The 144,179-nt window shown below is 35.4% G+C and overlaps 3 protein-coding genes across 7 annotated transcripts in view; 1 reads left to right on the top strand and 2 right to left on the bottom strand.

Annotated features, from left to right (window-relative positions):
* The first annotated feature begins 743 nt into the window (after positions 1-743).
* On the top strand, positions 744-30,991 carry LOC141427067 (corticotropin-releasing factor-binding protein). Its single transcript, XM_074086296.1, has 7 exons — positions 744-1,177; positions 10,842-10,947; positions 11,320-11,480; positions 13,725-13,920; positions 17,163-17,341; positions 23,897-24,005; positions 29,947-30,991. Exons 1-7 carry the CDS (start codon positions 1,109-1,111, stop codon positions 30,114-30,116), a joined length of 990 nt encoding a protein of 329 aa, XP_073942397.1. The 5' UTR covers positions 744-1,108; the 3' UTR covers positions 30,117-30,991.
* Positions 30,992-38,815: 7,824 nt separating this feature from the next.
* On the bottom strand, positions 38,816-103,364 carry LOC141427515 (acetylcholinesterase-like). 2 transcript variants are annotated; one of them, XM_074087037.1, is made up of 7 exons: positions 103,205-103,364; positions 67,198-68,500; positions 59,637-59,779; positions 57,499-57,651; positions 48,374-48,537; positions 47,249-47,406; positions 38,816-46,750 (listed from the first exon to the last, which is right to left on the bottom strand). In XM_074087037.1, the coding sequence occupies exons 2-7, from the start codon at positions 68,381-68,383 to the stop codon at positions 46,638-46,640; spliced, it is 1,917 nt and encodes a 638-aa protein (XP_073943138.1). In that variant the 5' UTR covers positions 68,384-68,500; positions 103,205-103,364; the 3' UTR covers positions 38,816-46,637. The 2 variants fall into 2 exon arrangements, with proteins under 2 accessions (XP_073943138.1, XP_073943137.1); XM_074087036.1 differs by having other exon boundaries at positions 47,240-47,406.
* A 10,375-nt stretch (positions 103,365-113,739) lies between these two features.
* The window catches only part of mamo (maternal gene required for meiosis), a 99,626-nt gene continuing 69,186 nt past the window's right edge, over positions 113,740-144,179 (bottom strand). For 3 of the 4 annotated variants that reach the window (XM_074087033.1, XM_074087032.1, XM_074087034.1), the window contains exons 2-7: positions 137,202-137,362; positions 132,719-132,910; positions 131,345-132,008; positions 130,182-130,375; positions 128,775-128,861; positions 113,740-120,356 (exon numbers count right to left, since the gene is read on the bottom strand). In XM_074087033.1, coding sequence (XP_073943134.1) covers positions 119,205-120,356; positions 128,775-128,861; positions 130,182-130,375; positions 131,345-132,008; positions 132,719-132,910; positions 137,202-137,342 — 2,430 coding nt within the window. In that variant the 5' untranslated portion in view covers positions 137,343-137,362 and the 3' untranslated portion in view covers positions 113,740-119,204. Of the gene's footprint in view, positions 120,357-120,429; positions 126,327-126,423; positions 126,854-128,774; positions 128,862-130,181; positions 130,376-131,344; positions 132,009-132,718; positions 132,911-137,201; positions 137,363-144,179 lie in introns of those variants that run through there. The other variant, XM_074087035.1, reaches the window with a different exon arrangement.

The following is a 144,179-nucleotide window of genomic DNA, read 5'->3' on the forward strand; positions in this document are numbered from 1 at the left end:
GTTATGATTAAAAGGAGGAAATTAATTCTTGGAACGAGATTTATAATACTTATATTTAATCATTTTATATTTACGTAAAAAGAAACCTAGTCTGCCTGTCTTTCTTCCCTCACTAAAGTTTTTTTTTTGATCAAGCATTCCAGTCAATTGCAATGTGGCAGAATTTTATGGTGGAAACCTGGAAAGTCAATGCTTTAACATGGCGTTTGTCGAACATGACGTAGGTAAATAATGGATTTGTGACCTAGAACGGCATCTTCGCGAGCACTTCCAGCCCGATGGGAAATAGCACTCTCGTTTTTTTACTCTATTGACCAGTGATCAAATTGTCGGGACCATTTTTTTACTTTACATTATGACGTTATTTTGACATACCTGTCATATAAACCAGGCTAATGTAATTCAGGGGTGATTAAGGGCTTGTTCTCTTCACAGGGTTATCTAGCATGTAAACTTGCAATTAGATCCCGTATCTAAGCCATTATTGTGGTCTAGATGTAAAATTATATCTATTTTTTGTTTTAGAACAGGTTAATTTGCAGCTTGAATTCAACAATGTAGATGACAAGTACTATTTTTGGTATTAATGTCACAAGCACATCAAATTATGTCAAATGTCTGTCTTACAATACCTAAGCTACTACTACGCTCAAAATATTTGCCCAGCAAATATTACCTAGGTACTGATAAGTTCCGCTCGTGCTACAAACATAGTCTATACAAGAGATCGTCTCATGATAACATTATTCTCTTGAATTCGTACTAGAACAGAACTGGCTGTATTCTTACGTCACCACGTTTTCTGTGTTAATTTAATGGCGCGTACGAAAAACACGTGTGTTAAATCAAATGGCGAAATAAACGCTCTTTGATTGTTTTAGTTTGATAAACTGGTAGAAAGGTACATTAGGAAAATTAGAGGAGAATTGGCGAGCGCAGTTGAGGGTGCGCAGAAACAGTTATTAGCCCTTATAAAGGGAGTCGGGGAACTCGCCCCATTCACAATCTGCCCGACGCCGATACAACCCGGTCCCACGGACTACCCACCTCAACTTTTAGTTACGAACTTATTACAGTGAAGTGAACTCCATAGTTTCACACCGTTACGATGAAATTTCTACTCTACGTGAGTGTTGTGGTTTTGACGTGCGATGCCATCAATGGGTTATTTTTACCGGTAAGTATGTATAGGACTAAATGACTGGTAGGCAATTTGTTGATTTGAAACTTGTTATTTTTCGAATTTGTCAACTTTTTCATTTTGCTATTTATGTTCTACGTCTTAAACACGAGTATTCCTTTAAAAATATGGAATTCTGGTGACAAAACTGAAACGTGCAAACTTTTCTCAGTAGGGCGCATACGTAGAGAGTCTGAAACTCATCATAAGTACGTAAAGCCTAAATAAAATATTAAACCTTAAATTAGTACTCAACCATTAGTCCGCAGCCGCTTATATCAAGCGTCTATGAGTAAAATTATATTCATTTTCAATTATTTCACTTTTAATATTGCTGACAATCAATGATGCGTCCCGCTGTACTTAATGTGTGGTCGATACAGAAAAAGTTTGAGTAGGCATACCTACTAGCCACAGCTAACTTAATATATTATTATTGACATTGAGAATAATTATTCGTTTAAGTATATAGGTTTTTTGTAATGAAATAAACCCGATTACCTCACATCTTAATTCAAGTTTAGCTCGACATGTTTTGGGTGAATTCGTAGCCCTTACTCTAGGAGCACACGACACGGCGGCTGAAGGCACACACAGCACAGCACAGCGCAGCAGTGTGCGCGTTTGCAGCTGCAGCTATGTCGCGTGCTCCTAGAGGAAGCTTTGAATTAGCCCGAAAAATGTCGAGTTAAACTCGATTTAAGACATAACTTAGCTATCGAGTTTATTTTATTAAAATTATATATTTATTCCAAACGTTAGGCCATAAAAACAATCAATAACAATTAATTAGAAGTCAAATAAAATAAAAAAATAAATTACGAATAAAAAAATAAATTAAATGAATTAAATAAAAAAAATTGAAATAATAATTGATTTAAATGAAATGAATGTTTTTTTTTTAAATTATGGATTAAATTATTCATAGTATAGTTCCCATGGGATAGTGATATACAAATTCTCGGCAGACAAGGTTGCGGGTAAATGTGACGGCAAATGAACTTAAATCGCAAATTCTATAAACTGCTTCTAACATGTTCAGAAAAATCATTTTAGTAACAAAGTTCAGGGATGAAACTAATGTCTTCTCTTCTAAAGCAATATTTTTATATTATTGCGCTAAATAATTCAAATTCGAAGTTACGATAATAATCTGTCTAAAAAACCAAATTATCAATTTCGCTAAAATATTTAATCAAATTGCACATTAAAAGTACTTCATATAAAATTAGATATCCGCCCCAGAGGCCGTCGGGCGCAGCGATGCTTCTCAATCCGGAAAAAGATGGATTCGCCAAAAAAAGGAAAGCACAGGAAATTGGCTCCCATGACAGAGATCCAGTTAAAGATATCAAAAGACCGATTAAGTATGCATCAATGAGGGTCGGGAAATATTTTTGCTGGCTGTTTTAACGCAATCACCTATCCTATCAAAGCGAGAGTCAATATTACCGCCACTAATTATATTCCGAAGACTAAAGATCCGATATTATCTACAATTAAACAGAAAGCCTAAGCGTTTCACGGTTATAATACTTATCATTAAATTTAAACATTTCCTACCTTCTTTCTTACTATCATCTCTTTAAGTCAATGACATCCCACTAACAGATTTATCACAATACTAGCTCCCCGCCCACTATACTAGAGCCGCACGGGTACAATATTCAAAATAACTCTCCTTTCAACAGCCGGGTAAAAAGGTCTCCGTGCCGGTAGCCTGTAGTTTGCACGGTAACATTTTCAAAATCTGGTCTAGTGGGAGTCGGTGCGCACGAAGGGTTCATTACTACCGTATCTATACAACATTTTAGACATTTGCAAAAGACGGCAAAAAAATCACGCTTGTTGTATGGGAGGTCCCCTTAAATATTTATTTTATTTTAATTTCATTATTTATTTTTAAGTCAATATTAGCGAGAAGTAGGAGAAAAAATTTGACCTCCTTGATACTCCTTGATGGTAATAAAGGTACATCAAGAAAGGAACTTTTGAAATGCCCACGGAATAGGAAATAAAAGAGTATTTTTGTCCAGTGGCTCTATAATATTCGTAACTATAATTTTATTAACTATAAAATTCGGCGCCTTTCTAAGTACTTATCATCATCCCAGCCTATATACGTCCCACTGCTGGGCACAGGCCTCCTCTCAGAACAAGAGGGCTTGGGCCGTAGTTCCCATGCGGGCCCAGTGCGGATTGGGAACTTCACACGCACCATTGAATTGCTTCGCAGGTTTGTGCAGGGTTCCTCACGATGTTTTCCTTCACCGCAAAGCTCGTGGTGAATTTCAAATGTAATTCCGCACATGAATTTCGAAAAACTCAGAGGTGCGAGCCGGGGTTTGAACCCACGACCCTCTGCTTGAGAGGCGATAGGTCAAACTACTAGGCCACCACAGCTCCAGAAGTACTTATAATAATCAAAAATTATTTTCAGGATTTTTCAAAACACTTGTACGCGGAATAGGAAACAAAAGGGATTTATAGTTTTATTTTAAAGTGAGTCTGGCCCAACAGGTACTTTGCAGATTTATTTTATTATAGTTACGTCATGGAATTATTGGTTAATGATATCAACTACTTAAGTATTACCCGTATACATATAATCGTTAATTTTACTACAATAACTATTGATTAGATGGTTATTCTTCTAATACTCCTAATATTATAAATGTGAAAGTTTGTGTGTGTGCGTATCTGTGTGTGTATGTTTGTTAATTCTTCACACTAAAACGGCTGAACGGATTTGAATGAAATTTGGTATGTAGATAGCTGGACATCTGGAATAACACGTAGGCTACTTTTTATCTCGAAATTCTTACGGGAATTCAGTCAAATCCCGGAATTTCAATTCAATTGCTTGATCTTATGATTTACACATGCGAGCCGCGGGAATACACTAGTCCTACATAAATATCGAAGTGAAGTAGATGCTTAATTATGTCAAGTGTCATAGTTTTGGTAGGGAATTCCCCGTGGTAAGATCTTATGCCAATATCCACGACTTTATTAAGCTTCAATGACAGCTTAACTGATTAGTTAAGCATGTAGCTTTTGAAACAGATTTTAAGCTCATAGGCTAAGTTATTAGTAGGGTGAAAATTCATTTTAAATTAAAAACAAAATGAAAATTAATACAGAAAACGCTTGGTTTCATGCAACTTGTGACTGTGACTTCAATGTGATGCCTTTAATTCCTGTGTAAAAAAAAATGTCGTGTATATTATAACGTTAACATTGCTTTATTTTTGCTATGGTACATTTTTATCGACTCTAGAATTTATGACTAAGCAAGTGACTGCTTGATAGTAAATACCTGGTATCATTATAAAAGTTATAAGGGGTGACGAGAAATGGAGACACCTTCGTAGAATTCTAACTCATGTAGTGGTTGTGAGTAAGTCACTCCTTGTTGATGTCTAGATACGTACCCCTTCACACATTGTTTGTTGTTATCAATGTATAGTAAATATTATTTTGCACTATCGAAATTATTAGACTTGCTTGCCCATTAATGAAAAAGCGGTCAAGCGCGAATCGTGCACCGGGGTTCCGTGCAGTCAGGGAAAAAATATATATTCATCCCAAAATCTCAAAAAATCAAACCTACTAAACTACCTCTTCATGTTCATAAAGTATAGCCTCTGAGAATTTTTCTCTAAGGCATACTCGCCCTTGATCTGTTTTGTTTGTTGCTTGTTGTGTTTTATATGTTTTTTTTTGCTTTTTTGTACATTTATCTCTATCATTTCAAGTTTGAGGTATATTTAAACGTTATTGGGATACATACAATGAAGTTAACCTCTTCACCGCCACAAAACAACGTGACGTGCTCTGTACGGCACAGAAAAACCAGCGACAAATCCAACCTGATTTTTAACTCCATTGCAGAAGGATTAATTTCGAGTTGAATGTTGGTCATGTATCCATGCCGTGGCGTGTGTGAGGCATTCCATTGGCTGGCGCGACTGGGTGACTTTGGCGGTGAAGAGGTTTAAGTAAAAGAAGCACAGAGTAATTTCGTGACCGAACAATTAAAAAGTTCAAAATTGGAAACGATATTGCACCAATGATGTTAAGTTATTTTATTCGGCGTATAATAAAAAGTGGTAGGAACCGAGAGTTGAAAGGATGAATTTCAATTATATCCTGTATTTGATACCTACGTATTATATCCATAACAGTTATAACAGGCATTATATAGAGTAATTTCTTTTACTAAAAACGTAAATTGATAAATTTTACAAAAAGTAAAGTGTTTTCTAAAACACTCAACGCCATCCATCAATATACCTACTATTTAAGTATACCTAGCATAACAATGTGACAGTTTAAATCTAGTTTTGCGTCACAAGCTGTTGTTGGCATATCCTATAGACTAATTACCTAAATCGGATTTGCTGTCATATCATTTAAAACAGTCAGAACCAATCACTTTGCGTTAAAATTTTATTGAAGTCGTATTATATTATATGAGTGAATTTAATCTGCGATTATGGTTTTTATTTACGTATGTATTTAAAGAATGTCCACAGTAAAATCTGGTCATATATGATCTGGTGTATATTTGTATTCTTTGTAATGAATGCTAATTTTCATGTAGAACTTTTTTGTAATAGTCAGTGGTTTTGGAACTAAATAATAAAAATACAATCATAATAAAATGTTAGAGCGTCTGTGAGTTTTAGCTTTTTGTATTTCATTGAGCCTAAATTACTTTCTATAGCGTTTTTGATATTTTTCACTCGTTTCCAAGTTCAATGCCACAATTTTATTTCTATTTTCACAAGCTATTTTACGCTCCAAAGGATCTTTCTAAAAAATATCATGATGTAACTGTATTCTACTTGGGAAAGTCGGGAAAACTTTCTAATATAAGCACCAAAAGTAATTTTAATATGGGAGGCATTTTTATGTCAAAAAGGCAAATTTACCAAAGTTAAAACACTTCCAAACTAGCTCAATCTGAATTAAATTGGAAAAATGTTAGCTTTTGTGAAAAGACAATGTAATATGAAGCTACAAAGTGCCTTTTCCAATTAATATATATATTACATAAAAAAAGTAGTACTTAAAGACCGTCAGAAGACGCTGTACAAAATAATTTAGGCACAGTCTATAAGAAGCTAAAACTCACAGACGCCTTAACTTTTTATTGTGATTATATTTTTGTTATGTAGTTTCATAACCACTTATTTACCACTTTAGGTGGAACTGGAACATATACGGAATAGTCTGTACAAGTACCTAAAGTTGGGGTTCATGTAACCTAGTCCATTTCGAGTCCTGTGAAGCGCAGATTTGTGCATTCACCACAAAAAAGACCCCATTCACCGTAGCACCCATGCAAACTGTAAGAACTATTCTTTTTATATTAGATGAAACTTTAAACGTGATACAAAATTATTGTTGCAGCCACAACAGTTATGCTTGGCATTATAAATGCATTAACTTAATTGTTTTAATTAAGTCAATTTTATCAAAATTAACAGTATTATAACTGATTTCAAATTACAATTTAAGTAGACATTGTTTATTTATTTATTTGACATGCCAACATGTGAACAAGACATTTAAATTAATGTAAATTAAAAGTTATAGCCCCCGCTCATGCACCAATAACAGGCATTCATGTTCGGGGAAATACACTAACAAGTAAAACTATAAGACTAATGTGATTATACTAATTAAATTAATAACAAAAAAAGGTAACTAATTTTGAGAGGCGTGCGATGGGTTCAGCATTTTTTGCTTAATTGAACAGAGTCCTGAAAGATGTCCAACTTGAATTGATATTCCAGGTCTAGATCGTTAAAAGATTTTTGGATACGATATAGTGGAAGGGATTTTCCAAGTTTTGTCAAACTATATACAGTAGAATCCGGTTATAACGATGGCCAAGAGACTGATGATGTTACGTCGTACTAACCGGACGCCGTTCTAAACGAACGGATGTACTTTCATGGTGGCTCATATTAAAACCAAACATATGAAAGAAAAAAAAGAAAGAAAGAAAGAAAAATGATGTATTAACGGTCCCAACAGTACCACTACCAAACACAAAAAACACTAATATATTACTATACAAGCAAAATCACAATAAATTGTATGCCTATACTTACGTCGCTAAAAACGGTTGGTTGTTAAATGCGAAGTCGAACTAAACGGCCTACACTGTACTACATAATAGAAAAAAAAAAAAAAAAATGGAACCAACTTCAAAACCCCTGAAAATATTTTTCTAGTAGTAGTAGTAGTACCTACAAGCTCGAAGTCGGTGACTCAGCACGAGCCAGTTGGAGTGGAACAATAGTCGTCTACCTCACCTTCATTATACTATGGGTTTCAATCCCTCCTGCTCTGCTGTTGGGTCGTGCTGAGTCGCCGATTTCGAGCTAGTAGACACCTAGAAAAGCATTTACATTCAGAAATTCGTCAAAGCTAAGTAATACTCGCTCGTCTATAAGCGATAATGATTAATATACCTAGATAAGCGACTAAGAAGAAGCTTTAAGTTAATGATTCTTTCGAACTGGTCTGATGCTGAAGCCGGAAGGTAGGCCACGACACTGTTATAAAACAACGTAACTAGCCGTGTTTGGGCTTCATCGAATCGTTGTGAGATCTTCTTTGGCTACGAATCACTAAAAAGTGAGAAATAAAGAATTTTTTTAATAAAAAAGTTAAACCGACTCCAAAAATATAAAAAATATCAAAAAGTGGAACCGACTACAAAACACTTGAAAATATTTTTCTAGGTAGGAGCAGGAGGGATTGAAACCCCTAAGTATAATGTAGGTGAGGTAGACGACTATTGTTCCACTCCTGCTGGGTCGTGCTGAGTCACCGACTTCGAGCTAGTAGGTAGGTACCTAGAAAAATAGTTTAAAGGGTTTGGTAGTCGGTTCCATTTTTAGTTATTTTTTTTATATATTTTGAAGTCGGTTTTACTTTCTTTTTTGTTAAAAATATTCAATACATTGATTAAATACACATTATCTATAATTATTCAGCATTAATTGAGTTAGAAACTCTTAACTTACCTATATCACGTTGTAAATTTCACATTATTGAGATAACTTCCACAACAATATACTTAACTTCTCATCTGATATAAAAAAAAACTGTACTGTTGATTCGTGACATAAAGAACCACTAACGTTAGTGTCACATAACCACAGACTTGGGTCTGTTGGGTCTTGGGTGTGTGTGTGTGTGTTGTGTGTGTTGTTGGGTTGTGTCAGGCTTCGTAGTTCAAAAATGAATATATTCTTCGTAGAGTGTTGCACTCTCACTCACTGGTCCAAGATAAAAATCAAGGTGTGTTAGGTTCTTACAAGTTTTATTTGTCCCGCCGCCAATACTTACTTAACTTCGATACTTCGATCTTCGATTATCTCCAATTTTTCATTTTATCAGCGTGTCGCATTTTTTATAAGGGAAGTGGTCTAATTTTAGAAGTGCCTCGTTATTACGAAAGATGTTATTCAAAATATCTCATTTTTTTCTAAGGATCATGACGAATATCATACGATAGTTGATCATAAAAATAAAATGCAAATGTATCTTAATACACTTTTATGCTCCGCGTTACAACCCTCATAATAATCTTTATTTAAAAAGTTAGTACTCTCGCTACTTTTCTCGATAAAATGTCCTTGTTTTAGCAGTGTATACCTAGGTGAGCTAAAGATCTTGGGAAAGTAAACAAAAGGAACTATAACAGTAGAGTGGGATGCTTTTACATAGAGGGCTGAATGGTGTTTTGTTTTAGCACTTAAAACTGCATTTTATCGATCACGTTTATGATATAAAATTTTTATGCTTCTTCCGAAGTACTGACAGAAAACAGCTTTCTTCGCTACGTATTTATGTGTTTACGAAGTCTGCAGAGATGAATTCTGAGTAATGTAAACCATGCGAGTTCTTTATCGAAATACATTTGTCTTTCAATGATGGAAAGTTAATGACGTATGCATATTGAATCAGTCATGCCCATAAAACCGGTCACATGGAAGTGAAAAGTGTACAAATATCAAATAAATACGACTGCCTTTATCAAAACACACAGGTATCTCGATTTTGAGAAAGAACAAGCTCAGCGCGAAATACCTAAAATATTTTGTGATATTGTTTAGAAATCTACTAAATGTTATGCGGAATAACAACAATAGCGTATTATGTGTAGCTTGGGTATTAACTGTTTCGATTAAAGGTATGTTGTTTAATTCCAAACAACGTGGAAATATGTTTTTCGAAATAACTTGTAAGTATCAAATTAAATTAAGCTACTTTGAAAAATATACGTTTTCGTGTTAATCGTTGTTCAATAAAATGTATCTCGCAAACAAACATCATAGGATAAGACAGTACAGTAGTACAGAATGGCGATTACTCCACCGACAGGAGCTAAGCCTCTTAAATATATGATAATGATGATGATAGGAGACAAATAGTTGACTTATTTTTGTTTTAAATTGTTTTAGCTACCTACCGTCGTGAAATATACTTAGCCGAATAAAAATAAAATACGGCAGGTTTACGGCCCATTTCATGAATTGTTTCTCACTTTAATGTGTGTGTAATGTATGTTTTAGAGGATATAGTATCTAACAATTTACAAATATGTATGTTTTTGCATTAAATTGCTATGAATTGGTTAATTTTGTAGGTATCACCTATATTGCGTAGTAGGTATTATCAAATCAAGTTTTTTTCCTGTAACTAAATCGGAATTTAATATGCCTTTTACGTGCTGTAGTTGTCCGCACAACGTGACTATTATGATATCAATAAATAATAGCGTTAACAGCTGCATTTAAAAATTAAACGCACAATTTTTCATATCAGCTGCGGCATTCTTAGAAAAAAACCGGCCAAGAGCGTGTCGGACACGCCCAAAATAGGGTTCTGTAGCAATTACGAAAAAAATAAGTAATATTTTTCTAAGGATTTCGTATTTTATACGGAATCTTCCAAGTTTAGGTATATTTTATCTGCTGGTATATTTTAGGTATATTTTAGCTGCTATTTACTCTTAGACTACTAATAATTCTCAAGCAAACTTAGTTGTTATTAGTTTTCTTTGAAAGTTTGATATACTTACTACCATCCTGAATTTTTTCAAATTTTTCCTACTACCGGTTTAGATTTTAGAGGGGGGGGGGACGCTCGATTTTAATGAAAATTTGCACTTTAATGTTGAACATTTTGCAAAAAAATCGCTGAATTTAATAATCGTCTTAGCAATGGTTTTAAAATACCTATCCAACTATACCCCACACTATAGGGTTGGATGAGAAAAAAAAACACCCCCACTTTACGTCTATGGGATAAGAAGCATATTTTTTTTTTTAATTTTTATTGTACCTTTTTGTCGGCATAGTTTACATATATTCCGTGCAATATTACAGCTTTCTGGCATTGATAGTCCCTAAACAAAGCCGCGGACGGACAGACAGAGAGACAGACATGGCGAAACTGTAAGGGTGTCGTTTTTGCCATTTTGGCTCCGGAAACCTAATAATTAGTAACTACAGCTTAAGTATAATATATCTTCTGACACAAAGCCAAGAGTACAGATAACGGTACCGAACACAAAATATTTACGGTCAATAAAAATAATAACGACATCATTCGAAAGACATCTTTTTTGCAGGAGTTAGGTCGCGGTCGCCAAAGAATATCGACTCGCGGTGCTTCCTGGTTCCAAAGAGGGCGACGCATGGAACGGCCCACGCATCGCGTAATAGATCCCAATGAAGGTAACTGTTCGGCTGTGTAATTGTAACCTTAAGTTAATTGCATGGAGAGGTGAATTCACGTTACGTTTGATGATTCGTCTTGAAATGTACCGAAATTAGTTTAGATTTTGTCGCACTCGTACGCCATTTGCGTCAACGGGTGCTACTTACTCAGGTTAAGAAAAGAATATTTTTAAGGTTGCATTGATCATGTTTCAATATTTTAGGTTAAAGCTAGCGAAATAATTGGACAAAATGCGGTTCTCCACGTAGAAGTATGGTTATTGAAGAAAATTGCTCTTGCGGTGTCTTGTTTGAAGACAGAATACTCGTATCTAATATAAATAAGTATTAAACCAAATTCAAGATTTATCGTGAAATGTATTTCAACAGATTGCTTTTTGGTGACATCCGACGAAGGAGAGTTATTCTTTAAGTCATCTTCCGATGTGCCAGTGGTTTGCGGTATCTACATGATAGCGGACCCTGATAAGAGGATCCAAGTTATTTTCAACTATCTGGACGTGCCTTGTGACAACGGAGGACTGGTTGCGGTAAGAATATATAAAGTTGGATTGGTCGTATTAGAATGTACAGTCAAAGCTTCATAATTAGGCTTCATAAAAAATATTGCACTGCATCAGAAAAAAAACTTTTATATGAGCAAAACTTGGCACGAAGTAAACAATAAAGAAAAAATATCACTTGTAGTGCTAAAAAGATCAACTTGTTTTCCTTACACTCAGCATGATGCTGCGGAAAACCACTGGTCTGGGTTTCAGTGTGACCCTTTTTTCTTTAACTAAAAACTAATCCTGCCATGACGACATGATCTTCAAAGGATGTCAAACATTTAAACAGCAAAAAATCGTATTTATTATTCAAAGAAGTGAATAAATTTTAGTTCAATTGAAAATTCGAATAAAAATTCTTTACAAGAGTGTTCAACCACAATTTACTCAACCACCTGCAAAAGTATTCTGCATTAATTTTAAAATATCATGTATCATCTTGAATTGTTTTAAATACTATACCTATTCACTCTTAAATTTCACATGTTTGCTTGAAAGCCCCTCCTACTACTATCAATCGATTGCCGTCCATACATCCGCAAATATGCTATGGACAATAAGGACCTAGCTGGTCTCAATTATCAATTACCAATACCTGGTCTGACTGACCTATGTGGTCTGAATTAACCGAGGACTGGTTATCAAGTTAGTTTTTTTTTAACATATGCTGCCTTAGAATTTCACCATTTATAAGCCGATTTGTTTTTTTTTCGTTCAAATGATAATACTTCTAATCAGGTCCTATTGTAATACCTTATGTTTTAAACTTTCGTTATTTTCACTCATAGTTAAATATCATATTATTATACGAGACTTACCTATCACTACGGGGCTAGTCACGGGCTAGTAATATTTACCTAGACATTTCGACCATATGTAGGGTTCTCATGTCTACTAGGTCATATTGTCACCAAGTCAGGATCAGATGCATGGATCCTAGGGAGGTCGAGGGAACTCTACAAATATTGTAGGAACATCTAATAGCGATTTTGATAATTTATTTTTTTCTTGGAAACCACCATGTGATGAATTGGAAGTTACTAAGCATTTTATGCTTGGCGCAATGCATATGGAAAGTAAATGGATGGTGAAGCACCAAGAGAACTCCTCAAAGATTAACGTCTCTGCATCGGAACAAACAATATTTTGTAGGTAAAAGGTGGCGAGTAGTTAGTAATGAGGAGTGAACGTATATAGTCGTCTGCCTTACCTACATACCCTACATACTTCTTTCTTCTTTTTTCTTCTGTTTGTATTAAGGCTTCTATCACTCCTGTTAGCTCGTGCTTTTTTAAATTACTTTCATGTTTTTTTTGGAGTCGGCAATTATTTTGTTTCATAGTTATTTAATTCGTTTCGTTCCTCATTATATACCTAAGTAAACAAATCGTTAACATTGTGAAGATTAGCATAGAGAGTTTTTAGAATAGGTACTTAAACGGTTATACAATCAAGGAGAATTGCATTTTGCAATAAATTTTTCAATCAGCGCTTTTCTGCGTTAAGCATAATGTAACGAGCTCTTACTTGGTAAAATAAATCTGATATTCTAGGACACTGACCTAAATGATAAATGATAATTGTAAATGCAAATTGACTCGTCAGATATGAACACAAAGTAGGCGCAAATATTGCAAGCAGAAGATAAATAAACCCTGGAAATATTTTGCTTAGTGAACTAGTTTTTTGAACAAACAGCGAAATGCATTACATGGTAACAACGCAATTAGAGGTATTTTAAATGTTCATATTTTATATTAGATAAGTGATTTTCAGCCAAAATAAATCGCTCAATAGAGCTTTAAGATTCTTGGTACGCGATAAGAGATTAATAACTACCTAATCATAATCAGGATAATGATTCTGTGACGTAATTAATTATGTACCTACTACTACTGAGCAATACGCTCATTACGTGGTGCCAGTGAATATTTCATTATCAATATATTATTGTTGTTGTGGGCGTAATGAAGGGCTTAACTCCATTCCGGTGCTAATTACTTTAATGAAAATTAATGTTATTCAAATAAGGCACCGTATTAAGAACTTACGTAAACAATGGCAACATTCAAGAAAGTTTAAAGTTATTAAAATGATAAAATGTTGTTTAATCTCGCGGTAAATACGGAAAGTTAATCTTCTGGTACACTTAGTTGATAATGCTTGCAATAATAAGATAAAAGAACTTCCTCTTGGTTGTAGAGTAATCATTTTTTGTTTTTGTAGTGGGTGGACGGTTGGGAGTTAAACGGTCAAGTGTGGCCGGCGGACGCATGGGACGACGACCGAGTTGTTGAATCGTGTGACCATCGTCCGCAACGCAAACTTGTCTCACGCCAGAACGCTGCACTCGTGCAATACCGAGTTCCCGCTCGAGGAAAAGGCTTCGCGATCACCGTACGCCACTTGAAAAACGTCAAACGTAAGTTAACAGACACATTCGAACTTTACACTGTTAAAATCTTGTTAAAATGCTTGACTCCCACATAAAATGTGATTTATCCGCATTTTTAGTGTCAGTAAACTTTATCGAGGCCTGTAAAAATTTTGAATAATGCTTCTCTGAAAGTATGATGATTGTCTGTTTATTGCGAAAGGAAATAAGCAATAAAACAGTTCACGGAGGTCGACAACGTAACTATTGATCGGATAGTACGCCTCAATGTTTCTTAATGGAGTCGAAAATTAGCATTATTACTTTTACATAGGGATAAAAAGAAATGGGGTTTACCCGAGTCGATGTATTGACGAAAACAGAACATTATGTTAACAGGTGGTTTTCGATTTTGATGTTACAAAGACATTGTATGGGTGGCATTTAAATATTTATTGGGGAAAATTGCTCGTTGTTGTTCTAAAAAGACGATCAATAATATTTGAAGTAAATCGCGGTATAAAAACCAGATGGATTACCACTTCTTAATTTTACAGGAGAGCAAAAAAACTATTACATTTTTCACCTTCCCAACTGTATAAACTTCTTATTAGAATAATATTACTCAGGGGCTAGAAACATATAAGTACAAATATTCACCTTTTATTAAAACTTTAAAAAGTTTTTATTTAAACTATGTATAAACACAATCATTATATTAATATCAAAACGTCGTTTCGGCACTACCCTCTTCATACACCGGGAAATCTGCAAACAGTTTGTACAATTATTATCTGAATACTGCTATTGGTAACTTACCGTGAAGTTTCTATGCACCTATTTCCTAAGTTTTAATAAAGTTTAAACTCGACCAATCAATGCTTTTCAATCTTTTTTGTTTGAATTGTTTGTTTATGCGTTTGTTCGTTGAGAGTTTAGTGAATATGTTAACATGGCTTTGACTTGACAACAACTAACTTATACACAGCTAACCTAAGTCATGCATGGCGTCACTGTTTTTCTTAATTCTGAAATTTAAATTTTCATATTAATAGTTGTGCTTTTTAGTAACTTTGTCTAGTATTAGGCACTGCACACTTATACACTCTTAAATTGATCCCCTCATGTATTCATAGTACAGACCCGTTACTGCAAAATTTATGTTTGTTTTTGTCATACAGAGGTAAGGGTGAAAGTGACAGATAGAAATAAACGAACATTAAGTTGACATAAACTTAACAAGTTCATGAACAAAGGAGTGTGCAAACAGTCTAGTTTTCTTTGTCTGGCTAGCTAATCCGCCGTTGTTCTATGATGCGAATGGTTAGTTTGTGAGAAGTTTTAATGCTCTACTTTCTGCGTAATATAACAAAGTTTCTTCGTGATAAATAGTGTGGGAGTAAACGTAATAGTGATTTATATTTAGTGCTAGCTGAAAGATTATGAAAGTTATTTTTGACCGTTAGTTTTGAAATTGAGTCTGTCTTAATATTCGTGACGTATTCATAAGCACAAAACTCATGCCAGGTTAATTTATTACAATACTATATTTGTAACTCTTATCTAAAAAAATAAGTTAATAGTACATTGTGCATTAAGGGGCGTAAGAAGAGGATTACTGACGAGAGTCTATTGAAGGCCCTATTTTATTCAGTTGTTGTCTTACCGTCTTTCTTTTGCCGAGCTGTGATGTATTTACACACAACATTTCATTTTTGCATTTTTATTCTTCACAATGTGATGAAAATCATTATGTGTATCATTGGCCGTAAGGGGATTACAAACATAAGTTATTAAAAGCCCTCCGCCTCCGGCGTCAGTCTTCTAATAGACTCTCGTTAGTAATCCCCTTCTTACGCCCCTTAATGCACAATGTACTATTAACCTTGACTTTATTCTCTCATTCTAAGTGGAGGTCTGTGCCCAGTAGTAGAACGTATATAAGCTGGGATGATGACATTGATGATGACGATGAGGATGATGAAATACATTAGAAAAATATGTTTTATTATACATAGATTGATACATAAATAATAGCGTTGACTTTTCTAGCTCAAATAGTGTAAAAGTTCGTTTCCGTGTCATTTCCCTTTTCGCCGGTCCCACCCACCTTCTGCCGACATGCCGGGCGATAAGGATGTAATCTACTGGATTAATCTAATAACTTTTAATAAACTGACAAATAAAATAAAGACCGGCCAAGTGCGAGCCGGAATTTGTGCACTACATATCTAAATAATAAAAAATTCAAAGAATTATCAAATGGTTTTTTTTTTCAACATATTGGCATTTTCAGTAACGTATGATTTTGTCAATAAATACCAACATTATAAATACTCGTATTAACCAAATATCCAGCTGATAAAGAAGATATGAAGTTAAAAAAATATCCAGAGCAAATATTTTCACGAAATGATAATTAAATTTGATGATTACTCATTCCTTGTTTTCTAATATTTTTAAAACGATTGTACTGTAGGTACACTTCTTAACGAGTTCTAAACAACGATACTCCATTATATACATATTGTGGGTCAATTTTCACGGTCCCCTTTAGCCTGTATGGCAGCTGAGAGAAAAAAATATTCAAAAAAACATTTTTTTTTGACAATTTGGTTGGTTTTAACTTCTGAAGATGGTTATACTGAGGAATTTTGAAAACTGTAGATTCAACCCTTTGGCTGTAAAAGTTATATGAAAGACGATAGCGAGACAGCCACGTGAGTGACAGCAATAATAGCACTCCATTTGAATCCTTCGGGTACAGAACCCTGAAAAGATTCAAAAGGAATGATCATCTTGACATGATTACGGGCCACATATTTACGTCGATACTTTTTATTTTTCCTTAGCATAGTTCGGTGTCCCGCTCCTGGGCACAGGTCCCCCTTTTTCCGTCACTCCTATCTGTTGAGTGCATGCTCGTATCAATTTATTTGACATGCTTTCAAGGCTTCATACTGTATTTTATGTCTTCTTTTCTTTTAATGGACATCCCGCGTTAGACAAATTATATTTAGTGATTTGGGGACTCTTATCTTATTTAGTGAAAAAGTGCAGTGAAATATTGATATAGCTAAACAAATGCACGTTTTTGGTAGGTTACACATAAAGTACCTGAATATTAGAACTAAGGTCGACTTTTTATGATAATAGATAAAATTGTTTGACATCACATATTGGACCAAACCAAGTACCTAGTACCTCTTCTTTTAAGAAGTGCACGCGTTATCTTAGAGCTCAAACCAAGCACTGGACCTAATTCTTATTTAATGTCCTTTTGTCCTTAGCTTGTAACGTAATGCTGTTCGGCTCAGAAGGCGTATTCACCCTGCGCAATCACGGTACCACAGGCAACTGCTCGCTTATCGCCATCGCTCCAACAGCGGTCCGAGTGTTGGATCTTAACGTCGGACAAGTGGTCAAGAGGAACACTCTGCTCGACATAGAAACTGGAACTTTACACCAGGTATATCTGGTTTATCTTATTTCCAGTAGTTGAAAGGATTGCTTAATTTTAGGCCAAGCGTGAGCTTGAGAGTATGATTCTGATTACTTACTTAACTCATTAACTGCCACCGAGGCATATATGCGTTTTTGGAACTTCCCCCCAGTGCCGCTGTCAAAATTATTCATACATTTTGAACGCACATGTGCGTCGGTGGCACCTGTGGTCAGTCAAGTCAAGTCAGGTGGCAGTGAATGCGTTAAGCGACACGCGTGTTATAGTCACATTTGTTTGAATGGAGCGCAACTTCATCACTTCAAGCGGACTCTCGGCCAACTCCCGCAATGTTAAAAAAATACAAGTATAAATGCACAAAAGTTGGATGGCTTCGATGCAATATTCCAAATCAGTGGAACATACGAAAATATTGACCAGGAATAAATCTAAGCGCTCTGTTGTAAGTTGTTGAAGTGTTTTATTTCATACAGATAATTGGTCGGATATATGCCGTAATTTATCCTGTTTTCTGAAACTTTTTCTTTCATCTAAATAAACGAGATATAATTTTAGAATCGAAACAGATACGTTCACAGAATTGTTAGGCGAGGAAACATGATAACGTAGGTGGAATTAACATCTGTATAAGACATGCTTTGTTGTGTAAACATGTAATACATTAATTTGTAGAAACCTCGAACGACAACAAAGTACCTAACTTTTGGACACGATTTCTAGCTAAATAGTTCTGCTCTTGTAACATTTTTACATCGGTTTAACCAGCTTTTAGAATTTTGCGGATATGAAAATAAAAACATTTTGGTTTGACGTTAGAATCGCAATTGTTCCCGAAATGGAAAAAGGCCATTTTGAAGAATCTCTCATAATTAACATAATAATATACGATTGGTGTTTTTGGAGTATTTTTGAATTTTTTATTTCAACCCCAAATTTGTTACTTTTACGGGTACCTACCCCGTGAAACCATATCGAAAATACAAACTGAGACATGGATGCACAGAAAAACCAGAAAAAGAGACCAGCACTGGGAATCGAACCCAGGTCCTCAGCATTCCGTGCTGCGTGCTATAACCCCTACACCACTGCTGGACAGGAATCTAGACACGATTTTTTCCTATGCATACATATCTCAGGTTGCTTATTTCTACTTTGCTACTTAAGCACACCTTTTTATCTAATGCCTTTGCTTTCATTGTTATGTATAATTCTTGCAACTAGATCTTATTATAGTTAAGATCTCAGATTTGTAAGTGCATGCGTGGTTTTTTATCCTATAAATTATTATTATATTACTTAGAAAAGTTTTGTATTTTTCGTTAAGTAATTTAAACCAGCCACGACAATGTATTGTATTTACGGAATAGCCTAGTTGTTTGTTTAAATCTAAATCTAAATCAAGTAATGCGACGAAAATAAGTTTTCTCATAAGATTGTGTTTACGTTTAGTTTTTATTGCCCTCGGGTTTATTCTATGAAACGCGATTTCAAAAACAAAAATCTGTCCCTCTCTCTCTCTCTCTCTCTCTCACTCTCTTTATGGTCCGTTTGTGTTTCGAATGTGTTCCGCCTCGCTGCGTCAAATCTTTATTTTATTTGGTTGCGAAATAGCTAAAATACTGCTGGAATTATCTGTAAGACCCGTCGTACACATACGCATTTATTCATCACCACAAAAAGACACACAAAATTACATGGTGCCTTCAGCTTGCTGCATGTGCACGTATATCCTCCTGAAACCTTGGTGAGTGTTAATTTCTTTTATTTCTTCGAGTCCTGCCTAATTACGTCTTTAACAGCTGCGGATTGGTTTCCGCACCTGGCGTAATTAGCTGGTAGGTAGTTTAAAAAATGATGTCATTTATGGCTAATGTACGTATTAAGTAAAATAAACTTTCCGCCAATTAATTTCACGCGATAATTAGTGTGTGTCGTAGGAGGAAAACGTTTATATTTTCCATGGAAATAACTTATCATGAAAATTCTAAGCTTCAAAATAAATTATGACTTGAAAAATGTTACTTGCTAAGTTCCATGTCAATATTTTCTGAACTCAATTTAAGTACCGCAGGGAAGTTCAGGACTTCGGTCTAGTTAAGCATGCAACACGTGTCTTGAAACCACGGCGTACAAATTTTAAGGTAGATCTTAAAATTACAGACTCGACGATGAAAGTAAAAAACTTGCCTTATCTTTGGCTTTTAGGTAAATTTTTTTTACAAATTCAGAATCTTTTTGATTGTTGATACTAAACATACAAGGCCACTCATAAGCAGATATGTTTCAATTTAAATTTATCACGAAGTTGGTTGCTAGAGAGATTATATAAGTAAGACGATATTGTCTGTAAAAGCGTTTTATGTGTATTTTACTACAAAAGAAACCTTTTTCCTTTGTGCAGTCTAAAAATATTTTCACTTAAGCCGCTTGAAGTTTAAGAAAAAGATAATCCAAAAATAATGATCTGTTTGATGATCGGAATTGCGTGTAACGTTTTGGTTGTTTTGATTCTTCTAAAATTTTATCCAAGTTTAGCAGAGAATTTATTTTAAAAACCGGCCAAGAGCGTGTCGGGCACGCCCAAGATAGGGTTCCGTAGCCATTTTTCGTATTTTCAAACTCAAACTCAAACTCACAACATTTATTGACAAGAAAAACACACTACATCACAACAAAAACACAGTAAAAACATAAATAGGAGAAGAGAGGAAAATAAGAGGCATTGTGCTGTAGTGTGATATTTTATACGGAATCTTCCAGGTTTAGGTATATTTTATACGTTAGGCTGCTATTTAAGAGTAAAACTACTAATAATTCTCAAGCAAACTTATCCGTTATAGTTTTCTTTGAAAGTTTGATATACTTACTATCATCCTGAATTTTTTCAAATTTTTCCACCCACCGGCTAAAATTTTAGAGGGGACGACGACGCTCGATTGAAATGAAAATTTGCATTTTAATCTGTCATCTCCCAGGATAACAGGATCAAAGGAATTTGGGCACAAATTTGTGCCTCTGGGAGAGGACAGGTTAAAGTTGAATATTTCGCAAAAAAATCTATGAATCGAAAAATCGTCTGAGCAAATCTCTAATGGTTTTAAAAGACCTATCCAACGATACCCTACACTATAGGCATGAGACATGGCGAAACTATAAGGGTTCCGTTTTTGCCATTTTGGCTCCGGAACCCTAAAAAGCCAGTTGATCCTTTTACGTAATTTTATTTTACTCTAATGCCATCACGTTGTGGTAGTTTTGCAAAATGTTATATTAAAGAAATAGTAGTACTAGTAGAAGTAGTAGTCTTTGAGTTTTCCTTTCTAGCGTGTGTACCAGTAAACGACTACCGATCCATAGGCGACGCACCCCAGATTATGAACAGATCCCACTAATATAATATATGCGAAAGTCTGTTTGTTTATTTGTTTGTTACTTCGCTGAACTGATTTAGACGAAATTCGGTATACAGATAGTTTGACTCCCGGGAAAGGACATAGGATAGTTTTAATCCCGGAAAATTTCATAGTTCCAGCGGAATAGTGAAAACCGAATTCTACGCGGACGGAGTCGCGGGTAACAGGCTAGTAAGTAAATATTTATTGGGGCATCGACTGCATCTAAAGATTATATTTCTCTTCTATTGGAAACATGATCTACCCTAGAGGTAGACATTATTTAACGTCACCGGTTATAGTAACCAGTGACGTGACGAGTTACCGAATCACTGGTTTTACGGCAAGCGACAAAGTGTGGATTCTTGTAACGAGCTTCTTTTGCGGTGATGCGAGTTTCATTTCAACGTCATAGACGTCACGAACGGAACGAAACGAATAGCATGGTTTCACGTTTCACTCAAGCGACAAGTGGTGATTTTTATAACGAGCTACTTTGTTTGCGGTAGTAATGCGATTTTCGTTTCAACGTTATAGACGTAGGTAACGAACGGAACGAATGGCATGGAATGGAGTAAACATTATAGCCGCTTACCCTTACCGCTGTAAGAGTTTGGTTGGCGCCTAACATGAATTTAAATATTATTTGTATTGCAGTAAGGTATAAATTAGGTTGAAAGAAGAATCGTACTATATTAATTATTAAATATTATAAAGTACCTATCAGTTACAGTTACAGAACTTAAAGTTCAAATTAGCCATCATGAAGTAATTGATATGACTACAGCCAAAAATGACGCTTGTGATAAATAACGTCATAGCTCAATAGCTTATTACAAATTACGTTAAATACTCGGTTACAGTGACCGTCACAAAACGCGTCACCGCACCGCGTACGTCTTGTCACCAGTTTCGTTTCGTTACGCCCATAGCGACCCATGCCTAATCTACCCACTAAAAAATCATGATAAAATGACTTTGTCGAACATCGTGATTGGTCTTATCATTTTCACCCTGAGTAGGGGAATGTTATTTATATTTAGTTTTTCATACTTTAGCTGTAAATAACGTGTGAGCTTCTTTTTTTTCCGAAACAAGACAATATTATGTCCTTATAGAAAGTTATTTTTAAGTGTAACGAAAAAAAGGAGATTTTTATTATGTATGTCAAACTAGTTTTTAGACTTAGCCTTTGCGTCAGTTAAATTAAAAATGGCGCACCTAATCCTTTCCTTGTTCATCCTGCTTGATATTCCAATTATCTTAAGATAACTGAAACTTCAGTGAAAAAGTTGGGAGACTGTTAATTAACTTAAATATCAAGATAAGCTTGAACAGATTGATGGATTAAATTCAGTTAATCTGTTTATTTCATATTGTTTTGTCTCAAGACGGCGTGTCGTGAACTCCCACGTCAAATCAAGCTCCAATTGCTTTTGAACTGTGACCTTGTGTATTTCGAAGATTAAACGCTTCCCGAAAGCTGTAAAAAATAGTCCATTATCTGTATCTTATTCTCGTTTTCACTTGTTTTTCTGTGACATTAGGCGCAGATATTAACGGTTTAAAAGAGAATTACTTATAAGAGTTTAATGAAGTGCCTAATGCTTCTCGTTAGAAGAATAGTTGTTAAAAGAGACATACATACGTACATGTTTCGAACACCAGAAGGCCCTATATTAGTCGATTAGTAACGATATAAAAGCCGCAAAAGAAATATAAAAAAAATGAACTAAAATAATTTCTTTGCTCACCCGCGACCTTATGATACTCGTAGCAAAGTTTATGCAAGATATGCGTGTTCCTCCACCTCCACACTGTAAGAATACACACAAACCCATCTATCACCTCCACCACAATACACTGACGCGTTTCGAACTCAATCAGAGCTCATCTTCAGAGCAAAACAGCCGTACACCATGCTAACAAATGTTAGGCCGAGTTTAGACTTACAAGAAAAATCGTGCAAGTTGCATTACATTGCGGCGCTCGATTGACCACTACAAACTCGTTGGCTTTACGGCCTCGCAATGTAATGCAATTTGCACGATTTTTACTAAACGCTTTAGACTAAAAAACTACAGCAAACGTTTTCATTTGTCACTGTAACTCCCTAAGTACCCACCTATATTTTTTCTCAGACAAAACAAGAACTACCCACAAAATATTAATAACGTTTAATCGCCATATAAGTAAAACTACCTTGAATTTTATTTATTGGGTTCGATTTATAGCATTCGAACATGGCAGATGTAGACAATATCTTATTTTGCCGTTTCTTTGGCTAGTTGAAGTATAATTTTGATAGCGTTTTATGCGGCGATTAATCTTAACAGTGAACAGTGATCCCAAAATTCTATATTGCTCTCGGGTCTGGCATTTTTAATGCGCAAGTTGTCTCCACGTGGTTTCTGGAATTTTACTATCAAGTTGCAAAAACTACAATCACCGTACAACGTCCCTCTCAAAGAGAGTTTACCTTGACACTGGCGAAATTGTCATATTAATTAGGACAGAAAAGCCATATCTTAAAAGAGAAGAAGAAGATTTAATTTATTGTTAAGGCGTGTTTTATTAACTGTTACTGCTAAAATTAGTCCCAAGCCTTGGCAAGGGAGATGACACTAAATTTACCTGTTCAATAATAATAGACCCCATACTGTTGTACCTAATTACTTCCATGCATTCCAGAACATCAAGATGAAATCCTTCGCCTTTGGGTGGGCAAAGAAATTCTTTTAGTTCATTGATATTATTATGAACCTCCGCAAAGTTACGCCTGATTCAATAAATTATTTAATTTTTTGATCACAGGAAGTCTCACTCTTTACAAAATTTCATAAACCCATTTTAACCATAGGTATAACAACTTTCGATATTGTGATACAATCGATATTTTACTTTTCGATATTTTTGAACAACGACATTTTACCCGTAGGTATTTTAATTTTCTATATTCAAATACATATGTATCCCTAAGTTCTTCATCATCAGCCTACAGCAGTCCACTGCTGGACATAGGCCTCTTCTATGGCGCGCCACAACACTCTGTCTTCAGCCCCTCGCATCCATCCGCCGCCAGCGATCCTCTTAAGGTCATCTGTCCACCGTGCCTCAGGACGCCCTACACTAAGTTCTTATTGACTAACAAAAGTTTCTGTTTGTCCAGTGCATAAAACGAGGCTTGCCCGACTATGTGGACATCGGAGGCGCTGCGGGCCTTGATCATACCAAGATGGAGGTCTTTGAGAATATCTGTGGACTCGACTCAAATGAAGGTTTGAAACTTCTTAAATTTTCCATTAAAAATCTAAGTTTCATATAAAAAGTGAGACTGATTGTTAGGTACATTAGAGATTAGCGAGAACCTTATTATTTTTTAATAAGATTAAACCCTGGTGAACCCTACACGAAGATTGCACTATCGTGACCAATATGCCATTTGAAATGTCGTGAGGCACTGAATTTCTTTTTCTATAAATAATGCGAAATTATACTTCCAAATTACTGATATGACTTGAATTTACTACCTATATAATAGTCCTACATACGAGTCCAATGTACCTGCAGTATATACAAGATGTCTCTAAATTGCTCCGGAATATTTCAGAAGATGATTGTGTTAGTTCGACTAAACATCCTTGTAAATGTTTTTCAGAGTAGGTACACCGCGCCAAAAATGTGACTACAGTTATTATCAAATATTTGAATGAAAAACTTTTATAGTGTTCAATCTCAAACTAACCTAATAACCTGCTGAATTATTTGTGAACGATTTTAAGACTACCCTACACACTCATGGAATTATTGATGTCCACAAATTTTAATGAAAGTAAAGTGAAGAAAGTGAAGTGAGAGAAGTGAAGTTTTAGTAGTCGTACTTTAAGTTCGAGTCAAAGTCAAAGTCAAAAAGTCAACGCCAGCTGTTATTTAGATGCTAGGTACATCAGAATTTGCCATGTTTTAATAAAATTATGTATTTAATTCAGATTCTATATAAGATAGAAACTGCATGTCGATGATGTAAGTCCCTGGAGTGTGTTATATTACCAATCAGTGCAGTGATCCAATTTCTATACCGCAAAGGGAATTGCAATTTTTTTCATTGGTTAAAAATAAATTCAATTATTTCATCGCTAAAGTTACTTAAAATAAATAAACAAAAGTATTTTTCATATCATCAGAAACCAAACGCGCCGTAAATTATACGAGGCGACACAATTTAGTCGGTGTTATTAATATTTATAGAGGTATCATATCACACAGTGGGTAACGCAGCGGGGAGTCAAGCAATGAGATAATAAATTGAATTGCACCCTCGCCGACCGATTCCGCGAATTGTGATAGTCTAACTTTACCGTCTCCTGCGTCTTTTAAGAACTAACGAAACTAAAAGACTAGAGTCTAGTCTTTTAGTTTACTTTAGTTCTAGTCTAGTTCTAGTCACTAGACACTAGGTAGGAATGTCAAATAAACTCGTATCGGAACGATCGTTCTGATTCTCCAGAATTACAGGCTTCTTACTATCATTATAGTTTCAAAATTACGACGATCCGCCTCAGCGACATCATTGCAGCAAAACCTAGGTCAATCAAATTCATATGTTAAGTAATAACATATGGTTACTGTACTATGCAGATTAACTACAAGTAGTAAGTATTGGTTTGTGGAGGATGGATAAAACAATTAAATCCCGGTATCAACTGCATAGACAAAAGTTCTTAAAGAATTACACACACCCTAGCTTACTAGATAATCTTATTAAAAACTTACCTCCTTATTAATTTCTGTTTGCAACAGTCACCTTTTTTACCTATTTCTGTTCTTTTTGTTACGTAAAGTGCTTCTATGAACTTTATTTACCTGCCGATCAAAAAAAAAATTACAACCTTTTTCTTTTTTTGATGTTGGTTGTAAATGCTTTAATCTGTAAAAATCTATACATATAATAAAGCTGAAGAGGGTCGAAAGTCTGTACATGGAAGATATTCCACAAAAAGTTGGCTGGGGATACTTAGAATCGATAACAGAACACGTTCCAATAGTTTTTAGAATTTTTGTCTGTTTGTCTGTTTATCTGTTTGTCGTTTATTTGACCGCGCATCACGTGAGAACGGCTGAACGGATTTTTACGCAAACTTTACTAATCCGACGAGAAAATCCCCGGCCAGGTTATAGGCTATAAAAATTTGACCCTTAGGTATAAAAATTCAACCCTTAAAAGTGGAGGTAGCTACTACATTCGATTGAGTTAAGTTTCCACCTTCAAGTTTTAAATACGTGCTATGACTATCAAGTACCCTGATAAACTAACAGATGGCGCTGAAATTAATAACGTTGTGACTCGAACTGAGGAAGGATTTTGCCAAATTAACTAAGTTTAAAAGAAGGAGTACGGATATCAACAAATTTAATTGAAAAATTTAATTGATTTAACAATACGATCAAAATTAAACGACAATAAAGTAATTGCCACACATTCCAGTGCCATCTTTTAGAGAGCTGGGTAAACAGTAAGTAATGGAGTAAACTAATAAAAAAGAGTTTACGTACATATAAAGAAAAACTAATAGTACTACCGTATATGGTTGTACCTGAGGGTTGTACTTAGTTTTTTTAGCATTTGAAAAAGGGTTAAGTACAATCTTGACGAGTCTTTTTATTGAAAGAGGTTTAAAAAAAAACAGTTACTTTTACTTATGATACCAAAAGCATGTAAATGATCATTATATCCTTGCTAATTGTTACTATTTGCTGTGACTTATTTTTCAAAAGTTTTTTTCAATAAAAAGACACATCAAGATCGCTTGCCTTCTTTCTAATGCTAAAAAAAGAAGTATAAGTAATGGTAAAATCAACATACACATCAACACGCGAACGTGTATAATTGCATAATGTATACATCTATCTTCTATCTATACAAAAGTTGGATGGGGATACTTAGAATCGATAACAGAACACGTTCCAACAGTTTTTAAAATTTTTGTCTGTTTATCTGTTTATTTGACCACGCATCACCGTGAAAACGGCTGAACGGATTTTCATGCAAACTTCAAACAAACTAATTTGTCGAGAAAATTCCCGGTCAGGTTATAGACTTTAAAAATACTACCCCTAAAAGAGGGGGTTTTGGTAGCCGCTACTCTCGATTGAGTTAAGTATGCACCTGTATCTTATGACGCTACTTAGGAAGGAGGTGCATTATTATTTTCAAGTGTTTTACGACTATCGAGTACCCTGCTACACTAACAGATGGCGCTGATTTTGCCAAATTGACTAAGTTTAGAAGAGGGGGTACGGATATCAAGAAATTTAACTGAATAGGTTATTGATTAAATAATACAACAAAATTAAAAGACAATAAATTAATTGCCACACATTTCGCAGTGCCATCTTATGGGGAACTATGAAACAAACGAGTTAACATAGTTACGTAGTGGTTACATCAACACTCATAATATTCAACACGCGTATAATTTAATAGAAAAATGACATAAATTATTCCTAATTTAATTATATCCGGAATTCGTCGAAGAACTAAAGTCACTGACTTAGCTCGAAAAATTATATGCAAGTTGCAGTGGCAATTGGCAGGCCACATCGCTCGAAGAACCGATATCCGTTGGGGAGAAGTCCTCGAGGAGCGGCGACCGGAAGACGAAGCGTTGGCAGGCCTCCCTCCAGGTGGAATGACGACATCGTGAGACTTGCGGGAAACCGGTGGATGCAAGTAGCGAGTTGTCGTTCATTGTAATTTATTTGTATTGTAATAACATTGATTATATGTATGTTAGTCTGTAAGGTATTTATTGTATGGGGCAAGTTGCCCGAAATAAATGGATTTATTACGAGTATTATTATTATTGTGGCGTTTTAAGGGGTAGGCCTTTGTCCAGCAAAGGACCTCTTCCGGCTGATGTTGAAAAATTATATCGCATCCATATTCATACGCATTGCCTCTTTTAAGCACTTAATAATGGTCACGAAAGTACTTCAAAAAAACATTTTTCTCTTTCTTTTGCGGAGTAAATTTCAAACGATTTCGGAATTGGGACTCGCATTTTATAGGCGTTACCATGCCTTCCCGAAAAAAAAGAAAACTTTCGCGAAAGTCTCGCAGCGCATTAAGACCACAGGGGCACGGTCTCAGGAGTCTGAGGAAGACCGCGATGGGAGACTCATTGGCGCTCTAGCCAGGCAGGCCGCTTCGCTTTCGGCTGAAACGGCAAGCCAGCGCGAGGCTGGGTTGCGATCCCAAAGACTGTACGCAATCTTTGAGATCGCTCGATGTAGGAAAATAGTAAGCGAAGAATAAAAATGTTATTTCTTGAGCAATATAGATGTGAAACTTGGTGATCATGATCAGATTTTTCAGTTTGATTGTTTAGCCGTAGTTTGAAGGGATTTTTCGAAAATTCCACGAAAACGGCCAATGCGGGAAAATAGCTTTATTCTTTTCGAGTATTGTGTAAATATAAAAATCTACGCAGACGAAGTCGCGGGCAAAAGCTAGTAGTTTATAATATCCAAAGATTTTTTAATACAGTTTGTCTAAAGTTGCTGCCGGAATAAGGACCGATCTTTATCCTCGTTATTATTCCGAAAAGTCTTGGGGATAAATTAATACTCTTGTGGCTTTTGGGAGCAAGAATAAATAAGTGTTTCTGTTAGTCGTTGTTCTTTCTTCGCTGTAATGCTTTATAGTCTTCTATTTTGTGTGTTTAAAATAAGTTTTTTTTTACTTAATAATAATTTTATATAAAAAGCAAATGAATTATTACCGCTCATAACTGCTATTTGTTTTACTTTTTATCATTTATTGTTTTTAATGAAACTGTGATTTTTATCTTTGCAATTGATAGTACCTGTTTTGCTTCAGCTATATAATTATGAAAGATGAACTTGTATGTTTAACTTTTTGAATGCTATCTAACGTAACTTTTTAAAACGGATAAAGTGTTCTGCAGTCAATATAACTGGCTTAATAAATTTGTTTACTAAGCGTTTGATTTTTGGCCGGGGTCGATTGTGGAAGCAGGAAACTTACCTATCTTCATCATCATCATCTCAGCCGTAGGACGTCCACTATTGGACATAGGCCTCCCCCACAGACCTCCAGTTGCTTCGGTTGGCAGCGGCCTGCATCCACCGTAAACCCGCAGCTTTAACCAGGCCATCCGTCCATCTTGTTGGTGGACGTCCTACGCTGCGCTTGCCGATCCGCGGCCTCCACTCGAGAACTTTTCGGCCCCAACGGCCATCCGCTCTCCGTGCTATATGGCCCGCCCATTGCCACTTCAACGAGCTAATTCGCTTGGCTATGTCGGTGACCCTTTTTCTTCTACGTATCTCCTCATTTCTGATTCGATCCCGTAGAGAAACCCCAAGCATATAGCTCTCTCCATAGCTCGCTGAGCAACTCTGAGCCTATTTATAAGGCCTAAAGTAAAGCACCACGTCTCGGAACCATATGTCATCACTGGCAACACACATCTTACCTATCTTAATTTGCAGAAAATAATAGAAGTAGAACAAACAATCAAGATCACATCGTCAATTCTATTTACACTCTAAATACCGGAAATTCTTTCTTTATGTTCTGATAGATCTGTGTTCCTTATAATTTCATACCTTGCACATGAACCTACCGTGAGCCTCACTCATATATATTGAACCGGATAACTCACGTCTTAAACTCGAATTAACTCAATTAAACTCAACTCGATTTAAGACGTGATGTTATCCGGGTCAATAATAATATATTTCATTTTATACCTTATTTTTATACGTTATCTTTTTATTTATACCTATGTATCTATGAATGAAACGGAATCTTTCAACTTGATCTTCACCCATTTTTTTTTTGTATTGACACTAAACTTGGCATTTATGCGTTGTTTGGAAGACAATAATACAAAATACATTAGGTACAATCGAGTTGATCTGATGATAGAGTCGGAAGCTAGGTAGTGGAATTTCAAGACAGAATAAAGTAAAAGTAGCCTAACCATGTTTGGGCTTGTTGGAACCACCTTAGGGTGTACTTTGATCAAAAATTATATTCAGAATCTGATAAGGGTGTAATCTGATAATGGACTTCTGTAAAACAACAAATTGATATTTTATTTAGATAGGCTTCAAAATGTATGACTAGACGATCTCTTTTGCATTGGGGCTCGTATTCATGCAGGTTAACATTAAAGCATGTTATTATTTTAGCTCGTCGCCCGGTCCTCATAGCCTGCGAAGACACAGTGGTGCGGCTGGTATCCAGTGGCCGTTTCCAGAACTCTGTGACTTTGGCCTTCACTTCCCTGGCCCCAGAAGACATCGAACAATCTGATCTCATTTGTGGAATGAACGAAATGAACGAATTGGCCGAAATCTAAATTGACCGATAAATTGACAGCCAGAGCCGTTGCATCTGCATTCAGTTGAAACTATCATCTTAATTAGCGCGTTAGCTTTAGTCGAATCTTGAGTAGGTAAGTAAGATTTTTAACTGAGATTGATTATTCATACAGCCAATTCGATACGCTTAATCACTTATTTATAACGTATTATTTTAATACCTAACTTGTCAAAGTTGCGGCTCTACTTATGCGATTTGGGCAAACTTTTTGGAATGAAAATTTCATATTGTTGTAATTGTTTCATGTTAAATTAAATTAACCAACAAATGTAGTTAAATGCAAAAATGACATACACATGGTGTGATCTTGCAAAATTAGCAATTGTTTCAAAGCGTGTCAATGATTTAATAATTGTTATTAGGTCGTACAGTCATTTACCTAAATTAAGTTATGCCTATGTAGTTATATTTATTGTATTCAATGCTTCTGTGCCAATCAATAGTCTACGGGTTTTATTTGTTACACATTTTAATAGTAAGTTTACTCTGATTTACTTAGTAATAGTTATTTCGTAAGACGTGTTAGTGGATAAGTGTTCAGTTTCAGGAAATACACTGACAAGCAGAATAACAGAGATCCGCTATTTTTGATCGTCAGTATATTTGGGTACTTACATGAATAGGTATTGGAACTGTAATTAGTTGGAAATTAGTCAACTGTTTCAGCATATTGATCTAGTCACGTAAGAGCTAGAAATGTATCAAATTTACCAGTACATAAAGTATGTCCTAGCCAAATGTCCATAAATAAAATAGACTTCCTACCAATACCATTCTTTTATTTCGACATCCATCTGCTTTGCTGATATTGTGTCCATTATATTTATAGAACACCTGTATTGAATAAAAGTGTGCAAATACAATTCAGAGTTTCGATTGTTTTTGACTACAATTTTAATGTGATCTGGAACGACTTTTGTTCTAAACTCAATTACCTTATATTTACAGCTTTCCTTTGTATTTAAGAACAAAAAGTAATAGTTCGGAAACAGTGAGACTTGATGAAAAACATTCTGAAATTATGAATTAAAGGAGATTTGTCTTTCCTCTGATATAACTTAACTCTGTTACCTGAACTAAATATATTAGGTGTAATAATTCAAGTTGCCCAAATTCCATTACACTAATTGGTGCTCCAGCTACCAAAACTGTCTCTGGCGTTACCAAAAAATCGTACCTCCAACAAGATATTTCACCGTTTAATAGGTTGAACTTACGTAGTTTGGCATATATTCATATACACCGTCTATTAAATTACAGAAATAACATGTTTACTACCGTGAGACTCACTCATATTAAATTATATTATAACGGTTAACTCACGTCTTAAACCGAGTTTAGCTCGACATGTTTCGGGCTATTTCGTAGCCCTTCCTCTCAGGAGCACGCGACTCGGCGGCTGCCGCAACACGCACACTACGCGCCACCGCTCTGCTCGCACGACTGCTCCTGAGAGGAAGGGCTACGAAATAGCCCGAAACATGTCGAGCTAAACTCTGTTTAAGACGTGACTTATTCGTTATAATATCTTTTAACATGTTTACTTACAAAACTCTGCAATTGTTTGAAAAATGTCGCGGACAGATTAGTGTAGGTAAAAAAGTTGATTGGCCCACTTACGACCGTCGTGGACACGGAAAGTCAAATTAATTACAGCACAGGGTACAGTCGAGGTAACTGAATCGCGTACAGTTAACGTCATAAATAAGTGATCATAGTTGGGTTAAATTGGACGGGTGACAATAACGGGTAAAACATCGATATTAAGGTTTATTTAAACATCGATATTACAGTGCACTGGTGGAACTGTGGCAACATTTGTGTGTAAATAATTTAACTGTCTAGTTGGTTCGTCTGTCTGGACTCAAGTAGGTATAGTTTAGAACTAGGGCTACCAAGTACCAAGGTTTTGGCAGAATTTTTGAGGATTACTTGCTAGATGATGACTACGAAGAAATTTTTGGAATTCCTGTTTGAGGCGGACCTATAGCCCTTTTATTAAACGGGAACGAAGCCGCGAGATAACGCTAGTATTTATACAAACACAATACATAGATAGCCATCAAATAGTTATAGACGTATCACTTTTAGTAATGTACAAGACTGCATTAACTTACAAGCATTATTATTTAGGTAACCTTTACTACCTACTTATTGTTACCTAGGATAATGTAGGTACAGTATAATACTCACCCTAGTTAGAGTCCTGTATTATACACTTAGGTACTTATCATTTTGTCCATGTACATAGATCAATTACCATATTTTCTCCGACTTGCTCGGAAATGTTCTAAAATTCTAAAATTAATGTGGTAATGAATGTTGGAAAAATCGACCGGGAAGTCCATCGTTATAATATATATATTATGCGTTGCGGTTTTTTGTTGCAAATCAACACTCGCAACATAAAAACGGCCAAGAGCGTGTCGGACACGCCCAAAATAGGGTTCCGTAGCCATTACGAAAAAATTAAGAAATATTTTTCTAAGGATTTCGTATTTTATACGCAATCTTCCAAGTTTAGGTATATTTTATACCTTAGGCTGCTATTTACTCATAAATCACTAAAAATTCTCAAGCAAACTTATCCGTTATAGTTTTCCTTGAAAGTTTAATATATTTACTACCATCCTGAATTTTTTCAAATTTTTCCAGCTACCGCTTTAGATTTTAGGGGGGAGGGCGCTCGAATTTAATGAAAATTTGCACTTTAAAGTTGAATATTTCGCAAACATATCACTGAATCGAAAAATCGTCTTAGCAAACCCCTGATGGTTTTAAAAGACCTATCCAACGATACCTTACACAAAAGGGTTGGATGAGAAAAAAAAATCACCCCCACTTTAAGTCTATGGGAGGTACCCTAAAAATTTTTTTTTTTAATTTTTAATTGTACCATTTTGTCGGCATAGTTTACTTATATATCCATGTAAAATTACAGCTTTCCAGCATTGATAGTCCCAGAGCAAAGCCGCGGACGGACAGACAGACAGACCGACAGACAAACAGACAGACATGGCGAAACTATAAGGGTTCCGTTTTTGCCATTTTGGCTCCGGAACCCTAAAAACAACTTTGCTCTCTTGTTGCACAAATAACTATTCCCGCCCTCTGCAGTATCATCCCAGCCTATATACGTCCCAATGCTGGGCACAGGCCTCCTCTCAGAACAAGAGGGCTTGGGAAATAGTTCCCACGCGGGCCCAGTGCGGATTGGGAACTTCGACCGCACCATTGAATCGCTTCGCAGGTTTGTGCAGGTTTCCTCACGATGTTTTTCTTCACCGCAAAGCTCGTGGTAAATTTCAAATGTAATTTCGCACATGAATTTTGAAAAACTCAGAGGTTCGCGCCGGGGTTCGAACCCACGACCCTCTGCTTGAGAGGCGATAGGTCAAACCACTAGGCCACCACGGCCTCTGCAGTAATATATTATTAATCAGCTATAAACAGTATATAATTGGTGACTCGTTGTTTATTTACAGCGGCGCGCAGCGGAAAAGAAAACAAAGTGGCATAGTTTTCATCACTAAAAAATTAGGCTTTCCGGTGGAAGTCGACTTGTTATCGCGCCACGAAATATAATAAAGTATAATGAATAAAGTCTAAATTGAAAATACAAACTGAAATATAGATGCACAGAAAAAACAGAAAAATAAGACCATCACTGGGAATCGAACCCAGGTCCTCGGTAATCCGTACCGCGTGCTATACCGCTACACCACTGATGGTCAACGGTACCGACACGAATTTCCCTATGCACCCCATATCTCAGCTTGTGTTTCTTACTTAGTTACTTAAGCAGCGACGCTAGCGACATCTATGCCGTAAGTCCTCAAACTTTTTTCGGCATTCCTTTGGAACTAACCGCTCACCCGGACAAGAGATATCGTTTCTAAGCAATCAAATTAAGATTGGTTTTTTGGAATCTTTTTTTGTATTTTTATTGAATAAAGTCTAGCTAGGCTAATAGAATAGTGCCGACTAACAGTAGTACAGCCACCAGCATTAATATCTGCCACAGCGGAGCTTACAAAAATATCTGACACGTCCTTCCGGCCCTAGAAATAGAGTCTTATCAGATATTTATGCACGCTTGTTGTGTCAGATATTGGTGCTGGTGAGCGAGCGAAAGAATAAAATTCGAATATTGTAATTTTTCTAAATATGCTGATATGTATATTTTTATCAACGAAATAATATAGGACTCCTACCAGCTATTGATTAGGGAACTACTCATAATGGTTCACAACGCGAATCTATATTTACACTGCTCAACTTAAGTGGTAGTTTGTGGCAAGTTCGCAACTTGAACCATATTAACACAACAACCCCCGAACAGAACTGCGAGTAAACTCTATTAAGTGGGTCCTTTGCCACCAAGGCCAATTACGCTCACAGAAAACGCAAAGCAAAGGCAAGCGATTCAGCGCTGAGGCGGAAAATGGACCATTAATGGATAATTACAAACATTCAACCTGGAGGCTTCGAAAGTGCAAACGCGATAAATTATTCGAACGACATCAAAATAAATCTTAATTGGATTAGTAGCGAGTGGTTTCAGGTTTTCGTTCGAATGAGCTTAATAACTAGAGAATTGAGTGAAGTATTCTAATAAAAGTTGTGTTCAATGTGATTAATTATAGGGTTTTAATAATATGTATAAAAATAGTTCATAATCACAGAGTGTACAATAAGAGAGAACCATGTCCTAAAATGTGTTAAATAATACATTTCACTATTTTCGTACTTGTTAATTACCGAACCATCAGGCGAAACCGATTTTAAGTGTAATTTAAATAATGAGGGCTATCGCGTATGAATTCGCCACTAGAGGCGCTAGTGTAGCGTGAAGTCTCCGAAATGTCAAATCTCATAGTTTTTGGTTGAGCTACGCGGGTTTATTTATAATTAGAATAATTTTGTGAATATTTTGCAATATCTGAAATTAATTATGGCAAATATGCGTTTCGGGGGAATGAATGTCTGTGTTTTGAGACAGTTTTATCTTTCGGAAACCTTTGTCCTCCCTCTTTTCCGAACAAAACGGGAACTATGCATGCTCGATATTTTTATGGTACGATTTTAAGGTGTATTAAATATGATTTTAATCTAAACTTTGTTTTCACGCCCGTAATGACAGACTTTGAAAGCCATACTTAAAAACCTCACGCAACAGTGCGTCATCTAGTGAGACAAAAAACGATAGCCCTCATTACCTCAATTTCAGATATTACGGTTTTACGCCAATGTGAGTAACCGTGGTGAGATGTACACCTGAATGAAGTTGTGAGCACCAACTAATTCCTATAGATCTGGAATATAAGTATAGTGACGGGAAAGACGTATTTTACTACAATTAGGTACTATTGTTGTGTTTTGTATTTTATCGCAATAACACTTCTTGTCAATGTAACATGCTGTTACGTAGGTACTGTACCCGTATTAGTATGTGCAACAGTGGACTGTGAAAAAATATCTGACACGTCCTTCCGGCCCTAGAAATAGATTCGTATCAGATATTTATGCACGCTTTGTTGTGTCAGATATTGGTGAGGTGACTGTACGTAGGTACATGTAAAGAAATGAGGAACGGAGGTGAGGAGGTATTTATGACGTTGACGGTACTTGTGAAATTTCCTTGAAAAATAAAATAATGTAATTTATAAAGTAACTAGAGTTTACCCGCGGCTTCGCACGCGTATACTATTCGATCTAGTAGTTACAATTGAAATTCCGGGATTTTACAAAATTCCTGTGGGAAATCGCAAAATTTATATCGTAATCTTCATTGAGGTGTAGTGTTAAGAACAACTATCCCGTGGGAACATTAGAATAAAAGTAGCCTATGTGTTATTTCAGACATCCAGCTATCTATATACCAAATTTCATCACTCTAAGGCAATGAATGGGCAAAGAGCTTTACAGACTGCAATGCAGGTTAATGAATAGATTTCTTTTTCCCTGAATGGCAACACTAATAGATTGCTCGTTTTTGGCCCGAAATTCGAACTTATGATTTTATTTTGCTTAATTTTTTTTTTTTTTTATTTAAATGAATGAGAGCCGTGGTGGCCTAGTGGTTTGACCTATCGCCTCTCAAACAGAGGGTCGTGGTTTCAAACCCAGGCTCGCACCTCTGAGTTTTTCGAAATTCATGTGCGGAATTACATTTGAAATTTACCACGAGCTATGCGGTGAAGGAAAACATCGTGAGGAACCTGCACAAACCTGCGAAGCAATTCAATTCAATGGTGCGTGTGAAGTTCCCAATCCGCATTGGGCCCGCGTGGGAACTATGGCCCAAGCCCTCTTGTTCTGAGAGGAGGCCTGTGCCCAGCAGTGGGACGTATATAGGCTGGCATGATGACACACCCAATATCATATTTTCTCAAGTTTTTCGCGAATCCCAAGCTCAAAAAATGTGATAAAATTCTAGCAGGATTTTTATTTCAGCGCCCTCTTTGTCTGATGCCTTTAACTAATATGACGCCGCTGGTTAATAAATATCCTGTCGGCTCTAGGTGTGTTATGATTACGAATATGATATCGTACCGAAACATTTCACCAGATTTCTCTACCTGCCATGGCCTTAAAATGAACGTCATTCATTAGTTTAAGCAAGAATTAAACAATATAATTTTGAGTTTATTTTAGTGGTTGGTTCCAAGTGTCACATTTCAACTACTGCTACAGGTAGAGTCATTCACGATGACGCGTGCCGTGGTTCTTATTACAATGTCATTAATGTCCAGGGGTCGGACAAAAAGTGCGGATGACGTAAAAATGACGTAATCTTGCACACAAGATGATGTTTTTATTTAAACTTCTGTGTGACATGTAGTAACAAAGTAGCATTAATGAAGTAACAAAATAATTGTAAATAAATCAATGGAATTCAGTGAACAAAATAAATTTCATATCGTTTAATAAAGAGGTTGATAAATGATAAGTGATAATTGTTTATGAAAATCAAAAATACTATTTGAAATCATCTTATAAGTGGTTTGACGTCATCGGCACTTTTTGTCCGACCCCTGTTAATGTCTAATTTTGACAAAATCACGCGTCTTCGTGGATGGCACTAGGTACACCATTAGACCTCTCAAGCAGAGGATAGTGGATTCAAATCCGGACTCGCATCTGTGAGTATTTCAAATACATGCGCAAAATTTATTACATTTGAAATTTACCACGAGCTTTACGGTAAAGGAAAACATTGTGAGGAAACCTGCACAAACTTGTTAGGTAATTCAATGGTGGGTGTGAAGTTACCAGTCCGACTGGTCTCGCAAGAGAACAACGGCCAAAGTTCTCCCATTCTGAGACGAGCCCTGTGTGCTGCGGTGGGACCATCGAGATGTGGATGTGCAATGTGATGTACCTTGTGCAAGGTTCGCCCGGATTGCTACCACCATCTTGCTCGCTAATCCTGCCGTGAATCAGGAAGAAGTGCTTGCACTTTTGTATTTCGGCGTGGAGAGTAAGACAGCCGGTGAAATTACTGGCACTTGAGGTATCCCATCTTAGGCCTCTATTTTGGCAACGCATCTGCATTACCCCTGGTGTTGCAGATGTTTATGGGCAGTGGTGATCTCTTACCATCAGGAGACCCACTTGCTCATTTTCCATCTAGTCGAAAAAATATATAAAAAAAACTACATAGAAAGGACGAAAATGCAATTGTATGTGATCAAAAATTACAGTCAACAAAAAAGCTTATAGATATGAAAAACTTGAATTTGAAATTAGTTCAGTTCATTTAGATCAAGCGATTTTTATTAGCCAATGGCAAAATACTCAGAGTTGTAAATGGCCAATAACCAACCAGCGAATATATTGTTCGTAAATTAAATAATTTGCAACACATTTTAATTCAATTTTATTTATTATTTTTCAGGTTAAAGTTAATTGGATAGTTAAAGCAAAATATAGTGACTATTGTATAACAGTATTTAGATAAATTATTTATTCTTATTAGAGCGGTGTCAGGTGAGAAAGAACAATTAATTTATTAAAATACCGCATAACTGTACAAACAAACTTACATGATGCAGTAATAGTTATCTAAATCTTAAGAAAAACGTTCATAATCTATAAAGCAACGTTTGAACTAAGTGAAACTATTATAATATACATAATTATTTCTTAGGTAATCTCGACAGACAATTGCGCATTAGCATTACTTGCCCAGTAAAAATAATAATAACCATAATACTTGGCATTCTAAAATTATACGCGGTAAAATCAACACGGTTATCTACGAATCAAGTTGAATTTACACTAAAGGCTATAATATTCTACAGAAAATGCACTAAGTAAATTTTAATTTTCACATATTTGGATAACGGCTCATACGAATTAGATACTCAAAAGAATGTTCATTGTATCCGAAAATATCGTAACTACCTACTTAAAACTTAAAGCGTGTCCGGGTCCCGTTAACTGTGGTTCTACATTATGAGCCATTTTATCCCTACTTATGAATTTAGAAACGTAGGTATCCCGGTTATCGCAAGTACTAGTAATTAAGTAAAACCGGCCAAGAGCGTGTCTAACACGCCCGAAATAGGGTTCCGTAGCCATTACGAAAAAATTAAGTAATATTTTTTTAAGGAATTTGTATTTTGTACGGAATATTCCAAGTTTAGGTATATTTTATACCTTAGGCTGCTATTTACTCTTAAACTACTAATAATTCTCAAGAAAACTTAACCGTTATAGTTTTCCTTGTAAGTTTGATATACTTACTACCATGCTGATTATTTTTAAAATTTTCCACCAACCGGTTCAGATTTTAAAGGGGGGGGGGACGCACGATTTTAATGAAAATTTTCATTTTAAAGTTGAATAATTTTCAAACTAATCACTGAATCGAAAAATCGTTTTAGCAACCCCCTAATGGTTTTAAGAGACCTATCTAATGATATCCCACAATATAAAATTGGATGAGAAAAAAAAATCACCCCCACATTACGTCTATAGGAGGTACACTAAAAAAAACTTATTTTACGGCGGACGGACAGATAGACAGACAGACATGGCGAAACTATAAGGGTTCCGTTTTTGCCATTTTGGCTACGGAACCCTAAAAAAGCATGTTTTACCGTGCATTGGTACACATACACATACTCTCCCTTTTTTGATAACACTGGACTCATTAGTAACTATTATTTAGTTTTAACTCAAGACCATTGCAGTCAACTTATTCAAACTTGCATTTAAGGCGCCCTCTAGCTCTAACTAGTTCAGATCCTTTAGTCTAAGTTTTTCGTCATACATAAATTATGAGAGCCACAGGTATAATATAATATAATAATAGCAAGAATAGAAACGTCACGAGAACTTAATGCTATTAGGCGCCTATGTGACTGACAAGTCATATAATTATTTTCCTAGCTCAGGCTCTAATGAAGTTAATTACTAAAAGTGGGTTGTTGCACAGATTATGATTCAATAAATAGTCCTTATTGAATCAAAATTTCACTGACAAGTACCGTTTACTAAAACCAGTGAAGACACAAAAAAATAATTTAGCAAAAGAAGCGACAAAGTAGTGTAGAAACGATAGTATTTATATTCTTCTTGATATTCGTTTGCGATGAGAATATACCTTGTCTATACAGTACTGTAGTAATAGACATGTAGGTACCATGCGTCGCTTAAATCATTGCCAATTTTTCCATAGTAGTTACTATTTTTCATCTCGGTTGATGAATACGATCTAAATATTTACTAGAGGCTCAGGCTATACAACAAAAACAAATTCCACAGTTGACGGTCCACAACGACTTATCTTAACGAATTAACACAGCTACACTTGAAAAAAGCCTACGAGCAACAACGAAGCACACCATTCCTGAATACAAAAAACAGATATTGTCAACGTCATTCGCATTTAGTTGTCATGATGTACAAATTGAGTAAGTGCAGCACATGTATACTTTAGTTAGCACCTAATGTAAAGCAGGACCTAACGCACACTTCGGTCATATTCCGATTGATGCTGTACACAAAATAACATTGAACATTTATTTTTTCTAACAATCAAATACACCGTTATATTCGTATTTTCTTTCTAAATCTCTACACATTTAAGAATTGCGTGGCACAAAGTTTCTCTATATTACATCTGAGCCTCTATTTGACATATCCAGCGCTTCTGATTCTCGATACACGATGCTACATCATTGTATATTTCTAGCAAGGTTTGGTTTAAATAAACAATCTCAAGGTAGAGAGAGAGGTCAAGTCTAGGGAAAAAACCGGAAATGTCACAGAGGCTGAGCTTGGCTTTTACTCAGTATTGCAAACCTAAGCAAGAAATCAGATTCAATCTTGTATTCTACTAACTGTATAACACTGAAAATATATATTTTGATTAAAAAAGCGCACAACGCTATTTGTTAAACCATGTCGAATAAAGGCCCTTTCTGAAATCCATTTTCTATTTGCAGCATTATGGTCTGTACAGATATTAGTATCATTTAACATCATATACCACTAATGGCATCATGTTCATTCTACAAATCAAAACCTATTTAGCTACAACCTATTACTTACATCAAATGAGTAAGATTTTACCTTATAATCAATAATGAAGTTGGTTTTAGTAGGCCAGAGGCCGTATTTCCTAACGTTTCTGGCGCTCGCGATCGCAATCAAATGACAGTTTTCGCATACAAAATCTGTCACTTAATTGCAATCGCGAGCGTCAGAAACGTTGGACAATTCGGCCACAGTTCTCGATGTCATAGAGAGAGATTAATCTTTATGAAGCCAAACATTGCTCTAAATATCTGTCAATTGAGACGGATCTCGACGACACCGAGAATTTTACCTTTGGCAGTCTATTATACTTTGTATGCTACATTGCCCCAAAACGACTTAGGACCAAACACGAATCATGAACCGTTTGTGATGGACCCCTAACGAATTTGATGGAATTTTCAAAAGTGAATTAGTGATTGGATTTGTTTAATATAATATTCGGCCAACAAAAAATGGGTATTAAATTAGTCCAACTATAAAAATTACAGGAAAATAAGTTAAAAGTTGTTTTAGCATACTCTTCGAGCTGTGATTCTAGCTCATCTAAATACGCATAAAATATACTTATAAATAATCTAAAGACGAAAACATAATCTCGTCTTAGACACTAAAATAAAAGTTTTAAATTAACTGAAATGTAATTAAATTAAATGTTCTTCACAAATTGTTTGAGAACAACTCAAATACATCTTTGAAAAACAAAGACATTGTATCTTTTTGATTTTTTAACAGTAGGTACAGACAAACAAAAGTCTTATCAGTATACCACTTTTTTTTTGGAAATTAAAGTTGTATGTTTACTGAAGGAAACATTACCTAAACTAAATTTTCAATAAATATGAGAATAAACTAGGTACGACTATTTAATGTCTTAAACTGACTCTTTATAAGTAAATGTAAAAGATCATAATCTTTTCTTTTGTACCCAGGTTTTATACGCCTGAACATACGCTTGTGTGTGTTTTTGTACTTGTGTGTAATATGTTTTCGCTGAAAAGACTTACTACAAATGTACAAAGTGGGTAAATCGAAGTTACGTTGTTTCAATCAGTAATAATTTTCTACTGAACTTAGCTTTAACACAAAACAAAGAAGTTTTATTTGATTACAGACACATTTGTTATTATGTAAGGTATACATGGCTACTTATTTATTTTAAACTCTTATTTAGATCACTTTACACCTTAATATAGACTAATTAAAGCTATCCCATACAACTTCTCAAATTGTGCTCGATTCAACAAAAAGCATTCGGTGTGCAAATTGTTTTTCACTTCTAACTAGGTATATCATGAGACGAGAAGACGTCCACAAAAAGTGAATCTCGCATGAAAATGTCAGAGTTTTTAGTGTAAGTTTTTCGTCACAACACATAAGGTCACGAATATGTTTGCGTAAAACTTCAAATTCTATTATAACACATTAAGAATACGTCAGTAAGGCCTTGTTTCACGGCTCTCGTTAACTTCCTGATATTTATTTTGAATTTTGGATTCAAAATTAAGTCACGCCTTTGACGCAGTACCCACACTTCCAAAATAGCTTAGAATTATTCATATAAAATATAATATAAAAAATCCTGAAAAACATTTACTAAAATTTTAATTAGCTTGACTGAAAAAATTCAGCAACCTGCTGAGATATTCCATTCCAAATTAAATAAAAATAAAGTAAAAATTCCAAATTTATTTTAATGAATATTTCAGCATGTTAAGACACCATCTGGGAACAAAACAAACGATTTAGGAACTTGAATACGTAAACAAGTAAAGTATCAGGAACTAAGGAGATAGTAAATATTCCCTGTCACGTGCTTGGAATGGCAAGAAACTTGCATGTTTTTTTTTTTCAAGTTCCGCGTCATCTGTTTTGTGCTACATAAAAACACTGATAGTATGCTAATTGATGCGTTACTCTAAAAGAGTAAGTTCGTGATTAAGTTTTGTGTCAAAAACTTACACCTTGTTGCCTATATTTCACTTGGTGTAACGTGTTTACATTGCAATAATAACTTTACCCACACCAATATTTCAGTAAATACGCCAAGTGAACAAACAAGACTAAACCAAAAAAGAACGTGTTTTGCAAACTATGACGCAAAAGTGCGAAATAAAGTTTCTACGCTTTTTTTATAAACCTACATCCATCAGTCACAGACGAGACAATTAGTTAAGGAGGTGGAACTCTAATTGCCTTCGTGAATAAATGAGTGAGTGTCAATCATCATCATCATCCCAGCCTATATACGTCCCACTGCTGGGCACAGGCCTCCTCTCAGAATGAGAGGGCTTGGGCAGTAGTTCCCACGCGGGCCCAGTGCTGATTGGGAACTTCACACACACCGTTGAATTGCTTCGCAGGTTTGTGCAGATTTCCTCACGATGTTTTCCTTCACCGCAAAGCTCATGGTAAATTTCAAATGTAATTCCGCACATGAATTTCGAAAAACTCAGAGGTGCGAGCCGGGGTTTGAACCCGCGATCCTCTGCTTGGGAGGCCATAGGTCAAACCACTCGGCCACCATGGCTTCGTGAGTGTCAATAATTATAACTAATTCAATGTTTTATCAATTAAAAAAAAAACTTTCATGGACGTTATTCAATTTTGTTGTGATAGCAAAAGCTCTTTAGTTTCCATAAACGTTTTGTTTTAAAATCTAAACGGCAAATGTTAACGAGTTTCGCTATGACAATATTGATTGTCAATTTAATATTTGCTAAGATGTGCTGACAATATTATGTGATGGCCTTAGATAATTTAAGATGCGATGGCGCATGATAATGACTTGTGTGATATAATTAATTAGTAGGTTCAAAAATTTTTGTCATTGTATGATGTCATATTTATTGAATCAGGCGTTACTTCTAACATCTAACATCTGGTAGCTCGGTGTACGGTTGTGTTGCTCTGAAGATCAACTCTGGTTGAGTTCGAAACGCGTCTGTGTAGTATGGTGGTGATGATAGACGGGTTTGTGTGATTTATGTGTGTTTTGCAGTGTTGGGGTGAAGGAACTGCATGAACTCAACAATCTTGCATAAGCATAGAAGGTCGCGGGTGAGCAAAGTAATTGTATTAGTTCATGTATGTAAGCCTTGAAATAACTGGCCTTTGTCGCTAAAAATCTGAATAAATTAACGACACGCCCGATTCCCATAATTTTTGCAGCTACGGTATACAGAACTAAATTTTTTTAATATAGCTCTCTTGATGTCTATCAATAATTCCGCTTTTGTCAAGATTTAAGAAAACACTAACGGTTTCTTATTTCGTAGCCATTTTTTGGTGCCGAGAAGTGGCAAGGTCTCGACATTTTACCATCGACTATCCTTGCTCAGCCGATATTTAACTACCAAAGATATATTTTATTTAAACAAACGCATTATTGAAAAGGTACAATTGAAGTACTTATTCTAAACCATCCTAAAAATGCGGAAGAGTGCCCATAAGGCTGGCTGCATTTCCGCGCTGTATCGTGATCCCAATACGTTGGGCGAGAAATGCACCAGCCCTATGGCCATTGGTAATTGAGATTTTTTTTGACCAAAAATAAAAAATAAATCAAAAGGTTCTCGAATGGCGTCCGCTGACCGGGAGACGAGCTGTCGGTAGGCCTCCAACAAGATGGAGCGACGACTTGGTTAAGATCGCGGGATCCCGGTGGATGCGGAAAGCACAAGACCGGTCTGAGTGGAGAGCCTTGGGGGAGGCCTATGTCCAGCAGTGGACTTTTTTCGGCTGATATGATGATGATGATGACCAAAAATGAATGAAAATTGTGTAATCGCTATCAGTGCTAGAGCAAGTTCTGCCGATGTAACATGCTTTCGAAGTAACATTATTGTCATAGTACTGTAAAGTGTGTTTGCTGCACAGAATTAGTCTTATGGCCAAAACTTTTTGAACCCACTTGTAAATGTATGTTCATGGTGAGATTGCTGCATACATATTTTTAGTAAAATTACAATTTTGTTACCCCAAATTTTGTACAAATATCATTCCGTCATAATGTTTATCGCACTTTCCATATTCATCCGAGGATAGTAATTGACAACCGCTTCAACCAGTACGTACTTATTACATCTAACGACTTGCTAGTAGGTACAAATTTCACGCTAAAAATATATAAATTGTAATATATAAATTCATAAGATAAATTTCACTTAAAGCATTATTAAGCTACTGATTAGGTAGATTTCACAAGATTGACGGCTTGGAGCAGGGTTATGGAACTAACCGTAAGTGTCAGCATAAGAATAGCTTATCAATGGTCATGTAAATTCTAGCTCTATTACGTGATAATAACCTTCATATTTTAACGTGTTGTTATTATAATTTTTTGACTATAATATTTTGGTAAATATTCTAAAGAAATAGAGGATTTTTTCCTATAAAAAAGAAGAATCGACGTGTGCTCATAGTCATAATTAAAAACATACGACTACATTTCATATTGTATATATATGTATGTTTACGTTTTAAGAAGTAGGTAACAAGAACATTGCAGTTTATTCATAAGAAAGGATTATTTACAAAATATTCTATCATTTGTTTGAAGTCATAAGAATTTAAAGTTCATAAGATCTTCGAGTGGTACGAATTTAGTAGCATCCTAAATACAATTAGTAAATACTTCAACAAAACCTCGTCGCAGTGTACGCTCTACTTTTACAAGTCCTTTATATATTTATATAAAATCCTAAATTTTCACTACGATTAAGATATGTTTCATTTTGCTATTTAAGCAGAGGCACACTTTGATATGTATAGTGATAATCCAATTTTCAGTGATAGCATTATTTTAACAATCAAAGCATTTATTATTAAAACTGGCTTACTAATTCATGTCATTTATTTATGTACTATTTTTTATTATCTAACACACAAATTCTAAAGACAATATAATGTTTTGTTAAAAAAACTGAGCCTTTATCCGAACAAGAATTATTAGAAGATCATTGGATCATCACCTATAATTTGTTATGCCGTTTTAGGAAAACAGTAAAAATATTAATTTTGGACACTGTATTAGAGATATTCATTTCTGACGTTAAAACGATCCTAAGTTATTGAATTCATATCACAAATAGGGTGCCAGAATTGCGGCGCCGTAGTTATATTACTTACGTAACTGGTAATATCGTTTCATAAAAGTAAAGTCACTAATTAATAAATATTTAGTACAATAGTGTAACTGTTATGGATCTACTAAATTGACTGTTCGGATATTGCCAATTTTTTTATTAATTACTCGTACCAATTAGTTTGGTGAGCATGATACCAATATTTCTTCTAAATATTCAAGTATCGTGTAATGGTAAACATTTGTGTGCATTTTTTTTTCACACATCAAACGCTTAGAATTTCAATGCTATAACACGAATTAGACATAAATACTTTTTGCAACATCAAACATACCAATCAACTATAGACAAGGAACATCATGTACCAAAATTATAAATTTCACTTTAACAGAAATTATACTATCTACGAGATTATACAAATTACCTTTATGTTAAACAAGTGCGTACAGTCGTACAAATTGAATCATCATAACCCAGTGTGGAACCTTTGCTCTACTAATGTCATGTTGATATCTCATACTGTTGTTAAGGAACTCATAGTGAAATTGATTATTAAAAGGTTCCACCCTGGGTCATGATTCGATTTGTTCGACCGTACATTGCTAAGAGCTTAACTACAAGAATCAGTTCCTTTTTTCCAGTCATTCCAAATGTCCAAATATTATTCAAAACCCTTCTAGTTAGAAAATATGTTCATGTGCTCTCCTTATTTCATTCGCATCCACGACGATCACCTTGATTTGGTTAGTCCACTTATCTAAAACCATACACAGCTCTAAAATTGTTCCAAACACATTTTCTATAACACTCAAGTTCTAATCACATTTAAAAGTTTCAATCACATTTGATATATTTTCTAGTATTTAGAGGGCAGTTGTAGTAGCGAGTGCTGTTAGAAGGACTAACGGTAGTGTCGTGCCGGCCACGCTGCTATATGGTCCAGTCACCGCGCCATCACACGGTACATGCTCCAACTCTGCAATATTCCCAAAAATTAATTACATTTTAATTCTAACTAGTACAAGTGATTATGAGAAGCGAATTGCTTTAAGCACATCCGCGATAACAGAAAAACTACACTTGAAAAGATCATGCTAATTAAGGGTAAGGCTGTGCTTTGGCCTTCGTTAAGTGCCAAAAAAGGCACGAGGCTGGATACGATTCAATAGCTATGTTATTTTATTCACACTGCCTCTTACAATATTATCATGACGTCATCTAAATGAGATTTGTGCTTCCCTTGTTTAAAAAAACCAAATTAGTTTTTTTTTATTTTTAAAAATCTTCTCAATAAACCCCCAAGCATGAAACCCACCACTGGTAATGCGTCAACTTCTTACGTAGGTATTTAAAAACGAGTCTAACAATAGAAACAAAAATTGAATTCTACGAAAATCTTCGCGACATATTGAACTTTAGAAGCGAAGCACAGAGACGACACAGAGGTAAAAAATGAATGATATGCCTTTCACACCGTTGAGCTTGTTTAGGAAGTCGTTCCAGAAAGCGCAAGCTGAGGCCCGCGGTCCTCTCGGCCCAGCCGGGCCACTGGTTCCATCGGCCGTGTACGTGTAGTAGTGGGGAGATGCTTTTGAGTACAAGGGCCACTTCTCATCGGGCTTGTTTGGTTTACTGAAAGATTAAAAAACGAGCAAATTGAAGAAAACTGCGACCTCATTCTACTCGAGATCATGAGACCTGAGGTCATTGACCACTGTGTGATGAACAGAAGGTCAAATGATTTGAGAAGAAGAAGGATAATAAATAGTCAAGGTCAACATTAATAATTAAAGGCAAAAATCGAAATGTGGCAAAAAAAAACTGTGGATAAAAGTAAGATGACTATAGATGTGCGATAATGTTATGTCAACAAATTTCAAGCAACACCAATTATTTACATGACCATAATATATTGATTTATATTTTTCCTTGCGAAATCCAACCCATATCAACCAAATTATTCAGGATGGAAAGGGTCGAAATAAAAATAGCATAATGCTAGTCTTAGTTAGCCGTAAAAGATGATATTGTTACGAAAAATGACAAAGGAATTCTCAGAGCTCAATTGCATAACAAAGTACCTACAAGTAAATAGTTTAGCGATTTTGCACTAATACTATTAGCTTGTACTAAATTGTTGTAATCAAATCACTCAATGAATCAGTGTTCCTTGCAGAAGACTTTCTGATGATGTTTTGTTGAAGGAAAAACTGAGTGATTAATGACCGTTTACAATTTATTTCGCAATTAGTATGTTGTTCCCTGAAAGCGGCTGATACGTACCTATTTGCAATAATAAATTACGTTTTAAAATCATTTTCCTCGTATAGTCTTGTTAGTAAGATAATTTGCAGGTGGTAGGACCTTGTGCAAGGTCCGCCCGAATTGCTACCACCATCTTGCTCGCTAACCCTGCCGTGAAGCAGCAGTGCTTGCACTGTTGTGTTTCGGCGTGGAGAGTAAGACAGCTGGTGAAATTACTGGCACGTGAGGTATCCCATCTTAGGCGTATAGGTTGGCAACGCGTCTGCAATAACCCTGGTGTGATGTTTATGGGCGGCTCGTTTGCCATCCAGTCGAAAAAAAAAATGTTTCTCACCCAGTGAGTGCAAAGCTTGTGAAAGACTGCATGATGTGCCCGGCTAGGTCTCGTTCCCTGGTGTGGTACTGGAGAGACATGTTTAGCGGATGCCCGAAGACGTATTCCATTTCGTCTCCGTGCATGACTCCCATCCACTCCCCCCAGAGGCTGGTGCTCGTGCGCTGGAAAACGAATGTTGAAGCTGATGAGTACCAAAGCATCAATTACAATCTCCCAGAGCGGACCATAGATGGTATCTTCTACAAACTCCATAATAAAATGGTAATCACACTAATATTATAAATGCGAATCGTTCTAAGTCTGTTTGTTTGTTACTTCATCACCTCTAAACTTTTGAACCGATTTAGATGAAATTCGCTATACAGACTGACTGAGTCCCGGGGAGGGACGTACGAGTACCATAGTTTTTACTAATAATACCTCTAAACGAGCAATTCTTGTATATATAATCAGAATCTCGAAAACGGCTCCGACGATTTCAATGAAATTAGATATGTGGGGGGTTTTGGGGATGAAAAATCGATCTACCTTGGTCTTTTCTCTGGAAAAACGCTGGTTACCGAGTTTTAGCCCGAGCAAAGCTCGGTCGTCCAGGTACTAGTTGTTATGTCGGAAAATTGCATAGTTCCCGCTGGATAGCGATAACAAATTCTATGCTTCAAACGGAATCGCGGGTAACAGGCTAGTCATTTTAAAAGGTCAAGAAACATTTTTAGAGCTTAAATAGGCAGCGACACTCATAAGATCGGATCGGAATGCTTGACAAGAAAAATTACGTGGATACTGCCATAGTGCTTTACGGTAGGTTTCAATTGAAATACTTAATTAATATTCTATTATACTCTGTAACTATTATTGGCACAACACGTACCGTAAACTGCTTCAACTTTGCCCTCTGGCCCCAACATTGCCTGATACGATTTAGAGTCGATAACTCAGCATCCTTTAGGTTTTTAAACTTTTATCCCTCCGTAATAATAATTCCCTTGTAGATAAAAGTTTAAAACCTATAAGAGTGCTAAGTTATCGACTCTATATAAATCAAATCAGGCAATGTTGGGGCCAGAGGGCAAAGGTAAAGTAGTTTACGGTATCACGTAAATACATGCCGTGGCAGCTGGCACCCGCCACTAATACCCATATTCGCTTGGTATCCCACTACCGCGGAGGCCATGCTTATCGATGCATGTATTTGTACCCACATAATAACTCCCATTAGCATTTAAATGGCGCACTTAACGTAACACATAAGTTTACCATAATTATTATAAGCTTCTTAATAAGAACTTCCATACGTAATTACTAGGGCGAAATATCAATTCAATGTAAAGCAGTAACCAGTGTTTTATTTCCCGCTACTATTGAGGACGATAAACCGTATAGATATAGGTAATAATAGTTTATAGAGCCTTGAAGGACCCATAAAATCTATCTTATAGAACTATTGATTTCGGCGACGGTATTGTTATTACGTAATGACAATCCATTATCAAATCGCAAGGATTATTAGAAGGGCGCCTTAAGTCTTTTAATAAAATAGTTAGCTACTCAAAATGCACTGTTTAAAATTAAACCGGGATATTGGTATATCTGCTGAAATCATCTGCTGGTTATGTTAGTTGACAGAAAAGCCTGCAAGGGCTTGCGTATTGTGTGGTCAAGAGTAAAATAAAAAATGTTAATTATTACGAGTAAGTATTAAACCTGGGTTGAGGCTGACAATTCCAAACACTTTGACACTAAATAACCCTTGATTAGCAGTTAACTTGGAGTTAAAAGTAAACTCTGGTCCGTTCAAGCTCACATAAGAGTTTTATCGTGGTCACTATTTTTTCAAATGTTTCAATATATTGGTTGGTGTTCAAAGTGTAGGTAGGTACGCGGTGTCAAAGATTTTCGGTGTCAAGCTATCCAGACAATCTGCTGAAATATTCTGAATTACCTTCCTTATTTAAAAAACTTTGTTTATTGTTAACTATCTCTGAAATCTGAAACCACTGACCAATTTTCCTGACTACCGTTTTAAAAGAAATAAAAATGAACCAGAAACTTGGAAATCCTATAACCACGCATAAGTAACAAAACCTCCCTATAAAAGCCGATTTATTCCTCCCAACAGCAGCTTACGTTGAACGGTATCAATAATTCAATTCGACCCTTTATATTGGTTGGCGAAGAATCTAAATTTAGGCCTCGCACAATTCCCCTGCACTTAGTGAGGTTTTTAAAGTCGGGCATAAAATTAAAAGCAGCCGTTGGTACGCGAGCTTCGTTTAATAATGCAGGCGCACGGTTGCGGCCTGCGGCGAACAGCGGCCTTATGCGTTATCATGACAACGTCGTACACATGCCCCTAAAAGGTCAACTCGAATAATTATAACATCTTGTATTGTAACGGCGAGTATGCGGTGCACAATAGAGAAATTCGTTGAAACCTTTGACCTTACCTTCTTTTGGCTTCATGATCATCATCAGGTTATTTAATGTCATGTCACTCATGATTATACCTATTGGAAAGTTTTATATATTGAAACAGGGCTAAAAATGGCCCATCTGTCTGTCAGTCCGTTTATTCTCCCTTCCGTCTCTGTCTATCTGTCCATTTACTTTTTCGCGCTTAAACCGCCAAAACGATTTAGATGAAATTTGGTGTGGAGATAGTATGAGACCCCGAGAAGGACATAGGATAACTTTTGTCCCGGAAAATAATACACTAATTCTTCGTAGCCGGAATAGCGGGCAACAGCTAGACTTGAATAAAACTCACCTCTGTTTGATAAAAATGTCCAACTTAGGCGCAGAGAGCTAATTTTTTAAATCGGACCATGACAGTACTATTGGAAAGTGTACACATATGTTTTGTTACAAAATTAAAACTCTAATTTAATATGGACGAGCAAAAATATCGGGTAAATTTTCATAGTAGGTAACTCTTTTGAATGGAAAGTGAGGCGTTATTTTCTCTCGTCAAAATAGTTGAAAAATAAATGAGATCTATTTTTACAGGTGTTTAGTCGTGGTAGCCTAGATGTTCGATCTACGGCCATTCAAGCAGAGGGTCGTGAGTTCGAGCCCGGACTCAAGCCTGAGTTTTTTGGAATATATGTGTAAAATAACATTGGGATTGAATCATGACTTTCACGGTGAACAAGATGTCGTAAGGAAATATGCACATACTACCTATGAAGAAATTGCATTGGGCTGTCGTGGGAACTACGCTCAAAGACCTCTCAATCTGAGAGGCGGCCTGCTATGCAGTGGGACATAATACATAGGCCGAGATAAGATGAATCAAATTCGGAAATATCATTCGGTAAGAAATTATTACAAAGAAATTAAATTTTGAACTCATCAAATTATTAACAAACTTTTAGTTGTTTTGGATCACTCCGATTTCCATCATAAGCCGCCCGCCCACACTGAATCCCCAAATAAAGATAGCTTAGTTTTGCAACGTAGGCGGCTCGCAATGGTAATAATACAAAAAGGAACCGAACGATTGTTATTCCAATAGTATTTCCTCTTGTTTTTTTTTACTACAGACGGAAATAAATTTGTGTCCAGTTATAAACTAGACGCAGTGTCGAGAACAGAAATGGAACGGCAACGGGTCGGAACCCGAAATACCTCGCTGTTAATCTGTGACCTTTGCGCCACCGGCAACGTCTGACCCATAATTTATTAAAACTGACCACGGTCGTTTGTTACGTGGCCGCTTCAATAATCTTACGTCTTTGTCTGGCCTACCTAGCTCGTTATCTCAAAGTATTAGTGATTTACTTCGCATTGATGATTAGGGAATCAATACGTTAAGAACCGTTTTCGCTTTCCACGAGGTTAGTTATCCTATCTCATCGAGTGTAACGTTCTAAATTAATTAAAGTGTTGAAGTTTTAAACACGGTAATATCGATTCAACATTAATGGCCGGACTTTAATAATTTAAAAACTCTGTATGAACCGCCATATGTCAAAACTTTCAGCATTATTTCGCTCGAAAAATCGAAAATGTGAATTTATCGACAGCCATTTGTCTCATTTAACCGCGTAAGAGTCTATGGTGCTTTATAAAATATAACTGACGAATAAGGGCTCTCACAAAAAACCGCGATGCGATGCGATTGGGTCAAATTACACCATTTGACCTAACTCCAAACTGAGCAAAGCTTGTTCTATGGGTGCTAGACAATGGATAGACATACATATGATATAAATAAATAATATATAGGGTTCTAACAAATTAAGTACCAATATTTTAAGAGACGTTAAATTAGATCAAAACAATTAACTTGGTGATGAAAATTAAGAAAACTTTTTATACAATATTTTTGTTTTAGTTTCCTGAACAAAGTAAATAAATTATCATTCCGCTCAAATATAATCAGCCTGTGCATTTGAGTGATAAGATATTTAACAGTTTCTGTCAAGTGAACCGTCGTTTGTCATAACTTTTAGTAATTTGACTTTGACATTTATGTATCTAAGTCAAGTGGCCGGTTACTCGTGAGACTCAAGACAGACAAAGAAGTTTTAATCACTGACTATTAATTATCTCATTAACAGGGTGTTTTGTGCAGTAAAGTTACTTCTCTAATTATCTTTAATAGGTAACATAAACTTTTACATATTTTATAATTAAGTCTACTCCTAGAGACGAGTAACTATTAGCTGTAAAAATATTGGTACCTAATTTGTTAGCACCTTATATACTTGAATACATATACATATCTAAGACTCAAGTAACGAATATTATTATTCATCATACAAATTAATATCAGGTTTATAGAGGTAAGAGGCTGTATTTTCTTTTACCGGTAAACCACAAACTAACTGAAAAAGAATAAAAGGATTTCTACCAATGAAAATACATCTGTAGTACCAGTAATTGCTTTAAGTTTAAGTACACTTGGGCATCAAGTTGAATAGATTCTCACGATAATGATATCGTTCGGAACCTACCGAACAAAGAGGCATGAATAGCTCTCATGCTATTTGGAACAGAATAAAGACGGAAACTTTGATTGTTAAATCAGTAATGGTTGAATATCGAGATTGGGTAGAAAGACTAGTAAGCTGGAATAGGTACAAAATAGATAAACAATATTGGCTAGGAGTTATATAAGAATCAAAAGATATTGCTGATTGCGTGACTTTGAATTATTCTGCATGCATAGTACATACCTATTGAACGAATTCGATACTCAGATGCTCTAATGTGAAACATGATTACCTAGTATTACCTACCAATGAGAATACTTAAGTAAAAAAGTATCTATCCAAGAAAACTTTGCCCAGAAAAATCTAGTAGTGAGTTCGAACGGCAAAATACTAACAGCAAACAAATACCTATATACCGATTTAAAAATTATAAAAATAAAAGGGTTAATTAGCCTTATTTTTCTCATTCAATAGAAAATAGGCAGGGTGCAGTGAAAGAAGATGAACAAGATGTGAAGCATAGTTAGGCACACGCGCTGTTGGTCTCTCACTATAAATATTCTCAGCTCATATAAACCGGCCCAAGCATTTTTTTTACGAACATGAAACTTTATATAACATAATATTGTATATACTTATGACACTGAGCATGCTTTACATGTTTATCATTTCAATGATATTTACCAATAATGGAAATACGAAAGTAGCTCTGTCTGTCTGTCTATCTGTCTGTTATTGCCTGTCTGTTGCCTTTTTATACTTAAACCGGTCTAGATGAAATTTGGCACTGAGATAGTTAGAGCCGTGGCAAGGACGTAGGAGATAGTTTTTTATGACGGAAAATTGCAGTTCCCGTATTACATACTCGTAGAGTGCTCTATATTTTCAGTTGAATAGGAAAAGCAAAGATATATCAAATTTCCAGGTAGTTGATTTTTGACGTATAAGTTATGTAACTGAAATTGAGCTATAATCCATGATAATAATATAAAACAAACAGGTTTGTGGTAAGTACTACCTTCACGCAGGCACTTGAAATTATTCATCGAAATAAGGCCATTCGGATTTTTATGCCCTTTTATGTAAAAACCCAAAACGATTCGCTCCACATGAAGCGTGGGCGTTTTTGATGAATGAATTATTGGGAATTTCGATACAAAAGGTCAGGTGAGATAAAAATCCCAAGTTAGAACCAAAAACACTGGCTATATTTATGTACCTACAAAACTTAGTTTGAAACATTAACTTTTAATAAACCCACAGTCGAATGAAATAATTTTAGGATTTTAAGCGCAAACAAATTGAACTGGATAGAAACAATATCTGTAACTTGGCGCAAACAGTTCGCGTAAAATTAGTTTTGTTGATAAGCTGGCTTTCAAACTTTACTTATCAAACACTAAAAACACGCTCCTACGTGTCATTATGATTTATGTAGCTCCGTGCGTGAAGTACATGGCTATGTGGTAAGCTTATAAATATCCCTCATAATACGCTAGTATGAATGCAGGTGGCTTTGAGGCATGTGTAGCGTTTAAGCAAAAAGCGAATGTACTTGCACTCGTAGCTGGCAGCGCTTCTGTAAGAGCCCTCGTGTTTGGTTCGTTAGCCAAATTAACGTGTCAGACGATCTCGCGGCTGTTTGAATACTGTCTTCATCGCAAAAAATTTAAATGGGTCCATATTGACTCGCATAAAATCGATCCTCTGATTTTTTTTCCTGCTACCGATTTGTAGCCAGAATCATGACTCTTCCGAATTTTTTACTTCATAATTTTATTTGTCATAAATTTGTACTACTGCCAACTGAGGTCATAATGGTCACTTATCAGAATATCGTAATTCATAACATTGTCACTAAGATATGTTTTTACACATAATGCTGGTTTTCATATTTCTTACATTCATAATCATCAATTTTAATAAACTTGTTAATCATAAAATTTAAACATCGATACAGTTTTTTTACGTTAATTTAACGTTAATGCGATGTTGGAACTGGAGTGAAAGTTTTTATATACAATTATCAATATAGAGGAGAAATAAATAAATATAAATAGGCCCAGATGATGCTATTGATGAGATTATTTACTTAAATTGTGATTATCCTACTTTACTGGTGGCAGTTTGGTTCTGGGAGTTCCAATAATCGGGGTTGAAAAATTATGCCAACTTTGGCGCACCCATTTTAAATGGCTAGCATTGACGTTCACTTGCTTCGGTGACGTGCTAGAAAGTGCTAGAGGATTGTGGTTATTGATATTGAGAAGAATTTCAGTGTTCAAACTTTATTTGTTAGTTTTTCTATTAAGAAAGTAATGGTGTATTCATAAAGTTATGGCAAGCATTAGAAATATTTATACATGACGTAGAACGACTAGATGTAGAATCATTATATTTAATGGACTTCAAAATTCTTCTGTCTACTGTGATTACAATGTTCGGAGCGTATAATGTAGTTTATTTATTTTATTTTTATTTTTATTCGACTGGACGGCAAACGAGCAAGTGGGTCTCCTGATGGTAAGAGATCACCACCGCCCATAGACAACTGCAACACCAGTTTACTTTGTCTGGTCGATTGAGAGAAAAATCTGCTGTTCACTAATGTTTTTTATTTAGCAAACACAACACAACATATTTACAAGGCAAGGAGGAATATTGTAATTGTAAAACACACGCATGTTTAGATTAGGTTGCGGCCACTATAGAAACGGAAGTGGAGGAGAAATAGATCTGCCAACCTAAAATTAAGTAAAGTGTAAACTTGAGTGGCCAGCAACACATAACGCATGCATGCATGGGACGCACTAACAAAATAACCTATAGTTATTATAATTTTATTTTTGGAAAAAATAGGATATTTTAAGATACCATTTTCATCGATTTTGAATTTGGATGAGTATCTAATTTTTTGCATATTTTTACGAAATACGCTGGATGATTTCACAGTGGGACAGCCACGTTCCATTGCCTAGAAAATTTCAGGTCGTACATAACATGATCTGTGGCATTATAATGTGACAATAATACAAGCACGGCTTGGGGTCCTAAATAATGAACCATGACAAATAGTTTTATTCATTTCTCTTCTTTTAGCTTCGACTATTCCTATGTTTGTTTAATGGTGTGATAGTAAATAGATATTTTTAATAAAATCTGATACTTAAATTCTTTTATATTTACTTGTAACGTAGTAATTTAATAATTTAATTTGTAAAAATACATCGGAAATACTCGTATACATCCCGTAACAAATATGTTGATCTCTATAAAAATAACATGGATCCCGTCATGCGTGCCATGCCACTGAGTTAATTGGAGAGCAGCAAGGGAGGACGTTCTCCAGCAGATGGGACCCCAGTCAAGCCATTTTATAGAAGTGTTTGTGAACAAAGTGTTTTGGATTTGATTTGCAAATTGAGGATCCAATCGACTTTTCGCTTTCAGTAAATCATTTTGTTTTGGGTAAACATAACCTCATTTTGCAATGCCCAATATATGTTATACCTACGGTTATAGTAAATAATGTATTTCTATCGTATTTTGTCGGAAAAGTTCGTATTTATATTGCTTTCTCAACTAGCTTACTGAAGTTTGCTGAAGCTAATGAGAGCTATCGTTTTTTGTCTTTCTAGATGGCGCCACTGTTGCGTGAGGTTTTTAAGTGTGGCTTTCAAAGTCTGTTATTACGGGCGTGAAAACAAAGTTTAGATTAAAATCATATTTAATACACCTTAAAACCGTACCATATAAATATCAATCAACCACAGTTTGACCGTTTTGTTCAGAAAAAAGGGAGGACAAAAGTTTCCTAGAGACAAAACTGTCTCAAAACACTGACATTCATTGCCCAGTAACGCATAAATGCCATAATTAATTTCAGGTAATGCAATATATTCACGAAAATTTTCTAATTATAAATAAACCCGCGTAGCTCACCCAAAAACTATGAGATTTGACATTTCGGAGACCTCACGCTACACTAGCGCCTCTAGCGGCGAATTCATACTCGATAGCTCTTATTGGGCAAGCATGATATATAAATACGAACTTATATGACAAAATACAATGGAAATACATTATTCAATAGATCTGTACAATGCAAATTGAGAGAGAATTGGCTAAATTTCAATAGAATACATATATCCGAGAATTTGTGATAAAAAATACGATAAAACTCACGTGGGTGAAGTAATAGTAGTAAACGTCAACGCCAGAATCCGCCAGCACTTCAGCAAAGTAGTTTGTGGGGCAAACAAAGAAATAGTCCCCGACGATATCTGCTATCATTTTCTGGTTCAGGTAGCCATCTGTGATTTCTTCCCAATCAGTGTACTGAAAATTATATTAATATCAATTATTTCACTGAAAAAGTAATTGACGGCAAAGAGATTTCTGATATTTATAAAATAAATGCATAGAAACCTATATGTATGAAAAAATCAAATATGGATAGAAAATATAGTTAAGTACCTAAGTAGTAGAATCAATAATCATTTGTAAAATCATTTGGGCTTTTTGAAAATATTACATTGTAAATCTGCTAGTGGTATCACATCCATAGTTTTTTTTTCATTAAGTACTAGACTGCCCAAAGGAGGGTTATATTTTCGAGCGTATGTACAATAAGAATAAGAATAAATTTTATTGAAACAGTTAATTAATTTACATTTCATGAATAGATTAAAACGATCTAACAAATTAGCGCTGCGGCTGATTTCTTAAAAAAACACTTTCCCGTGACACTAGGCTAGGCCTGTCCTGTAGAGTGACACTACACCCTTTATCAATTGTAACGATTCAAGCGACATATGTACGAGTATATTATGTATATCTATTTCTATGGTCTTATCTGTAGTCTAAACAGCTTGATGATCCGGTATCATTAGATTTGTCATAACTTTAGGGATGATAATAAATATTTCAAAATAATAAATTTTCGGCCGCGAAAATATGAAGGGAGATATTTTTTTTATTGTGACAATATGGGTATAAAATTAAACTTAATTTAGTATATATTTCAAATACTTAATTCATTGATTTTTTAAGAAAATCACTCGTTCGATTTATGTTTTTTTTTTTTACTACACTTTCTTCAAACTCCACTTAAGTCCTGGTCCAAGATCAACGATTACATCTCGTACGAGTACATTTAATTTACGTAGTATTTCCACTCCTACGTAATATTTGTCAATTTTGAAACACATCAGACGAAACGTTCGCGTGTCAAGGACGAGCATTTTAGAACATCGGCGGTAATGGCAAATGACATTTCCTTTTTAGCATTTCCTGTGTAAGGATGCATGATATCACTTGCCTTAGGTGCTTATTTGGCGCAAACGATCGAATTTTTACCACTAAAGTACACTACTAATAACGAAATACTGGTTCCATACTCGCATAATAGTTGAAGGCCATAATGTACCCATTGTTGTCTTAATTATTGTTTAGAATTGTTATAAACAAAACCTAACCCTAATTGAACCAATAAATTTTTACAGGAGAAAAATATGACAGAACGTTTGCATTATGACTATTAAAAATATTTATGTGACTTACAAACATACGCACCCCAAAAGACTAGCAGAACAAACCTGGCTATGATTTTTTCTGCCATCTACGTCATGTGACAAGTAGTTATCCTCTCTCGTTTCCCATAAGTTCATTTGCCATGACATCTTTTACATTAAAATAAATTATTTATCATGATATATTTTAGCATGAAAAGAAAGTATGTATTGTACATAATCTACGAATAAATATAAGTCAGGAATTGTAACTGCGTTAGAAACATGCCCTTGCGTGTAGTAGGCGGGGCTTAAAAACCGTGTTCTGCGCGTCATTTTGGCGTGCATCTGACATTGCATCACGTACGCAAACCAATCCCTGCATGTTTTCTGAATTTTAACCAATCAACATGCAAGCACGGCACGTCTATTTGCAAACTCGAAAATGATTCGTATTTGAATCATAAGTCGTTTTGGTTTAAAGTATGGCAACTTTTTGTGTGGAATTTATTCTGAGTTACGCTTCCTGACTTATTATTTATTAGTAGATTATAATCACCTATCCAATGACGGCAGATTAGCAGATTTCACGGCTTGAGTCTTCCCACGCAGTCGAGGTCTAAGGATCTTTTGCTTATAGTTTCCCGTTAATAACTCTTTGAAAATCCATCCTCTTGTAGTCGGTGCGCTATCAGTCTTGCTTAATAAAAATATCTTGTCATATAAACTTTATACCATTCCTGCCCCACCACCGCTTATATCATATCCTAGCTTTGTGGATAAGTAAGTACGTATAAACTAAACAATACTTACTTGAAACACAATGGCTTCTCTCTTAATGTCGGAGAAATCCTTGAAAATGGTTTGGACGATCTCTAAAAACTTTTCCCTTTGTAGAAAACTCGGCCCATCCTTCTCAAAGTAATCGAGAAAATCGTAGAGCAGGAAATATGTTCCTGCGGAAAAAAATACAATTTATTAGGATAAATACAATATATGTGTTTGTAAAATAACAAACATTGTTTGTACTTGTCAATACATGCCATCCAATTAATTGTGTGTACTTCTCTTAATGAAATACAACCACTTAATTACGAGACCATAAGTTCTGCGGAGAATGTCCTTCTAAATTGTAATTCTATTAACATTATCAACGTAAAAGTGTGTGAGTGTGTGTATGCGTGTATGTTTTTGTTATTCCTTCGCGCTAATATGGCTAGACGAACTAAAAGAATTCCGTTGCTCACTCGCGACCATGATAGCTTCAGTTCATGCAGAAAGAAATTCTTTTAGTTCATTGATATGGACGTCCGCAAAGTAACGCCTGATTCAATAAATTATGGCTGGACGAATTGAAATGAAATCGATATAGATAGTAGAGATTTGAAAAACACATTAGCTACTTTTTATCCCAATGCCCACAAGATCCATAAAAAAACCCAAAATTCTACATGAATCTTTATACAAAGAACATAAAAGAGTCAATCAACTTTAATGTTTTGTTATAGTGTCCCGTCAGGAGACATCAATGATACACTTTCTTAGAAAAATGTTTGCAATATAATTCATAGGAGATGAACCATGAAGGAATTGCCTTAACACTGTCACAACTTCTAACTTTTAGTGGATTAGTGGCTTTTGGGTCAATCAACTTTTTAGTGTAGCTTGTTGCCATGGTAACTTCCCCTGAGTTACTTATTGTAAGTTTGATTTTATCTCCATAAAACCCACGATGTGTAATTTTAGACACTCCCATAAGAATGAAGCGATTATTATTTATTTAAAATTTGACAGCAAGACCCAATGATTTTCGCGAGTAAAGCCACGGGTAGAAGTTAGTCGCAAATAATTGTTTTTTGTTTGTCTGTACCTAATACAAAATGTCGGGAGGTTCCTATCTGGCGCTCGGTAAACATCGTTACTCGTATAAGCCGGCTATTGTAGCGAAAAACAGCGTGTTCGCTTCATCACCGACTTTTATTATAAGCTTGACAAAATTTGTTACCATGCTGCACACCCAATGGTAGGTAGCTTACAAAATAGTGTAGTCGACATGGATGGGAGGCTGGAAAATACTGCGATATTTTTTTTAATTGCATTTTTATAGGTTAAAACTCAAAAAAAGAAAGTGAAGGGAGTGAAAGTTGGGTATGGCAGAAGAAACATGAAAGCAGAATAAATGCAGTTGAGATGAGAGCGTTAAAAAGTATTATAGGAGTTAAACTGAGTGACAGGATAAGAAATAGTGAGATAAGGAAACGTTGTGGTCTGAAAGAAGATGTAGTGACAAAAATTGAGAAAGGTATGCTGAGATGGTTTGGCCATGTCGAGAGAATGAACGAAGAACGATTGACGAAAAAAGTGTATGAGGCGAGTGTGAATGAAAGTGTTGGAGGGGTAGACCTAGGCGGACGTTTCGAGACCAAATCAGGGACGTCTTGAAAAAAGGCCAGGTCAAGAGTACCCTAAACCGAAGAGCATGTATGAAGGGAATAATGAAAGTGGACGAAGCGAAACAAGTATGTAAGGATCGTAGCAAGTGGAAAGAAGTGGTCTCTGCCTACCCCTACGGGAAAGAGGCGTGATTATATGTATGTATGTATGTGTAAAACTCAAAGTTTTATCACCGTTTTTAGGTATTCGCTTTTAGTTCTTAAAGTAAGAATATTTCTCTTTTGTTCCTGTTTTCTGTGTCGCTTACTATTTCAGGTGTACAATAAAAAGTCATTGTATTGTATATTTTGCATAGGTACTATATTACACAGGTACAGTCAAACCATTTGATTATTGACGCACCGTAGAACGTTCTCACAGTAAGTGTCCGTAATAAATTCCCTTGTCAAGCAATGCGATGTCACTGTGACTTTTTCAACAAAAAGGTTCACTGGGTCACGATTCAGTTGGTTCTCGTGTACAGTCAACGTAATAAATAAGTGAACACTTTTGTACCTTGCCACTTTAACGTCATGTTTAAAAAACCATACGAAATTGTGTAACGACTGAAAGCGACAAGGTACAGAAATGATCACTTATTTATGACGTTGACTGTACCTATGACATAGGCGACTAATTTTCATTACTGTGAATGTAGCGGTTGCAAATTCATAATTTTTTCCCTATCCCGTACGAATGTATCGGGATTTTCGGGATAAAAGTAATCTGTGTGTTATTCTAGACGTCCATCTATCTACATACCAGATTTCATTCAAATACTTCTAGATATTTTTAGCGTGAATGAGTAACAAACACACGCCATACTCTCGAATTCAAATTTATAATACTCGTACTCCTTTATTGGTAATATCATTATTACATGTCACGTAATAATAATAGGATTGTAATAAAATATATGCGAAAATTTTGATGATTAGATGTTTGTATATTTATTACTTCATCACGCCAAAACAGATTAATTATAACCTAGTATACCACAAGGATATCTAACACAAAAGTCTAATAGAAAGTGATCAAATGATTTGAAATTTTACAATTGTATAGTAAAATTTAATGTGAACAAATTTGACAGGCAAAAAAAACCATTTTTTTAGCATAACCTACCTATTCATTTAATTGAAATTATTTTAAAAAAAAGTGTTAGAAAGGTAAAGTTAAATATAAAGAAAAAGTCAACCTTCGTTCAACATCGCTTAACAATTTTACAAGTTTGCTTTCCAATCGAAAATTATTGAACTTTTAATTCAGTCAGCAGATGCAAAATCTAAACTGGCTCAAGATGATTGCGATTTAGATGGACCTTGCAGAAAGTGCTAGTACCACAAAAAATAATTATTTTTAGTACAGTGCGCTAGCTCCTTCTCTTGTAGCTCTGTATAAGCCAAAGCTCGCGGCGGCTCTAACGAACTGGTTGACACGTCATCGCCCTAATCGGCCCAACAAACCGGCAACCACGCTTGTTACTGTTTAAAGAGATAACAAAAATGCCTCTATTCCTTTTACTGCCCGCGCCATGGCGTGCCTCGCTGATTTACTGAGGGGGTCGAGCAAATGACTAATTGATTTAGATTGCTGTATCTTTTTTAACTGTTAAACTTACTTTTTGTTTGATGGGCGAAAGTTGAGTTTCTGTGTTTAACTGCTTATTAAATAGAGTAATAGCTAATTAAGCTCTGTTTAGTACCTATTATCAAGTTGTATGGATCTTTACAATGATTTAGCATAAAATCTTGAACTCTAGATGATGATAGGGATAAATAAAATACATATCAATAAATAATAAAAAGTGGTCAAGCGTAAGTCAGTCTTAAGGGAAAATTTAAACATTGTAATTTGTCTGTCAGCGGTTGTATCACGAACTTAAACGGGTAATAGGTAGTCAGTTTGATTTTTTGAGATATATTATAGAACTCTCGATGCTCGAGTCCATTTCGCTCTTGTTTGTTTTTGTTCTTTTTCTATAGCCGTTCTAGAAAATTTCCAAGTTAGTATACCATGCAGTCTCCATAGTGTCGAAATTACGAATAACAAAAGAAAACTGACTTTATCTGCTCTAGGGAACTAAATAAGAACTAAATAAGTTTACAAATCGAAATAACTATCGTGTTAGTATATGCCCACTGATTACTTAATTGTTAGATTTTAAATTATAATGCATATATTTTTAACGCCGTACCTAATTTGTTTTTATTCACTTGCATAAGCAGTGATGTTCTTACTTACGGCACTTATTATTTCATAAATCATCCTTATCATAGTAAAGAAAAGCGTCTCAAGTGAAGCAATTACTCAGATTTTACTGAATTTATGTTTCTCATAGCAACAAGTTAAAAGGACTCATAAATTTGTTTGCAAATTAGGTGTCGTAAAAAGTTTCGACTTTTTCTCTTCACTTTTTACTTCGTAATGACATTGAAAATGAAATTATTTGTGTCCATAAAAGTCGACAATAACAGTGTTTTTTTGGATCCGTGGATAGGATTAGTCAGTATTAGTACAACTCTAGACTCATCTCATCCTGTTTTTTGGTCAGTATTAAAGTCAAAAATTTGGAACAATTATATTTTTTCTTTTAGAAATATAAAATTTTACTCGCAAATGTGACGAAAAACATTGTAGGTATGTCGTACGGGCGGTACTAGCCCTCAGCCCTCAGTTTTCGACTTCGGGCTTCTAATGGACTCTCGTTTGTAATTCCTTATTTACCGCCCTTAAGACACTATGTACTAGCGGGTAGTCCCAAATCTTTGTGAGAAAAAGCCAGCTCTTTGAGGTTTTTCTTTACCTTGGGGACATTGAAAAACATTTCTCGCGTCACGTTAAAGATAATAACAACAATCACAACCTCAAAATCATGAGTGTCACATTTCACTACTAAAAAACGAATTAAAGTCAGAAATCACTAAAATGTACAAAATAGTTGCATTATGCCACAATTTAAACACAGAAGGGTAACACTGGCAATTATTTTCACAACAAAAAGCTTTCATGTTTCTGTTAAGCAACTGAACGCTTATATAATTAACTAGCAACCATTTCCCTTTGTTTAGCTCTACAACCATGAAACGCTCCCGGCAGGTTTGTAGGTAACAAAGTTCTTTGCTTTCATTGTTACCTTCCTTTAATACTTTTCTGATCTAGATCCACTATGTAGTTTTTCTTGGATATACACACTGAAATGTCTATGTTGCCTTTTTTCAGGGTTCCGTAACCGAAACGAGGCAAACGGAATCTTTTTGCTGTCACTTCGCTATACGTCTGTCTTTCATAGGGCTGTATTTGGGTGCCCCTTGAAATTTCGACCAACTAATTATCGAATTTCATTTCATCGAAAACGATATATCGAATATTCAATACTAATATTTTCTCTTGGAGTAATTTCACTTCATCGAATAGTCATTACATATTACAACAATTATTATAACAACAGTACAAAGATTATTATTTGCTTAAAAATACATTTCATCAGCTATTTATGAGACAGAACAACTAAAAATCGCTGTTTATTTCATAAACGTATTATTATAAAACACTTTTATTTCATAGTTGATTTGATTACATATTATAACAATATATTCTACTAGTTTTAGTGATTTCGATTTAGTGATTTGTTTGCAAAATATTCAACTATAAATTTCATCAAAGTCGAGCGCCCCCCCCCCCCTTTAAATATAAACCGGTGGGTGGAAAAATTTGAAAAAATCAGGGTGGTAGAAAGTATATGAAACTTACAAGGAAAACTATAAAGATTAAGTTTTCTTGAGAATTATTAGTAGTTTAAAAGTAAATAGCAAGCAGCCTAAGTTATAAAATATACCTAAACTTGGAATATTCCGTACAAAATACGAAATCCTTAGAAAAAATATACTTAATTTTTTCGTAATGGGTACGGAATCCTATTTCGGGCGTACCTATCCGACACGCTCTTGGTTGTAATTATCATTTGTCAATAATAATAATTATGCAGTATATTTACCTCCATTATCATTACGAGTTTCAGATTTGTATGTTTAATCATTACAGAAATGGGCCGCCACACAAATACCGTTTTGTTTTCGCCCTATCTCCATAATATTTAAACGTACAAATCACAAACACAAACACACAAACAATCACAAACAGTCGGGACCCATTCAAATCGTGACCAGCTCAAAAATTCTTGGTTGACGGTTGAACTTTAAATTAGCTACTTGTCAGAGCTCTTGACCACTAGATTTATTTTCTTCCTTTTAGCTTTTAAGGCAGTCGGGTTTGTTGATTTATTAAATTTAATGTTTTATTTCTGACTGCTTTTACCAGCAGTTGTGTTTAAATTAAACTTTAATGCAAGTTTAATTAGCTGTGTGGGACTTAATTAATGCTTCCACAGCAGGCGTAGCTGTGTTTCATTCCACAGACGAAGGTGATCTTCAATTATAATTTATTTTCACTACCATTTAGTAAACGGATGTCTAGTGTCAAGATAACCTTTTACCCCGGGAAAGATAAGTTTGTATGATTCAAAACATTTTGTAACAAGTAGGTTTTATTTTTCATTAAAAATTTGTGTACTCGTATAACTTAGTTTAGGACTAGGTCAATTGGTGTCAAATGCCCCATGATATTTATTATTCTTATTATTATATTTTTCAACATATTTTTATATTTAAAATAGTACATATATATTTTTTCTAAGGTAAATAATTAGTATAATGTTGTTATCTCGTGAGGTAAGTAGTAGAATTTCACAGTTTTAAACCATCCTATCAAAGGAAAGGAGATTCAAGGATATTTTGCTAATTCCTCTATGATATTGTCTCATCGAAGAGCCCCTCTTACTAAGATTAATAGGTAGGTACAAAATAAATGGAGTAAGTAGTAAGATTTATTTAGAGTATTTAGGTGAAATAAGTAGGTACCCAATGTGTATTATCAAATTTAAAATATTCTCATAATATTATGTACAGTCGAACCATTTGATTCCTGACCGACCATAGAACGTTCTCACAGTAAGTGTCAGAATAAATTACCTTGTCAAGCAATGCGATGTCACTATGACTTATACTACGAAAAGGTTCCACAGTGGGTCGCGATTCAGTTTTTTCAAGTGTACCAATTTGTCTAATGGAATTCAAAAATGTCGATAAAAAATACAAATAAAAAAAAAGTAAGACTGGTCACAACTTGCTTCTTTGTTCCATAATTTCTCATTATCTAACTAGTTAGCTCAAAGAGATGAAGCATTTTTTTATCATTTTCATTTCGATTGTTCACTTTAAAATTTTAATTAAAAAGCGTTTTGCCACGCAAGACCTCCAGAGTCCTATAAAACCGCATGTAATTCAACCCCCTAGTAAATAAGAGGATAGATATAATTACAAAATGAATTCTCACATTTTAAGTATTAACTAGAACCCCCCTAATGGGGGTGCGTGGTAACAGCGTTGCCTCCTCCCGTGGGTGAGGGGGGAGAAGCTACGTGGGCGAGTCTGTAGTACCTGATAGTACGTCTCTGGAATCCTACAGCTATTGTTGTGTCTACGCGGGTCGGCGCATGCGTGCCGCAAGGCGCCGGGCAGGTGTAAAGAAACGACCTCGAATTCCCTAAGACATAGGTGACACTTCCAAAAGTTCTAAGAATCAATGCCTGCGCATTTAAAGACTGGGTATGCTTAAATCGTCAACGTATAGACACCTAAATATTACAATAAACTCTGGATTTTAATTAAACATAATTGATAAATTCCAAATGGAATAGAAAATAAAGTGTTATTACAAAATTCTCAATGTCAGGGTAAGTTTTATGCTAGTAATATAATAGTGTTTAAGTACTTAAGAATTTAGCAAACTGGCAGTTTTTTATATTAATAAGCAAAATTTACTTAAACACTAGTTAACTAGTGAGATAATATGGAAACTAAACGTATAAAAAATGGATTACCTTCATCTTGATTACTTCCGAGTAATACTTCAGTGTTGTGAAAACTGCCTTCTTTCATCATAGTGTCGGGATCTTTTGGTAAAAATACTCCATCTACTGTTGGAGCTGAGGGGAATCCCAATATGCCAGTATATGAGTTCCATTGCTGCACGGAGATCGTTTTTGCGTCGACGCCTCGCATACAGTCCATCACTAAGCTCGGGTCAGCAGCTAATAGACTGCTGTTACAATTACAATCGTCAACCAAAGCTTTTCCAATACCTTGAGCACGTTCTCCGGTCATCCAACTCCAGGGAGCGTTCAAAGTTCCAGACTGTAATATACCCCGTTTAAATAAACCCTTCATTTCAGGGGAAAGCATATGCAGACTTACGCTCCCTCCACCTGCTGATTCTCCAAACAATGTTATTAGCTCAGGATCGCCACCGAAAGCTTTTGCGTTCTCTTTGATCCATCTTATTGCCAATTGCTGGTCCCATAGACCCATGTTACCCGGCGCTTCTTCACTGCCAGGTGAAAAGAATTTATTTAAATATAAAAATCCAAAGGCTCCAACTCTGTACTGCATGGAAGCCACTATTACATCACTTGACGATGCCATAATGTCAGCTTTATATAGATCAAGGGTAGCCGTACCGCTCATATACCCTCCGCCGTAAATCCACACTAGTATTGGCACTTTCGGCCTCTCAGTCAGAGGCTTGTCTTGATGATGGCGCACTCGTAAATGTTGCGGCACCCAAATATTCAAATACAAACAGTCCTCTGATATATTAGTATTCGGGTTCCACATTTCTTCACCTTCAAAACCGGGGAAGTATTCGTATCGTTCTTGATAACAGCTATTAGGCATAGCTGTAGCCTCTAGAACCCCATGCCATGGTTCGATTGCGACGGGCTTGCGAAATCTTAGTGGCCCCAGTGGTGGTTTGGCAAATGGTATTCCAGTGAATATGTGCACCTCACGACCCATTACTGTTTTGGCGTAGCCCTTAACAAGGCCACTTTTAGTTTCTACAATTAGCGGGTCGTTATGGAAGTTTTTTGGTACAGGACTAGTAGTTGGAGTAGTTTGTGTCGTGGACGTGGTCGTGTCATGGTGGCTGGCCCACGACCGGCCTCTCACGCCCGACAGAAGGAAACACACTAAAAGCTTCGTGAACACAATTTTGCTATTGCAGATCATGTCGAATATTTTTGTTTTCAATGGCTCACTAACGAGGCATATTGGGATATAATCGGAAGTAGTCTGCTAACTTGATAAGGCGTTTATTGAAACACATTTCTGAGTTACGACGATTACCTGCGAAAGAAAAAAAAAGTAAGTAAAAATGTTCTTATCAAATTAGATATTATTAAACACTAAACGGCAATCATATATAATGCATTTGGCATTAAATGTCTTTTGATGTAGAAATAAAAAGTTAAATAAACAAGTAAATAAATATGTAAAAAAGAAATTCGCAGCCTAGTTCAACACTGTCCAAAATCCTTCCGCATAATTCGGTCATACGAATGGGCTATAAAGAAAGGGTCCATAAAAATATGACTGACTGCTTAATAAGCTGCAGAAAATATATCTTTGGCAATATGTAGGGAAAAAGTTTTTATGGCTTCTTCCGCAAAATGAACATGCTGTAAGGATTTTTTTCTCATTAAAAACCATGCTTAAATATGTCTTGTGATAACGTTAGCCAGCTAGTGTTTTAGTACTAAAATCTGACAATTATTATAAATTTGAATCTCACACGAAAAGATTTAGTGAATAATTCTTTTCCATCTTATTCACACACATCTGTATACGGTTGTTGTATGAGGATCTCCCCTTTAAAAGTTAATGATAGTTATTTTTTGTTACCGCAGCCATAGATAATGTACACTGCGAAAAAAACATGTGTTTACCAACTATTAAAGTTAAGACAGACAGCCAACTAGGGATTTAGTATAAGGACCCGTTTGGCGCCCGTTGGGTTACCCTAAAAAGGTAAAAGTAAAGCATAATATATACCTACCAAATTCAAGTTAATATCAATAATAAATGGGTCCATATTGGTTCACATAAAATTATTTTTCTTATATTTTGTTTTACAAACACTTTGAGTTCATAATAATCACTCTTCATAATTTTTTCCTCATACCTTTTTTGCTCATACATTGTTATTACTAACATCGGAACTCATAACAGACAGTGATCATATTTTTTTACTAATAATGTCATTAATAACAACATATTTCAACTCATACTTAATGTTGTTTTTCAGAAAACTTTCCTTCATAACAGACAAATATTATAATTTTCTTATTAATAATGGCATTATCAATCATTATCGACCTCCTTTTTTGAAGTCGGTTAAAAATGGTCACCCATAGAAAATGCATACACACATAGACATTAAAAAATCAAGTCTAGAGAGACACGTACCAGTCCCAGAACCGCACGAGTTTAAAATGAAATCAATAGCACAAATTCTCTTTGTTTTTCATACTTAGTTCAAATTCAACCCTCTTCCGTTGGCTAGATTTGTTAAACGGAAAGAGTTTTACTGCCATGAAAATGGCAAATCAATCACAATCAACTTGTTAGATTGAGTGGCTCGGACGGCTGTAATGGCGTTATCCGGTTAAGTGATAACTGATAATAAACACTAGTCTGCGGTCAGAAAGGTCAATACTTTATTATCTTCTAGGCTCGGCTTGAAAAAAGTACCTACTCAAGGTGCTAGAAAACTTATAGAAGTTCATAGGTTAGTTATGTTTTATGTATGATTTTATGCGTGAAAACAACATCGGATTCTATTTTTTAAAGAGGTTTAATAAATGTGTGTACTGGTTTGAATGTGCGTACTGATTAAATTACGGTATTTTGCTTAAAAAAAAAGAAGTTTATTCAAAAGGTAACATAGGTATTTAGATCGAATTAATACTGTCACGCTCAGCGGCTAGAGGGTCAGCTTGTAGGAGAGAAAGTAAACAAAGAATTATTGACTAGATGTATTATGTTTCCTTTGCTACAAAATAGTTTAAATAAATAATAGGAGTATTTTTATATTCCGAAGATAAAGAAATCGTAATTGTAGATTTTACAACAAGATATAAAAGGTCGTTCTTTACTAGGTACTTATATAATTTCTTTTCCCTGCCTAGTAGTGGTGCCTGGTACTAGTAGTTATCTAGTGATAAAATTCTTTGATTGCTTGGCAATACGGAAATCTGTAGGAGGCAAAGGTACGAGTAGTAATGACAGCGATAACAAACTATAACCTATAATTTCTTTTTCTATAAACAAACATATCATTTTTCGTAAATAGGCCGCAATGGGCACGTTTACACGTTTTTTTAATTCCACTATTTGCCGAAAGCCACTTCTCTATGATAAAGGAAACAGTCTGGAAATTCATGAATCGTATATCTTACGCAACGTAGTTCGTGCCCGATCGTAGGCCACATTCAACAGATAGTCGATCGAAACTTATTATCAATTTACAGCGAAGAGTTCTTGCCCAAGCTTGGGGTAGAACAGTCATTATTTCATCGGACATTTTGAGCGCTCGCCGGGGAACTATAACCCTGAATGTGTTGGGTTCAGATTGCGGGTAGGGAAATTTTATTATTTCAAGCTTGTAAAATATGTATGTTTAAGCTGGACGTTGCGTTTAAGCGAGTAAGTTTGTGATCAATGGGTTCTAGTGATTTGTGACGTACGACGTAAATAATACGTACATACGTATGAATAAAATATTTGAGATTTTGTGTAAATTTGAGAGTATGACAAAAGGTACGAGTAATAATTTCTTCGGTCCCAAAGATTTTAAAACTGGTTTGATTTCAAGATTTTTCCGTAGATATCCCGTGGGAATATCGTTTAAAAATAGGTATGTGTTAGGTAGGTAACTACCTACATACCAAATTTCATGCTCTAAGCCTAGCGGTTGTTATTTCGAGATTTTATCCCTATCCCGTGGGAATATCGGGATAAAAAGTATCCTATGTTTTAATCCAGGTTATAAACTAACTTTCCGCCAAATTTCATCCAAATCCAAAAATTTTCCTAAACCAGCATTTGAGTACGCCAGCCTGATGTTTGTGAACAACTTATTTGTCCCTTGTTTTACTTATATGTTTATTGTAGTTTTTTATTCTTGTTTACTTACAATAAAATATATTTATATATCTTAATTTTATATATGTGAGTATATTTGTGTATCATTCCGCGAGTCACAGACGGTTCTGACAGAATATCGCTGCAGGCGTTTAACGCCCTCAGCATAATGCTGAGTCAGCGGCCTTTCACTTTTGCGAGGACACACAAAATCATATATTTTAATTTTTGTATTTCTTTTTTATTGTTTTATTTGTGTTTGCTGTTGTTGTTTTTTAGTTTGGTTGTATTTGTGTGTCTTTGTGAACGTGAATAAATGTCTTCTATTTCTATTTCTATTTCTATTTCTTAAATCCGTCCAGCCGTTTAAGCGTGAAAAAGTAACAAACATACTCACTCACTCACTCACTCACAAACTTTCACATTTATAATATTAGTAGGATGTGGACGGACACGTCGTGGGGAAATTCGGTTTTACACTGCTTTTCACATCGATTGCGAGGAAATTAAATAGCAAAAGTGGAAACAATTGGTCACTTACATACAGTTTTTATATATAAAAATATATATTTTTATATATAAAAACAATTTATTCAATTAAAATAAATCAATAAAACTATATAATAATATATAAATTGATTTTCAGTTCGAATAGTTTGATAGTTTCATATCGAATATATATTTAATATATAATGAATTATTAGAAAAAATATATAAACTTTTATTATTTGTAGCTGTGGCACTGCTGGTCTTAGACGAATATTTTACTTTATGCACAAGAGCATAAAAAGTCATTTTAATTTGCCTAGATCCATAAATTTATACGAAGTTTACGACCAGGACAAATGAAAAAAATAATTTTTTGCTTTCCATTTTTAATCTACAGGATAAAAATCTATTTGAAGCACTTAATTTTTTTTACTTTTACCGTCTGAGATACTTTCCTAAAACACTTCTACCTACATTTTAAACTAACCTTAAAATTTGAAAACTGGCTCTTTAACGCGGACGTCACTGACCCAAGTCAAATTCCACTTTCAATTATAAACTTATAATAGAAGCGCCAAATAAATTCATCCCATGTATGACAAGTAGAGCATATCGGCGAACCGTTTGTTGGATCAGTGGATCCCTTGCGAGTAGTCTACGATGTAAATTAACTTAGGGTTACTCTGTATGCAGACTGTCAAGCCGTCCGAGACCCGGCACACACAACTCTGCGTACCTCCTACAAGTTTACGAAATGGGTTGTCGTCGCTAACTTACCCCGAGTACCGACGTACTGTCATTAAATTCTCGTCTCCGCGGAACCGGTGAGGGCACTCTTGGAAATAATTGGCACCCTGTATAACATGTTACGCTAAGAAATTAGGTCAAGTCGCGGTTTGAAATTTGGATTAATGGCACTTGTTGGGTTTAATGGCGGGATTCGCGCGTTGCAGTTGGTTTTGATTGATTTATTTAAGAGTTTTTTTGCTAGTAGGTACTATTAACACACTACATACATAAAACTGCATAATATAAAACAGTATTCGCTTCGTTAACATTTTCACAGGACTTTAAAAAAGTTATTGACTTAATGAACAGTGGCGTAGCGTACCTTGGCGGGGCCCCGTATAAAAATTTGTTTTGGGGCCCTTATGAAGGGTAAAGATTTCTCACAAAAGAAAAAAAAATGTTTGCATGAAATTAAAATAAATATTTTGAGAGAGAGACAGAGAGAAAAACATTTATATACACATATTCGATACACGTAAAAATACATTAGATGGAAAAAATAAAAATAACATCGAATAGTATAAAGTGGACCCCACTCAGCATAGTGTTACGGCAAGCCGCAACGCTGTTTTTGAGTGGGACCCATATTTATTCATCATAATTATCTATCTGTCACTTTTTCCAAATTTTTTACAAACGCTTACGCACTTCGGGGGCCCCCGTGGCCCGGGGGCCCCGTATAATTGATACGGGAGATACGGCGGTAGCTACGCCCCTGTTAATGAACCACACATCTTATCGATAAAGTAGGTAATTCTGTAAATTCAGATAAAAGTACGACGCAAGAATATAATTTACTCCATTGAATTACTTTAATAAAATTAAGGTCGTCCGAATTCAATTCAGCACGTAAATAGGTACAATAACTTGGAAAATTGTGCAAGAGCGATACTTAACTTGACTTGATTTGAGAAGCGACCCTTTTTCATAATCCATTTCCTACGCAATTTGAATTATTGTTAACACGTGATACCTAACAATGTCACGTAATAGAAGCTATATAATTATTAGAACAACAAAAGCTTTTTCATTTAATAATAAAGTAATTTCTAGGTGAGAAAATGCTATTTGCCTCGGAATCGTCAGCAAACATCCGTTTTAAGGGCTATTTCCTTTTGTCGGTTCCCTCACAAATGTATTTCTTCACGCACTCCAAAGCCGCTACCGATTTTGTCAAGTGAATTACAGGCGACTCCTCCTTCAGGGCAACACATCCATACTTACTCCATAATTTTTATTAACAAGAAAAAATAGCGCAGGGAATGTTTCATAACAATATGGATCCTAATGTTGCTCTAACAAAACATTTCGACTTAACGAAATTAATGAACCCAAACTAAGTCAAAGTAACCTTGAAAACTTTTTACATTATATGATAATTTACTTTACTACACACTCTAACTTATTTTCGATATTTTTTTATTATTGTACAGGTCTGCACGTCATCGTAAAAATATTATACCTGCGTATATTTATTATATAAACACTTAAAAGTTGAGAAATGCGAGGTAAGTGGCGCAAATAAGGTCAACGCGAAGATGCCACTGAACTGCGTACGTAAGCATAAGTATTATGTGTTACCTGCTGAGCCTACACAAGATATTACATTTGATTGAAAGATAAGAGAAAAAAATATATAAAGTAACTGAATAAGGTGGCCAGAGACGAGAAAAGTGGCGTGGGGTGAGGGGTTAGAAAGAGGCCGGCGCGCGCCGTTCGATAAATCGATGTGGGACTAGAATGCTATGCGGTGGGTGGCCTTGAGGTTGCAGCCTGCAAGACACACCCCCGGGTTTCAAGTTCACTGCCAACGCATTGCCTTCAAGCCCTCAAAAGAAATTTGGCCTCTCATTGCCCTAATTTTGCTGAGAGCTAAGAGCAGTAAGTAAATTTAGCACCACGAAGTTGTATGTTCACTGTTTTGAAAATTATAATTCTTAGTAGGTACCTACCTAAATAAAAAGCGACACTGTTTTTATAATGACTGTAACATAAATATTTTTTTATAATATAAGAAAAAGCACTTTATTTCGCACTAGCTTTTGCCCGCAACTTCGTCTGCGTAGATTTCGATATTTACACAATACTCGTACTCCATAGTACCTAATGACAGTAATGACATTTTCTCGGATCAGGCTTGATACGCTCATTTACTCGAAAAGCGCTTTCTCCAAAAGGGCACTTCTTTAGAAGGATCACTTTCTAGGAAGGTAAGGTACACTGTCAATTAAAGTGCACAACCCAATAGGTACACTTTCACAAAAAGTGCATTTTCTCAGATAGAGCACATTCTCATATGTATTATAAATGCGAAAGTAACTCTGTCTGTCTGTCTGTTAACTTTTCGTGCTTCAACCGCTGAACCGATTTAAACAAAATTCGGTATGGAGATAGTTGGAGTCCCGAGGAAGGAAAGGACATAGGCTACTTTTTATCCCAGAAAAATGCATAATAGGTACCCGCGAGATAGCGATAAGTGAATTCTGCGCAGTCGGAGTCACGGGCAACAGCTAGTAAGATATATTTTCTGAGAAGGTGGGCTTTCTCAAATTATGAACAATCTTTATTAGGTACCTATTAATAAATCTCTTAATAAAACCGGGCAATTGCATGTCGAGCCATGCTCAGTATTGGGGGGACGCATAAGTTGGAACTCTCCGAGCGATTATTTACGTCACTGTTGGTTTTGTCGAAAAATGGTATTTGAATACCACTACCATTTTTCTAAGAATTATTTAACGACATCCCACACAGCGGGGTGGGAGTAAAAAAAAACACCCCACTTTGTGTGACACCTTTTGTCCACCCAAATCACGGTATCACAGTAATTTTGTATTATAAATTATTACGTTATAGGTTTGATTTTGGTCACAATGTCGCGATGAAATTTCAAAATGTCAGAGCATCAGAGCCAAAAAAGTTGCGGACGCTAGGTGGCGCGGATGTCGTGCACAGAGCCAATAACCTGGCCGGGGATTTTCTCGACAGTTTAGTAAAGTTGACAACAAAATCCGTTCAGCCGTTCTCACATGATGCGCGGTCAAATAAGCGACAAACAGATAAACAGACAAAAATTCTATAAACCGTTGGAGCGTGTTCTGTTATCGATTCCAAGTATCCTCAGCCAACTTTTTTTCGGATATCTTCCATGTACAGACTTTCGACCCTCTTCAACTTTATTATATGTATAGAAGATATAGATAGATAGCAATAAGCGAAGAGATCTCGTTAAGTCAATAGTATTATAAACATTTACTTTTGTGGCTAAAGTGAGAGGTATAATTGTCGCTTGAATAAATCAAACGAAGATCGAAAAATTCAGATCATCAATTTTTTGTTTCGGTAACGCGTTAGTTGAATTGTTTAATAGATTAAAAAAAACCGACACTAACACAGATTACTTATATATCAAACTTAGAAATTATTTAAGGGTCAAATCAAAATAAAAACAGCTGTAATGTCACGTAGCAACAAGACGGGTTACAACTAGTCTCCGCTCACTTTTGGTCCCTGGTGATGGCACCTGCTGAATTATTACTCCGAAGATGTCGGAGACAGACTCAGAGATTCATACCTCATCTGGCATGCAAGCTGTCTCCTGAGGTGATGATTGAGACTCGTGAGATACTAGCTTATCCAATTTTGATTTCTATTTATTACTTTGCATATTCAACAGCGCTATTTTATGTGTACGGTCGGTTCCCTAACTTATGTATCCACTTTTTCATACTCCTCGCTTGTTTTCGAACAGTATTTATCGATGATATGGCAACTTGATACGAGTTATTTTACGATAATGCCTTCCTGTGACACTTGCAATTTATTAACTCTTATAGAGTAATGCTAAAAACTCGATAATATTTTGACAAAGGTTTACACGTTTTCCCGCAGTAGTGAAGTGACTCGATAGTTAAAATTGAGTGCACATAGATGTAAATGGCAGCCATCCTTTTTCTAGACGTGCAATCAGTCTCACTTCCATGTCGCTTTTGCATGAAAAAAAAAGCGGTACGATAATTAGACAGGTGCACGATAAAATGAGAATGACCAAAAATATGTAAGATGTATTTGTAACATATAAGTAGATTGATTATCTTTAATGAACTACCGATATTTCGACGCAAATTCGAATTGAGAATCATGGGTAGAGGAATAATTAACCATAAATCATTAAACTGTTTTAACTGACTAAAATAGTGAATGAGAGCTCTACACTTTATGCTAACATACAAACTGCTATGCAGTTTGGCAGAGGTATATAGAGATAATTATTTCTGTACTTCTTTTGGACGTAAAAAACATGTGGCCTCCCAATCTACCTGTAAATCTATGTTTGCCAAAAGACAGTATAAAGCGCAGTCGGCATATATCTATACCAACGTAAACAAAATAGTCAATATTCATCAATTAATCCTATACAAATGTAAGATGAAACTAACTACATGGCTGAAACAACTAAGCTATGATGACACGGAGCTATTATTGTACCGAGCTAAATATTAAGTGTACCTAATATGTGGCATCACACACACACACACACACACACACACACACACACACACACACACACACACACACACACACGCACACATGCACACAACCATCACCGTTATTTAGTGTATTAAATTAAGAATATAAGTAATTTTTCATATTGTAATATTTCCTGTATATACTTACCTATACTTAGTTATGGAGGAGCGGGGATCCTAACACAGGTTTACATACCTAAAAGGATGTCCCTACCACTAAAGGAAATTGTAGACTAGTTAATATGGGAAATAAACATTTTTTTCATTCATTTCATTTTCATTTTGTTATTATAAATAATTACAAAGAAAGTGATTTGTTTAAATAACAAAATCGTTTAAAAAGAATAAGTGTGTTTTCTTATTCTGCCAATTACCTAACGCGATTATTTCGAAACGACAACTAAATAATAATTGCCAAAGCACCACTAGAGACAGCGATTTTTAATAACTCCCCAGAGTTTTTGGCAAAGTTTGAATTAGTTTTACGCACGAAGGCATAAACAGAATATGTTGGAAAAGTTCCAGGCCTCGTTTCAATCTCATTTTCATGGAAATCTGATAACATTCTTCTTGCAGATTATATAGAAAAGTAGGAGGACGAAACAAAACCTTAATGTTAATGTAAACACAGTTTAATTTACTAAATATTATGATTTTGTTGTATTATGTCGCACAATTAGTTGTTTTGGTTGAAGTCAATATAAAGCCTTCCCTTTTGAGGTTAAAATTCGAAGTACGTGATAATAGGATTGGATACTAATTAAAATATCCGTCTATATAATATATGGCCAAAGGTTTTCATAATATTGTTTTTGATTAGAAAATAACAAAGTACCTAATTACTTATTTACTCATCAACAGACCACGTCGTTTCAAAACTGCTGAGCTAGTTAGTGTCTGCTATAAACATTATTTAATGCTACCTACTGCTTTTAAGTTCTACGAGAACTATAGTACCTACTTAGAGAATCTTTGAGATCTAGCCCAGTGGAGTTGAGCAGTAAAGTTTGCAATCATTAAATTTTAACTTTTCACCAGGGAAATTAACACGGCAACTCACGCATCGCATTATTAATTTAACTTGTTACTATGTAAGGCTCTTTTTTTAATATTATAATAACAACAAACTGCAAATAAGAATCCACAGAACTATATTTTAGTGCATAGCTCCAGAATTTGGCGTGGGTGTTTTATATACAGCGTTAATGAAATCGACAATTCTCAATATTTGAAATGGATATAGAAAAAAAATGCAAATCCCGAGTTAATGTAAATATCCCGCAAAGCGATAATGTTTGATAATAAATTTCAATACCTGAGCAATAACATACAAACGAATGAAAAAAATTTTTTTTTTATGAATGTTGCATTTAGTTATACAAATTCATTGTCTTTGACAAGAGATTGTGTGTAACATGTTATTTGAAAAATAATAAACGAACAGTCAGTCTGTATTCTATAATTATTTACAAACTTGTTACCTACCTTTTTTGTTTTGTATTTCTTTCTTTTCAATCGTACTTGGTCTGAGTTTTTGTTGCCTTTGCAGTGTAGTATTCAACAAAAAAAAAAAGGTTGGCAGCTCAGTTTTTTTCTTTTTACCTTCACAGCTTTTAAATATTTGTTACTTTATGCACTTTGTCTTATTTATAGAGTATGATTTTATCGAACACCTACAGTACTTTGATTCTAGCATGGTGCGGGTGACACTTGATGTACGTTTCGTTTTACACAAGATTGAGGATTTACTATATGGGTGTAGATAAAAATGTTTACCTAAAAATTATTTTTTAATCACTGAAAAATAATACTTATTATCAAATTACGTGGTAGTCATGCAGTTATTGTCCCTTTCTCTGGCCTTACGTTTCGTATTAGTATGATGGTGATGATGATGATGATGATGACGATGGTGATGATGATGGATGGTAATTTGAATAAATTTATAATAACAAAGTTACATGTCGTCAGTATTAGCAAAAAATAGTCGGTTCTGGCACTAAAAAGCGTAAAAACAAAAAATATTACAAAAAATAGAACCGACTACAAAAAACCATGAAAATAATTTTCTACCAGTGAAGTCGGTGCCTCAGCACGAGCCAGCTGGAGTGATTGAAGCCCAACATACTCGTATAGTTGTAGGTGAGGTAGACGTTTATAGGTCCACTCCTGCTGTCTCGTGCTGAGGCACCGACTTCAGACTGATAGAAAATTATTTTCATGGTTTTTTTGTAGTCGGTTCTATTTTTTGTTATTTTTTTTGTAATAATCTATTTACTATTATTTGTGTATATTTTGTGTAAAAATAATTACGAGTTAAATCCGGTATAAGAATAAGGGAACTATATTTTCTAGTCACCTAATTTTAGATGTGTCACTAACCGGGTATACCCTAATTATAATATCTGTCCCTAAGAAATATATTATAGTTATCATATAATCAAAACTGTCTCTAAGTCATCAGAATAATGTAAGCCTTATATAGCAATATTAGCAATTATAGTTTGATCATCAAAATTCAATCACCAAAATAATAGATCTGTCACCTAATAAATATATCTGTAGGTACCTTAATTAAATGCTTCTACCTTTAGTATAGTTATCTAACAATTAATCAAAGCTAACTCGCGTGTACTGTGCTAAACTTACTAATGCAAATAGACTGATATGATGTTCAAAATACACACGCTTTAAATGTTCACAGTAGTATGTCATCTACTTACAAACTTCTAGTAAACTACCAACACACCTCTAGCCTTTTCATTATTTTATTCGTAGTTGCGATATTGCGTTCAAATAAAGCTCTGATAGACTCAAGAAATAAAAGAGTAACCGACACAGTCACGCCCTGTCGCTCGCTCTACGAGTATGAACCAACTATGGCACAATATTTTCCCCTTATTTTATACGCGTTTCGTTTTTCCAATTCTAGTACACGTACACCGGTATTTAACCAAAACATGCAATCAGAGTTTACTAATACATGACGTGACGTGACGTTACGAGCAAAAGACGTGAAGGGCATCACTCATAATTCAAAAACTATAAATTGTACAGTTCGTTACCTACGTTAACCTTCGTGGTAACGCTAATCGCAGAATTATGTGTCATTAATCTAATAATTCGGTAGGTGTAATAGTAAAGTTGTGGTACAGTTATACTAACTATAAGGCGTTTCGACTGTTTTATTAGTTTTGCAAGTTACAAAAGGAATGCTAGAAATTTCGAAGACAGGGCCAGAAGAATATCTCGGCCTCCAAATGCAGCTTTTGCGTTTGATTTTGTTTAATCTCTTTAAACCATTTAAAGAGTGAAGATCTCTTACGACTCATGTCATGTTTAAATAGTTAAATCTATTGAGTTATATGACAACGCCGCGCCGTAAACAATATGAATAATGATTATTTAAGTAATCAAAAATAAAGCTCATGTGTTTAAAGTAATTTGTATTCTATAAAATACCAGGTGACAATTGACATCAACTGATCTATCACCAAACTAAGCAAAGCTTATACTAGGATTCCAAGCAACGGATAAACAACGTTTAAAGATAAATACACACTTATATACTCGTACTATTACATGTCACATGAGTGAGAACAAACATTCGTATTATTCATACAAATATCTGCCCCAGCCGGGAATCGAACCCGGGACCTCGAACTTCGTAGTCAGGTTCTCTAACCACTGGGCCATCCGGTCGTCATTGTGAGAACGTTGTCAAAATATAACATATTCCACGTTTTTTTTTTTGGTACGTAACTAAATAGGTATAAATTTTATATTGAAAATTTAGTTATCTAGAAGTTATGTATTTAGTAAACACTCAATCACATAATAGATAAATATTGGAATAAATATAAGTAATCAATTTTTTTCTGATGCGAAAGGTATGATACGTCTTTATCGATTTACTCGTATTTTGATAAAAAACACGCGAATATTTTTTATCCCTAGAATATCCAAAGTCCCGCAGGACGTAAACGAAGTAGGTAGCGAACTGAAAGTAACAAATTATCTCAGTTGAGATCACCATTATGTATGAATCTATACTATCTACATAATGTAATGTCACAGAAGCACCTATTACAGTACGTGTATGTCTAAATATTTTCGAAAACCAAAAACGCTTCAGTCGATAGTACGCACCATTTTGCCATTCCTATAGTTGAAAAGCTCAAATTGATGCTTTCCACTGGCGAGCTAACGTAAGCTATTTATTACGGTGCGGATCTCGACAACGATCGGACTTAGTTTACGTTTTAATAATAATGGACACGCGAACAAATTAACGTTTTTTCGAGGGGACAAATCCGTATTCAGTATTCGCAGATCATTTTGTTTAGATTTTTTAAATACTTTTTTATACCGTGAATGAATTTAAAGTACGCCGCAACAAAATTACATGAAAACGTATCAAAATTTCAATTTTCATTTGCATGTTAACAATGTTATAACAGGGTGTAAAGTAATAACTAAACCTTACATATATCTAATGTGTTAATCTTTTGTGACTCGGATCATGGAAATGTCACCTAAATCAGATTTTCAAGTTGCGGTATTGGATACACAGGAATATTAATAGATATAGAGTAAATGGCTTTGCACCCTCACACCCTGTTCACCGTCCTTGTTTCTATTTTCGCCGAGTCAAGCCTCGAAGGACAGTTTGGCTAAGTAATCGGTTTAAAAATGCAAATTGACCTATACCTGCTAAAGTTCACTTAGTGCCTGTACTTTGTTTATTCAGCTTTACCGTTCATTAGTAACAAGATCTTCGTGTATTCAAATGTTCTACCCTTTGTGCCTGATACTTAAATAAGAAGGTACACGAAAACATTTACTGTTTTAATCAATTGGTATCATGCGAAAACTAGTTCAAGCGAATCTACGTATATAATATAGGACCACTTGAATAGAAGCGCACTAAAAATGGATGATATTGAAATAGCGAAAATCAGCAAGAAGATTGGTATCGATCTCCAGTTCGTCCGATTTTTTTAGCAATCGTTCCGTGATTATTTTTTGTCATAGATTGGTGCCATAAAGAGGCTGGACCTGTCCGAACAAATTGGTTATCTACGCAAAGACGCCCACGTCTTGCCCATTCGATGGTCCTTTGTCAGCTCCCATCCTCAACCCTAATTATAGCACAAAATATCCAATTTTATTTTCTAGGGACAATGCAAGTAGGTCATGTAGACAGGTCGTCTATGAATAGACTACTTGCATCTATTGTAATATTCAGAATAATGACGTCAGAGTGAGTTTCTATTTACGGAATCTGTTTTATGCTGTTTGGGTTTCGGTTAAAGTAAAATATCGGCCAAGAACGTTTCGGACACCCCGAAATAGGGTTCCGTAGCCATTACGAAAAAATTAAGTAATATTTTTCTAAGGATTTCCTATTTTGTACGAAATATTCCAAGTTTAGGTATATTTTATACCTTAGGCTGCTATTTACTCTTAAACTACTAATAATTCTCAAGAAAACTTAACCGTTATAGTTTTCCTTATAAGTTTGATAAACTTACTACCATCCTGAATTTTTTCAAATTTTTCCACCCACTGGTTTAGATTTTAGAGGAGTGAACGCCCGATTTGAACGAAAATTTGCACTTTAAAGTTGAATATTTTGCAAACTAATCACTGAATCGAAAAATCGTGTTAGCAACTCCCTAATGGTTTTAAGAGGCCTATCCAATGATACCCCACACTACAAAATGGGATCAGAAAAAAAATCACCCCCACATTACGTCTATGGGAGGTACTTACTCTAAAAAATATATCTGAATTTTTGAATGTACTATTTTGTCGGCATAGTTTACATATATATGTATTCGTGCAAAATTTACAGCTTAAATGATAGTACCTGAGCAAAGCCGCGGACGGACAGATAGACAGACAGACATGGCGAAACTATAAGGGTTCCGTTTTTGCCATTTTGGCTACGGAACCCTAAAAAAGCATGTTTTACCGTGCATTGGTACACATACACATACTCTCCTTTTTTGATAATACTGGACTCATTAGTAACTATTCTTTAGTTTTAACTCAAGACCATTGCAGTCAACTCATTCAAACTTTTTTTTTTTATTTGACTGGATGGCAAACGAGCAAGTGGGTCTCCTGATGGTAAGAGATCACCACCGCCCATAAACATCTGCAACACCAGGGGTATTGCAGATGCGTTGCCAACCTAGAGGCCTAAGATGGGATACCTCAAGTGCCAGTAATTTCACCGGCTGTCTTACTCTCCACGCCGAAACACAACAGTGCAAACACTGCTGTTTCACGGCAGGATTAGCGAGCAAGATGGTGGTAGCAATCCGGGCGGACCTTGCACAAGCCTTGCCTTGAAACTTGCATTTAAGGCGCATTAACAGAATGAGCTCTTAATTCAATTTCATTTCAAGATTCTGAAATTTCAAATTCACTTGTCATTCATTCATTTAAACAGGTGAAATTTGTCTTGTAAAATTTATCCTTTCAAATATAAAAATACAAAAAAGATTGTAAGTAAAATAGCCTAAAAATAAGCTTGTAAAATTTACATAATAAGCAACCTGTAAACTTATCGCTTCAAAGTGATCTTTTCCAAGCAACTTTTATAAGATAGAAGGCACAGTAGAATAGATAACATAACGCATTTCAAATAATTCAAATTCGCCTTCGAATAAAAAGATATCGTTCAAAATAATAAACCGGCCAAGTGCGAGTCGGACTCGCGCACGAGGGGTTCCGTACCATTATCTATACAATATAAGACATAAGCAAAAAAAACACGTTTTACATATTTATTTTATTATAATTGAATTATTTATTTTTAAAGTGAATATAGGAATTATTATTCTATGAATATTTCAAGCGTCTACTTGTTGCCGTTATTAATATCGAGCAAAAAACGGCAAAAAATCACGTTTGTTGTATGAGAGCCCCCCTTAAATATTTATTTTATTCTGTTTTTGGTATTTGTTGTTAAAGCGGCAACAAAAATACAATCTGTGAAAATTTCAACTGTCTAGCTATCACGGTTCATGAGATACAGCCTGGCGACAGACGGACAGACAGACGGACGGACGAACGGACGGACAGCGAAGTCTTAGTACTGTGTAATAGGGTCCCGTTTTTACCCTTTGGGTACGGAACCCTAATAAAATAAGCTATCATTGAATAAGTAATTTCACATTAAGCTCTTATTACAGAAAAATGGAATAAACTATAAGTTACTGTAAGTTATTGAACTGTAACTTTTCTATTACACATTAGTTCCGGCTGTAATGGAAAAATTAGAAGACGCGGTACGGTATTTATTCGACTGAATAAATTATTAACTACTTAATTCTTAATGAGTGCATCATGTTCTAATTTATTTGTATAAATAAATAATAAATAAATAATAAATAACACGGGTTAATTCACACCAATAGACCTAGTCCCAAAGTAAGCTTAGCAAAGCTTGTGTTATGGGTACTAAGCAACGGATAAATATAATTATATAGATATAGATACATACTTAAATACATATTAAACACCCAAGACCCGAGAATATAATTCGTATTTTTCATACACTCTAATACATTAAGAATGAGGAAGATAAATAAAAGTTATATGTGATACACAAATGATAGGATTCATTTGGTACAAGAATTGTGAAAAAATAAATTGATGTAGGTACTAGTAATAGCATTAAAGTCATCAAAACCTAATATGCTCATTCCTGGGTTCAATGTAATGAAAAATTAAGTAGTAACCCAAGCCAATGTGTTGAAAAATTTACGAAATCGTTAGATTACAGCCTCAAACGGAGTGTGATCTTGTATAGTTATACCTATATTTCAATCGCGAGATTACTTCACATAAAATTACGAGTAGTTCAAGCAAAATAATATTGTCGTTTATTGAAAAACAGATTAAATTCAATACTTTTTTAAAAATATTTCGACGCAATATCGAAAGGTCGAAATTGATTTAGATTGAAAGTTAAGTATATATACTTAGTTAAACATTGAAACAAATTAAGAATTAACATTGAAGTTTTAACTTTTTAACCTCATTTTCCTGAATGCTGTACGATCGATTCTGCCGTTCTCGTATTAGCTTTGCTTGCATAGTCACACAATAAGTAGCCAAGGCTGTTTGAGGCATCTGCAAAAGTTGATAAGTTTAACTTAAATTAAAAATACCTTAAAACTTCCTTCCATTCCCGAATTTAAAGTATTATATCAAGAAAAGATAAAAATAGCGTAACATGAGAAACCATTACGAAATTTACTAAAGAAAAGCGGCTGAAATTAATCCTGGACGTAATATTTACAAAGCAATTTGTGTAATAAGCGTGAAATATTAGGGTCTCGTGTAAACAATCGGTCACAGTTTAGCCTGCGACACTTTGATATCACATTACTACTCACTCACGCACATGTCCGAGCCGGGCGTAGGGAATAGACTTCCAGTACCCTTAGTGTAAGTTTTCGGTTACAAAATACGTCTCGATCGCGTTCGCGTTTAAATCGCAATTTGTATGGAAACACAAACAGCGCCTCTAGCGGAACGTTTGCGATGTTCGTATTTCCATACATATTGAGATTTTAACGCGAACGCGATCGAGACGTATTTTGTAACCGAAAACTTACACTAAGGGCGCTGAAGGCAAATTGTATCCTCGCATATTAATTAGTCATTTACTCTAATTAAGTAATTTTATCTGTTTCTCGCAATCAATTATTTGTCCTTCCCATATTTCTGGAAGATATGCCATCAAAATATTACGTTCGTATAGTTTTGACTTTGGCGTTTAAAGAAAACAGTTTCAAAATTTATAAGTTAAATTTTTGTCTTTTTGTAAACTTATTGTACCTGCTAACTTTTGGTGTTCAATAAAGGATATTTGGATTTTATTGTACCAAATTACTTAGTTATACCTAATGGAATATATTAAAACTGTATATCCGGAATATTGTGATAATTAACTACGGGTTTATGGGGCAAATCGATACATATTGATAAGTAACTAACTTACATATTAGTATCATCTACATCGATAGTTTTTCACATTTATTTTATTACTAGCCGTTGCCTGCGACTTCGTCTAAGTAGTATTCGTTTATCGCTATCCCGCGGAAACTATGCAATTTTCCGGGATAAATCTATTCTATATCCTTTCCGTGGACTCAAACTATCTGTATACCGAATTTCATCTAAATGGGTTCAGCGGTTTAGACGTTATTGAGTCACAAACATCCAAACATCTTAACAAACTTTCACATTTATAATATTAGTAGGATAATTTTAGGGGCTGTTTCACCATCCATTGATTAAATAAATAAATAGTAATAAAGTAATCGGAGTTAAGATTGGTTTTTTGGAATCTTTTTGTATTTTTTATTTCAATTCAATTTTTTTTGTTACTTTTACGGTCATCCCGTAAAACCCATATCGAAAAAAATACAAACTGAAATATAGATGCATAGAAAAACCAGAAAAATAAGACCAGTGCTGGAAATCGAACCCAGGTCCTCGGCATTCCGGCTACGTGCTATACCGTTACACCACCACTGGACAGAAAAATTCGAAAAATTGATAATCGGAGTTATGTGTCTTAGGAATTATGAAAATCGGTGTTTTGAAAATCGGAATTAGCAAATTCGGAATAAAATATTTTGGAGTATTTGGGTGTTCCCAATCCATAATCTTAGATTATTTAAGACTCCATAATACAGTTATGCTTCTGTCAAAATTAGAGGCAGTGCTCTGACACTCCATATTATTAACAGTTAACAAATATAAAATTTATATTTTTTTTTCTACTTTGGCATCCATCCACTTCGCAATTACTGTTTAGCGAATATTGTTTGCCGAGTGGTCACACGGTAGACATTAGAGCGATTCTACTGCTACGGTCGCGAGCGTTAATTTGGGGCCCATTTCGTGAAAAAAATCCTTTGAATTGTCGTACAAAATAACAGATATTCGATCTTAAATGGCTCCCAAATTAACGCTCGTGATTGTAAATCGTGTGTAAATTTTATTTCAGTCCAGTGCCTGTAAACAAGATCCTTAGAAACTTTAGGTACTGTAGACGCAGCAAGTCAATTTCTATTACATTTTCGAACTGGACCTGTATGTGTACATACATAAAGAAAGAGATATTTATAATTTCTTTTGCACACGTTTTCGTAAGCCACGAGAAAAAATTACAAGCAAATTTTGAAATAAATCAGTCAAAATATGGATTTAATAAGCAAACCTATCTGCTGTATTCTTCTCTAGACGGTGCAAATAAGCCACCGCAGGGGCAGGGAGGCACATAAAGCCCATAAATCACACTTAATTCTCAGTCTCACTCGCTGCCCTCATCCGTGGGCTGAATGTTTATTTACTTATTACGCATCCCATCCAGAGATTTGCCGCTTTTCTAACATTTTCTCCGGGAATTTGCGAAGCTATAGCAAAATGGTTTAATAGCCTGATTTATACGATTTAAAAATCAAGGAACATATCAAGAAATTAGTAGATATTTTCTACATATTATGTTGTAGGTAGGCAAGCACAGGATTTATTTCACTACGTTATATCTCATTACTCTTCTGATGATACCTAAGATTAGTGTTTTATAGGACTAATAGAGGTCTGAACCAACTCCAAGACTGACGCGCGTGTTTCTCGATCTTTGTATAATTTCTTTATATTAAAGATTTGAGAATAGTTTTTAAATAATTTGCGCCTGACTTTTATATGTTATATAAGTATTAGTCCTTTAGAAAACAAAGGACGTTGTATCTGGTAGGTAAGATTTAAAACTACCAACTCTGGAAAAGCACTCTAATATTTTGTCCGATATAGGTAAATACTTAAAACAAAATTTTAGTATGAATTATCTTTTCATTTGCGACCTGGAGATTTTATCTTGGAGTTTATCAATTTCAAACGTTAAGTTTAAGTGAAGGTAAAACTTATCTAAAATCCTTTAAAACTCTTGTTGATTTTCCCACAAGATGTAAGTCTTGATTGAAATTTATTCAACTTAGTTATATAATCATTTACCTATGTTATCTTTTAAGTATAAATGGAATATTTTCGTACTACTTAAACATAGTTACTTATTATTAATCCAAATTTCAAATGCAAGGGCTAAAATGCATTTGCACGCAATGCCCCTGCTGCAAAAGCTTTATTTACTAACTATATTTTGTCCGCGTCTTCGTCTGCGTAGATTTCGATATTTACACAATACTCTATATATAGTACTCCATATATGATTATTTTCTCGGATTAGGCTTGAATAGCTCAATTTCTCGAAACGTACACTTTATCTAAAAGTGCACTTCTTTTAGAAGGATGACTTTCTCGGGACATACACTGAGTTTAAATTTAAAAGTGCACTTCTCAATAGGTACACATTCTCAAAAAGTGCATTTTCTCAGATAGAGCACATTCTCAGAAGATATATTTTCTGTGAAGGTGGACTTTCTCAAATTATGACCAATCTTTACTACCTATTAATAAATCTCTAAATTTAATAAAACCGGGCAATCGTATGTCGAGCCATGCTCAGTGTTGGGCTCCGTAGTTGCTCAACCGTCACAATAGGTTCTGTTCGCGCAATAAAACCTTTTTAGGCCATATAAAGTGCAGGGCTGCTCTCTGGCAAAAAAAAAGAACTGTCTTGTCAGTCTTGTCGATTCATGACACACGTTTTTTCGCTCTCGTCTCGTGTTTAACCGCATCGCCAAATAATACTGAAGATTCGTCGCAACCGCATCGCAAGAACCCTTGCGCTTATCATCATCTACCGGAACCCTAACCAGGTGAGTGCTTCTGCACTGTTGGAATTTCCATTTGGTACAAGCGGGCTCTTGGTCTTCCGCCACCCCTTAAACTTGGCTATTTGTATGCCATAACGATACCAGGTTCAGAAGTCAGAAGGGGGGACGCATATGTTTGTACTCTCCGAGCGATAATTTACGTTGATTTTGCCGAAAAATATACGTAATACCTATTTGAAGACCACTACCATTTTTCTAAGACCTATTTAACGATACCCCACACAGCGGGGTTGGAGCAGCACGCCACATTGTGACAGGTAAACAAAAAATAATTTGTAGTTTTTTACTCATACCAAATGTGTCCGCTTTGGAAAAGTGCACTTTTTGAATTAGTGCACCTTTTGAAAAAGTGCCCCAATTGCGAAAATTTACCTTTTGGGAAAGTGTGCATTTTATAAATCTTTTCTTAACTCGATGGTACAAAATTGCACGTAGTATTTAGGGTTCCGGAGCCAAAATGGCAAAAACGGAACCCTTATAGTTTCGCCATGTCTATCTGTCTGTCCGTCCGCGGCTTTGCTCAGGGACTATCAATGATAGAAAGCTGTAATTTTGCACGGATATATAAGTAAAGTATGCCGACAAAATGGTACAATTTAAAAATTCAAAAAAAATTTTTTTTAGGGTACCTCCCATAGACGTATGGTGGGGGTGATTTTTTTTTCTCATCCAATCCTATAGTGTGGGGTACCGTTGGATAGGTCTTTTAAAACCATTAGGGGTTTGCAAAGTTTCATTAAAATCGAGCGTCCCCCCCCCTCTAAATTCTATACCGGTGGATGGAAAAATTTGAAAAAATTCAGGATGGTAGTAAGTATAACTTTCAAGGAAAACTATAACGGCTAAGTTTGTTTGAGAATTATTAGTAGTTTAACAGTAAATAGCAGCCTAAGGTATAAAATTTACCTAAACTTGGAATATTCCGTACAAAATACGAAATCCTTATAAAAGTATTACTTTTTTTTTCGTAATGGCTACGGAACCCTATTTTGGGCGTGTCCGACACGCTCTTAGCCGGTTTATTATACCTACTATGATTTGATTCTAAATCATTAGATATATATACGTAAAAACAACTTAATTTTGAATACTTCCATACCTCTAAACGCAAATAAAGACAATGTTGACAACGGAATACAAAACGCGAGCAAACGTTTGATACGGATGAAATTTTCCTATTCACTGACGATGTAAACGTGTATTGTGGAGTGGAAACCTATTTTCTGATAGCTGCTAGCACTGATATCGATTTTTGTGTGGGAGTAACCTCAAGGTATCGTAAACTGATGTCGAATTCTATCAATTTCACACACGATAACGTATTATGCACGGATGCCTTACTTGTACCATATTACCTAACATCGGTTGTCGTGTTCAGCGAAAAGTTTGACTTGCTGAAATTATGTTGGTTTATGAACATTGTGCATGACATATCGATAGGTTTGTCTCTGACTTTTTGTTATTACGTATGATTGGTACATATGGTATAAAACTGACAAGAATCTATTTTTTGATGTAGCAGGTACTTAGCTCATGTACCTACTTGTTCTCTTGCTCAGCAGCGTCGTCCACGACATACATATAAATTCAATCGCAATTCATTAAACTACTAACATTATCATTATAAGATTGTAACTAACACGAAGTATATGGGACTAGAGCCTGAAATAAACGTTAAATTATTATTATATAGTTTGCATAACTAATTGATATTACCTACCTGATTAAATACCGAAAGTTTAAAAGGTTATAGTCCTTAAATTTTTAATTAAAATTAGTGATTAAACACTTCTTTCTCTTTAATAATGAAAAACTTCATGTCTACTCGTTACAAACGTTAATTGTTAGTATGACAAGGTCAGTAGATTAGATATGGTCAGCCCAAGGACGAATAATGTATGAAGTTACTCGATGGACTACAAAGTCAATAATATCAATATCATTCGTTCTAATTAATATTCAAGACGTATTCAAACTGAACTCCTTATAGAATCAATCACAACGTTAATTGAATACAAAAACATAGACGAAGATTTACAAACGATTGCAATTTATCTACGCAAGAGACCCCTACTAGTTTACAGCTCAGCATTTTTCGTGTTTCGGATTAGATTACCAAGTTTGCTTTGAGAACCTGACTAAGAAGTTGAGGTCCCGGGTTCGATTCCCGGCCGGGCAGTATATGTATGAATAATACGAATGTTTTAGACTATCGCGGTCATTACTAATTTTATGAATTAAATTCGGGTTTTTTTCCGCATACCTTGATTTTAGACCGCTCGCCCAAGGCGACTTTTTGTAGCGATGCATAGCGCGTTCGCATAGATACAGTCGCGGTGCGGTCGCTAGCTGTGTACCCTCTCCCACATAACCACGATTCAGTCGCGATGCAAACGCGCTACTGTCGCACTTCACCCTCCCTCCCTTCACACCCTCCCTCCGTTCTCTCCATGATGTCGTCCGAAACCATCGCGCGTTTGCATCGATACATACAGCATCTCATCATCAGCATCATCATTCTGTAGCGCGTTGCCAATGCGACTAACGCGCGTTAGTAGCGATGCTGTCGAGCATTTACAAAACGCGCGATAGCATCGCTACAAAAAGTCGCCGTGGGCGAGGGCCCTTAGAGTAGTTATATCAGTATACCCGCAATTCTCCAGTCGTCTCGTGATCATGGCGCATGCAACTGTGCCGAAATATTGAGCTACTCTAAAATCAAGGTACGCAGAACAAAACCCGAATTTAATCTATACTTCTATACTAATATTATAGAGGTAAAGTTTGTAAGTTTGTGTGTTTGTGAGATTGTAGGGGGTAATCTCTGGATCTACTGATCCAATTTAGATGAAATTCGGTATACAGATAGTTTGAGTCCCGGGAAAGGACATAGAATAGTTTTTATCCCGAAAATAGCATAGTTCCGGCGGGATAGCGATAACATATAAACGAACTGATGATGTTGATGATGATGATGAACTGATTTTCACTACCACCACTGGCGTACTAACTCTGCTTGCTTGCATTATTGCTTGCATGCATGCTTTCTTGCATGCTTGCTTGCATTATTGCTTGCATGCATGCTTGCTTGCTTGCATGCTTGCTTGCATATTTGATTGCATGCTTGCTTGCACTATTTCTTGCACATTTGGGAGTATGCTTGCTTGATTTGTTGTTTGCATGCTTGCTTGCCTTCTGGCTTGCACGCTTGCTTGCATGCTTGCCTGTATGCTTGCTTCCATGCTTGAATGCATGCTTGCTGGCACTATTTCTTGCAAAATTACATGCTCACTTGCAAGCTTGCTTAGATGGTTACTTGCATGCTTGCTTGCTTGTATGCTTGCATGCTTGCATGCTTGCTTGCATGCTTGCTTACATGCTCACTTGCATGCTTCCTTGATTGCTTGCTTGCATGCTTGCTTGCATGCTTTCTTGCATGCTTGCTTGCTCGCTTGCATGCTTGCTTGCATGTTTGATTGCATGCTTGCTTGCACTATTTCTTGCACATTTGGGAGTATGCTTGCTTGATTTGTTGTTTGCTTGCTTGCTTGCCTTCTGGCTTGCACGCTTGCTTGCCTGTATGCTTGCTCGCATGCTTGAATGCATGCTTGCTGGCACTATTTCTTGCAAAATTACATGCTCACTTGCAAGCTTGCTTAGATGGTTACTTGCATGCTTGCTTGCTTGTATGCTTGCATGCTTGCTTGCTTGCATGCTTGCTTGCATGCTTGCTTGCATGCTTGCTTGCATGCTTGCTTGCTTGCTTCCTTGATTGCTTGCTTACATGCTCACTTGCATGCTTCCTTGATTGCTTGCTTATTTGAAATGTTTATGGTTCACGCGAGCGAAGCCGCGGGTAAAAGCTAGTTCATAAAATACGAATATTTTTTCTCGAGTCTCAGATCATGATCATCATCATCATCCCAGCCTATATACGTCCCACAGCTGGGCACAGGCCTCCTCTCCGAGCAAGAGGGCGAGTCTTAGATGTTTAATATGTATTTAAGTATGTATTCATCTTTTTAAGTATGTTTATCCGTTGCCTAGTATTCATAGTAGGTATGTACGAGCTTTGCTTAATTTGGGACTAGGTCAATTGGTGTCAAGTGTCCCATGATATTTATTATTATTTATTTATTAGATAAAAAATGTTTATTTCATCTTGAAAATATTAAATTTAAAAAATAATAAGAAACATTGCATTGTGTTTGTTGTGTGCTCCGTCATCAGACCAGCTCGATAGTACCAATAATGTGTTGTCATCAAAATTACGAACAAAATTTGCCAAGAAAACGAAATTTAAAGATTCCATTACATATACATTTTTAAACGCACAGTGTAAGTGAAGCTAATATAAGCGTGTTAAAATAGGCATTACTTTCCTGGCACAGCGGCATGTCCGCTGGGACAATCAGGTGTGTTATTGGATCACGTCACGCTTGCCAGGTGTTAATTACGGTTCCGTGGTTTAAATTGTCCACTTTAAATCAATTGAAAACTGTGTGCAATTTTAAAAGCATTTTGACTTGGAATCATTTATGTCACATTTCAAAATCACATCACATTCTCGTCTATGTTTTACAAAAGTTGAAAGCCTAGGTGCTCTTTTCATCATCATCATCATCATGTCAGCCGAAAGACGTCCACTGCTGGACATAGGCCTCTCCCAAACAGTGCTCTAGTGCTCTTTTACATAAATATAAAGAATTAGGTTTTCCCTTGTCTAAGAAAAGTTCTTTCGGATATTTACTTATTTACCCGATTACTTTTTTTCTTTGAACCAGGACATTCATAATTATATTAAATATACTCATAACAAAACCTGGAAGATGACTCGCCCAAAAACAATAGAAATAGGTGTACGTCATTTTGATCCTAGTATGAGTAAACAAAAATTCAAGATATATACTTATTTAGTTAACAAAAAAACTTAGAAATCATTGAACATTACAACGTACTTAACATAAGTAAAGTACACCTAGATGTTTTTTGTGGGAAGGCCATTAGATTTTGAGAAAACCACTATTTTAGGCATCCAAATTTTAAATAATTTATAATTAAAATTAGTTGTAGGTACTGAAAGTTTGGTAGACATATTGCTTACCTCGTAAATTGTCTCCACTTTCTTTTCTATTGCAAAATGTGATATAATGAGATCTAACCAAATGAAGTTGCAAAAACAAATGATTTTCCAAGAAGGTATATAGTATGTATAACAGCAAGTACCTTCATAAAATTGTAATACCTAGCCAAACTGTTTGCTATTTTACCGTGTTTGACCATTAATTTGTTACGTTTATTATCATGAAACCCAATTAGTTTGTTTCCGGACCGCTGTTAGAAATCGTAATGAAGAATTGATGCGGGTTGTGTCCTATTAGGTCTACGTAAACATAATAACACCAAGTTAAAGATGTCCATTTCATGTATAATAACTTAACTAGCGTTTGCTCACGTCTTCGTCCGCGCTAAAATAGAATTCGTTGAATCTATGTTGGTGGAAATCAAATAAAATCAGAGTCCCATCTCTGTCAATTTATATGTAGTATACTTAGTATAGTACCTGTAGCACAAATTTCCTTCAGTCTGTTTTGGGGATTTTATTTATATTAATTCAATAAGTAACCAATACACATTCCACGTTTATGTAAAACATCGATGAAGACCTACATGCAGTGTAAACTGTAACTAAATATTAGTTTTTAAAGTTAAGCAAGCACAGCAGTAAACAGTGTTGATGAGATATGACATGACAATTGACAGATTGTGCATATCGACGTCTGTGGTCTATGGATGGTTGAGTGGTGTGTCGACATCTTTGAGTATTTATCTAGATAAATACTCAAAGGTCGACATCTTTACTGTTTTGTTTTGTTTATAATTTATTTACACGTGTCTTCGGTTTGGTTTCGTGTTGTTTGTTTTCATTATTGTTCTTATTTTATTTGGTTTTGAATTTTTATTGTTGGTATCTAAATTTTATAACTTTTTGTTTGTTTCTTTTTTGATTTATTTTTTTGTGAATTTTTGTCGCTTTCCGTGAAGTCGCCAAGCGGTCACAGCGGAAGACCAGCGTTGGCCTATACGACACTATGCTGAGCTGAGACCGCTTCGCGATTTCGCAAATACCTACTTAATATTAATACCTACTTACTCAATACTTGTTCATTTTGTGTTGTATGTAATTTGCGAAGTGCGAATATATATTCCTATTTCTATAACTGAAAGAAAACCTCATTGCCCCTCGCCTCCCCCACGCATACAACTTTATAATTTATAATAACCAAGACAACAAGACAAATGAAATTAGATTAAGTTGCCTTGACTTTCCAAACACGTACAAATTAAACCAAAATCTACCCAGTAAATTTCACATAAACGCAAAATCCACGAACTCCAAAAGACATTTCAAAGTCAACATTACGACATTCTTAATACCAAGAAAAAGAAATACGCAAACATGCGGATCTTCGTTAACTTCCCTCGAAAAAATCCTCAAGGGACCGTAATAGGATAAAAGCACTTTAAAACCCTTTCTCAAAGCCACTAGCCGGGTTCGCGCAAGTTGCTCAAATACCCAAACCTTTGTTTTGTAAGAGGGAATTTATTCTCGTGGAGCCTTAGTATTAATCGATTTCCTGTCTATCCGCGCCTTGTGACTTGCGTAAAGTCTAGACTGCTCCAACTTCGAAGACGATTCGACCTTAAACTTCTTTTGCCAAGAAAATCGATTAATCTGTCATCTCCCAGGATAACAGGATCAAAGAAATTTGGGCACAAATTTGTGCCTCTGGGAGAGGACAGGTTAAGTCGTGGCCTTATTAAATAAATTTACGGTATGTTAGAGCCCCTTTCAGACCATTATAGCCATCGAGAGACTAATTATTCAGGATTCAAACCGCGGTAGCAATGCATGTGTTTTTATTGTGCTATTATGGACACACATAATAGGAGGCTAAAGAAAAATATTATTTTAGAATCACGTCACGTTAATTTAACGTTTTATATAGTAGAATCAACACCAGTTTTTTCATGTCTGAGATAAAGAAACAATAATCCATTATCTTCTGTTCCTTAAAGTTTCAGACCACTAATATCCCATAACCTGCAGTAAAAGCAATAATTAGTGGTCCATTTAAATTATCAATTTCTGAACAAATATTTCATTACTACCTATAATCATCTTCTTATTGTATTTTGATTTGCTTGAAATCATCTTTTCTTTTCATCAAGTCCGCAAACAATAAGTAATATCTCTGAGTCGCATCTTAAGACGATTGAAAACAAAGTACGAACTCCCAGAAGTAATAAAGTACTTCCTTTCCTGTACAAATAAATTCTTGGTATTCTCTCTGAATTTCTGTGGAGAGGTATATGATTTGTGTAGCTACGACACAATTTTACGACATTACAAGCTTGCCTCGGGTGTGGTTCATACTTGAACGATACGCAAACAAAATATCGCTTTACTTGAATAAACTGGAATACCTTACATAGATTGGTGTGGTGAATACGACTTTTTACTGTTTCTCTTGGAGATATTAGGCAATGGTAGGTACTTAATTACTCTTTAATTCGTTTTTTTTTTCACAAATTTAATTTAGTTGTGATTATAGTAGAATATCCGGTGTTAAAATTAGAGTCCCTCCCTAGTCTGTTATTTTGATAGTGAAAAAGTTTGTGTTTCCTCGCTGCACATTAATATTAGCCTTAATATATAAAGTTTTGGTAATCCTGGTTGTGGCACAGCTTGTGGTACTTTTAATAATACAACTTTATTGTTGAGTAGGGAATAAAATAACCTTTCCTTTTCTGCCAGCTTTACTTTAGTAAAAACAGACATACCTAATGTATCCTCGTCAATTAACTATTTGATTGGTTTTTCAACGATAAGTAATTTTTTTCTTTATCCAACAATGTAAAGTTGCCTTGTCAAAAGGTGTGTCATAACCATGGTTGCTATGATTTCTAAACCCTAAGATCTTAGCTAATTAATCTAAACTTTAGATTATACATTCAAAAGGACTGGATTTAGCCAGGCAACCCATTTACAATTTAGAAATATAAATATTATCCAACTTTAAATTTTGTCATCATCAAGAAATAGTAGATGAGGGTTATATTTCTAATACCGGATCTTGGACTATGGAGTCAAGTGTTCCTTTCTTAGTAAGACAAGTATATTTACAAGACATTAAATGAACAATATGGTATGAAAACTAGCCTAATTCCCTATCAAACGGGAATTTCTAAAACCCCAACCATTCTATAAAATAATTCGGAATCATTTTATATTTATATAAAATATAACAAATTAGTGTTTAAAGTACTTCCTTGAACATAATATGAACATGAACGTCTCGAAAACTAAAGTCATGGTAATATTGCACACGCAAAGAATCTTTGCAAACATCCAAGTCAATGGCAACGTGCTGAAGAACGTTGACAAGAACAAGTTTTTAGGCTCGTGGCTCAGTGATACTTGGGAAAGCGTTACTGAAATCCGTGCTCGCATTGAAATAACCCGTGCTTCATTTACGTTCTATGCTGTCGCTGTCTAAAACTCTCCATTGTGTTGAGAACCAGGCTCTTTCAGTGCCCGTATGTATGGCCCATTGTTCTGTATGGGTGTGAAGCGTGGATTATGAAAGCAGAGCTCCGTAAAAAATAGAAGCTTTTGAAATGTGGTGTTATCATCGCATAGCTTCGCATTAGCTGGACGGATAAAGTTACAAATGTAGTTTTGCTTCGTATGGGAAAAACCTAGAACTGATCCGGACAGTCAAACAGAGAATGATTGCCTACCTTGGACATGCACTGCGGCATGATCGGTATTCCCTTCTGCAGACCATCATGATGGGGAATGTGCCCGGGAAGCGAAAACCAGGTATATTTAAGAAGTCTTGGCTCCGTAATATCAGGGAGTGGATAGGGATTAAGACCGTCGAGCAACTGTTCAGATTGGCACTTGACGAGAAGAGATACAAGGAGCTGACTGCCAACCTTCAGTAATGGAAAGGCACTTGAGGAAGGAAGGACTTGAATATAGAATTTCATCTCAGCTTTCAATAAGTATGTATTATTTATAGCTTTATTAATGTTGTGTGTAATTTAGTTTGCTTCGTTACATATAAACATGATACGAAATGAGATCTGCACCATTCTATAGATGCATTGTTATCCTTGCGGTTGAATAGTGAATGCTGAACGTGCCCACGGCAGAGCAGGAGGGAGTTATTGCGCTTTGCTGCATTTCTGTCAACGGACGAGACCGGTCACATGAATCTGTGAGAGAAGGGATTGCAAGGAGTCGATGAAACCAACCAAATATACGAGTAAAATAAGAACAGCACAATCTGTGTATTTGATAAGTTGATAGACATTATCCGATAAAGAAAAGATCGACATCGTCATCTGTTATAGTAAAATTTTAAATCAAAATACAGAACGCATCAATGGAAATTGACTACAAATTTATCTCAAATATTAAGTAACAAAACAAAAATTAAAAAAAATCATGCTTCAAGACAATCGTGAAATTAAAAGTGGGTAAAAATTGTCTTGCAAGTTTTGTTTACATTGTTAGTTCATTACAAGTAAAGAGGAAGGGTTTTTTAAGGGGTGGTTAAATTAATTTCATCGAAAAAAAACAGCCAAGAGCGTGTCGGACACGCCCAAGATGGGGTTCCGTAGCCATTACGAAAAAAATCAAGTAATATTATGAGCATTTAACACAATTAAAACTCTTACTACAGTCTTAAAATCTATTACCAGAAGAAGAGCGTGTCTTCACCATTAGTATTCGATGCAGGCACCAGAAAATAGGTTAGAACTACGACCTCAAAAAAAAATCGCTACCAGAAAAGTAGGTTAGTTTAGGTAAGAACTGTGACCCTAAAAAATAAAGCGGTAAGTACCTGAAAAATAGGTTAGGTGGGGTTAGAACCGCGACCCCAAACAAAAATAAATCGCTGCCAAAAAGTTGGTTAGGTTAAGTTAGAACTGCGACCCCATCAAAACTAAATCGCTACCAGTAAATTAGGCTAGGTTGGAACTGCGACCCCAACAAAAATAAATATCTACAATAATAAATAAATAAATAAATTTCATTCAAAAAAGTATAAAATAGTAAAACATGAAATGAAGTTCTGCCAAAAAAACAATCTATTAAATAATATTTCCAGAAATTAAAAATCGATTTTATTTTACTCATTCGAGGTAATAACAAGAAAGAAAAAAGAGACCAGCGCGGGGAATCGAACGCAGGTCCTCAGCATTCCGTTCTGCGTGACATACTGCGTGGTCCAGTGGTAGTGTAGGGGTATGGCAAGCAGCACGGAATGCTGAGGACCTAGGTTAGATTCCCAGCGCTGGTCTCTTTTTCTGGTTTTTCTGTGCGTCCATGTCTGAGTTTGTATTTTCGATATGGTTTTACGGGATGACCGTAAAAGTAACGGAGTTAAAATAAAAAATACAAAAAGACTTTAAATAACCAATCATAAAAGTTTGTCGACATTTCAAGGGTAAACCTGTTTTAAGAGGTTAATATTATATTCATTTATTATACATGTATTATAATTGCGTATACCTAAGTAATAACTAATGCTTTTACCAATAATTTAATAGGTGTAGCACTTTAGTAAATGATTTCAGGACGTAGCAACACCTACTGGTATTACTTTTGAAGAGGGATTTATGTCGGTTGCAGTCTATTTTCCTAAACAGAAAGTTTCTTATAAAAAAAAAAGTATCGATATCGATGAAATGATGGTTCAATGGAAATTGTTAGAAGCGGCTCGGAAATCACGCACTCACCGTGTCAACACGGACTGTCCGGCAAATTGACGTGCTAGCTGACGTTAAGTGACTGCGGAAGTTATATTTTTACGCTTACCTCTATATTTTTAACCGACTTCAAAAAAAGGAGGAGGTTATCAATTCGGTTGTATTTTTTTTTTTTTTTTAATGTTTGTTACCTCAGAACTCCGTCATTTATGAACCGATTTCAAAAATTTTTTTTGAGTTCGTCTAGGAATGCTTTCAATTAGGTCCCATAAGCAGCAAATTAGGATCTGATGATCGAATCTTAAGGAAATCGAGGGAACTCTTCAAATATTGTAGGGACACCTATGGTAATTTGGATATATTTAGCAGTAACTCGTGCATTTGCTCTTGCAAATCATAATTTGGTGAAGTGGAACTGAGGATGAAGACCAGATTTGACCAACGGAACTACTACTATCAATAACAAGTATTTCACGGGTTAAATTTTAATTATCATGATTAATATACTTACCTAGATAAGCAACTAAGAAGAAGCTTTAAGTTAATGATTCTTTCGAACTGATCTGATGCTGAAGCCAGAAGGTAGGCGACGGAACTCTGTTATAAAACAACGTAACTAAGTCGTGTTTGGCTTAATGAGTAAAACCGACTCCAAAAAAATAAAAAAATAACAAAAAATGGAACCGACTACAAAACCCTTGAAAATATTTTTCTAGGTAAGTAGGTACGTACTAGCTCGAAGTCGGTGACTCAGCACGAACCAGCAGGAGGGATTGAAACCCATAGTATGTAGGTGAAGTAGACGACTATTGTGAATTGTCCCACTCCTGCTGGCTCGTGCTGAGGCACCGACTTCGAGCAAGTACGTACCTAATTACCTAGAAAAATATTTTCAAGGGTTTTGTAGTCGGTTCCATTTTTTGTTATTTTTTTATTTTTTTGGAGTCGGTTTTACTTTTTGTTAAAAATTTTTTAGTGACCACTTGCTATAATCGTTTCAATGAACGGTTGTCTTTCTCAAACAAAAGTACCTACCAACATAAAGCTCTACTGCCAAAGTGTGAGGAGTGTAAGGATGTGTGTGGTTTGAGCTCCATAACTGCCCATCCATGTTTGCTACTAACTGTGCTTAATATTTACCTACTACTAACAACTCTTAAGATAGTAGGTAGCTTTTTATAGATCCCAATTTTTTGAAAATGAGATTAGACGTCCCTAACGAAACATTGTAGGTAAGCCCTTGATTCTCAAAATTTAGTGTACTTATTAAGAAATATCGATATCGATGAAACGATTCAATTTAGATATCAGAAACCGAAAATCACGTACACGCTATGTTGACATGGACTGTCCGCGTGATTGACGTGCTAGCTTAATAATGCGGACAGACATAGTACTTTAATGCTGAGATCGCCCAAATAGACGAGGGTTGTTGCTTGGTTATTTAACCTAACTATGAGTCAAGAGGTCTCCGTTCGAATCCCGGTAAGGAGAGATGTTCTTACAGTCAAGCTTTTGTTATTTTACGACTAGTTGATAATTTTCGCATTATAATTAATTGTTTCTAATGAGTTCAAGACACTCGAAATAGAGGCGTAAAATTAAATCGATGAACATAATTTTTTTTAAACGTTTCGCCTGTAGGTACAGACGTGGACTTTGAGGGCTTCGATGCCGCTGAAAAAACATTTTATTTTATTTTATTCGAATGGATAGCAAACGAGCAAGTGGGTCTCCTGATGGTAAGAGATCACCACCGCCCATAAACATCTGCAACACCAGGGGTATTGCAGATGCGTTGCCAACATAGAGGCCTAAGATGGGATACCTCAAGTGCCAGTAATTTCACCGGCTATCTTACTCTCCACGCCAAAACACAACAGTGCAAACACTGCTGCTTCACGGTAGGATTAATGAGCAAGATGGTGGTAGCAATCCGGGCGGACCTTGCACAAGGTCCTACCACCTTCATTTTCGTTGTTATGGGTTGTTGGTTTTTTACTTGTAATTTTGCTGCTGATGTGAGATGAATTCCTTTGTAAGATGTCATTAGGTTGATGCCTTTGCAGACCCATAGAACGATAATTACGGATATCGTCAGAGCTACAGCAAAACCTATGTGTCATGACATTATATCCAGTTACAGTATGATTCGACTGATGACATGATGTATAATATCATTTAGGTGCTTTTTCATTCAAATGATTACCTACTTGGTCCCCAGATTTGACTTCTTTTACCGTGGCTAGATAAAATAGTTTTTTTATCGTGGCATCAAATGTGCATCCCTATTCGACCTGCAGCTGTGAAGCTCGACTGCCCTCTCGGTGCGAGATTTAATTGAATTATTTGAATGGATCCGACGCTTCCGCCGCTGCGCCGCCGCTCTGGCTGCGGCGTTCCAATGAAGCCGGAAATGGCAATTGCCACTTCATAATATAGCTATTTTTATTTATTGATATTCGAGGTAAACACACATATCATAAGCGACAAAGTATCGTTCATGCACCTTAACCGTCCCCATATTTTACGGATAATAAACTGACGGTCAAAAATAACTGGTCTCTACCATACAAACTTATAGCTGTAAGAAGTGTCCCTTTGCTCATCAGTATAGTAGGTAATTAGGTACGGATAAAAATTTAAGCAAACCAAGGCTCCTCTTATCGTATTTTATTTTGAAACCAGTTCGCAAGTAGGTAGACTAGAAGACCTTTTTATGTGAGCCAGTAGTTTTCATCAAAAATCTGCTAACATGTTATGCAAAACCAAAAAAGTATGACCTAATTATGAATTTTGAATAAAGAAAGTAATTCACGATTGAACAGGTTCAAAATCTGTCTGAATTATATTTAAAATGTCAAATACTTAACACTTGATATAAATAATATAAACAAGTTTGCTACCAACGTAGAATTTGAAAACTCTAGTGGTACCGTGAAACGTACAACGTAATCTACAATTTCGTAGATATTATCAGTCAGTGACCCGTAATTAGGCAAAACGTAACTGAAAATAATATCCAATATAAATTCCGCTTCCACTGGAGTTGTTACTGAAATATCAGCAGCTACAGTTACTCAAATGAACAGAACTACAATAACAATAAAAATTGATTTACTTACTTCATCTTTTATTTGAGTTTGAATTATCTTTAAACCTGTGGTTATACGCTATGGAATCCGCTTATATTAAAAACAAATATGCCTGACTTAAAGTTTTAGGGGTTTCACGCATTACACCAAATTACTTCGTATTAAGTGAAAATCTTCCTCATAACGTTTACCGATCACCGAAAGCCTTGCGGCAAAATTCAAATTCGAATCGGAAAAACTCATGAAGAGGTCTTTGAAGAGACGACTCTGCTTCAGAAGATTTACTGGCAACATTAGCTTGTCATTTACAACTATAATACTTACAAATAACTAGGTAGCAACTGAAAAATCTAAAACACAACTATACTAGTCAAGCATATGAAAATTACGTACGTGTAGTACACAAACACAACAGGTGTCAAATTGCTCAAAGTTGACCTTCACTGTACTGTTCGTGGATGGTTATACAACAGATATCTAAGCTTGTTAAGCTCACACACACGCACTCCGGTTGTAGTAGTATGGGTGATGGCGGCAGTACACGGACACCTTGGCCGACAATCTCGAGTAGACTGAGCGTCGTTCGGCTCTGTGCTGCGGGGTGCCAAGCGCAAGGAAAACATTTCCCCAGGTTCGGGAAATGGCATTCTGATTGCATTAAGAAAACTTTTAAAATGAGTTCGGAAATTAAGAACCTATAATTATAGGCACTTTTATATTTCGTTTCAATGGAGGAACAAAATGTATGACATTGGACATCGTCGATTTATTATTTTTATTACTATTTATACACTTACTCGTAATTTTCCGAGATAAAAAGTATCCTAATTCATAGGTTGTAAGCTATGTTCCGAATTTCGTTCAAATCCATTGAGCCGTTTTTGTGTGACAGAGATACATCTAAATATCCAAACTTACGTATTTAGAACTAGCTTTTACCCGCGACTTCAGTTGCGTAAACATTTAGATTTAACAGTCAAATAATTTCAGTAAATAATTATGTATTATTAGGAATTCACAAAATTTTACATCAATAAATCATTAAAGAACATTGAAGAAAAATTCCATGTTTCTAGACTTAACAATTACTAGGTATAGGTATAGGTTTAATAATTTTGATATAATTGATAACATTTATAATAACAAATAGGTCTTAATATGACATGTCTTATATAGGTTTAAGTTGTTTTTTTATTGTATTTTATTAATTTTGACATTCTATAGTTTAATTTTTTTGATCAATAAATAAATGGAATTTCAAATTTTCTAGGTATACTATGTTTATATTGATTCTCCGCTAACAATGCGCTTAGTAACGGAGAAGCGAGTTAAAAGAAGTGTTGTTCATTGATGTGGATCTCTGCAAAGCAACGCCTGAATCTATCAATTATCTAGACTCTAGACTTATTCTTGACACCGTAATATCAAGAATATAGGCAGGGCCACATTTAGAGGTCTGGAGGCCCTTAGGCAACAAAGAAGTGGAGCCCCTAAATAAAATGAACAATTTGTACAAATTACTATAGGTAAAATATCAAAGGAAAAGTTGTTTACACTAGTAAACGAGGCAATTTGAAGAAAAAGTCGAAGTCTACTGTGGGAGCTCCTATTTTGTGGAGGCCCCAGCGCTGTAGCCCCGATTGCCCTCTCCTAAATCCGGCCCTGAATATAGGGATAAAAATATCCTATATGTTATTCGAGAATTACGTATACACGTTCTATTTAGGTACATATCTACGTTCAGCCATTTTAGCGCCTACTTTTATAGGGAAGGTCACGGTTTCATACCTGTCTGTACTCTTATAGTCTCACTGAAAATAATAAGAAAAATAATTAGGTACCTACAACAATAACAACAACAATAATAGCTCATTGTCAATTTTCTCGTCACCTTTTCTCGTTTTTTTTGTTTTTACTTTGGCAGTACTGTTGCTGTTTCCTCTGCAAGCCAGCACAACCGCTTTCAACTCCTTTCCTTCACATTATTGGGTCCTGGTTTTCCGGCCTCGCTGGCGGGTGCCCGGTTTGTGACGCTGTTTGAGACGTTCTCCTTTCCAACCTTTTCTCGGTGTAGAGACGTTAATAATTAAGGAGTTCTCCCGGTGCTTCAACATCAGCTCTGCTACACTAGGTATAGGGTTACGACGAGCAACCTTATTAACTAACTACAGAGTAACTAAGAACTATCCTGATAAAATTAGTATAAAAAATTTGGAAGCCAGGTATCGTACATTGTATTAATACAGATAAACACGTCAAACTTATGACACCCCTTTGCTTTCGTCGAGACTTAAAAAATCAAAGTAACAAAATTCTGACATAGATAATACCTATAACGTTTTTCATAGATGTCACAGTAATGAGGCAAATTCCCTTCATTTCCCGAGTTTTAGTGTAGGCTGGCAGTACTCGCTGTGGATGATTACTCCTCCCGACTGGTAACGTGCCCGGGCACCCCATACTACGACCCTATACCATATGCTCCATATAAAACGATTCCTATTCGCGATTTATATTTCACTGCGGGTTTGCTACACATTCTAGCTTATCCACCCCTTTTATAACAGTAATGTAAACTTTTATCGGCTTATACCATCGATATTCGATAAAATTGTTACAAATTCTGTTTCCGTAGAGCAACACCTCGAAAACGATTAAATAATTGCAGATTCGCGGTTGCGGCTTGGTTCATTCGTGAATTTTCAACGAAATGAGGGCATTCGATGGAAACTTTCTTGATTACGTTGTAGTGAATAAATAACTGAAACGATTTGTGCAAGGGGCTGCGGCCAGAATTGCAAACTCTATGTTTTAGCTCTACGAAATGGAGGTTTCGCAGAAATACGCTCAAGATTCAGATTAATCTTTTATTTTTATTTTATTTTTATTCAACTGGATGGCAAACGAGCAGGTGGTTCTCCTGATGATAAGAGATCACCACCGCCCATAGACACCTGCAACATCAGGGGGATTGCAGAGTCGTTGCCAACCTAAAGGCCTAAGATGGGATACCTCAAGTGCCAGTAATTTCAATGTTATCTATTGACTATTAAAACGCCTCTTATTGACTGTTTTACAGACTCTACTAAGAACTTGGTATTTTTCTCTGATAATGTAGATTTTTACCTATATCAAAATATAGCTTTTGCTTTGATTTTATTTTCATTTGACTCTAAAACTTAAGCAGCATTTTGAGTGGGGACCTATTTAGCGTCATGCGTGTTTTGTATTTGTTCTATGTTTGTTTTTATGACGTTAAATAATAGTACATTGTTGTAGAGGCTTAAAAGTAAGCAAATAGATGAACAAGTTAGTTTGAAGGCCGACCCGAAGGGGAGGCCTTCGATAATACGAGTTCATCTATTGGACTTTTGGCCGAGACTAAACATTGTGCTTTTCTGCGATGCACTTTTAGCCATTGCGAAAAAAATTGATGAATATTTTTCTAAGGATTTCGTATTTAATACGGAATCTTTCAAGTTTAGGTATATTTTATACCTTAGGCTGCTATTTTCTCTTAAACTACAAATAATTCTCAAGCAAACTTAGCCGTTATAGTTTTCCTGGAAAGTTTAATATACTTACTACCATCCTGAATCTTTTCAATTTTTTCCACCCACCGGTTTAGATTTTAGAGGGCGGACGCTCGATTTTCATGAAAATTTGCACTTTAAAGTTGAATATTTCGCAAACAAATACACCTATCCAACGATACCCCACACTATAGGGTTGGATGAGAAAAAAAATCGCCCCAACTTTACGTCTATGGGTTTTTTTTATTTTTGTCTATTTTGTTGAATTTTTTATTGTACCATTTTGTCGGCATAGTTAACATATATATCCGTGCAAAATTACAGCTTTCTAGCATTGATAGTCCCTGAGCAAAGCCGCGGACGGATCCATTTTGGCTCCGGAACCCTCCCTCGACCGACCGTCGACCTCGACCTCCGTCGACCTCGCCTTAGTTCCTAAATATATAATATTAACACAAAAATTATATTCCTAAATATATAAAATTCCCGTAGTGCATCAGGCTCGTGATTGTGGTTATGCACTTTGAAGGTAATGATGCAAATTTATTATTATGACTTTTTGTATTTATGCTATTTGACGTTAGTCTTCATGAAGATGAAGCTGTCTGTATTTATGCTTTTTAATTTTATGCTTGAAAAATATTCGTAATGATTAGTATGCACTGCACATCGGTAATTCGGCTCAAAGCAATTAGGTATGCGTAACAATAATATTACAAATAATTATATGCCATCCAATAGAGAACCAAATTGAGCAAAAGTATGATGTTTTACAAGGAGTTCTAACTATGTTGAAAAATAATTACAATGCATGTTATTAGTATGAGATTTGTATCGTACCTACTGGATACTTCTTCGTTCCGTACCTATTGAAAACCTGTCTACTTACCGGAGACTTTTGATCGTTGTCTGGCATTCTTAAGTGACTTTTTAAAGATGTACCTAATGGCGACTGTACGAATCATTTTGAGAAAAGGTTTTAAATATGATCAAGTACTATATTTTGTTTCTTAACAATCGGATTAGGTTAAAGTTTTTGATATGTTTTGTCTTTTAAATAGGTATAAGTGGTTTTATTTTATCCCCTAATTTAAATGTTCTCGCTGCTGAGATGAAAAGTTGTATGTGCCACACGAGACCAAAGTTTTTTTTCATCTCATGTGTTTGAATCAACACTCGCACCTAAAAACGACTTTGCTCTCTTGTTGCACAAATAGCTATTCTCTTTCTTTCTTTCAAAAATTTTAGTAGAATATTAAAAAAAAACTTATACTAAAAAACCGACCAAGAGCGTGTCGGACACGCCCGAAACAGGGTCCCGTAGCCATTACGAAAAAATTAAGTAATATTTTTCTAAGGATTTCGTATTTTGTACGGAATATTCCAAGTGTAGGTAGGTATATTTTATACCTTAAGCTGCTATTTACTCTTAAACTACTAATAATTCTCAAGAAAACTTAACCGTTATAGTTTTCCTTGTAAGTTTGATGTACTTACTACCATCCTGAATTTTTTCAAATTTTTCCATCCACCGGTTCAAGATTCATCCAAGAGTTTGAATTATTTGCACTTTATAGTTAAATATTTTGCAAACAAATCACCCCCACTTTACGTCTATGGGAGGTACAAAAAAAATTTTTTTTTTAATTTTTTATTGTACCATTTTATCGGCATAGCTTACATATTACATATGCATATTCGTGCAAAATTACAGCTTTCTAGCATTAACAGTCTCTGAGCAAAGCCAATACTTACCTCAATTATTTGTCCTTGTTCCCGCTATAACTGTATTACGCATTACTAAAAAATATTTCCTGCGAAAAAAGTATAAAGATGATACCCTGTTCCCACTCACATACCTAATATCCCCAGGATATTGAAAGAGAAGCCCAAAGTTTATTACGAGTGAACAAAAATTTCGATAACGCTGCTGATCAAATTTCATTACAACTAGGTGGGCTGGCCCACGCCTATGTAACCCTACGCTACATACCTGGCCACTTCAGGGGTTGTTGATGCTATTCCGCTTGATAAGCATCTTAAAGGTCTTCGAAACTTGAGAGGAGTAGGCTGCAAACATTTTTAACCTTTACTGAGTTAGAAGCCGTGGTGTCGAGTAACCGCGTCACCTGTCACTATAGTGGAAACTGAAGTGGAAAACTCTGTTAATGGAAAGTTTGAAGTAGGTCAATTCGCTTGCCTAGTTATTTAAATTCAAGGTTTGTCGGACAAGCTAATCGTGAAATGCCTTCAGAATATTATCAAGCTTTGTTGCTGTTTAATAGGCATTGCCGGGCGGCTACGTAATTAAATATAGTTCTATTGTAGGCAAATAAGTAGGTGTTCTTAATTAATAGGTGTAATTTTTGGCCTTACATTTATAAGATAAGATTTGTCGGGCAATTCGAATTAGGGAGATTGTGGTGACCTAGTTAATCAAAGTTAAAAGTACCTACTGTCAAACCAACCAAATCGAGATCCAGTGTGAATATTTTCACAGAAAAAACCCGACTGCCATAAAAACTAAAAGGAAAAAATAAGTCAAGTGGCCTAGAACTCTGTCAAGTAGCTAATTTAAAGTTCAACAGTCGGGACTTACCAAGAATTTTTCAGCTGGTTACGATTTAATTGGGTCACGACTGTTGAGTTAAGAATGTTAATAGGTGTGCAAAATCACTTGAAAGCTTTTATATACACAAATACATTTGTATTTATTTCATTCAAAAATACCAAGTAGTTATGGTTTTATAGGCATTCAAAGTTCACATAAATGCCGAGTCCCGCCAACAGCCAAGTGACAGCATGTGAAGTCTCATATTCAACGCTCCGCGCTCCGCGTAGTCGAGTCCCTAGTTACTTGTATCAGTTGTAACAGTAGGTACAACACGCCATGTTTTGTTTTGTTTTATCGCTTCCATCCAGACCTTCCAGTGTAAATTTAATTTAAAAAACCGGTCAAGAGCATGTCGGGCCATGCTCCTCAGTGTAGGGTTCCGTAGTTCCCGACCGTCAGTCCTGTCACAATAGGTGGACTTAAAATACGACTTTTTTAGTTAGATAGGTACCTAATAACTTAGTTTAATTTACAAAAACTTAAAAACTGGTCATCTGATTAAGTTGAAAACAATTTTCGTAAAAAAAGTACTGTTTTTTTTCATATTTTTTAGACGTGCGGTTCAAAAGTTAGAGAGGAGGAGGACACGTTTTTATGATCTTTCGGAGTGAATATCTCCGAAAATATTTACTTCATCAAAAACTTTTCGCAAACCTCTATTCATTTTCAAAAACCTATCCGACAATACCCCACAACATAGGGTTGGTCTTTTTTTTTCTTTTGTATATGGCGATGCAAATCTATATAAAGAACATCATTTCAAAATTGGAAGTAACTAAATCGCTTGAATACATCCAGAAAAAAATATATTAAAAGAAATGTTTAAAAAATCGTTAGTCATAAACTGACAAAAGTAGGATGTTCATACTCAGCATAAAAAATCTTCACTATTGGCTCTGTGCACGACATCAGCGCCACCTAGCGTCCGCAACTTTTTTGGCTCTGATGCTCTGACGTTTTCAAATTTCATCGCGACATTTTGCCTATAACGTATTAATTATTTAATACAAAATTACTGTGATACCATGATTTGGGTGGACAAAAGGTTGTTACTTAATTCATTTTTGGTCATTAAAATTAAATGAGGTAAGTCAAATTTATTTAAAAAGTGTGTTTTATTTTCGTTATGTCAGGGTTTGTTTACTTCATATTTAGTTGTAGGTACTTTTACTGTAAAACGAAAAAATAAAGCTTTCTTATTGGTTTCTTTAAATAATAGTAAAATTATATAATTGTTCTTATATCGCTAGTAATTAAGTAAATATCGTTTTCAGATCAAAATGAGTATCATATTGAAGACCAGTTTTGTGAGTATCATTCAATATAAAATTTCAACCACAAACCGTTTCATAAGGAAAATTGTTGCTGGACATGTCCGAGATGTAGAGGAATTAAGAATAAAACAGGGACAGTGTTCAATAATTCAAGCTCGCATCATAACACATATCGCATAAGTATTACTAAAATTAGGTACTTAGTTAAAGTCTATCTTCTTCTTCTTCTCTTTTAAAATATGGCTTTTCTGTCCTAATTAATAGGACAATTTCGCCAGTGTCAAGGTAAACTCTTTGAGAGGGACGTTGTACGGTGATTGTAGTTTTTGCAACTTGATAGTAAAATTCCAGAAACCACGTGGAGACCACTTGCGCATTAAAAAATGTTAGACACGAGAGCAATATAAAATTTTGAGATCACTGTTCACTGTTAAGGTTAATCGCCGCATAAAACACTATCAAAATTATACTTCAACTAGCCAAAGAAACAGAAATAGCAAAAATATTCGAATGCTACAAATCGAATCAGTTAAAGTCTGTACAAATTGCTTTGCTAATGACAGATTCATGAGTATGACAGATGACAGAGCCTACATTATTTCTTCTTTTGGCCACTATGAGCGCTGCGATAGATTTCATAACCCCCACCTAGTACTTCGCACCCTCCCAATAAGAATAATAAGAATATTTTATTTATTAATCTAAAAATGACCACTAACAATAGGTACACCTACCAGATGTATCTGGTGAGAAACAAACTAGGCTGAGCCTGTAACTTGCCACGCCCGGGGTTTGAACCGAATAAAATATAACCTGACCAACAAAAAGTTGGAAAACCCCCGACTTTGTCACTTCAAAGTTCAATATCTCAAAAACGGCTGAACTGATTTTGATTAAACATGTCTAAGAACCATCGCTAGAAAACCTGCTTTCAATTTAAAAAAAAAACCGCATTCAAATCGGTCCACCCGTTTAAGAGCTTCGGTGCCACATGACAGACACATAGCGGCTAAACTTATAACACCTCTCTTTTTGTGTCGTGGGTTAACAAAGTCATATTCTTTGCTTATGGCATTTAAATCGACGGGGTTAACAATAAGGATCAAATCTCTGTAACAAACATGGTAAATAAAATGAAAGGAAGACCATTCAATGTAGGTAAACTTTATTTTATTTTTTACCTACTACAAAAAAGAAGGTTGTCAATTCGGTTGAATTTACTTTTGAAATAAACATAAAAACCGTACATCTTCCAACGCAGTTTCGATTTTTTTAAAAGTTTAGTTTAGTTTAGTTTAATAAAAGAACATTCTCTGAGTATTTTTTTTAGTATTGAGAGTACTTCCTCTATAGGTGAAGTGTAAAAATTCCGACCTGTATTCCTACTAAGATGGCGTGCTTTTTGTCATGTCGCAAGCTTTGCCTGCAGCCCCTCATGCAAAACAGCGTTTGTGACTATATTATATACGAAAGGAAAATATTACAAAAAATGTCGATAAAAATGCGGGTAGTTGTGCGCCGGTGTTAGTTTCGTCGGGCAGTCGCGCGAGCAGAGCGGTGGCGCGTAGTGTGCGTGTTGTGGCAGCCGCCGAATCGCGTGCTCCTGAGAAGAAGAGCTACGAAATAGCCCGAAACAGTCGAGCTAAACTCGGTTTAAGACGTGAGTTATCCGTTACAATATCATTTAACAAGGACAATATATTTAAGGACGTACCTATACGCGCCTAAATAGCTTATTAGGTTAATACTCGAGATTCCGTCGACGTGTTGACATTCTTTATTAGAGTAAGTAAGTATGTACACAAAATTATTTCTCATTTTGTCACAACAACATCAGCGCTTCAAACTCTAAGTCATCAGTATAAGGTATAAAATCTCAAACTTTTGACAATTCGGAGGCTTAGACTTTCTGAATAATAAAACATTTTGATTTATACGTCTGAATAATTCACTCCTACCCATTTTTCTGTAACAAATGGGGCTCTACTTTAACTAGGTCAAGGGCGTATCAATAATCTCGATAGGGGGTGGTGGGAGGCGAGCTCTTCCAACGACCGATGACAATGAAAAATTTGTAACACGATTTGTATCCATTATTTTACGGCAATCGATAGCTTTTATAAGCTACGCTGGTATTTAATGGGAACAGAACCCGCACTAACCCGACTTTAAAGCATTTTTATTCGGCCTCGATTGGCTGGCAGTTTTACGAGCGGTCTGTCTAATACGAACCCTCTTACCGCCGAACTTCGAGTACACCGTCTTTGCATTCTTTGGTTTCCACCATAGGTATACTTACCTATCTTTCTGTGAAATTGAACAACTTTAAAATCCCATGCAACTGATGCAACCATTTTCAATACCTACGCTACTTTGAGCCAGTGAGCCAGTACTTACTCGTACCTAACAATGTTGGTTATTTCTCGATCGTACCTACTTTGTTATTTAGAGATTTTACCCCTATCCCGTGGGAATATCTGGATAAAAGTATCCTATGTTTTAATCCAGGTTATAAACTAACTTTTCGCCTCATCTAAATCCGTCAAGCCGTTTCAGCGTGAAGAAGTAACAAACATACTCACTCACTCACAAACTTTCACATTTACAATATTAGTAGGATTATAAGTTTGGTGTCGAAATAAAGTTATGTCTTATGCTACGAATAATAATTATTTTTATTCGTAGGTCTTATGTCTACTTACTCAGTTCCGGCGCTGCGACTAAAAGCGAGGAAGAATAAAAAAAAACCGCCAACGATACGGCCCCACGATTTTGTTTTTCTCTAATCTTTCTTGAGTGATGAGGAGAGTGTGGTGTGATGACTGGTACCTAAGACCTATTGAATTATTTTTAGGTTTCAGTAGGACTGGTAGGTACATTATTTAGATCATTACTATCTTTATTTTGAATAAAACCGTGCAACTTTTTTTTACAAATATTTTTTTAGCAACAACGTAGTAAGTATTTTACAAATGGCAGGGTAGTGGTTAACTGATGATTATGAAAGCATTTTGGGTTCAACTCGGTATTGGCCGGCGCATTATTGTTAGGTACCTACCTACTTACCTAAAACAAAATGTTGGCTTTATATGATTAATTTTCTAAAATATTGTTTGTTTATAGGTACAGTCACCAGCACCAATATCTGACACAACAAGCGTGCATAAATATCTGATACGACTCCATTTCCAGGGCCGGAAGGGCGTGTCAGATATTTTTACACGACTATTATAATATTTTCTTTAGTTTCTTTACCTATTTTGTTGGCAAATAAATTAATAATTTGTACAAAATACCTACTGGAGATTATGTCTTCATTGTATACTAACAAAACTATGGATTCTTTGCGATCTGAATTAAACGATTTTATTTATTTATTGTAAATGTAAAAATTCTAAAGCTAAAAGCAAAGGTTTCAAAACGGAAATTGATTTCTAAAAGCAAATTCGTTTGTTGAATCGGGCGTCAGGTGTCGAAACAAGAAACGGTGAAATAAAAGACACTTCAATTAATGAAACAAATATATTTCATTATGAAATTAATTGCCAACAAATCCATTTTCAACACGTTTTCAAACCGTTTTTAATTATTTTAGGAAAATGTGCCTTTTTTTAAAGTGCCAAATATTCAATTTATTGCGCAACAAACACATTCTTACCAACATAAAATGAGATCAATTACATGTTGAACACACAAATTGTCAACTATTACGATATTAACGTTTTGGTAAAAATGTTTTTGTCGCTAATCATTTTACGCCTAATGGTAACACTACAACACACATTTATTGCACATTTAGAAATTTAGTAAAGTATTTTTGTCTTTTTTTTCTTATTTTTAGAGATCCAAGACATTTACTATAATTTCGCACATCGATATTGAATGAAATAATATACACAATAGCTTTTAATTTAGATCGTAGATATAATACACATCCAAAATATGGAACTATGCCTAAGTTAATTTGGACAATGGACAAGATACTTTAATGAAATGGACTATTTTATTGTATGTCTTGTGTTCACGAAATTTTCTAAACATTGTTGGTTTATCCATTACCTTAAAATTATAAAAACATGACACCTTCTGTATAACAATCATAATAATATCTGAAAATTGACAAGGTCAACCTAAAAAATAAAAATATATTATTTTTATAACAGCAAGTACTTACTACATACTAGTTGATACTACTGGTTTTAAATGAAGACAAATCAAATTAAATCTATACATATTTGCTTATTAAGTGAAGAAGTTTTCAAGTGTAATAAATGTATTACATTATATAACTCCAATACTAAACAAATATAAATTAAATAATTTAAAAACCACTTTGACTTGTTTACTGGCGATCAAGCACAGATTTTTTAGTTTTTGTTAGATCATCCCTATTAGTAAAAATAAAAATACACTTTAAAAACATTATCCCACGGTTAAAAGTAAATAAGGCGAAAATCAGTTTTACCTAATACACTTTCAAATCGAGTGTCAAGTGCTGACGAAAAGACCTTATTGAAAATTCACTAACTACATATAATTAGGCAGGTTCTGCTACCAAATTATATCTTGACTGGTATCGTGAAGACGGAAATAACTCGAAACATGGCTCTCCCGGACTTGCCTTGCCCTACATCAATCTTCATAGGGCAGGGCGACTAAATTGCGTAGCCCATTTATCTACCTGAAAGGCTAACCACCATTCAACAAACACATTCTAAGATTATTGGATAGGTACTTTGGTTCTTAGAGACACAAGATACTTTTAAGAATACTGGACCAAAATAAATCCCTTACGCAATAACACCTAAACAAAATTATTGCTGAAATTGTCGTGTTTAGTATTTAATGTAGTGATTATATTTAGTTACCTATGGAAGCTTCAATAAATAAAATGTCTCTGTAGAACAGTTTCTATCACATATCATTACACTTTGTAGCACCACGCGGTTAATAGACCCATCTACGTTATCTATAGTTACCTCTATTCAATGTTGTATATGGAGACGTATAAAAATCAATACATCTGAAAAATTATTTAAGATTGGTATATAAAAAATTCTGTATAATGTTTTGTTTAAAATTAAATAAACTCTCTTATTGTTTTAGAACGACATGAACTATTGCATTGTTTTGGCTCTTAAGACTTTTCAAATAAAATTTTATTTTTATTTACGAATATAACATAATTTATTGACTGCGAAACTTCTGGCCTACTTGACTTCTACCCGAAAATCAGTCTAGATTCGGTCTTCGTTGGCTCGCGCACGTTGGAGACTCCTCTCGCCACTGCTTCGGCGACTTAAATTAATATCACAATCATAGCAATCACTACATCTCGCATTTATTACTACAGATTTAACCCCAAAGCAAAAACCTAAACCGGTAGCGTCGTATTCTCATTCGATTCACGCGGCTACATGGTTGTTACATAGATCCACCGTATCCTTCAATACTCAGTGGACTTTACAAATCAATCGACAAATATAAACATAATCCCCTTACAAATGTTCAGTTTATGCATATAAGTAAAAGAAAAAATAATTATTTCGAATGGACGGAGATATAACGATTTACAGTGGTTAAATTGTGCGTCGTCGTAGCTTCATTAACTTGCCGACTCCGGAGACCAGGCCTTATTTTATTAAGTCACCAGACTTTGGTAGGAGCTGAGATAGGTTACCAAAAGTTACAATCTTTAAAACGTAGGAAAATACTTGTATAGGCACTTAAACAAATAAAGCCCATTCATTAACAATTTGTTCTGAGTAAATCGCGAGAATACAATAACGTGCAGATTAAAAAAAAACAGTGTCATCAGAAGATATGTTATAAATTTATCTTGTAATTAAAACTGGTAAAATTTAAATTTCTTTTAAAATTCTTTACAATTTGAAATGAAACAGAAAAAACCCTTACATTCTAATTTATCACATTTGTCCTGGTTAGCACTTGCATATTTACAATCTTCTGCAGTGCTGAGTATAGTTAAGAATCTGATTTAAAATTATTTATGTTAGAGATATCTATATTACATGAACAAATATAAAGAATACCACACCAATAGTTAACACTAAGAGAGTTCAAAATAATAAACCACTCAAAGTTACAAACGCGTACCTGATGTTCTTTTATAAACTTATCAATATTATGGAATATCAAAACTGTTTACTTACATATGTATAAAAGTGGCAACAATCGGGGTTCTACGATGCGGCAGCGAAGTAATCTTGAGTGGTTAATACCTTAAGTCTATAAGACACTAATTACACCACAACATCAAGTAACTACCGATCATATAATTATAAAAACAGTCAACATCAATTTTGAATATTAATATATTATATAATTTTATATTAAATTTGACGTTAATGGCAAATATCTACATTATACACAATTTTGCATTTTTCATTGTTTATTTCGATGGTACTGTTCAAACCTCATCATTTTCAGAAGTAACACGAAACTGATCAATATTCAAGACTACGTTTTTTAAAATTTTTACCTACGCAATAAATTTAATGAAATAAATCATCGACCAAGAAAAACATATATGAGTAAATATTATTAAAAAATACGAGGCACATGAAATGGAAGTCACTTGTATGTTATTCCATATATGATATGAAATTCACCATTAATAGTTAAGCCAGCTTGTTTGTTCTGCACATGCAAGATGAAAGTTATGAAAATTTATACCTCAACCAAAAATCGAATAAAGTTATACTTCATTCAATTTAGAATTGGAGGCCACAGCAACATTGTATTGCGTCTGGTCAACTATTTCTTACCTAGCAAATAGTCCAGTACAATAGTCTGGGAGCCGCAAAATAAAATTGTTTTCATGCCACTTTATTTGCGTGTCGTCAATTGTTATTCTAGTACAAATTGTAAAGAGATTACAGTTCACGAGCCGCAATACAATGTTGCTGTGGCCTCCAATTCTAAATTAAATGAAGTATAGGTAGGTATGGTGTGATCAGATCACTTGTCAGTGTTAACATCGAATGACTTGAAAAAAAAAATACTTTCGCAAAAAAACTGGACGTTGGTTTAATCCAATTAACGGCGCAGTGAAAATATATTAACCAGTCACGAGTTCCCTCTGTAAAATTGTACAGAGTATTTAAATAGAAGTTAAAATAAAAATTCAGAGTATTGCTTCTCGTTTATACTTAGAAGTTTTCGACTACCTACCTAATATTACTTATTAAATCCCTCTGGCAAACTTAAAACAGTATAATAATAACAGCACTCTTCCTATCTATGTGTATCATTTCTTTAAAAAATAACAAAAGCTTCTCGTAAAAATAAACAATACTTACTGTATTTTTTCAAAGCATTATTGAAATTATTCGAATAGATCCTGTTTCATTTGCTTTCGTTGCATTGTCTATAATCAACATTAAAACTTTATAAAATGTAGATCTTCATAACTATTAAACTACTTCTATTGCATTAATTTTTTCTCTGAAAAATAGTCTGCAAAGCCCGTTTGATAAATTACTTATTCTTAAAATGTCGGTCATACTTAAATCTTAGTTTATATCATGTACATAATTGACACTTTATAGTTACTTGAAAACAGTGAGAATGTGTTTATATTGGAAGTTCATTTATTTATATAGGTAGTTCGCAGAAGTTCGCGTAACCGACTTTTGTGTCCAGTATGTGCTGTATATGTAAATGTTGTGTCTTTTGGAACTTTATGAAGTAAAAGTAAAATTATTGATCGTTCAATGAAAGGAAGCCGAACAAGATTTCGATATAAACACTTTCTCAGGGAACAATATTAAGGAATTATCACAAATGCGGCAGTTATCATTGTATTACAGCGTTGTTGAATGGGACAATGCAGACCAATATTTAAGTTCTAAAACTCAGTAACTAACTTATTTAGAGTCGCCTGCTCCTTACCTAAGGTAGAAGCGTCTAGGTTCGACTGGACGAAAAAGTGGATTAATCATTTAAAAAATAGATAAAGTAAAAATGCTATAAGTTTGAACTAATTGTATAAATTGTACATATCTATAAAAAATCAAACAAAATTCGTTTAGACGCACCTACATTAATAAAAACAATGTTTTTACTAACGTAGGCAGGACTTCAAAAACAATGGTTGAAAATTCATTTATCTACATCTGTTTATTTGTATGAGGTAAGAGTTTTGGCACAGAGAGATTTCTTATAATCTATATTTGCTTACTTTAACGCGATTTTAAATTACTCGCTTATTTATTAAATTAAAATATACAAAATGTTTTCGATGTCCTAACTGGTTGACTGGTCTTAATCGTACAAATCACAGCTTTTGCATTCTCCTACTTATGTACCTATCGTCACGACTACCAATTCTCTAATTACTCTTCAATGGAATGAGTTATTTAAATCTTACAATTACAGTGACATATAAAAATATGGCAAAAGAAACTATTTGAAGCATTTTGTTAACAATAACAAAAGTGTCGTCATAATTAATGAAAACATACACAATTACGTATTTATCTAATAACATTATCACCCGTTTGTGTTGCGCGGTATCATTGATCGTTCGCTGACGGATACAAAGACCAATTGAAACTCCTCCAAAACTGAACTCTCGGAATCATCTACCTAGGTTCATTCAATAACTGTTTTCTTGGTAGAGAAATTAGAAAAACTTGGGTTTCACTTAAAAGCATTGGCCATCTTCGTTTCCCTATCTTTACGTGTCAAGATACATCTTATTAGAAGATTATCAAAAACTATTGAATCTACCTATTCATAAACAACTCCAAAATAAAAACAGTCCAGTGAACGTCTAATGAAACCTGCTTATATCATTCGTGTAAAGTTCAAAAATGTATTAAAAATATTCCGATTTAATGTTATAATATGACTCGATCAATAAATATAGAGGTATGCGAATATTGAACGGAGGACGGCGCGGTGAATTTCGTGCCAGCGGCGACAGCGTCGACGGTAACGGACGCGCATCAGCGCGCGTTGTGCACGTGTGTCGTGAGGTGCTTCGACAGATAGTCGGCGCGGGCGAAGCACTTGCCGCACGCCTCGCAGTGGTAGGGTCGCTCCCCGGTGTGGATGCGCAAGTGACGAGTCAAGTCGCTCTTGCCCCCGAATGCTCGTCCGCAAAACAAGCATACGAACGGACGTTCTCCAGTATGCTTTCTAACGTGCAACTTCAAATTTTCTTTGGATCTTACGCATTTTCCGCAAAACGGGCATGCGAACCTCCTCTCCCTGTCTCTTTGCCTATCGTCGTTTTGCAAGAAACCCAAGATACCAGAATGCGAACTCGCACTGTCATTTTTGCTGTCAGGGCGAGACTCGTTTTCAGAACTATCTGCAATTGAACTAACACTTGCGAATGACACCGGCGCGTGCCTTCTCTCTTCGGCGGGAGTATCCTCTCTTCTTGTTTCACTTTCAGCGCTTGAGTTTCTACAGTCAGTCGAATCGTCAACTGTAACTATAGATTCCGTTGGGCCGTTTGAATCAACAGTACTGTCTTGTTCATCATGAACTTCGATTGGAGGACTTCTAGTGTTCTCAGCTCTGCATTTCTTTTTAATGGAAAGATCCATCTCACCACAGCGACCTAGCAAAGCCTCGTTTGTACTAGAAACTTGATCAACACTATCAGTTGGATCAGTATTTTTAGTGTGGAGACGTTCCAATGTATGGTTGAGGCGATGTTTTTTGAAAGATTTCAGATAGCGGAACTGCATGCCGCAGACGTCACAGGTAAACAGTTTGTCAGCAGGTAGTCTGGCTCGATGGTTTTGCTCTCGGTGTTTGACATAAGCAGATCTATATCTGTAGCTCTGCCCGCATTGTTCGCAGACGAAAGGTTTGTCGTCGCAAGAAGTCTGCGAGGCATGCTGCAAAGCGGCGTGGCGCTCTAGGAGCCAAGCGGAAGGGAAAGAGGCGAGGCAGACACCGCAGCGCCGCCTTTCAGAGTGGAGTAAATGTCTATTTTGATACGACATGCAGTCATCGCTGAGGTACCTTCGCAATCGGCACGCCTGCAATGCCAGCAACGGCGACCAGATCGGCATAGCAGTGGGGCTTCGCGGCGGAATGGGACTTGGGATGCTCGGCGAAGCGCATGTCATATCCAGACACAACTGTAACGAAAGTTGCATGTGAAGTTAATCAAACAGGATTAGGAAACATTGAGATACCTATTATATGTATATCAAAATAAAAACAAACGTACCTCGAACATTCAAAATGGACTTCAAGTGAGAGTAAAAAGCAGTTTTGTAATGATTGTAGAGCTTTTATTTGTCAAAATTGTATTTTTACAGCTATGATATGCTTATATTTGTTTCAAAAGTTACAATGATCAACAGCAAAGGGACTCCGTTAAGACTGTTGCCCAATTGACGAAACATTACACCAATTTGATCCTTGATCTTTCTGATATTTCTGTAACTATGGTTGCTGCAATATATTATTTAACAAAAAGTTCAGCTTTTTGTTACAACGTTATCAACTATTTAATAGATAATATTGTTAAAAGGCAAAACAGATTTTTTCTAATCTACAATGTCAACAATGATTGTTAAATTAAACAGCTTATGAAAAATTCATCGATTGATTGATGAAGAAACAATTCTATAAATTAGGTGGACCTACTTTATTTGAACTTGTGCTGAATAAAAATTGATTACTTATAGCATAATTTTGAAAACAGCTAAATCACTTGAAATTAAAGTAAGTATATTCTGTGTTGAAATTATTTTTCTAAAATGAATGCCGGTTTGTAACCAACAGAAGTAACTTATGCTGTTTTTAATATTATGCTAACAGATACAGTAGGTAGTCACAAACATTTAAAATGTAAATCATTTATACTAAACACGTTATTATTAAAACAAATTGTACAATATACAATAATTAATAAACCTACAGGAACTTAGAAAAATTGCAATTAAGTTCTATATTTAGGTATGCCACTTAAAAATGGTAGGTTAATTAAGTCACAATTAACACTCCCACTAAAACCTACACATCTCGATCTTGTGGACGAATCTTAATACATACTAAAGTTTATTTGAATAAAAGTAATTATTACTGGTGACATTAAAGTACCTCTGGCTGCTAGAATAAAGAAATCATACGATTGGAATGCACTTGCTATGGAGATGGTGTAAAAATGGTTTGTTTTAAAGAAAGTATCACACCTGATCTCAACATTGAAACAGCAATGAACCAGTGTCAAATTAAAGTCTCAATTCGCTGTCTCAACATCAAAATCAAGGATATTCCCTGAAAGAGTTGCTTTGGATGCTAGAACTTGTCACTACGATAGTAAACCATACCAGCTGACAAACATCGCAGCGTTCCCGTCCGACGACTACATATCATAACCCAAGTTACAATTTTCACCATAAAATGTACATCTTTTACAATAGTTTATTCGCTACATATATTCCGTGATTTGCAGCCTTTATATAAGTCTTGTATAGGCAAGAGGCACTCTAAATATAAAACTGTGGTCACAATTTGAAGTAAAATCAATCTACATTAAATCTAATTTTGAAAACCAGCGTTTTTCGTGCTAGTGTTTTTAAGTTTATCATGCTTTGTAGATACTTCAGAAAAAACTACTATGTAACTCCATATACATATATATTAAAATGTATATTTACTTTATTTGTGCTAACGGCGTGAGTTTGCAGGGGCGTGGCAACAATAGGTTTATGTTAAGATTTGAATAACTGCACTTGGGGGTCGTATCAACTATTGCTCATGTAATGTATGTTACAATTGACTATCAACATTCACCATACTGTCTATGTACAACACGTCAATACATAAAGATATAATTCTATTAATATTATTACTCATAAATATTAATTGATTATTAATAAATAGTACCTCTGAAAGTTAGGAAACAAAATATGTTTTTAACTGCATTCTGTTCTATTATAAAACTATTTCGATAAAAACTCGTACAAATTTGATAATTCGCTTCATTATTTATTGATTTATATATTGCTATTAATTATTTATGTAAATTGTAAATATTCAATCTTTCTTAAAATAAGAAGAGGAACATTAATCAAGGTTTCATATTGCTATAATGTTTGGTAACGTTCGAATCCGAAAACAAAAAGAGTGCAGCTTTTCAAATAGCAACATCCGTGTCTTTTTTTTCTTTTTCTTGCCTTACTAGACATTTTTAAACAATCTAGCTCCGGGAAGTAGCGCATCTACCAATCTATACCTAAAATGCATTTACATTTTATATTTATATAGGTATCAACATTTAATTTTGTTTCTCCGCTTGAAACTTGCGGTAATTTAGCTAGGTTGTATTTTACAAAAAAAAAGTTAAATTACTGGGTAAAATAAAGAAACAGCGTAGAAGTACTAGCAGCGGTAAATTAGTGTGGAATGTGTATTAAATGTGTGTTTGTAAAAGACGCGCTTAGTTCGTTCAATTAGATTTTTCATTAATTAAACCACACAATCTCCATGAGGTTACTTACTGCACGGTCTATCAACATTATAATAAGGTTCACCACGTGCATTTGGAAGAGCTTTCTAAAACACTACCACATCGTAAGGTTAATACACATATCATCTTTACATTGTAAAACAAAACAAGTCAACCTAAAAATACTTAACGAGTGACTTCAAAGTAGCTTATTTTTTCAATGACATTTTAGACTCGAATTTAAGTATGTCTGCCAGTTTGTTATTAGTTTATGTTACCTAGATGTTACCATTATCATTATTCACTTCGTATTGAGCACTGGCTGAAAATAAATACAATATTTTTTTTAAGTTAATTTTTTCAAGAGCATTTATACCTGCTGAGCTGGCAACGTTCATTTTTGTTAGTTTTTCTAGATTTTTCTCGATTATTCCCTAAAAATTTAATGAAAATTAAAAATATGGTCTGATAGAACTCTTCTTAGTATATTATTATAAGTTAATTTGTCTAATCCAATAATTGTTCGTGATACTTTATATTCTTTAAAAACGAATTAATGTTTATTAACGGTTTTTAAAGAAAATAAAAGTCTATAACAAATAATTATTGGAGTAGACACATTAACTTAAATACTTACTAAGAAGAGTTCTGTCAGACCACATTTTTAATTTTCATTCAATTTTTATAGAATAATCGAGAAAAACTAACATAAAAAATGCAACGTTGCCAGCTCAGCAGGTATAAACGCTCTTAATAATTTCATGCTTAGTTTCTCATCAATTTCCAGTTTACATATATCGTTTTTGATGGATATACGTCAATTGTAAGCATCCAATGTCACCCAAATAAGCTCTCTTAAAATTCACTTGCCATATGCACAGGCATACGGTACTCCCGGACATAAAGTTGGCAATTGATATTATTAAGACTTACCAAATACGTTATAGGTAAATACAACTACAAAATATCGGTGGCATTTGCAATAAAAATAACATTTTTGCACACACTGGAATAATTTCGGAATGTAAGGCGTTTATTAATCATAGAAAAAAATATAAGCGCCTCTTAGATATTAAAACACGTTTATTACAATGGAAGTTTATCTTCAACATATAAATTTATGTCAACGTATCTCTTATTCGAAATTGCATGTAGGTACTGTTAACGTGTTAACATACTTAGCTCGAAATTATTCTGAAATTAAAAACAGTAAGATATTATTCAAAAGGACAATGAAAAGTAGTACTTAAACGATCGTAGGGCTAAACACTAATTAAATTAAATAAGTTAGTATTTTTAATTTCTTCAATCATCAATTTCAATTATTTAAATTTTATAAAACCACATCTCAAAATTTTGTTCTGATTATTCTTTCTTAACAAAAATCAACCTTTCGGTTTAAAAACGCATAAACGGTTCGCATCACATTCTGAGATCGAAATTTTAACTCCCAGATGGTGTCCTTACTTTTGTATATCACAGTTCTTTTCCTAATATTACTATAATACTTTCGTTTAATAATTTTCAAATAAACAGCTACTAATCTTCTTATAATTAAGATATTGACAAAATTCTACGCCTTCATTAAAATAGAAACTGATAATATTTTTATTTACTAGTACAACACAAAAATTTAAACAAGTTGCGCAGGTAGTTAAGACATGTAATAAAACACTTTAATTTTGATACTTAAATTGATATGTCCCCATGTACTTAGGTCACATAGATTATGAAATTATAGGGCATTATAGACTAGTTTAGACTATCTATTATGTATTTTTTATAATAATGATATTCGGTCTTAGATAAAACTGTATGTTCTAGGGAGTACCGTGAGCAAACCAAGATAAACAAAATTAGAAAGATTATCAAGAAATCTTACAGACTAAAGTGAGCCAACTTTCAATCAATATCAAATCAAAGCTTTAGTTCAAATGTTCTGATGAAATAGCATATATACGATATATACAAACAGTTTTGGTTGCGAAGTACGAGCCAGACAGAAGATTGCGAAAACCGTTAAAATGTCTACAAAGTCTGTTGTCGGCGTTGAAAAAAATTAATGAATGTTACAATCCATAAAAATATCCCTGTATTTGACTCTGTTGAATTTAATGAACACAGTGGTTATGCGAAAAGTTTCAAATGCTTTTCAGTAAATGTTTACTTACTTACCAAATATAAACAAAAAATTATTATATAAAATAAAGCTGCAAGTCTGATCAATTAACTAAAGCAAATTAGTAATGAAACTAGAAATTAGAATTACGATCTAGTCATTAGTTACCTCTAAGCATTTGAAACTCCTTTTCACAATAAAACAATGTCATTTTGCAGTATGAAAAATATATAGAAAATTTAACATATATTTTTATATTCAGACTATGCCTCTTGCATCTCAAATTTAGTTTTTACGTTTGTGGATATTTATAATGTACGAATGTCTGATCGGATGACTCGCTTGCGCGTGCGCGGATGAAGAGGTATAGGTGATATCAGACAGCACAGAAGAAACAGCGTTTAAAGCTTTGATTCCCAGGATCACACATCCACAGCTCTCCCCATGTCACCAAATACGGAGCTACTGAAGCATAATTTACATTCTAATAAATTTCCTATAAATCCGATATTATCAAACTATATGTTATTTACATTTTTATATGTCGTAATATTGCTTTTGAATTACCTCAGGGGAGCGTGCGTCATTTACTTCGAAAGACATTAAATTAGTTTTAATCTCATATCCCTAATTCTTTTATTAATTAGAAACTATATTTTATTGAGTGCAATTGTCCTATGGTCTCTAATAATAATACTTAAAGCACTCATTATCAATCTTTAATTTGGTTTATCAAATCAACTCTGAGAGATGAACTACTTATAATAAGTAAGCAAGTCTCTAAGGTTACGTCAGTTCTAAACCAATGTGTTAAAAACTTTACAATCTTTGTTAAATAGAAAAGCTTCGAATTGGCAACCAAACTTGAGTGCTCATGATAAGGAACAGTCACAGAAATAAGAAGCCAGATAATGAGCAAACACTCCGAACGAAAAGCTACTCACATCATTTTAAATTTAACACAAACAACGCAAAAGAAGTTTTACTTCACTAGCTAACTTTGGCTATGCCGTCTACAAGACCCATCCTACGATGAGATTTCAATTATTATCTAAAGCGTAAACAAAGCACCTAATGTTCCTAATGCTTATAAAGAATAAGCAAAGGAAACAAGAAACATAAACGCTCATCTTCGAAAAGTAAATCCAAGAAGTAACCACTTTCGTGTGACATTTATCTATTGAAATATCAAATATTATTCATTATCGTTCAGATCACAGTTTCGGCGTTAATCACATTCTTAATAAATTACAACATATTGTCCTTCATTTGTTCAACCGATACCACTGCTCGCTCCACATTGCCTATTTCCAAGAACGAGGTACATTATTGATTAATATACACTCACACGTCAATTGTACACTATAGCCGGCCATCCTCATTGGTGTGGGCTTTCTTCCTCAGTATCTACAGGGCTCGGGGACAAAAACTTCCGCGCGTATTTTGGATAGTGGGTTTTCTCATGAGCTTTTAGAATCGTTGACCGAGAGAACGTCTTTCCACATAACACACACCGAAAGGGCCTTTCACCTGTAAAATTAATTAAATATTATATTTAGAAGCATGAATCTCTGTACTTATTCAGAGATATATCATTAAAATAAAGAAATTAAAGGGAATGACTTACCAGTATGTACTCTACAGTGGTCCTTCATATGATGCCTCAACTTAAACGCCTTTCCGCAAAATTCACATTTAAAAGGTCGATCTCCGGTGTGCACCGGCAGATGTGCTATTAAAGACGACACGTCGGGAAAACTCTTGCCGCAAAACTTGCACAGCACTACATTTCCCGGCTCGACGGGCCCCAAGTCCAAATCTATAGGCGACTCTTCCGTCGGCATGGACATGTACGGGGAATCAGCGAACTGAGCCATCAAGGGCAACCCCAGCGGCCTGCTCAGTATCGCATCCCGATACTTCAGCGTGTCGAGTGTGTGAGTGGTCAGTATGTGCCTGGTCAGTTTGCTCTGGTGAGGAAAGGCAGCACCGCAGTGTATGCAAGGGTACCCTCTCTCCCCTTCCTCAATTCGCACCCTAGCTGACCCTTCGTACTCCTGCAACCACAAAAAAGAACATCAACTTCTTTTTTCGTCTTCTATTTGTTCATGGACCAAACTGTGTGCAATATCGCTACCACTACTGTCTAAATGGTAATGCAGTCTCGGTTAATTTTTAATTTCCTTTATCTAAGAAGTTGACGCTCATTTTTGCCCAATAAATGTGCAGGAGTGACCCGGGAGCCGGCTACGCGTAATGCCTTGTTGCTTAGCAACGCGCGCGCGTACAGAATCACCGATTCGTACACAAACAAATGCATGTATATGGCCAAAGTTAAAATATACATCTGCCCAAAATATATATCAAACAAAATGAATGGATATAAAAATGATGGCCAACAAAATGAAGGTCAACTTCTTGACAGCAAGGCATAGTACTCGATGTTCAAAATAGCGCAGCATATCAAACAAGCATGCATTGAATTAAAAATCAACGTCCACATAACTTAAAACACCAATAACTACACTGCAAAATATGATTGGGCAAGGAAATAAATTGGGAGACAATGTTATTTTATTGACGCTTTATCGCGATTCATCTGATAGACTTAGTTCAAATAAATAAGTCGCCATTTAGATATTGCTATTAGGTGAAATTATTCTTTATTTATTTGTCACTTTTTATAAGGTTAAGTGTTAATGAAGTAAAATCTTTCTACATTATTTGATTTGAACCAAGTTTCACACGCTTATTAAACAACAACAAGAAGGGGTTACAAACAGCCTCCTTATCAGTGTCACTACTGTGCATTTTTTTAGTTATCAAAAGTAACTAACTATTACTACACACTTTTCAGTATAGATAACTGAGAAGATGGGCAGGTAGGTTTTATAAGCATCTAACTTTTTTTTTTGTTACTGTAACAATAGGAAATAGGGATGTGAAGTGACTTTATTGTTATATGCCCCATATTTGATCATTAGTTAAAATAGTTAGTAAAACTGACTTAATTACAACACATAAAACATGCACCAGTCAATACAGAAAAGTTATCACAACATTAACATAGATTTAAAGACATGTATTTAATATTATTTAAGTACCTACTCAGTTTATAATTATAAATTAAATTCATTTGATGTTTATTTATTTTTTTCAAACTTCAGGTAAGATTGTGATAACTTTCAAATAAAATTGCCAAACTACAGCAACAATTACAGCTTATCCGCGTTAAAAGATAATATAATAGCAAACACTAAAAGAATCATAGAAATATTCCATGACAAGGTTCTAGTACTTTAGTGCAACCAAAAACCATCAACATGACACAGATAGAAGCAGATAGTCTGACTAGCGGATTGTGGCAGCAAAAATGGTGGTAAAAAAAAAATGACAGCACATTTGACAGAAAAAAAAAATCACGAATTTGTACCAGAAGAATTCAAACATACAAATAAAATTAAAATTTCATTCTCAAAAAACATTAATTCTATTTTATTCAGAATAAAGCTACAAAGTTACAAAGCTTATGATTTGTCTCTATTTACTTTCTGGACATTGTTGAGGAATGGTGAAACCTCCTGTTATAATATTTTGTCATTTTCTTTATAAGCATTTTCAATACTGATCATAGTATTTATGCAATGTTAATAACTTAGCTGTACAGTCACCAGTACCAATATTTGACACACCAAAGCATGCGCAAATATCTTATACAACTCTTTTTCTAGGGCCAGTATGATGTGTCAAATATTTTTGCATACTCTGCCTTGCCGGACTGATTTTTAGGATTGTCAGAATAAGGTTTGGTGTACATTGCTTGTGCCAGAACTTGCTAGTTTGACTCCACTAATATACACAGGAATTCAAGTCTAATTATTCTTTATTTTTATTAATGACATGCCAGATGGTTTACCAGTAAAATATTATCTTTTACAGTGAATAAGTGTAGGTAACTAATTTCATTAGAGTACTTACAGATTCATGTTGTATTCTATAATCAGATGATGACTCGCCAGCTTTATCTTCATTGCTCCGGTCCCAATCAACTTCTTTCTTTAGTGACTGAAATTTTACAAATCAAAAAATGTTACAAACTATAAAAATGTTGAAATTTTACTACATCAGAAGAATGGAGGCAAGAAATCATTAATTTCTCAGATACACTTTTAAATACTAAATATATATATAAGCTACAAATGTAATTTCCTAGTAACTTAACAATTAATTTACTAAAATAAAACAACCAAAATTCCATACATGTGGAATTGGGAGCGAAATTTCAGTATTGCCTACATATTTTTTTGATATACCCCATTCGCTGTTGTATTCAATTGACTTTTCAATAATTAAAAAAAACTTTGTAATTACAACAACAACACAAGTATCCTGATGAATTAAATTAACTACCCAAAATCTGGGAAATTCCGAATAACAAGGCACACCCCCTGTTTCACCATCCATTGATTAAATTTATTTCACGGATAAATGTGAAGTGCCGTCTATTTGTTCTGTTTGAATAGAGGGAGAGGGCATCACATTTATCATTATCCATCAGTTAAGATGAATCAATAGGTGGTGAAAGAGCCCCTTAATATCACAAAATATATGAATTTGGTGAATAATTTAGTCACAACACTTAACAATCACTTTTACAGGTAAACATTTACTTTTACTAGATTGCTAGGTGGTGTTTACATTGAGGCACTGAATTTTGAATTTAAATTTAAATTAAATTTTCACATAATTTATTGAATCAGGCTTTACTTTGCATATCAATTTCCATATCAATGAACTAAAATAATTTCTTTGCTCACCCGTAACCTTATGATAGCTAAGCTAATGCAAAATATGTGTGTTCATGCAGTTCCTCCACCTCCACACTGTAAGAACACAAACAAATCACAGAAACCCCCCCATCACCACCACCACACTACACTGATGTGTTTCGAACTCAACCAGAGCTCATTTTCAGAGCAACACAACCATACACCATGCCACCAGATGTTAGACGCCATGCAACAATATCTGTCTAACATCTGGTAGCATGGTGGTTGTGTTGCTCTGAATAATGAGCTCTGGTTGAGTTCAAAACGGGTCAGTGTAGTGTGGTTAGACTCCACAAAACAACATCTGTCTAATATCTGGTAGCATGGTGTACACGGTTGTGTCGCTCTAAAGATGAGCTCTGGTTGAGTTCGACACGCGTCAGTGTAGTGTGGTGGAGGTGATAGGTGGGTTTGTGTGTGTTCTTACAGTGTGGAGGTGGAGGAACTGCATGAACACACATATTTTGCATAAACTTAGCTATTATAAAGTTGCGGGTGAGCAAAGAAATTATTTTAGTTCATTTAAGTTTTCACAGCTTACACTATTTCTACTTACCAAAGGTACTTGTTGAACTGGTGGCAGGCCTGATGGCCCTGCGATAGGCTCATTGCGGGGACTCGGCAAGGAGGCATGAGAAGGGTGCGGCAGCCCCGGATGTGAGATCGCATTCAGCACGCTCAGCCTCTGCTCCACTGGAGAATATCTTGTGCCCAGCACGCCGCCATGACTGTTTATAGTCATGTTTATACCTGGAACGTGATAAAACGATATCAAAACCGAGCTGCTGTTCAAGCTGTTAATTACAAATAGTTAAGTGAGCAATCCTACTCGTAAGTTCATCGAAAAAGTACTTAGTTAAACAAAATAGGTCCTTGTTTATTTTGTTACAGTAGTTTGGTTGAGTCATACATTTTATTCACGTCGGAAAAACTAATAATATTGATTTAAGCACATATATCCATGAAAGCTCTAAGTTTTGTCTGGTTTTGAGCATTGTTAAAAGCTATTAAACTAACTATGTAAATACAAAACTCAAGCAAAAGGTAACAAAAGAAGTGTTTTTCATAAACTGACAAACTGTCTGTCACTGACTGCCGTCACTGACAGGCGATATTGACAGCTGTCACGATCTTATTTTTTAAAGCATAGACAACACGGGTATCAGTAGGGGTACTACGAAATTCGAAAATCGAAATTCATTATCGTACCGTCACGCTGATGCTAATATTATTTCATACGAGAGTGAGAGGGACGGTACAATACGAATTTCGAATTTCATAGTAGCCCTACAGCAATATTTTACGAAAGGTGTCACAATCATTGTCATCCCTTTGCGTCATCCACATCATCCACATTATAATATAAGCCGAAAGAAAACACTGCTAAACCATTCCAGTTACAAATTAAAACGTCAATGATCAATCTACATTAAGCGATGTAATTTTGGACAAAAAATACTGAAACTACATATTATAGGAAACAAACGTTAATATTTATCTTCTTTTCTACATAGTAATAGGTTGGGAAAAAGTCTTGTAATAAAATATGAAATAAATATTATTAAATAAATAATATTATATATAAAATTTATTTGGTTGTACTATTTGTATTTGGGCGATTTCTGGAATTTTGATGTGGTTTTCACCACGTGGTTTTCACCATCACTGAGATACATTTTTCACACCCCTTGTGGGCTTTCATAATATAAAAAAACTTACCTATGTTATCGTTTTGTGCTCCATTAGACCTTATTGATACGGTGTCGTCCTCAGGTGAGGAAGGGCGCATTGGTTCGTCAGGCGGCTCATCTTTGGGCAACGCAGGATGCGTGGGTAAAAGGCGTTCCACAGAGGCCTCGCTGCGAAACCGTCGGACTGACAGTAATGGAGATATCCTCGGAGGTGATGCTTCCGTTGCTTCCTTAGAGTCACGATCTCTATTATCCCTCAAATCTCTTGGAACCTCCCGCAAATCCCGTGGATCTTGCGGTTCTCTGTGCTCTCTCGGTTCCCGAGGCTCTCTGAGATCGCGTGATTCCCTTGGCTCTCTGGACTCTCTAACTTCGCGATGGTCGCGATGTTCTCTTAGGTCTCTAGGCTCTCGATCGAGTCTGTGGTCACGAATGTCTCTTGATTCTCGATTTTCTCTTACGCGAGTGTCTCTTGTGTCACGGGGGTCCTTGCCTTCTCTGTCACGGGCATCTCGCATATCTTTTGCGTCACGCCTCTCATCCCTTTCCCATTTCACGCCACCGTCTAGTCTCTCGTGGGGCTCTTGACACTCTTTGGTGTCTTGGGATTGGCACTCTTCCATTGGTTCTGGTACGTTTCTTGTGTCGATGCCCGCGGCGCTTAACGTGGTCATTTCAGCTAAGCCCTTGACCTGAAATCGTTAATTAAATGGAAATTAGAATAATTTGAATATAAACTAGTTAAGTACTTATAGTTAGGTGCTCGTAGGTACATATTTAAAATAACTTGAAGAGTAGACGAGTAGATTCAAAATTATTTTAATAAATAGTTGATACTTTTAAGGCTTCATAAAACAGTGAGCGCGGCTATACGATGTTAGCATAATGTGATGATGGCACAGTAAGATTGAGTTAACTTCGCGATGATCGGTGTATGACAAATGATAGTAGATAACATTTCCTATCCAAACATGATAATCATTAGCAGGGTAAAGACGCACTACGAGTATATCAATGAACTAAAAGAATTTCTTTGCTCACCCGCAATATCATGATAGCTACGTTTATGTAACATTGCAAGTTCATGCAGTTCCTCCACCTCCACACTGTAAGAACACACACAAATCACACAAACCCATCTATCACCACCACCACCACACTACACTGACGCGTTTCGAACTCAACCAGAGCTCATCTTCAGAGCAACACAACCGTTCACCATGCTACCAGATTCTGATGTTAGATGTAGCTATCATAAGGTCGCGGGTGAGCAAAGAATTTTTTTATTCATTGATATGGACCTCCGCAAAGTAACTCCTGCCTGATTCAATAATATAAATTACGCACTATAATGTGTAGCGCCCGCTATTTGTTATCACCTGTAAATAGATGAGGCAAGTACCTGAAGACTCTCAGCAGTCTTGAGAAGAGCAGGCAGTTGACAGTACTGGACGTTGACCTCACCCTTATACATGAAGTCAACGAGGGTTCGCAGCTCCTCCAAACCCACGTCCTTGAGGATTACTATGGGGTGACGTGACGGGTGGTCCACGAATAGCGAACGAAAGTACGATGAACACGCAGACAGCACAACCTGAATTGTAGAGAAAGGATCCAATTAAATATATCAGTCAGCGGGATAAATCGGTTACATAATTAAAAAACCGGCCTAGTGTGTGTCAGTCAGGCCATGCTCTATGTACGGTTACTAATACCAGGCGCGGCTCACTTCCGCGATTTTGTTCTCCGCTACAAGTATGTCTGGAGCCCCCTAGAGTGTGCTATTCAGTGGTTGCCGCGCACTGCCTCGGATCGCCCGCGTGATGTGCTCGCTCGCGCTTTATTTTTACCCTCCAACGCAAGAAGAGGGGTGTTATTTTTAGCCCCCGACGCAAAAAGAGGGGTGTTATAAGTTTGACCGCTATGTGTGCCTGTGTGTCTGTATGTCTGTGTGTCTGTCTGTGGCACCGTAGCTCTTAAACGGGTAGACCGATTTGAATGCGGTTTTTTTTTATTTGAAAGCAGGTTTTCTAGCGATGGTTCTTAGACATGTTCTATCAAAATCGGTTCAGCCGTTTCAAGATCATCAGCTCTTTTGTTCGCTGCGGTAGGAATCTTAGACGCATAATGGGTATTTACTTTACTTTCAAACATATTTGGGACCTAAAATTTGAAACACCCATGTATGCTATATAACTATGCAAATTATGGAATTCTCGGCCTGATGCTGCAGCCAGGATATCCAGAACACTAGTTGGCAGAACCGGATAAGTGCACAATATTTATTTTTTATACGGTTTTGCTAGATAAATAAAGCAGAAAACATTGAGTACCTATGCCCATGAATGTAACTTTTTTTTTAAATTGCACATTCTGTTTTGCCAGAATACCATCGAATGTCGTGTTTGGATTCGTTTTGATCAGTGCCAGCTGATGCTGCAGCCAGGATATCCAGCACACCAGTATACTCTTGAAAAAATAATAGCAGATATGTCGTGTTTGATTCCTTTTGATCAGCATTTGATTCTACATACAATGCAATGGTGGCAACACGATGAGCTAATGCTGTAGCCAGGATATCCAACACACTAGTACACTTTAAAAAAAATATACCAGTTTAAAAAACATGAAATAAATAAACTTAAATTAAAAAAATTAAAAACCCCCGACACAAAATAACGCCAGCAAAAATAAAAATAAACGCCCGAAAAAAAAACGCCAACAAAAAACGCCGCCAAAGAAGACAACTAAAAAGTAAAAAATAATTATGCACTACCTGGCTGTTGCCCGCGACTTCATCTGCGAAGAATTCGTTTATCCCTATCCCGCGGGGACTATGCTTATTTCCCGCAAAAATAGCATAAGTTAATTTATTATCAGTACCTAGTAATATTTTTTTTATCTCAGCGTCGTAGGTGTCGCGGGAACGCTGAGGTACTTAAATACTTTAAAAAATACAACATTGTACTTTATTTCCTGTTAACCTTAGTGGTCACCCGACACCGACGACGCTTAAAAAAAAAAGATTACTTGGTACTTATACTAAATTAACTTAGGCTTATTTTGCGGGAAATCAGCATAGTCCCCGCGGGATAGGGATAAACGAATTCTTCGCAGATGAAGTCGCGGGCAACAGCTAGGTAGGTGGTAGTGCATAATTACGTTTTACTTTTTAGTTGTCTTTTTTGGCGGCGTTTTTTTTATTTTTGCCGGCGTTTTTTTGTGTCGGGGGTTTTTAATTTTTTTTATTTACCTACGTCGCAAGCGAAACGAATGTGTTTTTTTATTTGTATAACAAGTGTATACGTGTGTAGGTATATATAAAACACCGACTGCAGTAAATAAAATGAATAATTGCAAGTTAACATAATCCATTTGTCGCCTTATTTTCTGTCGTATTAATTAACCTGAAGAATAAAGAAAAAAGATAAAGCAATAAGTTTCTGCATTTCACCGCACCAACGCACGCTATAACGTAACCAACAAAAAGTTGGAAAACCCCCGACTTTGTCACTTCAAAGTTCAATATTTCAAAAACGGCTGAACTGATTTTGATGAAACATGTCTAAGTACCATCGCTAAAACCCTACTTTCAAATAAAAAACCGCATTCAAATCGGTCCACCCATATAAGAGCTACGGTGCCACAGACAGACACACATAGCGGTCAAACTTATAACACCCCTCTTTTTTGCATCGGGGGTTAAAAATGTGGTTTAGTTAGTATATAATAATATTATTATTTTATTATTTTTTGTCTTATAATGATATTATGATCATTTCCATTAGAAATTGCCTAGTGCGTATATATCTTTTCAATCCGTTACATGTGGGTATCAAATGAAAGGGCTTGAAAAATATAATCACACAAAAAAATATCAAATCCAATGTACCTAGCTGCTATCACAAAAGCATACGTTAATGAATATATGTAATCGTTCTATACTTTAGCCTTTGGAGCGGCGGCACCATATAATTATAATATACCGTCAGGTGGCGCGGCCATTTTTGATAAAAACTCCGTGTAGTGGCAATGACACCCCCGATTAAATTCGAAAATTCGCGAATGAAAAAAAAACACCAAAAATAATTATTTAAATCTATATCTATACTTCTATACTAATATTATAAGGACGAAAGGATTTTTGGATTTTTGGATGTTTGCTACGAATTAACTCAAAAACTACTAGACCGATTTAAAAAAAATCTTTGACTATTAGAATACAAAATAACATATTTATTACCAGAAAAAATTAGGATTCCGTACTAAAACTTCAATAATATAATATAATATAAGTGTAAAAAAGTTGCCATGGAACATCGAACATCGAACATCGCTTGCGCTGTGGAAAGTATTGATGATAGAACAAAAAAATGTATTACAATATTAAAGAATATATTAATATGTACAAAAAACTTCGCGATACCATATGTCCAACTATGTCACTATATCTACTTTTTTACATTTCAAAAGTTGACAGAAATGCCGAATAAAATCAGACCATGTTATCCATACCTTTGTATTAAATTAATCCTTATCCAAATAAATATTTTTATATTCAAGACGGTTTTAATACTTGTAGATTACTTTTTGAATTATTCAAATCGGACATTCCATTCAAAAGATATTCATCATCATCATCACTAAGACTCCACTGTCCGTCTGTCTGTCTGTCAATAGGCTGTATCTCATGAACCGTGATAGTTAGACAGTTGAAGTTTTCACAGATGATGTATTTCTGTTGCCGCTATAACAACAAATACTAAAAATAGAATAAAATAAATATTTAAGGGGGTCTCCATACAACAAACGTGATTTTTTTTGCCGTTTTTGCTTGATATTAATAACGACAACAGATAGGTTGCTTGAAGTATTCACAAAATATTTATTTTCATATTCATTCACTTTAAAAATAAATAATTAAAGTAAAATAATATAAATATTTATAGGGCTCCCATACAGCAAACGTGGTCTTGTTTCCCGTAGCCAAAATGGCAAATACGGAACCCTTATAGTTTCGCCATGTATGTCTGTCTGTCCGTCTGCGACTTTGCTCAGGTACTATCAATGCTAGAAAGCTGTAATTTTGCACGAATATATATGTAAACTATGCCGACAAAGTAGACGTAAAGTGGGGGTGTTTTTTTTTTTCATCCAACCTTGTAGTGTCGGGTATCGTTGGATAGGTCTTTTAAAACCATCAGGGGGTTGCTATATCGATTTTTCGATTCAGTGATATGTTAGCAAAATATTCAACTTTAAAGTCCAAATTTTCATTAAAATCGAGCGTCGTCCCCCCCCTCTAAAATCTAAACCGGTGGGTAGAAATTTAAAAAAAAAATCAGGATGGTAATAAGTATATCAAACTTACAAGGAAAACTATAACGGTTAAGTTTTCTTGAGAATTATTAATAGTTTAAGAGTAAATAGCAGCCTAAGGTATAAAATATACCTAAACTGGGAATATTCCGTACAAAGGTACAAAATTTATACGAAATCTTTAGAAAAATATTACTTACTTAATTTTTTCATAATGGCTACGGAACCCTATTTCGGGCGTGTCCGACACGCTCTTGGCCGGTTTTTGCTAATGTCTAATGTTATGGTATGGAACCTTTCGTGAATTTTCATTTTATAGGTGCATTCCGTGCATTTAACTCTTTTGAGATAAAAAATCTTAATTAGTGTTCTGTGTGGTGTTTGTGATAATTGGGTCCGTCATATAGCGGCCGTAATGAAACGGTGAATGACGTCACTAGAACGTTGTCTATGTAAACAAAATGGCCCGGTTTCCTAGAGAGCGGTAATTGACCCCGCTCTCTACCTATGTAGTTCATTAGGTTCCTATTTGTTCATAGCGATTTTTATTCCAGATTGTAACTGACCTTGTGAGCTCTAATGGAGGCACCTTCCGAGCAGGCGAGGGTGACGTCTACCAGACTCTCGTCGTGCAGCAACTGGCTGAATACTCCCAGCAGGTTGCTCTGATGATTGTTCCACCTTAGGCAATAATGCTCACTTCCCATGTCTGAGCTAGCTCCCGCCGCTACCGGTAAAAAAGAAAAAAAAACATTGGTATTTCGTGGTCATTCCAACAAACTTGGCTGTGTGAAATTCGTCACAGAAGTATTTCAAGTTGGAGCATGACGAATGCCGTCTTTATCTAGTTTCTACATTGTACTTTCAATACAATTACTTTAGCAATAACTAATTATCAGGGGTCAATCACGGTCAGTTATATGTAAAAAAAAACCCCGGCCGTAAAAAACGGCTTTAAATTCAAGGTCCGATTCTACTCATATAAAGCTAAATACTTTTGTTTTGAAACATTTTCAAAAAAACTTAAATTTAGATCATTTATTGATCCTCAAAGTTTAATTGTTAAATCAGTGTTTCGGACAGCCGAGGACAGGGCGCAATGGCGCTCTTTGGGGGAGGCCTGTGTCCAGCAGTGGACTGCTATAGGCTGATGACGATGATGATGATGATGTATCGGAAAAGGCGGTGTTATCGCTGTCCAGTACGGGGGCCTTGAAATATTTTTTGACATTTATTTGACAACTCGATAAAAATGTATCAATGTGCCGTCAATTTAGTATTGTATCGCATGTATACATTGAAAATTACATTTTAATTTTTATGAAAAAAAAAATTACAGTGGTCATATTTTAAAAAAGTAGCAGAACAAAAGTAGCTCAGTTATGCGATTAGAATCGAACCCCAGATTTAAAGCCCTATGGTCAGAGACTCCCATATACATACGTATTTCCTTACACTAACCCGGCAGATGCACAATTCCAAATACCTTGATCAGTGATGGGCAAAGTACCTACCTACGGCCCGCGGGCCAACTCCGGCCCGCGAAGAGATTTAATCCGGCCCGCCGACGTTCCTTCGAAGTTAGTACCCACCATATGGCCCGCGATCATAATATTATGTTTTCATTATTTGGCAAAAACATAAAAAAATATAAAATGGAACGGTGTAATCCTGGCCCTACTCTTAAATATCTGTAACTTTCTGGCCCCCCATGAAGAAAGTTTGCCCACCACTGACCTAGGTCGATGCAGTTGATGCACATTATATTCTGCGTTTGTGGCTAAACATTTGATATCTATTAGCGGAGCAGCCTTGGATCGTATTCAGACAAACCGGCACTTGATTGATTTTTGGACCTTTAGAAAACGTTTCCTAAGTTCCCCTCCATCGAATGATTTTATTATCTTACGGATATTAAGTATTATATTTGGAGTTGTGCAATAGAAATACTTTTTCTGTGCAGTGAGTTACAGTACACTGTATAATTATTATCACTAATTGGAGACATCACCTGTTTACTGATAAGTAATTCATTTATAAATATACCTAGTAGGTATGTGCGCTTAAATATTTTCTTGATAATGCCAAACGCATGCAGCACGGCTACTACGAAACTCGAAACTCGAAGTTCGTGTCGTGCGGTCCCTCTGACACTTATACTATTTAATACGAGAGTGAGAGGGACGGTACGATACGAACTTCGAGTTTCGAGTTTCGTAGTAGCCCTGCTGGTTATTATCATCGCAACGGCACACCTGCCGTTCTAGTGTCTATTTTTTATTGCGTATAATTTGTCATTTAAAATAAGACTGCTTACATGTGAGGGTAAGAAAAAAGTCCACTTAGTTACTCGCAATTAATCATTTAAGTATGATTTTAAAACTCCTTAAGCATCAGTTAGTCGCTACTAAGATATTTAACACCTGCACTATCCATCAATTTATGGGTATCAATCACTCTAATCGTACCTACTCGTCTTCCAATTGATATCATCTACGATACCCCAGTTCGTATAGCGAAGCGTAAAGTGCGTCGTGACTTAAGACCGCGCACAACCGGGTAGCCATAGCTAACGCTTATGTAAGTACCTTACGTCCACCCACCTACACAAGTATACAACAACGTTTACGCACGTGTATCCGTTATCAGCTCTGAGGCCTATTTTGTACGAACTAACTTGGGCTTATTAGCGCACTTATCTCTATTGTTAAATTAACGCCATCATCATCAGTCGCTATACAGGCTGATGATCATCAGTACTATCAGCCTATATAACTAATTGATATGACGATGTTTTGTACAAATTTATAGTTTGGCTAATTTGATGGCTTATCTAACTGATAATCCGTACACGTGTCTAAGTCATACATGACATGACCTTCAAGACTGAGGATTTTTTTTTACATGTAGCAAGATGACGTGGGCTTTAGAATGATGTTCCATATTTTTTATCATAACTGCGAACTGCCCAACTCGGAGTTAGGGAATCCCCATGTGTTGAAGTAAATGATCTAATAATTTTCAAAGCATATTTTACTCTGATGAATGCTTGAATATTCAGTCTGTAAATTGAGTCAACGTACGTAATATCCTAATCTAGTGATATCTAAAAGATTAAGACTATATCTACAATGTATTTTCAGACTGATTCAAATAATATGTCAAATTTAATTTAATATTTTTATTGTAACATTCAATTTTGAACAAGCTTAAAAGAAGAGTTCATCGTCATCATTATATCAGTCGTAGGACGTCCACTATTGGACTATGGACATGGCCTCCTCATAGAAGAAGAAGAGTTTATTCCGCAAAATCATTTTGAAAGCTGGGGTTAAATTTGACGTCCAGTGCTGAACAAAGGGTCCCCTTAGTACGCCACAACGAACGTCATCTACACCTAGATTCTAGATTTATAATAACGATAAACTTTTTTTGTACTTAACAACAAAAATGTAGCAGGTAGCCTGGCATGTATCTACCTGTTCGAACTATCATCAGCAACACGCAACTAGCGGAACTGCGTCAGATTTGCTAATGAGTCCAAAATACCATACGATTTGCAACCGATTGAGATAAAAGGTTTGTTTGTTGTAACGGGAGTTTTGAAAAATTATTACTTAAAGAAAATTGGATTAAAACAGCTCTCAATCAAAAATGATATTTTATTTGTAAATCAATCACTTACGCCTAGGGGACTTGGTCCTTGTCTTCATAAAGGCCTATGTAAGTATAGTTTGCTAAGTACGCGCGCGCCGCAAACGCAGTCAAGATCAAGGGCGTGCGATTGCGCAATAGCTGGCGGTCGCCGGTCGCACTGCACCGTGTGATGTCATCGCGCCGTCTGCGCCCCACTCCGGGTTTGATAGGCGGCGGACGCGAAACGTCTATTTTTAATTTTTCGACCGTATGTATGTGACCTACGCCTAACTGTTGTGTTCCTTTTTGGCTAACGGAATCTTATCCCGGCTCGGGCCTCAGGTAAGGCGCAAGGGCTTCTACCATTCAAAATGTTTATTGAATCAGGCGCTACTTTCCGGAGATCTATAAAATGAGCAACTAAAAACAAACAAAGTTATTGCAAATATAATTATTAGGAAATTCATTATTATTATTAATTGTTGATTATTAGCAAAGTGATTGATCTTAGTTTATTGGTTCAAAATGTTTCAAATGCTATGGGTAGATAACTTCCCAGTCTCAGAGACTTGGATAGAGGTAAGTATATAAATTATTTTTTAAGACTTATGGATAGGTACTAAAGTCATAATATTTTACATACTTTTCTTCTGAACTAAGTATATGATTTTTACTATCATTTCTCATTGTAGATAAATAATAACGAGAGGTACCTACTTAAATCAGTAAATTTCCAGGTTTTGTCTTAAGATAAACGAAAAATATTGAAAGTATTTAATTTTTACGAGGTAATAATTTAATAGATCGATTTAAAAGTAAAGTAAATGATTTCCGAACCCTGTTATGAAATCACATGAAAAACGATTAAAAATCCATATTTATTTACTTATAGTTTATTGATAACCAACGTGCCACTTCAACCAATATACTATATGTAATTATAATATTAATATGAATATGTCGCGGCATAATAAAATGTCACAAAATTTTAAAATCAAATGGCGCCAGACCTTGGCATGGCAGAGTTAACCATCTGAAGTCTTAATGGCCATAAGTCTCAGGAAGCAAGCCTAAAGCCACATCCATTTAGTTAGACAATGTGAGAACTGCATGAAAGTGTCACTACATTACGGTATTTTTTTGATCATCTCAATTCACTGTTCAGTAATAGTCCGCAATGTATCGCAACTCGTATACAAGCTCTTACGTTGCCTAAATGAGGCTTTAGGATGAAGACGGATAGATAAGTGTTATAAAATTTGCAAAGCATGGTGCTTGGCACACGCGTGACTTTGTTGATTATACGTAGATGCTAACATAGCGTCAGTCGCTCATGGGTGACCTTCGTTGCACAATAGTCAAGTTAACGAGTTTTAAGGAGTGGACATATCGATGTGAGATCGACAGGGCAACTTGATTCAGATACATATTTATTTACCTATGTACAGAGTATAAATAAACTCGAAGACTACTTATTTGCTGCATAGAATCTAATAGTATCCCATTCGTCATTCGTCACATTATACTGTGCGGTGGTTCCAGTATGCCGTTTAATATTGACGACGGCTACGAATAAGTCCGAAACATGTCGCGCTAAACTCGATGAAAGACGTGAGTTATCCGGATTATTTCACTATGAGTGAGTGTCACAGTAGTTTCATGTTCAAAGATTTTCGTCAAATTAGAAGATCACAAAATCAAAATTTCATGTCTTATATTCATCAAATCTATCTAAACTTAGAAATGTGAGTCCTAGGACAGCTGTTCTTATATGATAGATAGCGCTAGTGTCAATACTCTTGTGGTTACAACTATCTCTATGCAAGACGCCTGGAATACGTAATACCTAAAGGCGTGCATGTAGAGCACCAATGTTTATAAATAAAGAGATAAAGGTCATTAGCAAAAACCAGCCAAATGGGAGTATCATGCTCTGTACGTACGGTATCACTTCACAGTCCTTAAGCGTTGTCAATCTTATTTGGAACTTTGAGCAACGTCCTACCAAATTTCCTGTCTCCCTTCACAGCTGGGGAGTGGAACTCCCTGCGTCCGTTTTCTATAAGCACTTTATAAAAATAGCTTTTTCACCTCAGCACCTCAAACAGGCACGTTTTACTATGAAAAATCAGTGAGCAAAATCGCATTCTCACTCCGTGAGGCAAAGTCACTTTTTAATAAAAAAAATTAAATGCTGAAAATAGTGTTGGGTCTACTCACTGAATTCCAAATATTTGAACTTCACTTTGATCTGTCACTTTCACTTCAACACGAAAAAAGCGAGAGATAGGATCAAATGATTTGATTACAATTTTATAGTAAATTTATGTTATTAAAAATACATCGATACCTAATAAATTATATGACAACGAAATATTTCCAAAATGTAAATTTTCCCGCTCTTTTAATAAAGTATGCAACCTTGTTGCACGAAAGCAGCTTTTTTTTTAATAAATCCGTATACTGCCTCTACAGTTGCAATAAATATTTGTCAAATTGAATGAATTTGTAACAATTCTATTTATGTTTATGTAACGGAAATCTTAAAAAAATCATATTTAAAGGTTTCATAAAAAGTAGTGCAAACAAAGAGACAGATTTACTTTCGCTTTTATAATATTACAAGACGAGATAGACGTCATACTACCGACAAGAATTAAGTATTTAAGTTATAAGTAAGCAAACTTCAAATTAAGGCTATAAAACTCTACTTGACTGATACCACCACACTTGATTACAGTCCAACCCAAGTTTATTTTATTTGAACAAAACTCGGCCTAATCATTTCTGTTTTTTTTTAATTCAAAGTTTGCACAGGATGTGACTGTATCCTCGCATTTGAAAATGTTTTTCTGTCAACATATCCTTGACCATTGTAACTTGTCTTAAAATTCTAAACTTCTAGGATAATAGTGCCTAAAATCTAAAAATTGGTTTTAGACACAATTTACAGACGAATTGGGCAGCTGATACGGCAAAACCGGTTAAAGGCTCTAATCGTCTGATAAAGTTGTACGAAAACTGACCCGTTATTTTTGCTTGCCATTGTACAAAACTGCTACCTTCGATCACAACCTTACCAGGAAAATATACAACAGTCAACATTTTTGAATGTATCCTGGTAGACCACTTAGACCAATCTATAGGTAAGTCTACCGCATAAATGTATTAATTATTTTAGTACCATAATACAAATTATAAAAAATATTAAGTAATAATAAAATTGAAACGTCCAAAAATCTGTTCAAACAAGGACCTATCAAACGAAGACTGCTCAAACAAAAACAGATTTCATTCAAGGCATTTGTCAATTCCACTAACCCTTCCAACTAATGTCATAAATGTAAAAGTTTTAAGGCATGTTTGTTTGTTATTCCTTCACTGGATTAGGATGACACTCAGCGTGTGGTTAGATGGATCTCATAAATTACACATTCACATGAAATACCGCCAAGTACCTAGATTTAGCGGTACACGGCGGTAGGGATGTGCAGGCAGAGCATTGACATCTATGTACTGGCTGTTTAGAACAAAACGCGCGGCGCATCAATCATCAATATTACTTTGGCACAACCCCTGTCACGGACGCCAACAAACTATAGTGTACTGTTCACAACACCGCGCTGTGAACTAATTTGTGCACCGTTTCGGTGTAAGAAACCATAGATGTCAATGAGGCAGAGACAGTAAATTTTGCACAAGTATTCTTATGTACGCCCTTAATCGAATACACGATGTATCTTTGGAGTTTAAACATACATTTTGTAAAATCCCAGAATTTAAATTCAAGTAGGTACCAGAACTACCAGACTTTATGGTCAATGAGAGCGACGCCACGGGTAAAGACGGGTACCTACAACGTGGGTAAAAAACTAACTGCTAATACCTACATGACAACACGCGGCTAC

Source organism: Choristoneura fumiferana, chromosome 4, assembly GCF_025370935.1.
Source record: "Choristoneura fumiferana chromosome 4, NRCan_CFum_1, whole genome shotgun sequence".
NCBI lineage: Eukaryota > Metazoa > Arthropoda > Insecta > Lepidoptera > Tortricidae > Choristoneura > Choristoneura fumiferana.

What these genes read in the sequence shown, in the direction of transcription:
- LOC141427067 (XM_074086296.1), top strand. Translation starts at nt 1,109, where the DNA reads ATGAAATTTCTACTCTACGTGAGTGTTGTGGTTTTGACGTGCGATGCC. An exon ending in CCACTTGAAAAACGTCAAAC is followed by an intron (nt 13,921 to 17,162) that starts GTAAGTTAACAG and finishes TTTTGTCCTTAG; the next exon opens with CTTGTAACGTAATGCTGTTC. An exon ending in AAACTGGAACTTTACACCAG is followed by an intron (nt 17,342 to 23,896) that starts GTATATCTGGTT and finishes CTGTTTGTCCAG; the next exon opens with TGCATAAAACGAGGCTTGCC.
- LOC141427515 (XM_074087036.1), bottom strand. Translation starts at nt 68,383, where the DNA reads ATGATCTGCAATAGCAAAATTGTGTTCACGAAGCTTTTAGTGTGTTTC. An exon ending in CGGAAGTAATCAAGATGAAG is followed by an intron (nt 59,780 to 67,197) that starts GTAATCCATTTT and finishes TTTTTTCCGCAG; the next exon opens with GAACATATTTCCTGCTCTAC. An exon ending in CAAGCTCAACGGTGTGAAAG is followed by an intron (nt 46,751 to 47,239) that starts GCATATCATTCA and finishes GGAATATTGCAG; the next exon opens with AGTTGGAGCATGTACCGTGT.